Genomic DNA, 144,179 nt, shown 5'->3' with positions numbered 1-144,179 from the left:
TAATTAAAATGATTTCTCTGTTATATAATAAATTCTTACTTATTTGTGTTTTCATGCTTTTTATTACACTCCACTGAAGTATCTGGCTTTACAAAAATACTGCATTGTTTTAATATACAACAAAGAACATAAGAATATATGATGCTATTTCTTGCATCTCTGTAAAACATTTAAATCAGCACAATTTTATTTCAGTTAAATTGGTTTTTCTGCTTATTTTATTTTATTGATGTAAATAGTTTAAATTCAAGAACTACTTACCAATAATTAAATAAAGAACCTGGCAAAAAAATCACCTTGAAGGGCTAATTTTGCTTAGGATACGTTTTACTTCTTTTCTAATGTGTCAAAATATCTAGAATTTTTGAAGTTCTGGCAATTTATTTCATAAATACATATGAGAACCCTGTCCTCTTGGTTCAGTGTAATTTACATTCTATCAATCATTCCAGTTTTAAGTAGTCCTTAATCAGGGTGTAAAGGATAAAATAAAATCAAAGTTTTTGAACATTTATATGAATGTGTCATTAGAAATAAATAGTAAGGGAAAGTGAACACTCTACTATTGCTCTCTTTTTTCTTTTGACTCTTGTCTTATTTGTTCAATTGGTAGCTCTTGTAACATGAAAGTTATTTTCCTTCAAATTATTTTCTAGTTATAAAAATGTGTTGACTTTTTTTCCAGTGATCTTTGCACATAACACCTTAAAAGGACTAAACATCCCCTATTGCCTGTGTTTTAGACAAGTGTTTCCTTACGGAAGTTCACGGTTCATGTATTGCTGAAGCCTGGACTGGAAGAAGCACAAGCTGGAATCTAGATTGCCGGGAGAAATATCAATCACCTCAGATATGCAGATGACACCACCCTTATTGCAGAAAGTGAAGAGGAACTAAAAAGCCTCTTGATGAAAGTGAAAGTGGAGAGTGAAAAAGTTGGCTTAAAGCTCAACATTCAGAAAACGAAGATCATGGCATCCTGTTCCATCACTTCATGGAAAACAGATGAAGAAACAGTGGAAACAGTGTCAGATTTTATTTGGGGGGGCTCCAAAATCACTATAGGTGTTGACTGCAGCCATGACATTAAAAGACGCTTACTCCTTGGAACGAAAGTTATGACCAACCTAGATAGCATATTGAAAAGCAGAGACATTACTTTGCCAACAAAGGTCCGTCTAGTCAAGGATATGGTTTTTCCTGTGGTCATGTATGGATGTGAGAGTTGGACTGTGAAGAAAGCTGAGCACCGAAGAATTGATGCTTTTGAACTGTGGTGTTGGAGAAGACTCTTGAGAGTCCCTTGGACTGCAAGGAGATGCAACCAGTCCATTCTGAAGGAGATCAGCCCTGGGATTTCTTTGGAAGGAATGATGCTAAAGCGGAAACTCCAGTACTTTGGCCACCTCATGCGAAGAGTTGACTCATTGGAAAAGACTCTGATGCTGGGAGGGATTAGGGGCAGGAGGAGAAGGGGACGACAGAGGATGAGATGGCTGGATGGCATCACTGACTCGATGGACTTGAGTCTGAGTGAACTCTGGGAGTTGGTGATGGACAGGGAGGCCTGGTGTGCTGCGATTCATGGGGTCTCAAAGAGTCGGACATGACTGAGTGACTGAACTGAACTGAACTTCTTTATGGAGAGACTTTCAGTGGTATGGCCCTTTAGCATCCAGAAACCAGGAAGAGTCTAATCTGGAATTCATGTAACCTGACCTCCAGTTTAAGAGCAGGAAGCACTGGTGTTATTGGAAATAATCAGGATGGTTAGAGCTATTATAGGTGGGCATGCAAACATTAACTGTCTTAAATGAACATGTACATGAATGTTATGGAATTCAGAAGTGGAGGAGATGCTGACAGAGTTATCTATTCTTTCTGGGCGGTTAGTTACATGGACACCAGAAACATCAACAGCAGCTTCAGCTGGGAAACCTACGGAGGACGTTTTCTCCAGCTGAAACAAATGTGAAAGCAGGAAGATTTTGTGGGTCTAAGCAGGTCTACAGCTGAAAGGTGAAAACAACAGGGCTAAAAATACCTTCCCACAGGTGGAGCCCACGTTAACTGACAAAGCTCTGCTTTAACCAGCAGTGAAGAGTCAGGAAGTGAAAATGAAGAAGATTTTCCAGATTTCAAAGAAAAGCTTCCAAATTTGTGAACATCCACACTTTTCTAAGACATTAACAATGTTTTGATTGCCACTTCAGAAGAAAAAAAAAGTATATCTTTGCGGATTTTCCCCAGAAATATGGTAAATACTTGTATCAAAATAATCCTCCTACAGGAATGAGTTGAACTTTACAATTTATGTATCTATACCATGAGCATTGACTATCTGGTATTAAATGGATAGCACTAGTATTCGGTCAGAGCTGAAACCAGAATATCTTATCCATCATTGCATCCACCGATCACTGTACTCATTTAAAACTAAGTCTCTTGCAACAGACTTTGGCAATGCTAAATACCGAGTTCCAGAATAATAGCCCTGATGGCTAGGAAATGGCTTTTTGTTCTAAATTTGCTGAGGGTTGGGATATTTATAACTTTCCTATTAACTCTTGAACTCTTTAAAAGTTGAGGTACCTCAGACTCTTGAGAAAATGGACTCACCTCAAAGGACTTATTTCCATTTTCAGTGAATTTGCAGAGTAGCAATTTAGCTGAACTGGAACTACATTTCCCAGAATTCTTATCTCTGTAATTTCAGGTCAGAGTAGGCATAGTGAAAATCATATTTGGAAGGAAACATGGAAGCAGCAACAGCTAGGCTTTGCAGGTGCATGAAGGACGTCAGAAGCTGTTGCAGTTCACTGCCACATGGTGACTGATCTGCAGGCTCCTGTACAGGGCAACGTTCAAGCCCACCGCCCTTCCTTATCCCTGGGATCTCCTTGTTCAGTTTTTGTGAGTCCTGGGGCAGGCATGTGCATAGTTCTGTGTGAAGGAATCAGCTGCTTCTGCAGTCACCCACATCATCCTCATTGGAGATTCTGAGAAACAGACATGGTTCCAGTTTGTCCTTGATCACCCACTTTCACACCCACTTTTCTTTTCTCTGCTTCTCACCATAATGGCCTGTAGCAACTTCAGGCTGGCTACTGGATGCAGAGATAACACTCTTCCAAGAGTTGTGCACCAGGTTCCACGACTGTGCAAGGTTTAATCCTTAACATAAAGCCCCATCCCTTATCACTCATAGTACTTCTTCCTGGGCTGCATCCTACAAAATTTGGTGCCTGGAATCAAGGTGCTGTCATAACAAAAACCTAAATCAGTTGACATTGGTTTGAGTACAGCATGGCAGGAAGAAGATAGAAGGCAGAGACTGGAAGGGTCTGATTAAAGTTGATGAAATCACAGAAGACAGTGAAAATTTGAAAAACAGTGAGAAAATTGTTATTGGAAAGTTTGGTAACATAGCTCTTAGTCATAACGTAGAAAATAAATAAGGTATTTAATGAACTTGTTGAAGAAATTTATGGACAGAATGTGGAAAATTCCTACAGGCTTCTTCCTATGATTAAATGCAAAATGTAAAAAAAAAAAAAAAAAAGGTAGGAAATGAAAGAGAAACAAAAGAAAGAATTGTACCATTTTCACTTAGCCTTTAAAAATTTAGAGAAAATACAAAGGATCCAGGGATTGTTGGGCTTGAAAACTGTTTTTCTTACCTAATCATTCTCCAAAAATTCTCGAAGAAAGAAATAGCCTTAACAAATATAAAATCCGATGCACCTAAAAGAAACTCACAGTAAAGATTGTAAATGTGTGGCTGGTATATATCCCCTTGTTGAGACCTCAACAAATGTAAGACTTTGACTCCTAAGGCTCTAAAGGATCCTATAGATGCTTCCCCGTAGCATCATTACTCTTAGCCCTAGGTAGAAAGGGCCTATCTGGTTAAAAAAGAAAGAAAGGAAGAAAGACAGAAAAAGATAAAAGGAAAGTTGTGACCTATCCTGCTCAAACTCTTCCAGAAAATTGCAGAGGAAGGTAAACTTCCAAACTCATTCTATGAGGCCACCATCACCCTAATACCAAAACCTGACAAAGATCCCACAAAAAAAGAAAACTACAGGCCAATATCACTGATGAACATAGATGCAAAAATCCTTAACAAAATTCTAGCAATCAGAATCCAACAACACATTAAAAAGATCATACACCATGACCAAGTGGGTTTTATCCCAGGGATGCAAGGATTCTTCAATATCCGCAAATCAATCAATGTAATACACCACATTAACAAATTGAAAAATAAAAACCATATGATTACCTCAATAGATGCAGAGAAAGCCTTTGACAAAATTCAACACCCATTTATGATAAAAACTCTCCAGAAAGCAGGAATAGAAGGAACATACCTCAACATAATACAAGCTATATATGACAAACCCACAGCAAACATTATCCTCAATGGTGAAAAATTGAAAGCATTTCCTCTAAAGTCAGGAACAAGACAAGGGTGCCCACTTTCACCATTACTATTCAACATAGTTTTGGAAGTTTTGGCCACAGCAATCAGAGCAGAAAAAGAAATAAAAGGAATCCAAATTGGAAAAGAAGAAGTAAAACTCTCACTATTTGCAGATGACATGATCCTCTACATAGAAAACCCTAAAGACTCCACTAGAAAATTACTAGAACTAATCAATGACTATAGTAAAGTTGCAGGATATAAAATCAACACACAGAAATCCCTTGCATTCCTATACACTAATAATGAGAAAACAGAAAGAGAAATTAAGGAAACAATTCCATTCACCATTACAACGGAAAGAATAAAATACTTAGGAATATATCTACCTAAAGAGACTAAAGACCTATATATAGAAAACTATAAAACACTGGTGAAAGAAATCAAAGAGGACACTAATAGATGGAGAAATATACCATGTTTATGGATTGGAAGAATCAATATAGTGAAAATGAGTATACTACCCAAAGCAATTTATAGATTCAATGCAATCCCTATCAAGCTACCAACAGTATTCTTCACAGAGCTAGAACAAATAATTTCACAATTTGTATGGAAAGACAAAAAACCTCGAATAGCCAAAGTGATCTTGAGAAAGAAGAATGGAACTGGAGGAATCAACCTACCTGACTTCAGGCTCTACTACAAAGCCACAGTTATCAAGACAGTATGGTACTGGCACAAAGACAGAAATATTGATCAATGGAACAAAATAGAAAGCCCAGAGATAAATCCACGCACATACAGACACCTTATCTTTGACAAAGGAGGCAAGAATATACAATGGAGAAAAGACAATCTCTTTAACAAGTGGTGCTGGGAAAACTGGTCAACCACTTGTAAAAGAATGAAACTAGAACACTTACTAACACCATACACAAAAATAAACTCAAAATGGATTAAAGATCTCAACGTAAGACCAGAAACTATAAAACTCCTAGAGGAGAACATAGGCAAAACACTCTCCAACATACATCACAGCAGGATCCTCTATGACCCACCTCCCAGAATATTGGAAATAAAAGCAAAAATAAACAAATGGGACCTAATTAACCTTAAAAGCTTCTGCACAACAAAGGAAACTATTAGCAAGGTGAAAAGGCAGCCTTCAGAATGGGAGAAAATAATAGCCAATGAAGCAACTGACAAACAACTAATCTCAAAAATATACAAGCAACTCCTATAGCTCAACTCCAGAAAAATAAATAACCCAATCAAAAAATGGGCCAAACAACTAAATAGACATTTCTCCAAAGAAGACATACAGATGGCTAACAAACACATGAAAAGATGCTCAACATCACTCATTATCAGAGAAATGCAAATCAAAACCACTATGAGGTACCATTTCACGCCAGTCAGAATGGCTGCGATCCAAAAGTCTATAAGCAATAAATGCTGGAGAGGGTGTGGAGAAAAGGGAACCCTCTTACACTGTTGGTGCGAATGCAAACTAGTACAGCCACTATGGAGAAGTGTGGAGAATCTTTAAAAAACTGGAAATAGTACTGCCTTATGATCCAGCAATCCCACTGCTGGGCATACACACTGAGGAAACCAGAAGGGAAAGAGACACGTGTACCCCAATGTTCATCGCAGCACTGTTTATAATAGCCAGGACATGGAAGCAACCTAGATGTCCATCAGCAGATGAATGGATAAAGAAAGCAGTGGTACATATACACAATGGAGTATTACTCAGCCATTAAAAAGAAAACATTTGAATCAGTTCTAATGAGGTGGATGAAACTGGAGCCTATTATACAGAGTGAAGTAAGCCAGAAGGAAAACCACCAATACAGTATACTAACACATATATATGGAATTTAGAAAGATGGTAACAATAACCCTGTGTACGAGACAGCAAAAGAGACACTGATGTATAGAACAGTCTTATGGGCTCTATGGGAGAGGGAGAGGGTGGGAAGATTTGGGAGAATGGCATTGAAACATGTATAATATCATGTATGAAACGAGATACCAGTCCAGGTTCGATGCACGATACTGGATGCTTGGGGCTAGTGCACTGGGACGACCCAGAGGGATGGTATGGGGAGGCAGGAGGGAGGAGGGTTCAGGATGGGGACACATGTATACCTGTGGCGGATTCATTTTTATATTTGGCAAAACTAATACAATTATGTAAAGTTTAAAAATAAAATTAAAAAAAAAGAGGAAAAAAAAAGATAAAAGGAAAGTTGTGAATGGTTTATGCTAATGGAATGGATTTTAAAAGTACAAAATACAAAGAAGTCTTTGGACCGCTCTAACCTACTGTGGGCAGGAAGCAGGCTATTGAGGTCACCTTGTTGTAAAAAAAAAAAAAAAAAAATCCATCAGTAAATATAAAGAAGGATCTAAAAAGCAGAACCAAGAGCTAGAAAGCAATGCCAAGAGTAGAGGGGAATCATTCCAAGGGAATAAAATTATCCCCAATCCCTGATTTCAATGGGCTTCCCCAGTATCTCAGACGAAAAAGAATCTGCCTGCAATGCAAAAGACCTGGGTTCGATCCCTGGGTCGGGAAGCTCCCCTGGAGATGGGAATGGCAACCCACTCCAGTATTCTTGCCTGGAGAATCCCAGAGAAACCCATGGACAGAGAAGCCTGGCGGACTACAGTCCATGGGCTCATAAAGAGTCAGACACGACTGAGCAACTAACACTTTCATACTTTCTAGATTTTAAGAAACACTCTGCCTCTAATTCCCTCCTTATTCAAACTGGATTTTATACCACTCTTATTTTGTCTCAGCACTGTGTGGTAGTGGAAAAACTTGTGTCTTTAGTTCATAGCTTATCAGATAGAAATCAAGCCCCAAAAGTGAAGGCGCCTCATTCACACCTGGTACCTGGCCTGAGTGTGGTGCTGTGGTGCGAGGAAAACACAGGAGTCGTGGGAGGGGCTGAATGTATCTTCTGGGAAGTCAGAGGACAGGCAAACTATAACACAGTAAAAATGACATAAATTCCTTGGCAGTCCTGTCATGGACTTATGGAGTGTCTGTGCCCGTTTCCCACCCCCAGCCCTGCTGTTTGAATCTGAGGGCCCTTTGACTGCTTTGAAAATAGGATGTGACGAAAATGATGAGGTGCCAGATTCTGTGGCCAAGTCTTCAGTCAGTCAGTTAGTTCAGTCGCTCAGTTGTGTCCAACTCTCTGCGACCCCATGAATCGCAGCACACCAGGCCTCCCTGTCCATCACCAACTCCCGAGGTCACTCAGACTCACGTCCATCGAGTCAGTGATGCCATCCAGCCATCTCATCCTCTGTCGTCCCCTTCTCCTCCTGCCCCTAATCCCTCCCAGCATCAGAGTCTTTTCCAATGAGTCAACTCTTCGCATGAGGTGGCCAAAGTACTGGAGTTTAAGCTTTAGCATCATTCCTTCCAAAGAAACCCCAGGGCTGATCTCCTTCAGAATGGACTGGTTGCATCTCCTTGCAGTCCAAGGGACTCTCGAGTCTTCTCCAACACCAAAGTTCAAAAGCATCAATTCTTAAGAGACTAATATTTCTATTTCCTGAATCTTAAATACTCACCTTTAGAGTCTTGAGTCTCCATGTAAGAAGTTCAGCTGGTGAAAACATGTGGGGAAGTCCTGAGACTACGTGGAGAGGGAGAAGAAAACAGTTGAACCTAACTTTCCAGCAGTCTCTGCTGAGGCAAATGAATCCCTTTTGTATTTCTCAGTCAGCCCATCAGCCGAATGTCCCCAAATGACCCCAATCAATACCACATGGAACAGAAGAATTTACAGCTGAACCCTGTTTGGATTTCTGACCCACAGAATCATAAAATATAATAAAACATTTTATTTTTAGCCACTTAATTTGGGGGCAATGTATTACACTACCATGGATAACAGGAAAGACATTTCAGTGTGAGACATCTCGTATGCAACTGCTGGGATATAGAAAAAAATTTCCCATCATTTTAAAATGGAAACAAAGAAGTGCTGCTCTTTCACTTTTTCTTAGCTGTGAGTTGGCCTCAAGGTGTATTAACTCTCTGTTTCTCATATCATAGATGATATCATCACAATCCTCAGTAAATTTTGAATGTTGGACTTCAATAATTGGAGACCATTTGAATCTGTTATGCCACTACATATTTCCCCCACAAGCTTTATTAATAAAAATTGCTATGTTTTGACCTCCATCTGCCAGTCCTTTATTTTCACATGTCTTTGGAATTCAGGCAGAGATGTGGGGGGATATCTTCTCATTCCTCTTTGAGGTATTTCTGCCAAACCCAACTTTCAGAATTTTAATGCAATCAGATTGGTTTTATTTGCTTTTAAATACCAGTGAGATGAAAAAGAAAGAACATCATTTTTTGTGATGTTCCATTAACCAATGCAAATAACTTTCCATATGCTCACTGAACAATTTAAATGCATTTCTGCAAGTCAATCTGCCTTTTAATCTTTTTGCAATATATCTCTTAACTGGAAAGTTTAGGTCTACTGGAAAGTTTATATCTACTCTCCCTCCTTATGGTTAGAGATGAGTAAAATTATAGAGATTTAATCCTGAGAGTTACTCTATAAAATTTTTTTACTGCTTATTTAATTTTAACCATAAAAAATCCCATTTAATCATATGCTATATCCATAAACAGATATGTTTAAAACCTGGTCTTAAAAAGTATTGGGAAATAACTTGCATTAAAACTATCCTAAGAATTTGCATATTCTGCTTATTTTTGGCTTTTAGTTTCCTTTCTGAGCTGGCCAACTATGTAGCTATCTCTTGGACTTCCTTTGTCACATCTGAACTCTGGCTACCACAAAGCCACATAACCTAGAAAACTTCAAACCGACTTTAACTTCAGGTCAAGTAGATTACAAAAGTGCTATTTATCTAACTAAATACCTTTCGTTTCTTTACATTTCATTCTAGGAGACAAAATGGTCTCTTCTTATTTTCTTTCCAAATCCACCCTGTTTCGTTACAGTGATTCTCATGCAGATCCAGCCTTGTCATTCTCAGGCTTCCTAACTCCAAACATTAAAGTGTTAATTTAGCCTTCCTCCGCAATATTTTCTAAAACATTGTAGTTCATTCACTAAGTCGTGTCCAACTCTCTGGGACCTCGTGGACTGCAGCACACCAGGCTTCCCTGACCTTCACTACTTCCCGGAGTTTGCTCAGATTCATATCCACTGAGTTGGTGATACCATCCAACCATCTCAACATTAGTTGAGAGTGGCTATCTCTGCTCAGAGGAGTTATGGTGAATATTGAGAGATGCAAGAGACTTATTTTTTCTTTATACCTCTATATTGTTTGAGTTTTAAAATAAGAACCAACATTTAAGGTCAGTTATGAAACTGAAATCTTAGTTTTAAAAATAGTAAATAATATTAACTGTTGTTGTTGCTCAGTCATTAAGTCATGTCTGACTCTCTGTGTCCCCAGGGACTGTAGCCCTCTAGGCTCCCTTGTCCATGGGGTTTTTCAGGCAAGAATACTGGAGTGGGTTGCCATTTCTTTCTTCACAGGATCTTCTTGGGCCAGGAATTGAACCCAGGTCTCCTGCATTGGCAGGCAAATTGTTTCCCACTGAGGGACCAGGGAAGCCCAAATAATGTTAACTATTGGAGAAGGAAATGGCACCCACTCCAGTGTTCTTGCCTGGAGAATCCCAGGGACAGGGGAGCCTGGTCGGCTGCCGTCTGTGGGGTCGCACAGAGTCGGACATGACTGAAGCGACTTAGCAGCAGTTGCAGCAGCAGTGATTCACAAAAGAAGAAAAGCAAATTGCCAATGAGTACATGAAAAAAATATTCCAAAGGTAAATGCTGAGACTAGTATGAATATCATGTCATAGCATCATGAGAATTTCTGGGCTGGATGAAGCACAAGCTGGAATCCAGATTGCCGGAAGAAATATCAATAACCTCAGATATGCAGATGATACCACCCTATGGCAGAAAGCAAAGAAAAACGAGCCTCTTGTTGAAAGTGAAAGAGGAGAGTGAAAAAGTTGCTTTAAAGCTTAACATTCAGAATACTAAGATCGTGGCATCTGGTCCCATTACTTCATAGCAAATAGATGGGAAACAGTGGAAACAGTGAGAGACTTTATTTTGGGGGCCTCCAAAATCACTGCAGATGGTGACTGCAGCCATGAAATTAAAAGGCACTTTCTTCTTGGAAGAAAAGTTGTGACCAAATTAGATGGCATATTAAAAAGCAGAGACATTACTAGCCAAAAAAGGTCCATCTGGTCAAAGCTATGGTTTTTCCAGTAGTCATATATGGATGTGAGAGTTGGACTATAAAAAAAACTGACCACAGAAGAATTGATGCTTTTGGAGAAGACTCTTGAGAGTTCCTTGAACTGCAAGGAGATCCAACCAGTCCATCCTAAAGGCAATCAGTCCTGAATATTCATTGGAAGGACTGATGTTAAAACTGAAATTCCAATACTTTGGCCACCTGATGTGAAGAGCTGACTCATCTGAAAAGACCCTGATGCTGGGAAAGATTGAAGGTGGGAGGAGAAGGAGACAACACAGGATGAGATGGTTGGGTGGCAGCAACAACTCAAAGGACATGCGTTTGAGTAAACTCTAGGAGTTGGTGATGGACAGGGAGGCCTGGCGTGCTGCAGTCCATGGGGTTGCAAAGAGTCAGACATGACTGAGTGACTGAACTGAACTGAACTGAGTATGAATATTCTTTTATTCTTGTAAACAACTTGGTTATTCAGCCTTGATACTTGTAGGATTTTTCTCTTTACCATTCTGTTTTTTTTTTTTTTAATTTGAATGTATATTCAAGGTGTTAATTTCTTTTCATTCACAGGATATTTAAAGGTGTGAATTTATTATCATAGACTTTACCTGGAATGCTGTACTCTCCTTCCAGTTTGGCATTTTTCCTTTAAGGAATACATAAAGTCTTTATTTTCTTCACCCATTTCCTTTTTATCATATCTATTCACCTTCATCAGAGAAGGCAATGGCAACCCACTCCAGTATTCTCGCCTGGAAAATCCCATGGACGGAGGAGCCTGGTAGGCTGCAGTCCATGGGGTCGCTAAGAGTGACTTCACTTTCACTTTTCACTTTCATGCATTGGAGAAGGAAATGGCAACCCGCTCCAGTGTTCTTGTCTGGAGAATCCCAGGGACGGGGGAGCCTGGTGGGCTGCCGTCTGTGGGGTCGCACAGAGTCGGACACGACTGAAGCGACATAGTAGTAGTAGTATTCACCTTCATGCCAACCTGCTCTTTCTTTGTGGTCTTCTGCAATTCGTAATTAACATGGAAACACCTTGTGTCCTGAGGAGAATTAACATACTCATAATTATATTTCTTTAAATAACTTTTGAAGTCTTCTCGTTCCCTGAAATTTCACAGACTTCTTTGCTGTTGCTTTATCATATATTTTAATCTATCATACATTTTAATTTCCCTCTTTAAAAATTGTGTGTGTGTGCGCTCAGTCTTGTCTGACTCTTTGTGACCCCATGGACTGTAGCCCACCAAGCTCCTCTGTCCATGAGATTTCCCAAACAAGAATACTGGAGTGGGTTGCCATTTCCTACTCCAGGGGATCAAACCCAGGTCTCCCACATTGCAGGCAGATTCTTTACCATTTGAACCACCAGGGAAGCTCATTTCTAAATAAGGAGAACTCTCCCCAGACACAGTGATTACTACATTACAAGGACCAAGGAATAGATTTGTGTTGATTGTGAGCCAACCTGGATGCAAGTCCTAATCTTTCATGGGGATTTAAGCCAGAACAATGTTTCAGAAGCATTTACTGAATTCATATACTCTTTCATTAATTAAAATGTTTTTATCTATGTGGGTCCTGTAAGAATTAGATGTGCCCTTTCTATATTCACCACCTGGGTTTTTAATGTTTGAAATGAATGCTGTACGTGGACTTGTAGAATGCTCTCTGTGTACCATGACTGGACGGCTTCCTGACCCCATCTTTGTTTCTAATGATTTATTTGTGCATATTACATCTTGCTTAAGATAGTAAGCTGCCACTATCTGTCTCAATTATATGTGGGCCCTGGTGCTATCCCACTAATATTACAAAAGTTTTGGGGTTTCTAATTAGATGTAGAAAATTTGAGTTGGGTTGTAGATGTTAACATCACAAAGTAGCATCTAAGAAGTAGAAGCATGGCTGTCAATTTTTCTATTTTATTAAAGTGTTCAAGTTCTGAAACTGGAAGAAAATGGCAGAGGATGGAGACAGAATGGCTTATTTCTCATCACTGAATGTATTGACTTCTCCCCTCTATCATCCTGGCGTTTTGTAGAACATGTTTCCAGATGCCCTTAAGTTTACCACCATGGCTGTTGAGAGTTTTTATTTTCTTCTGTGTCTAGAATCGTTTATGTGAGTCAAGTCAGATGCTGAGCAAAGCAAATTCATTACAGCCATTTTCTCAAAAGATAAGAGATCATTAACTAGAAGTTTTCTTTTTTTTTTTTGCTGTCTCGTATACAGGGTTATCATTACCATCTTTCTAAATTCCATATATATGCGTTGGTATACTGTATTTATGTTTTTCCTTCTGGCTTACTTCACTCTGTATAATAGGCTCCAGTTTCATCCACCTCATTAGAACTGATTCAAATGTATTCTTTTTAATGGCTGAGTAATACTCCATTGTGTATATGTACCACAGCTTTCTTATCCATTCATTCATGAGATATAAAAAGGAAACCAAAGCAAAGTCGGGAAAACACTGTATAAAAGATTGATTTTGTTTCCAAATTATCCAGAAAGAAAATTTCTGGATAGTTTCTGTTGTTTATCTTCTACTAAGAAAAGCTTTTAAATCCATGCTAGGGGCACTATTAACTTAAACAGGAAGAGTAAATATCATTTAAAAAATCACATTAGTCCTGATTACTTCTCTAAAAGGCAGTCATATCATGAAACCAAGTTTATCTGTTCTTTCATCATAATTTCTGAAGGAGTAATTAGTACCTTTAAATCAAGTGGACTGTGCATTGATTCTTCTTAGTGCTCATCTGAAGATATCATTGTTTACTAGTCTTAATACTCAAGCCAAAGTGCAATGAAAAATAGTTTCATTGCTGGAAAATACTTATTTAAATGACATACTGTTATTTTAGAACATTTTCCTCGATTACCATATTCTAGTTGTCCTAAGTTCTCTAAAGAGAAGATCATTTTTTTTCCAGAAATTGGATACCTGAAATGCATACCCAATCCAGATCAAATATAGAAACATGCACCAACAAAACTTTGTACAATTTCTATTCTCAGTTTATTCATGCACAAAGTGGTGAATGATGATCTTTTCCACTTGTTAAGGATAAAGCAACCAAGAATGTCCTAGATACCTGATACGTGTTTAATATACATTATTTTTCCTCTGGACCACAAAAATTCTAAAATGCCACACTCAATTTAAGAATTCAGCTTGTAACCATGAGAAGGTGCATGGAAATGGACTAATGTTTTCTCAGTCCTTAAAAGCAAAAGCAAACTTCTATTGTGCAACAATGAGAAAACACTCAACACAGCAGCACAGTTTTGTAACTTTCTTATTTTTAAGTTTGTTTTTTTTAATGGACCATTTTGAAAGTCTTTATTGAATTTGCTACAATATTGCTTCTATTTTATGTTTTGGGTTTTGGACATGAGTTACGTGGGATCTTAGCTCCCCAACCAGAGATCGAATGCACAGCCCCTGCATTGGAGGGGGAAGTCTTAGCAACAAGACCACTAGGGAAGTTCCTAGTAGTTTTGAATATTAATTCAAAGATATACTATAACTGGGACTTCCCCAGTGGTTCATGCCTTTCCCTGGAGGAGGGCATGGCAAACCACTCCAGTATTCTTGCCTGGAGAATCCCATGGATAGAGGAGCCTGGAGGGCTACAGTCCATGTGGTTGCAGAGAGTTGGACAGGATTGTAGTGACTGAGCACTCATGCATACTATAACTGGGCTTCCCTGGTGGCTCAGAAGGTAAAGAATCTGCCTGCAATGCAGGAAACCTGGGTTCGATCCCTGGGTCGAGAAGATCCGCTGGAGAAGGGAGTGGTAACCCACTACAGTATGCTTGCCTGAGAAATCCCATGGACAGTGAAGCCTGGCAGGCTAGAGTCTATGGGATCACAAAGAGTTGGACATGACTGAGGGACTAACACTTAACTATAACTATGTTCAGTTTTCCATATTTCTCTGTCTGTGCTTATCCACTGAGACAGGTCATTGATACAGTTTCCAAATTCAAGTATCTGTGCAAGGATAAATTTCAATATTTTTCATCATAAAAGACATGATCAGGAGAAATGTATCTCATTTCCTTAAATTGTTTGCCCATTATCTAACTAGCATATTCAGATTGTTGCAATGTGACACAGCAAGAATAGTAAAGTAAAACTCTTTTTAGCATAATCTAAAGCAACCATCTGGATATCCCAGAGTGCCACGATGATATAGGAACATGCCTAGATCATTCAAGCATTTAAGAGTCCCACTAACTTTATTCTCTAATTTTCTCTATGAAAGGAAAACATTAATGTTTTGATTCATCAACCTCTTTACTACCATGGATATAACATCATCTAAAATCACTCATAAAATTCATTTTTTTGGAATGAGAAATAGAAAAGAGAAAAATCACAATTTACACAATTTAAGACTTGTAATATAATCATATAGCTTCCTAAAAAGATAGATAACAGCCATGAATATAGAATCATTGTACAGAATCACAGATTTTCACAGCAGATGTCAAAGGAAGGTTAAGAAAATCATATCAGTCCTAAGAATAAGGGCAAACTAAAAACTACTTTCAGAGAATAGGATTCCTCATCTTGTGTTCTCACCATTGCCACATCCTTGGGGTTCTGTAAATAAACCTAAAGACATAGTTTGACTATTAATCCCACTAATCCTGTGTGGAGGATTTTTTTTTAAGCCTGAATTATCAAATCCAGTAAAGCACAGCAAGTAGTCAACTAAACGTTAGGCAAAGTCAAAGTTCACTCCAAGAGCCTCAACCTAAGAAGTTTTTAAACATTAAGCTTTTAGCAAAAGACCCAGAGTCAAGTGCACTCAATATACCTTGTATGCGTGCTCAGTTGCTCAGCCGTGTCTGACTCTTTCGACTTTATGGACTGTAGCCCACCAGGCCCCTCTGTCCATGGGATTCTCCGGGAAAGAATACTGGGGTGGGTTGCCAATGCCCTCTTCCAGGAGATCTTCCCAACCGGGAATCGAACCTGCATCTCTTATGTTTCCTGCATTGGCAGACATGCTCTTTACCATTAGCACCACCTAGAAAGACCCAATAGTGAAAATGTTAGTCACTCAGCTGTGTGACTCTTTGTGACCCCCATGGACTGTAGCCCATCAGGCTCCTCTGTCCATGGAATTCTCCAGGCAAAAATACTGGAGTGGGTAGCCATTCCCTTTTTCAGAGTATCTTCCTGTCCCAAAGATCCAATCCAGGTCTCCTGCATTGCAGGCAGATTCTTTATTGTCTGAGCCATCACGGAGGTCCCAGTAAACCTTAGGACTGATCAGTAACTCTCCTTGACCATTTGCTCTTCTCTCACTATCCCCTTTGTCAAAAATATCTCATCCATGCTCTCTGTGACTCAAACCTGAGTTCATATCCCATCTCTGAGCTCATGTCTGAAAACTGATCTCTTGTTCACAAGTGCCTACAATGTGCCTTAACTGCAGATACATGACATAACTCATTGACAACCAGACTGAGAAAAGTTGATGTTATAGCTCTGCTCCAAGAAATAAGGAGTCCTCTCCACCTTCTCTCTCAGACAGGAAGCCCTCCTGAGTTGTATCGGAAGACAGTGAACAATGTGACAAGGGATGGCTTTCTTTGAAAAGATACTTTTAATCACACAAGTGTCTATATAGATATTTGACTGAAAAAAAAAAGATATTTGACTGAGATCTGATCATTGAGATTAAATCATATTATTTTGGCCCATGGAATTTTATGAATGGGTAGTAAAATCCAGTTGCCACTATCATTAAACAAAACAATAAAAACATCAATATAGTTCATTTAAACCTTCTAATTTTCATTATTTCTTCTGTTACACAAAATAACACGAAGTACTATGAAATGCGGCCAAGTGAATCACCCTATTAGAATGTCTTTGTTATTTTTCATGGCAGATCACTTGTTTTAAGAGATGTCATGTTTTTGCAATACATGTGGAAGTATACTTAATGTTTTCTTAATTATTACTCAATACTCTAAATGAATCACAAAATAAAATTATATAAAGATTGTGCTGAACACCGATTTAGTCTAGTGCAAGTGAAATGTTTTAAAATGAGTTGATCTGAACAGCTGACACCTGAGTTCTTTTTAGGTGGGTCTGTGTTTAGGAACGGAGAAGGCAATGGCACCCTACTCCAGTACTCTTGCCTGGCAAATCCCATGGAGGGAGGAGCCTGGTAGGCTTCAGTCCATGGGGTCGCTAAGAGTCGGACACGACTGAGGGACTTCACTTTCACTTTTCACTTTCATGCATTGGAAAAGAAAATGGCAACCCACTCCAGTGTTCTTGCCTGGAGAATCCCAGGGACGGGGAGCCTGGTGGGCTGCCTTCTATGGGGTCGCACAGAGTCTGACACGACTGAAGCGACTTAGCAGCAGCAGCAGCAGTGTTTAGGAAAATACCTTGAGAAGCCACTAGAGGGCAGTGGGAAATTGGGAAAATGTGTCAGAACTGTGTTAATGTAAAAGAAAATACACAATAAAAAATACAAAATAAAATGTATCAGAATACAATGGTGTGAAAATGAGCTGAATAAAATTCTAAGCCAGGACCCTTTTTTGGTGGAAAACACTATGAAATAGTGTTTAATGTTCAATTTCAAATTATTAATTTGCAGCCTAGGTTAACCTAGGTCATCTGTCCAGAACATCGGTAAAGTCAGTTATGCCAGAAAAGACCTTCAGTAAAGTGTGTGTATATTTGTGCGTGTGTGTCGAAAAGAAGGAAAATTCTTTCTGTTTTTTAAGTTCCTTTGTGTTATTTATAGATTCCCCTTATAAGGAATGTCATGCAATATTTCTCCTTCTCTGTCTGACTTACTTCACTCAATATGACACTCACAAAAGAGAAAGAGACTCACAGACTTAGAGAATGAACTTATGGTTGCTGAGGGAAAGAATGGAGGGAAGGGGTTGTTAGAGAGTTTGGGATAGACAGGTACACACTGCTATATTTAAAATGGATAACCAACAAGGACCTATTGTATAGCAAAGAGAACTCTGCTCGGCGTCATGTGACAGCCTGGATTGGAGGGAAGTTTGGGGGAGAACGGATACAAGTATATGTATGACTGAGTCCCTTTGCCATTCACCTGAAATTATCACAACATTATTTGTTAATCAGCTATACCCCAATACAAAATAAAAATAAAAAAAAAAGAAGAAAAGAAAGAAAACTCTGAGTTCACTAAGTTAACAGGATGTGGAGCAGTGGCCATAGATTATTTGCTGTAATTTAGTGGAAGCAGGAGTTTGAGAGTAAAGATGACTGTGACTAAAGAATAGGCTTGATATTCCCAGAAATCTTGGGGAACCCCTTGAATATTTCATTAATTCATGGATATGGGATTTGAATCGATCTTACGATCTTAAGTAGCAGGATGAGTTTAGTTATCATAGAAGACTTTAAATTAACATTCATACACGGAGAGACATGTACACACACCACCATTATTAAGAAAAATATTAGCACAGGGTTTTTAAGGGTTATTGGTTCATGGTGGGAGATAAAACAGTCACAGCATCAAAATAGACTCTCCTAGTTACTAGAAATGTATTTCTATCTCTATCATGTCTATCTCTATTCCTAACTCTATTTGTATCTATCTATCAAAAATAAGCAGGGATATATATTTATCTCATGTATATATCACATTATGTGATGGTCAGGTCCAACCTCACACAACCCCTTATAGCCCACCAGGGTCCTCTACACATGGAATTCTCCAGGCAAGAATACGGGACTGGGTAACCATTCACTTCTCCAGAGGATCTTCTTGACTTAGGGATTGAACCCAGTCACCTGCTTGGCAGGTGAATTCTTTATACTGAGCCACCTGGGAAGTCATATTTACATCAGGGATTGGTAAACTATGAACCACAGCCACATTCAGCTTTCTGTTTATGTAAGTTTTTATTGTATTAATGGTAATACAGCCATGCCATTGTTTGTGGCTGCTTTCACACTTGAGAGGCAAAGTTGAGTAGTTGTCAGAAACTTTAGGGACCTCAGGATTTGTGGTTCTGCTAGTTTAGTCATCTTCATTCCCCAGGGAGGAATTCTTCCAGCATGAGACCCAGTAATATAGTTCCATTAAACTAAAAGTTGAGCCTATCACCTGGCCACTTGGAGCTCCTCATGCCAGTAAATCAACAGGCAAAGATGGAGGTGAGTGTCCTGCCTGGGTAATTAATTCTGAGTAGGTAGAAGAAATGGATTGCTAGTACACCGAGGCATAAACATAAACACTGTATTGTACATCTGAAATTCAGGTGATTCTCTGGTACGTTGGTGTTCTCAAATTGGTTGTTATTTAAAGTGTCCAGCAGATGGTGCTCAAGCAACATATTAATGCATGGTTGACTTACAAGCTCCCATTGGCTGACGATTTGCTCCTGGCCAGCCATCCTTCGCCTGAGAAAGGTAAAGGATGGATTTGCAATTGCTAATGCTAGAGCTGGACAGCCCCCTGATTCTATATAGGAGCTGAATGTAATTGCTTATTTAACTTTTCCTGTAGAAAGAATAAAGGTCAAACCAGTACCTTACAGCTTTTATAGACCTTTACTGATACAGTTTTGTATGGAATCATAAAATCGTCTTGAAATTAAATCAGAAAGTGTTATGGGCATAAGGGCAATACTTTATAATCATATGTATATACTTTTAATTTAAAATCATATACTTTTAATTGAAAAGTCATATTTGAAAGGTGTGCTCTAATTTTAATTCATGCTTTGCACACTGTTTTGTTCTACAATTAGCCTTTAATCCTGAACAAGAACACTCAGTAAAGCTTGTTTGATTTTTTCTAAGACTCCCTCGTCAGGTGAAATAGTCAAAATATAGTAGAGAATGTCAGCTAAAATGTACAATTCTATAGATAATCAAAAGCAATTGCTAGGCAAAGTTGAAAAAAGTTAGACCATATAAAGGATTTAATTGTTCTGGTCAAAATGCTTGAAAGCACGGGTTCTGGAAAACAGCTTGGGTTCAAATGCTCTGTATAAGTTGGAGAAAACTTCTTAGATTTTCTGTGCCTCATTTTCCTCACCAATAAAATTTCTTTCTAATTTCTTTCTAATTAGAATTTCAGTCTAATTTCTTTCTCACAGGTTTACTTTGAAATCATATGAGTACAAAGAAAGCACTTTTAGGACATGTTTGGCATGTGGGAAGTACTAAATAAATTCAAATATTATTGTCATTATTACTTAATAAACAAATTTAAATTTTCAAAATAGATGTCTGAATTTTTAAAATATTATTGTAGAATTTGGGCCATTCATTTAAGGTAAGTTTGTCCTTTTTTCTTATTTAAATGTTTCATGCAAATCACCTTTCTTTATAAAATGCAATGTTATCTTCCACTTAAATAGCATGACATTTGGGGTATATGTAATTAACTTGAAATGGATTTCAATTTAAATCAGGATTGTATTCATTAGTCAGAATTAAATTCCTTAGACTTTTCTATGAATGACACATTCTGTTTCAATATACCAATATTTATATGCTTGATAATTAAAATATAGTTGTGAATTTTATGCTTAACTGGAATAAATAGTTTAGAATGCACATCCTATGCATTTTAAAAAGGTGCTCAATTTAATATATTTCAGTTAATTCTGTAGATACAACCACCTATGGGTTTTCCTCTAGTGCAAAAGTTTGCTAAAGCTGACTGACTTTAGTAGGAACACTGGAGGGCTCCTCTCTCCCCAGAGGTCTCATTTATGGAGACTGCTGCACATGTTTACATTGAGCAACCATCCATGAAGTCCTAACAGTGTGACTTTGATTATATTGAAAACTTATCAGTACTCCTGAAGTTAATGAATGCATTTAATAAAACCCTATCACATACACTTATTTTGCAACTCAAGAAAATAATTCTAAATTTTTCTGATAAAAATGAATCTGCCAAACTGTTAAATAGTGTTTTGAAACAAATGGAACAATGAGAACCATGAGCTCTCATAGCAAAGCATAGCCTACTAAAGAATAAAACATACTTGGTTGCAATAATCACTAAAGTATTATCATGTTGGCATGAAAATATACCAGTGAAAAAGAACAGAAAGTTCAAAAACATAAATTGTATATGATAACTTAAATATAAGGAAGTATATATCACTAAGTATTGGCAAAAGGGGTCAGTCAGATCAGTTCAGTTCAGTCGCTCAGTCGTGTCTGACTCTTTGCAACCCCATGAATTGCAGCACGCCAGGCCTCCCTGTCCATCACCAACTCCCGGAGTTCACTCAGACTCACGTTCATCGAGTCAGTGATGCCATCCAGCCATCTCATCCTCTGTCGTCCCCTTCTCCTCCTGCCCCCAATCCCTCCCAGCATCAGAGTCTTTTCCAATGAGTCAACTCTTCGCATGAGGTGGCCAAAGTGGATAACATTTAATAAACAATGTTATGGTAAATTAACCATTTAGAAAAATAAATACATATATTATAACATGTTAAGAAATAAATTCTAATCAGTTTAAAGGGTTAAATAAAAAAAAAATCAAGTCCTAAGAAAAGCCAATCCTCTCAAAAATCCTTCAAGATTTTTGATATTATTTGCATAGTGTGACTGGAAAAGTTTATCTCAAAGACGTTAAGTAACCTACCCAAGGTCACTGTGCTAATTAGTGAAAGAGTAAGTAGTCAAATGCAAGTCTATTTTTAATAATTGTATTTATTTCAGTGGCTTCTCTTGTTGCTTGTTGCAGAGCAACAGGCTCTAGGGCTTCAGTAGGTGTGACTGTCAGGCTCTACAGCACAGGCTCAGTGATTGTAGTGCATGGAACTTAGCTGCTCCACAGCCTGTGGGGTCTTCCCAGACCAGGGATTGAACATGTGTCCCTTGCATTGGCAAGTGGATTCTTACCACTGAGCCACCAGGGAAGCACATGCAAGTCTATTTAAATACAAAATCTATACTATTCCGTTACAATTCTATACTAAGTGCTTAGAATAGTGCCTGACATGTTTTGAACTAAACAAGTTTATCATTGTTAGTTGTGTTTACATCATAACAATCACTATTATCCATAGAATTACAGGAGAGTTGAAAAATTGATGAAATAAATAAACCAGTGTAGAAATAAATATGACCTGGAAAAAGGTAAATTAGTAGTATATCTTTACATGATGTTGTCCAAAGTTACCAAGAGCCACTCAAAGTTTTAAACCTCCTGTTTTAGTGATTCTCAGTAATTTGTTTCAAGGAAGTAGCAAAAAAGTGGATAAGAATATTTTCTGCACAAAGGAAAAGCTTCTCTGTGACAGTAAAAATTTGAAAATCATCTAAAACTTGAAGAATTGACATTACTTATTAATTAAATTTGCTGCATTAGCACAATAGAAGGTTAATTATTTTAAGTGATAATTAAGTGATAATGCAGCAAAAGGAAGGACATAAATGTAATCTTGGTAAAATGTAATTAATTGCAATAATGATGCTTACAGAGAAAATCACACAGAGTTACCATCCCAAGGATAAGGAGTTTCAGTGATTCTTTGCTTTTTTAAAAAAAATATTTTTTATGTTTGTTCAATTAATAAAACTGGGAGATAATATATTTAGGTAATTTGCTTAATATATTCATAAATATAATGATCATTTCCAAAGACACATAGTATATTTGACATTTAAATTCAAATTAATGTGCTCTAATTATATTGTTTCAGTTCATTACAAAGGGATTAATTTAACATACTAAGTAATATATTTTCATTTTTTTCCAAATTTGAATAAAAATAATTTTTGTTTAATCCTTGTATTTAATCTCTTTAATCCTTAAATTAATTCCAAACTAATAATTAATCACTGGAGGAGGGTGAGAAACCATGTCTAAATTTTAGTAAGAATTTACTATGATTAAGGATAATCACTTCCATAGTCTTTGAAGAATCTAGAACTTTTCTGATTTCTCTCTGTTCATTAATGTGCCATTTTTAAACCTAATTAATAAAACTCTTCCTCCTATATCTCATCCTTGTCCCATAAATTCATCTTGTTAATGTTAATGGGAAGATAATGACTGCATTCTTGTTTCATAAAAACCACCTTTTCTTTAATAGATAAAGATTAATAGTGATTCTAAGTAGGAGAATATTGGCCCAGGAGGGGATAGGTAAAGAAGCAGAAATTGTACACAACCTGTTGTGACTTCTTTTTCAAGCTTTCAAATACGCACGATTTTATTGTCTCTATTCCAGGTACTTGAACAATATTAACATTATTTTGAAATGATGTGTTTTTTAATAAACAAACCAAAAACTACCAGTGTAACTATGAACCAGTGTTCTCTTATCTATCTTATCTTAACTAATGTGTTATTTTATACTTCTTTAGAGAGTTCCTTAACCCACTCCCGTACTCTTGCCTGGAAAATCCCATGGATGGAGGAACCTTGTAGGCTACAGTCCATGGGGTCGCAAAGAGTCAGACACGACTGAGCGACTTCACTTCACTTCACTAGAGAGTTCCTTTAGATTTAGACAGAGGTGTTATTGTATCACTGTTGTGCCTACTTAAAAAAGATAAATAGAATCAAACCAAATCAATTAATATATTCCTTTAAAATTTTTTAAATCTTTTTTCTACTTTCTTTATTTTTTAATTGGAAGAAAATTGCCTTACAATGTGTTGGTTTCTGCCATACAACAACTCGAATCAGCCGTAATAGTACATATATCACCTCCCTCTTGAGCTCCCCTCCTTTCCCCCCGTGCCATCCCCTGGTTATCACAGAGCGCCAGGCTGGTCCCCCTGGTCTCCCTATCAGCTTCACACTAGCTATCTGTTTTACACATGATAGTTTGTTTATGTCAATGCTACTGTCTCCATCCGTTCCACTCTTTCCTTACCCTACTGTGTCCACGAGTCCTTTCTCTGTATCTGCATCTCCATTCCTTCCCTGCAAATAGATTCATCAATCGTTTTTCTAGATTTGTGTGTTTGTGTGCGTGTGTTAACATATTTGTTTTTCTCTTTCTGACTTGCTTCACTCTGTATAACAGGCTCAAAGTTCATCCATTTATGTTGATGAACCAATTAATAATATATTTCTAAACGTCTTTAGACTCAGATCCAACTTTAAGAAGTCTTTTCTTTGAATTAGAGTAGTTTGGTCTTCTTGTCCACACAGTATCATCCACCGTGCCTCACCAAGAACTGAGGTGAGGTGGATACTCTGAAAATTGCCCCACTGTTATCCCAGCTTTCTTCCAAAATGTTGCTAGTTTTCATGTCAAGATTTCCTTGAATATTACCAAATTCTACCACATTCCTTCCTCTTCTTTTATCTTAGGTATTTCCCTGAAAGACCTTTTTTCATTAGTGTCTTTTGCTGATCACCATAAATAAATTGCAACAAAACCATCCATATTCCTTTCCCTCTTCCCCTCATTATTTTTTCCCATGTCATTTATTCTCCCTGACATCAAAACATTTCCTCAATTTATGTATTTATTTTCTGTTTCCCAAACATGCTAAATTGTAAGTTTATGAAGCAAGATTTTAGTTCCCTTTCCACCTTCCCTTTTTTTTTTAACCCAAAAGCTATCACAGTGCCTATCCCATTATACATATGTGATGAATAACTGATGAATGACTCAGTGACTATCCACCTCAACTATGGAAAATTCATGCAAGTATTCCTAGTTTACCAGAATCAGAATGAAAAGGTTTGCACAGTGAGAAAGTGTACTTCTCCAGGAACACTCCTCTACGGTAACAACCCTATCCCTTTTTGCTCACATCATCCTTCCTAGGTGTGTTAATATGAATGTGCACACAAGCCACCACAGCTCTGGAGTTTAGGGTACACTCTTTCCCTCCATTCTGAATACCTTGATTATAAAACTGTTTCTGGTCAACTCTTGGCTTAGAGACTAAATGTCTCTTTTCAAGTTATATGTTTCCACAAAAATTCACAGGTTTGGTTGTATGAACTTAGTTAGATACTGAATGTGAACTGAACTGAACTGAATGTGAATATTTTACTATGCAACTGACACATAATAAATACACTCTAAATATGAGCTATTATTAAGTTTTAAGGTCCCCTGGGCTCTGTTCTAGCATCTTACATGAGTTTGACAAAAGTATTCAAATCTATTTGAAGTGCTCTATGTATGGAATGTCCAGAAAGAATCCCAGACAGATATGTGGAATAAGATTCAGTCGGTGTGCATGTAAATGTGGTAAATGTGGACTTTATCTAACGTCTGCCTCCTTAGAAACCAAATAATGTTTCAGATGATGGCAGGGAGAGGAAAGCAGAGAAATCAAGAACACAGTACTGCAGGTATAGCAAACTTTAGGAAAAATTTATAAGTAATTTGCATCATAAAAGGGACTTCCCCAGTGGCTCAGTGGTAAAGAATCTGCCTGCAATGTAGGATCCGCAAGAGACATGGATTTGACCCCTGGGTCCAGAAGACACCCTGGAGGATGGCACAGCGACCCACTGCAGTATTCTTGCCTGGAGAATCCCATGGCAGAGGAGCCTGGCAAGCTGTAGTCCAAAGGATTGCAGAGTAAGACAGGATTGAGGCAACTTAGCACACATGCACGCACATCATAAAAAGTATGAAAAACAGAGATGGATTCAGTTTTCTGCACTTATTATTCTGTCCAGTGTGTTCATCACATTAAACCTGTGAGGCTTCACTAGCTAATCTGGAAAGGGGTGCCAACCCTGGTTGATTATTCTCTAGTATTGCATCCTGTTCACTTACTTCATTGCACTATACATTTTGCAGTTATTTATTTATTCTTGGTGTACTTGTTTTTGCTTGTTTTTTCCCACTAGTGTATAATTTGACGAGGACAGGAATGATTCATTATATTTCTGGCACCTGCCAGAATGCCTAGTACATGGAGGTACTAAATTAATGCTTGTTAAAAAAAATTAAGTAAGGAGGAACATTCAGGAAAATATAATGGAGTTCTAAAGAAAAATTTTGTGAAATATTTGGAAATTCCTTTCTTGCTAACTCGTATGGCTACGAGTTGGGATGGCAACAAAAATGATCACAAGCCCAGGATCTTCTATCCATGGGATTCTCCAGGCAAGAATACTGGAGTGGGTTGCCATGCTCTCCTCCAGGGATCTTCCTGATCCAGGGATCAAACACATGTCTCCATCTCCCATGTCTCCAGCATTGCAGATGGATCCTTTACCACTGTGCAAAAGGGGAAGCCCCCCAAATGGGCAGACTTTTCAGCTTTTCTCTCAAGTTTGCAAATTAGTAGCAATGTGAGGCACAGTAGAAGGGTATTAGATTGGTATAGTGGGGACAAAAAAGCACAAAGAATCCTGGATTCAAGGAAATTTGATATTTCCCCCCAGTTTTCCTTATGACTGTAATGTTGGGAAAGTCTTCAGACTTTCTCCAGACCTGGTCACCTCCTCTGTGACATGGGGAGCTTGGGATATATCCTGAGAACCCTGTAATCTTTGTTTTAATTTCCAGCATTTAAAAAACATCTAATGGGTTTATTATTGTTTTTTAAATTAATTTTTTACACTTACAGTTTTAATTTCTAATGTGACAAATATCAATAGAGCTATCACACACACAAAAATGTTACTTGTATACGCAATAATTTTCAAAAATTTAAAGAGCCCTGAGTCCAAAAAAAAAAAAATTGAGAACACTTGATCTAAGAAAAATGCAATATCAGTCCTCAGAAAGTCCTCCAAACAATGACCATGAGGCAGAGTTAGAGTTAGCTCTAACATTGTTCACTAGGTGACTAGCTAGGTAATAATCATCACAATAATTTATGCAGTATTCACCACGTGCGCTTGCTGTTCTAAGTAATTTACTTGTAACATGATTGAATCACACAGTCCTTACAGCAAACCTATGAGAAAGGCACTACTTTTCTAGTTTACAAATGAGCCAGGAGGTGTTAATGATTTGCTGGTAAATAGTGGTGCCAGGCCTGCGTCTGCAGTTTTCCTTTAGAGTCTGTGTACTCAGTCACATTCTGAGTTCCTGTAAGTGTGGTGTGTGCATGGAACAGAATATCATGCAGCAGCCAGGAGCAATGAGTGGAATATTACATAGCCTCACATAGGTAGATGCTGCACTAATCACATTAAATTAAAAAATACAGGGGAATAGAGGGAATAATAAAAAGTTATTATTGTCCAATAACTTTATAGGAAAATACCATTTATCTACATATTTGAAACAGATAAAACAGCACCATAGTGCTTTTAAGTATAAAGAAGTGTCTCAATACATGTATAGAAGTTGAACTGAAAAGATACTTATTTGTAACTCCAAATCAGTGACTTATGATGGGGAAAACAGTATAAATCAAAATAAAATAAAAATGGTACTTTACAAAATGATGATGCTATGCCATGAACTGAATAGTTTCATGAATTCGATTTTTAATACCAAGGTTAATGAGCGCAAAAAAAAACCCATCTCTTCCACCCCCCACCTCCGCTGTGAAGACATAATCTGCAGTCAGGAAAGATGAGTGACTTCTCACCCAGGATGACAAACATATCCCCAGAGAATTATAGGAAACAGGCAGTTGATTCCTTTCAGTTTTACTTTTAATCAGCCTCAGAGATGCTTTTTATTTTTTTTAAAGATTTTGTTCTTGTAGACCACTTCTTTTTTAAAGTCTTTACTGAATTTGTTACAATATTGGCTCTGTTTTTAATGTTTTGTTTTACTGGCCCTGAGGCTTGTGGGGTCTTAGTTCCGTGACCAGAGATCAAACCGGCATCCCTTGCATTGGAAGGTGAAGGCTTAACCACTGGACCGCCAGGGAAGTCCCAACCTCAGAGGTTCTGACCCTGATCTATGATGCTTTCTACAATAAGAATGGGTGAGGTACAGTGCCTGCAGAAGGTAGGAAGTAGAGCAAAATCCCTGGAAGGATAAGAACTCTAATAATGAATCTTTCTGGCAACCTAAAAAAATTGAATTTTGTGATGTTAAAATATGCCGCCCTCATTACTAAATCCCTAAGCCCTTATATTCTCCTTCTCTCTAGTCTTCTTTTTGCTGGAAAAGGAAATGTTTATTTCCCAATTCAGCTAGCATGAGAATGCAGTGAATCAGAATGCTAATTTTGTGGGAAGGTTTTATTTATGCCAGGGCCATTTTATTTAACATTTTCTGTTCCTTAGACAAATTAGAATGTTTCATTGAGTTTTCCTTAATTAAACATTGAAGCAATAAAAACTGTAATTTCTTTCATAAAACAAAACCAAACAAAAAACCCCATGCCTTCCCTTTAATTATCACCGTCTTATCTTGTATCTCCTCCTGCAGAAACTTGACATTAAAATGTAATTTTGTGGGGCACCCAGAGATGTTTCCCTCAATCCCTTTTGGTAGGGGCTCCAGCACTCCAGTTCCCCAACACACCTTAAAGCCCTTTCTAACTTTACCTATTCCACTACCTTAAGGATTCCTCTTTCCCCACTAATCCAGGAGCTGGGTCACTTTAAAGAGCTGAGTATTCATGGAAATCTGTCTGTTTCCCATTGTTAGAATTACCCTTTCCTGAAGGAATTATTTCCAACGGGAGGGAAGAAAATGTTGAGTCTGAAGCCTGATCTAGTTCTAGGCCTTGCTTTTCTTGTCTTCCCCCTCTGTGGTACAGGTTCAAGTTCCTTCTTTCCTTGTAGCTAAAACCCAGGAGCTATCTCTTTAAGAAGAGGGTGATTTTTCTGATTAGAATCCAAAGAATAAAAAGTTTAAAAGTGTAGATGGGGAAAGGGTCCCTCAGGCTGAGGCTGATGAGTAAAAGATGTCCCCTAAGTGATAGGTGAATTTGTTGAAAAGTCCTGGAAGATGTGAAACAAGATTTCTAAATCCTGAACTTTGACTTCAGTTCTTCACAGACACATTTACAGTGAAATCTACAACTTCCTCTTTGCATGGGGTGTGACAAATACAGTCTGAAGACAGGAAGAAAGCCACAAAAATGGTGTTCTAAACATTCCCCAGCACTGTAACTCCATGAGGTATCATTTGGTCTATGTCTTACGTAGACACTGTGGTAGATTCACTCTGTGGGCAGGCTAAAACTCCCCCTACAGAACATCTTTGAACCACTTTTTCCAGGATGCTGTTTTTGTTTTTTTTTTTCTTTCTCTAAATACTCAATTCTTTCTTCTACTTCTAACATTAATTTCAAGAATCAGACAGAATATTTCTTGGTTCTGAAACATAATACCCACTCTTGTAAAATTATCACATTTCCTTATCCTTATCTCCATTATACAGAATTCTTAAAGTTAGTCCCTCTTCTGTTATTTCAAGCTCCAAGTTAATCGAAACAAAATATTTCATTAGACCAATGACACATCTCATGGAAAGGGATTTGTTGCATAAACTAATACTTCTTTACACAAGGTTCATGATCCATGAGTATTTATTAAATGTCAAAATGCTATCCTTAATTTTCATATCCCCCTTTATATGTCATGTATCATATTTCACTTAGTTCTTTGCTAACCTTAGTTACTACGAAGTTACTCCATTTATTACATAGCCTTATGATTAATTTGAAAAGTAAAATTAAGATTCTCTATACTGTCATTGTTTCTTAATACTATGAGAAGTATTTCATTAGTTTTTTTTTTTTTTAATTTTCTAATCTTAAAGCAGTTAAATTCTCTCTGTAAAATTCTACTGACACCTGTTCTCCTTAACAGTTTTCTATACGGGACAGATATTAACATTCTGCTTGCAAACACATAAATGTCACCCCAGGGAGGAAAGAGCATTGAGTTTCTATTATAAAGGGACACATTTTCTAACAGTGCAACCCTGGAAACTGAGGAGTGAGAATTACTGAGTGCAGTACAAGTCCCCCAAAAGGCAGAGTTATTTGGATTCTAAGGAAGGTCCCACTTCCCACCGGGCCCCTCCCTCTTTCCAGCCGCCTCCCAGGCGCGGGGGCGGGAAGGGCTGGGGAAGGGCTGGGCGACTGCCGACACGCCCGGGCAGGGCGCTCGCGTCCTTCCACCTCACAGACGCCGATTGACAGTCCCCCCAGAAACAGAGCTGACAGCCCGGACCTCTCTCCGCTTCCCGTCGTCGGGAGTCCGCGTGGACCATGTTTTCCGTCCTGGGGAGATGGGGCGCGAGCGGCTTCTACCAGCGGGTCACCGAGGCGCAGGTAAAGCTCTTTGGTGGAGGTGGGAGAGGCGGGGCGGTTTTCCGGCCAATCTGGGGACGAAGGGAAGTGGGGAGAGCTGACTGTGCAGACCCTGAAACATGAACTGATGTCTTAGATCCCTGTATGCGTAGTAGTCAAACACACACACACACACACACACACACACACACACAGTCTTAAGAGCTAAGATCTGTCCATGGGATGGTTTGAAACTTCACCGAGCAAGATCTCAGTCAAGGTGGCTGCTGGAGGAGAGAAAGAGGCATCTTTGAAGGGATAAGTGGCCCCCCCTGTAAACAGAAACAAGCATTTGAGAAAAGAATGAATGGACCTGGCTTCCGCTGCAGGAGTAGTGGGTGGGATGGAATTCTACAACCAGTGGTAGAGCCCAATAAAACCCCAGGAAGAGACCCGGGATAAATAAACTCCGTCAACTGACATGATATTGAGAACCCGAGGCCTGGAGCAAACCCAGAAACTGCGGACATTTGACTGTGCCTTGCTCCCCCGGGCACCCTATCCCTACCCCCACGCTGTGGTAACGCGTGCTTCTTCTACAGTGGAAGTCATGTGCCGTGAACTCTGCTGTTGTATGCCGGCATGTGTACTAAGCCGCTTCAGCCATGTCCTCTGACTCTTTGAGACCCCATAGACTGTAACCTGCAAGGCTCCTCTGTCCATGGAATTCTCCAGGCAAGAATACTGGAGTAGGTTGCCATTTCCTTCTCCAAGGGAGCTTCCCGACCCAGGGATGGAACCCACCTCTCTCGCATCTCCTACATTGGCAGGCTGGTTCTTTACCACTAGCCCCACCTGGGAAGTCCAATTTCCTAAAAATATCTTACTTGTTTTACTTCTCATCACTACACAAGATAGGTCTTAGAAATAGGCCTAACACACTTAGATCTGTAGTACTTAAAAAGGAAGAAAAAAAATTTCAGATTCAGAGGATCTTGTTCTCATCCTGGCTTTTGTTAGTAACTTAAAGTGTCAAATAAATAAGAGTCTATTAATTACATATGAAACTATAAGTTTCTTTAAAAGTAGGACAAATTATATGTACTCTTTTTAAATCTATAAAGTATAGGAATTGAATAAGTCCCTTAAAATGTGCAAGAGCTCCACTAGGACAATATACCTTTCGGTTTGTTTGTTTAACTTGAGACATGTCAGGCTTAGTCAGGCAAACTGGTTTAACATCATCAGTCTAACCTCAAAGGTGGCCAAAGGCAGTGAACTACAAACAGGTGTGGTGGGAAATTATAAACTCAAACAATTTCTTCACTCCAAATTCAAGTGGACTCTTCCTTTAAGATTCCAACTATGTTTATTTCCTTGGCTATTCAATTCACTTCAGTCGCTCAGTCCTGTCCAACTCTTTGCGACCCCATGAACCGCAGCACGCCAGGCCCCCCTGTCTATCACCAACTCCCAGAGTTTACCCAAACTCATGTCTATTGAGTCAGTGATGCCATCCAGCCATCTCATCCTCTGTCATCCCCTTCTCCTCCTGCCTTCAATCTTTGCCAACATCAGGGTCTTTTCAAATGAGTCAGGTCTTCGCATCAGGTGTTACTCAACGTCAATAGCTTTTTGGACCAAGAATCCATTTAGAAAAGATTGAAAATACTAATTTAAATAGCATTTTCTGTTTGTTACTTCTATGACACCAAGTTTTTTTGTTTTTTTAAGTTGATGGCTTTCAGGCATGTTGAAAACCTTGTATGGTTATATTTTACTACTTAGACTATATTTTTGGCATAGTAGAGCTCAGATAAAAATCCCAGCCTAATCTATAAGCCAAGAACATGACTTTCTGATTGAGTTTCTAGGGCTGGCATAGTGACGTATAAATAGAAAACCTCTTAAAAATTTTATTGGTGGTGATTAGCATTAATTCATTCACATATTTATTCATGTAAAACATTTTATGAGCTGGACCCTGGAAATATTAAATATTAAAGAGCAGAGACATTAATTTGCTAATAAAGGTCCATCTAGTCACAGCTGTGGTTTTTCAAGTAGTCATGTATGGATGTGAGAGTTGGACTATAAAGAAAGCTGAGCACTGAAGAATTGATACTTTTGAATTGTGGTGTTGGAGAAGACTCTTGAGAGTCCCTTGGACTGCAAGGAGATCCAACCAGTCCATCCTAAAGGAAATCAGTCCTGAATATTCATTGGAAGGACTGATGTTGAAGCTGAAACTCCAATACTTTGGCCACCTGATGTGAAGAACTGACTGATTGGAAAAGACCCTGATGCTGGGAAAGATTGAAGGCAAGAAGAGAAGGGGATGACAGAGGATGAGATGGTTGGATGGCATCACCAACTCAATGAACATGAGTTTGAGTAAACTCCGGGAACTGATGATGGACAAGGAGGCCTGGCGTGCTACAGTCCATGGGGTTGCAAAGAGTTGGACATGACTGAGCGATTGAACTGAACTGAACTGAAGCATAGTATTTTCTACCCTCCAGAGAAGATAAGTTTGGAAGGAAAAAGTACCTGTAGGCAAATTATTGGATAGTGAGGTAAGAGTGAGGGTAAGTTCAGGGAGGACAAGTCTGAAGAGCCTTTACATCTCACGTAAGGAATTTGTTGAGTTTGCCTTGGTAACCCAGAACAAGAAATTGAGACTTGGAGGTAGGGATGGGAGGAGAGGAATCACTAATGGTAATACATCCTCCAGATGATCCAAGCACAAATAAGATTTAGCCAGCAGAAGTGAAGTACAAGGAAGTGGACAAGAAGAAAGGGGTTTCTAAGTAGCAGCAGACAGTAACAGCACATAACGGGTAGAGCTGAGGGTGTAGAATTATGACTTAAAAATAGAATGAAGTTACTGGGTTCAGTTCAATGTCTTATGCTTCTCGGTTGGAGGACCTTGGCCAAGTTTATTTTTTAAACTCTGGGCCTTTGTTTTCTCTTCTGTAAAATTGGGTTGACAAAGATATTCTCACCACTAAGACACATTATATCTAATAATACATGTATTTACAACAGAATCTGACACATAATAAGCGATTGGAAAGCCTAAGTTCTAAAAAGCATAAATCCCTTTTGCTTTCTAGATGGTTTTCCTTCTCTGTAAGACTTCCTGTATAGGCATTTTTCCATATCTTCCTTCACTCTTCCCAGGATCATTCTCTAATACCCACAAAGGAAGTTCCTGAAGTTAGGGGTTATTAGATATTATTAACAGTAGCAGTCACACAAACCACATCCTCAGGAGGCTACATCTAAAGGTTGAACCCAAAGAAGATCGCCAGCAACATGTTTCATTAAATCCTGGACCCAGGTTATGCTGTGGGCTAACCTTCCTGCTCCTCCATCACAATACAAAAATAACAGGATCACCATTCAAATGAAAATTGCCCATAAGACCTCCTGGAGGAGGGAATGGCAACCCACTCCAGTATTCTTGCCTGGAGAATCCCATGGACAGAAGAGCCTGGTGGGCTACAGTCCATGGGGTGGCACAGAGTCAGACATGACTTAAGTGACTTAGCACAGCCAGCAGCACGACATTAATATTACAGGATGCCTAGTATATACCCAGTGCTAGATAAGTACAAAGATAATAAAAAGAAAACAGGCTTTTTAGAAAACAAAAGCCTTTAATAGGCTTGGGAAGATGAAAGAAATGAGAAATCATTTGATATCAGGTCTGCAGAGGAAGTGGTGTCAGCGAGAACAGGTGAGTTGCAAGGACTACAGAATGTCCAGTGGAGAGGATGGGAGTGAATTCAAACACTGAAGGAAACTCACAGAATTGTCATATCCTTGTTTTCAACACAGATGTTGCTTTGCAGCAATATGTTGATAATATACTCAGTGAGACCCATGCTATGAATTCAGTAATTATTTACTGAGAAGCTATGTGTACATTCTTGGTACTTCAGTTCAGTTCAGTTCAGTTCAGTCACTCAGTCGTGTCCGACTCTTTGCAACCCCGTGAATCACAGCACGCCAGGCCTCCTTGTCCATCACTAACTCCCGGAGTTCATTCAGACTCACATCCATCGAGTCAGTGATGCCATCCAGCCGTCTCATCCTCTGTCGTCCCCTTCTCCTCCTGCCCCCAATCCCTCCCAGCCTGGTACTTGGTAAGATTTAATTACCTCTACTAGATATTTTGCCTGCCTGATACTTCTTCTGGAAGGTAAATATGCTTGGAATTCACTGTAATAACTTCAGTATAAGATGCCTGGCCTTCATCTAATGAGGCTGTTTATTTACCAGAGTACTCAAACAACCTTGTATAAGATGCTTTCACATGAAAAGTGGACCTAGAGCAGATGTCAAATACCCAGTCCTTGGCCTGCTAAAGTAACCTTGTCTACTAACTCTGCAAGACTTTGGCCCTGAAATTCTTTTATTTAGCTGATGATTCCCTGGCCCAGCTGGATCATGGCCTCAATTGGTTAGCTTGGCCAATCTCTGCTGAGCTCTTTCAGACATGTACTGTCAGCTGGAGAGTTGGCTGGTGGCTGGATAATGTAAGACCAATGTCCTCATATGTTGGGCAGTCTTCAAGCTGTTGGTCAGGATGATGGGCTGTCAGATGAGAAGTCATTTCTACTCCATGTAGCCTCCCTTCAGGAGGCTAGCTTGGGCTCAGTCACATGGTGCACTCAGGGTTCCAAGCATAGCAAGCCTTTTGAAGTTTAGAGTTGGAGTTCTCTTAACATCACTCCTGTTGCATTCTCATAATCAAAAGAAGAAACAATGCTAGCCCAGATTCAAGGAGTGGGAAATAGAATCAGTCTCTGGATGGGAAAAGCTGCAAAGTATTTGCAGCCATTTGCATTTGGGCACAGAAATATGTGTATTTTTGATGTGAATATGATCTTCACATTGGTGGCCAATTATCAAATTGGCAACTCCCTATAAAATAAAATGTGACCACTGAGTTAATCAGAGAGTTTTCACACATTCTCCTCACTGATATATGTACTAATTTTCCAAATAATGTGTTTGATAGCAAGATTTATGACAACATCATCGTTCACTTCTTGGCATGGTTGTTTTGGGCCACCGTGTGATAAATGTTTTACATTTGTCATAGCATTTATTTCTTGAAACAACAGTGTAAGGATATATAGCAATTTGTTAAAATACAGTTGACCCTTGAATAACACAGAGGTTAAAGGTGCCAAATCTCCTCAAACTAAAAAATCTGCATGTAATTTATAGTCAGCCTTTCACGTATGTGGGATTCCCAGGTGTCTCAGTGGTAAAGAATTCGTCTGTCAGTGCAAGAGACACAGGAGATGCAGGTTTGGTCCCTGGGTCAGGAAGTTCCCCTGGATAAAGAAATGTCAACCCACTTCAGTATTCTTTCCAGGGAAGTCTCATGGACAGAGGAGCCTAGAGGGCTACAGTCCATGGGGTTGCAAAGAACCAGACACGACTGAGCACACACACGTGCTCATTCCACATATGTGGTTCCTCCGTTTCTAAAGTTCCTCATCCATGGGTTCAACCAATCCATGATTGTGTGGTAAGAAAAAAAAGTCCAAATATAAGTGGACCCATGCAGTTCAAACCATGTTCTTCAAGGGTCAACTCTATATATATATATATAGTTGTTGTTTAGTTGATAAGTTGTATCTGACTCTTTGCGATCCCATGGATTATAACCTGCCAGGCTCCTCTGTCCATGGGATTTTCCAAGCAAGAATGCTGGAGTGGGTTGCCATTTCCTTCTTCATATATATATGTATATATATATACACACACACACATATATATGCAATGATTTATAGTGTATCATTTGCTATAACTCAGAGAACAGATTTGGAGTGAGTGCTTTCTTATCTTGAATCAGGATATTTTGCTGTGAAAAATGAAAATCTCTCAGTTGTCTCCCACATTTTGCAACCCCATTGACTGTGGCCTGCCAGGTTCCTCTGTCCATGGAATTCTCCAGGCAAGAATACTGGAGTGGGTAGCTGTTCCCTTCTCCAGGGGATCTTTCAAACCCAAGGATCGGATCCAGGTCTCCAACATTGCAGATGGATTCTTTACTGTCTGAGCCAACAGGGAAGTCCAAGAATACTGGAGTGAGTAGCCTATCTCTTCTCCAGTGGCTCTTCCCAACCCAGGAATCAATCTGGGGTCTCCTGCATTGCAGGTGGATTCTTTAGTCGCTAAGTCTTCTCTGACTTTTTGTGACCCCATGGACTGTAACCCACCAAGCTCCTCTGTCCATGGGATTTCCCAGGCAAGGATACTGGAGTAGGTTGCCATTTCCTACTCCAAGAATATTTTGCTGTTCAGGATGAAATATTGTTTCATTCTTCTAGAATAAGAATTTTTTTTAATGTGGTAAACAGTTTGTAAATATGAAATCAGAACTGGATTAGAGAGGATTAATGCAAAATTGTTAAATATGGGACAGTTTCTAACAATGAAATTTAATTTTGTGGTTAGTGTAACTTTGTAAAAATAGAGATTGATGCTGACCTTAAAAAAATGTAAGAATATTGCCTCTGAGACCTTCTCTTTTAAACCCCTCTTCTTTTGGTCAAATTTATCAGGTCAATGGAAAGAGAATTATGGAAATACTATAAATCTTCCCAAATAATATATAATTGTGATAATATATAATTATGTATGTATATATGCATTTATACAAATTATGTAATTAAACATTTACACAGAAGTGAGTAAACCAAATGCCTATTATAGTCTATTGTTTTCCTACTTATCAGAAGAAAGATAAAACTGTTTTTCACTTAGCAAATAATATTTTAAATTTAGCTTTTATTGTGCATATATGTAAGCTAAATTATGTATTTATATATGCATGTATATACATACATATATACACAGTCATTTTAGTTTGAGAGGCTATATATATATACATGTGTGGTTATTCATATATAGAGAGGCACAGAGAGAAAAAGAAGAAATAATAGGAAATTTAGGAATAGTTTTCCTTTTCTACATGGTTTCTTGCTATGTAAAAGCCATAATATTAGAAGAAATCTTAATTTTCCTCTAATGCATTGTCCAAGGATATCTTAATTGTATTAATTAAAGATTATGTTATCAACATAGCTGAAATATAAATTACTTCATGTTTACTTTCCACTTGCTGACAAAGATATTTCAAATGTAAAATAAAGGCATTTTCTTCATACACTAGCTGTTATTTATTTATTTATTTTAGAGATGCAGTCCAGAGAAAAGTGCTTCATTCTTCAGTAAGATGACCTATTCCTGGTTTAGTAGGTAAGAATTTTACTAATTTATCTGTAGTGTAACACATTGAGAAAATTCTGAGTGAAATGACACTTACATGTTATTCCTTTAATCTAAGCATGTATATTTTTACAAAATAACTTTGCAAAGGTTTTCTTCTCATGTGATTTATTCCAAAAATATCACAAATAGTAACATACAAATTAGGTCCACAGATACGACTGTTAATACTCCTGCAATATGGCTGCCCATTTATACTATTTCTATCTCTGTTAGCACTAGGAAGTGAAAATGAACATATACATATACATCTGCTAAGTCGCTTTAGTCGTGTCCAACTCTGTGCGACCCCATAGACGGCAGCCCACCAGGCTCCCCCGTCCCTGGGAGTCTCCAGGCAAGAACACTGGAGTGGGTTGCCATTTCCTTCTCCAATGCATGAAAGTGAAAAGTGAAAGTGAAGTTGCTCAGTCGTGTCGGACTCTTAGTGACTCCATGGACTGCAGCCTACCAGTCTCCTCCATCCATGGGATTTTCCAGGCAAGAGTATTGGAGTGGGGTGCCATTGCCTTCTCCAACATATACATATACATATTTTATACATATGCATATATATGTACATATACATGGGGCTTCCCTGGTGGCTCAGTGGTATAGAATCTGCCTGCAGTGCAAGAGACCTGGGTTCAATCCCTGGGTTGGGAAGATCTCCTGGAGGAGGGCATAGCAACCCACTCTAGTACTCTTGACTGGAGAATTGCATGGACAGAGGAGCCTGGTGGGCTACAGTCCATGGGGTCACACACAACTGGACACGTCTGAAGCGACTAAGCAGCAGCAGACGTGTATATACACATATATGTTTAATCATCATGTATCTGCTATTTACTTTTACCCATTTTATATGTTTTATTTCATGTAATTTTCCCCTATGAGATAGGCATTTACAGAGAGGACATTTGAGGCTCAAGGAGAGGGAAGCCAGGTAGGCTTGATATCCAAGTAGGAGGTACCTAGGTAGGAGGAGCAGACTGACCTGATGTTAGAGGTGAGTTTGAGTTCACGTTTCAAGCTTTCTTTGTTCTGTTTTGTTAGTTTACTTTTTACTGGAAATGCTCTCATTTATACTTATCTATGTAGTGCAGCATTAGTCACTCAGTCGTGTGTGACTCTTGCGACCCCATGGACTGTATCTCACCAGGTTCCTCTATCCATAGAATTCTCCAGGCAAGAATACCAGTGGTGGTGGTTTAGTCTCTAAGTCATGTCCAACTCTTGTGATCCCCATGGACTGAGAACCTACCAGGCTCCTCTGTCCATGGGATTCTCCAGGCAAGAATACTGGAATGGGTTGCCATTTCCTTCTCCAGGGAATCTTCCCGACCCAGGACTCAAACCCAGGTCTCCTGCATTGCAGCCAGATTCTTTATTGACTGAGCTACAAGGGAAACTCAAGAATACTGCAGTGGGTTGCTCAGATGGTAAGGAATCTGCCTGCAACGCAGGAGACCTGGATTTGATCCCTGAATCAGGAAATCCTCTGGAGAAGGAAATAGCAAGAATATTGGAGTGGGTTGCCATTTCCTTCTTCAGAGGATTTCCTGACCCAGGGATCAAACCCAGGTCTCTGGCCTTGCAGGCAGATTCCTTACCATCTGAGCCACCTATTGTGCTTTTTGCTGAAAAGTTTCTCATTTATAATTATTTATACTCCTATTAAAACACACAGACATCATTTTGTAAGGCATATAATGTGGTTTATCTTACAGAATAATTTATAATATGTGATGAGGGCTTTAACACAAGAATTAAATCATATTGAATGAGAAGAGTTCATTTTTTATAATTTTATACATTCAACAACTTTATGTTTTCTCCTATAACAGAAAGTTTATGATAATGTGAAACTAAATGTATCATTCTAACTTAATGCCCCTTGCTCTATAGTTGGTAGAAACAAAATTGCCCAATTTGATCTACAAATATTAGGTTAGGCAAAAAGTTCATTTGGATTTTTCTGTAAGATAGTATGGAAAAATCCGAATGAACTTTTTGGCTAACCCAATGTGTTTTTAAGAGTAGATGAATGCTTTAAAAAAAACGTTTTTTGCATGCTAGATGTCCTACATTATGCTAACCTTTAAAAATGCAGAGATAAATGATCTAGATCTTGTCTTCCAGGAATTCATAATAGAATTAAAAAGATTAAAAAGTACACTATCAATTACACAAAAAGGCAGTCTAAGCATGATGGAGAAACACAATTTTCAGAAATGTCATTTAACCAAGTCTGCACAATTGGGAATGTTTCACAAGTGATTAATGCCTTAACCCAACATTTAAAAAGTATAGGGGTGAGCCAAAGTGGCATTCCCAGTTGAGCAAACACCATATACAAATCATGGAGGTAGGGGAGAACTGACCCTTCCTCATTGGTATGTCAAGAGATCAGGTTGAAAGGACGGATCAGTAAGAGTTCTCTAGGATATCCTGAAGATAGTGAGAAGCCCCTGAAGGATTTTAAACAGAGAGTGACATATGATTTGCACTTCAGAAAATCACCTGTTCAATTCTGTGGATACATGTAAGAGATGAAAATGGAGAGAGACTGGTTAGGAGGCTCTTTGGATATCTTGGTAGATTTATGATTACCACCTGAACCATAATAATGATAAAGATGATGAACAGGAAGGAATACATTTAAGAGAAAGAGTTGATTGGAAGAGGAGATTGAAGAACTGGGGAAAGCGTTGAATAACGTTGGGTTTCTGGGTCAGATAACTGAGAGTTTCAGATATTGTGAAAATTTGTGAATTCAGTTTAGCAAAGTTTCAATTTCTGGTGCCTGACTCATCCCCATTAAAAAAAAACTTACACGTGTTGGAGATGTAGATCTTAGGCTTACAGTTGTGGATTTGAGGCTCAATGACTGTAGATCTGTAGTCATGAACGTCATTGAAATCAAGTAGGAGAATCTATTTAACAAGCAGTGTATTGGGAATCCTCAGTATTTAAACAGTAAGAGGAGGGAGAGTCTACAAAGGAAGCTAAGTATTCAGAATGTAACAGACAAACCAAAGAAACAGTGTGATTGGAAACTAGGGAAACTGTCAAAAAAGGAAAAAAAGTTAAGTGACCAATAGGACCAAATACTGAAAATTAAAGTAAGAAATGAACACTCTCCATTGAATTTGGCAACGTAAAAATTATTGGTGATCTTTATAAAAGTTGTTGAAGTAGAAAACTGATATACTTGATAAGCAAATAATTGGGCAGATGTTGAATTATGACAAAAATTCTAAGTTATACAAATCTATGAATCACTTAAAGAGGATTGCAGAAATTTTATGACAATATGCTATATTAAATTATGCACTAGAAAAAATAAAGTTTAAATGGAAACTATGTAAATGTGGACTATTTACAGTTAATGATTTTGGTTTTTCAAATTTGTGTATGTTTAGATATGTTTTTCAAACCTGAGTTCTGTCTCATCCATGAATTGAGAATAAGAGTGATGTCTACACTGGCTTTAAAATTTTCAGACTGTCGTTTTTAAGTCACAAGCTAACAGAATTTAAATGATGCAAATAATTTTAAGTAAATGTACTTTAAAAACTTTTATTATCAAACTATATGCATTTTGACAAATGAAAACAATATGCATTTATGTTAAATATTACAAACACAATTTTAGGAGGCATGGAGTATGAAGCTGAAATTAAATTTAATATCAAATAAAACAGCAGAATTTAAAATATAGCAACTCAATATCTTGAAGTCTATATTTTAGATCAAGCAACCAATAAGCTATACTTTTTGAATATCTCATTTATTTTCTGTTTAACTCTCACATGTCAGAACTAGATAGGAAATATTTTCATGGCATGCATTATCTGAAGCTATCACTGGCATTAAACTAATGTGGTTGCTTATCTGGTGCTGAAACAATTGCAGCTGAATCATAGCTATTGTTAAGAGAATGTCTCTTTCAAGACACTGGTTAATTGTGTTCTCAGATCTGTTCTTTGAGTTACAGAATGAAGTCAGAAATTATTTCCTAGGCCAAATTCAAGCTCCCCTAATTATATGAATAATTTGATTAAAATGTGCTCAGATGATGCAAATGATTAGGAAATTATATGCTTATGAGCCTTAATTCCTAAGGCAGTAGCTGTCTAAATCATGTTGATGATTAATAATTATGAAGGTTTTATTAGCAAATATGATCTGTCATCAGTGTATAATAATCATGGTCATAGAATGATCCCCTTGACATACATGGAAAAATCTAGTTAAAATTTTTATAGTTCACAATTGAATTATTTTAACTGGGGATACACTATTCAATCTGTCCTACCTTTTCCTCATGTATTAGTAAAATTTGTACATTACCTGACTTTGTCTCATCCTAAGATTTTTGTACCAACTGACACCTTGCCTTTTCCCATTACATAATCACCCCTTTCCAGAAATGTTTAAACAGATGATTAGCAATAATAAGGGCTTCCCTGGTGGCTCAGATGGTAAAGAATCTGCCTGCAATATGGGAGACCCAGGTTCAATCCCTGGGTCAGAAAGTTATCCCCTGGAGAAGGGAATGGCTACCCATTCCAGTATTCTTGCCTGCAGACTCTCCTGGACAGAGCAGCCTGATGGGCTGCAGTCCATAGGGTCGCAAAAAAGACACGACTGAAGTGACTTAGCACACACAGCACAGCAATAATGAAATTGACGGTGCTGCCATATATCTATACTTTCCAAGTATTTCGATTATTACTCATCTGCAAAATGTATATTTCATCTCACCCTGTTAGCCAACTGCCACTGGTCTACTACCATTACTATCAGTTGGATAAGATATTATGCACACTTGTTAATGTTAAATACACTCAAGATTCTCTCTAACATAACAAAAATGAATATACAGTGGAAATATTACATTTAATGACATTGTATGCCTTTGGGTAAGTAAGTACTGGTGTATATCACATTTAAAAACCTGTGACCAGTCCCTAGAGTTCCTGCTGTTTAACAGCCAATAAAAATGATTGCTCTATATGCTTTAGAGAGTTGTCCTTTGAAAAAAGTATATCAGTCTATAAAAAACCAAGATGCTTGTATGTACCTTTATTATTGCTTAAGGACTAAAGTCCACAAGTTTGTAGGATCTGGTGCATTTCATTGTTGGGAGGGTCAACTATTGGTCCAAGAAGCTTCCCCAAAGCTGCTTTATGAATTGATTTAAAGAAGCACCACTTCCTCTTCTCCTGGATTCATATGTGTAAAAGTTAGACACAGAAGAGAGCAAAAGAGGTGGAAGAAGCACACACCTGGTAAAAGGAAGTCACAGCTGAGCCCAAGTACACCACAGTCAATTCGGCTTAAGTGTCACTTTTAGATGGTTCTTTATTTGGAGACTCAGCATGAAAGCCAGGGGTCACTTATCCCCATGAACCAAAACTGCTGAGTTTTGCATAGTTCTACCTCAAAATGCTGAGGCAGTAAATGTTATTAAAAATGCTTTTGTGAAAATCAATGCAATCTTATTTTGAAAATGAATATTTATTTTGTGGAATGGGATAGAATAAGTTAATATGACATTGAAGTAGTTTATTGCTTAATATGTTTTTAAAAGTGCACTGCAGAAAAATGTCCAGCATATTGAGCCAACAGAAACATGATTACAAAAGGTCCTTTCTTGGTACATTTAAGCTTTTTTGTTAAATATGAATTGTAATATGATATTAGGTAGTGTGTAATAAAAGTGAAATTGAATCCCGTGGAGACTGGTTACCATGGGATTTAAATCCATTCTGGGGTCAATCAATTCAGATTGTTCAGTAACAATGACAATGAAAGCAGTTCCAGTTTGGGGCAGTGTAATACTTTGTTATGGTCACTTGGACTAATATACTTTATAATGAAAAGAACTGAATCTATAGAGTCAGAAGGCCCGGGTTTAAATGGAAGTTTAATTTCTCACTGAACAAGTCATGTCATCAGGCTCAAAACGGAGTGTATCTCAACTATATGACTCAGGAGTGCTTCACATAACGGAATACTCAAATAATAATAGCTTAAACAGATAGATTAAAAAAATTTTTTTTATGTTATTGGGTAATACACCAGCCTTGACCCTGCTTCTTCTATCCAGGCTTCTTCTACCTTTCCACTCCATCCTTAGTATTTGGCTATTCACCCTTGGTGGCAAAGATGGCTTCTCCATTTCAGACCACCATGTCTTCAGTACAGGGAGGAAGGAGAAAAGCTCAGGAAAAGGGAGGCAAACATTTTTCTCCTTTTGAAGTTTTGTGTCTCCTTTTCTTTTTACTTTTAAAATTTTTTGTGAGGCTGGTGGGAATCTCAGTTCCCCCATCAGGGGTTGAACCTGGTCACAGTAGTGAAAGCCTGGAATCCTAACCACTAGGACATCAGGGGACTCCCTGTTTTGTGTCGTCTTTTGAAATAGAGAGGTCTCTTCAGTAGATTTTTTTAATAGATATTTTAGCTTTGAAGTGAAAATATTAGTTACGCAGTCATGTCCGACTCTTTACGACCCCATGGATTATAGGCTCTGTTCATGGAATTCTCCAGGCAAGAATACTGGAGTGGTAGCCATTCCCTTTTCTAGGGGATCTTCCCAACCCAGGGATTGAACCCAGGTCTCCCACATTGCAGGCAGATTCTTCAGTCTGAGCCACAGCCTTAACTGACTTATTAATGTCAAGCAAATAGTAATGAGATTACAGGGACACATTACTTTGCTAACAAAGGTCCGTCCAGTCAAGGCTATGGTTTTTCCAGTGGTCATGTATGGATGTGAGAGTTGGAGTGTAAAGAAAGCTGAGCGCCGAAGAATTGATGGTTTTGAACATCAATTGGAGAAGAACTTCAATTGGTATTGGAGAAGACTCTTGAGAGTCCCTTGGACTGTAAGGAGATCCAGCCAGTCCATCCTAAAGGAAATCAGTCCTGAATATTCATTGAAAGGACTGATGTTGAAGCTGAAACTCTAATACTTTGGCCACCTAATGCCAAGAACTGACTCATTGGAAAAGACCCTGATGCTGGGAAAGATTGAAGGTGGGAAGATAAGGGGATGACAGAGGATGAGATGGTTGGATGGCATCACCAACTCAATGAACATGAGCTTGGGTAAATGCTGGGAGTTGGTGATGGACAGGGAGGCCTGGCGTGCTGTAGTCCAGGGGTCGAAAAGAGTCGGACATGACTGAGCAACTGAACTGAACTACAGGGACTGATTTAGACCAATCATAGTTCATAACTCTATGGTTGGAATATGGACTTACTCTGAGTTCAAGAGATTTTCAACTGAATAAATATCAAATTCTAGTCAGTAGGAAGATGATGAGGCAGAAGGAAGGGATGTAAGGTAAATATAAATCATTGTCTGCAACAATAACGTCTGTGGTATAACTAGACCATGCACTTTAGTTCTCCTGGGACAAGCCCAGTTTAGACCTATTGTTCTTGCATAATTACTCACAATGTACTCTGGAGCAAGCTCTTTGAGTGAAGAAATGTGGAAGTACTAAGAGGCTGACAGTATCTTAAGGCTTCAGCTCCAAAGCGGCTCTGTGATAATGACTCATGTTCTATTGGTCAAGTAGGTCATATGTGACCAAGACCCAAGTTTATGCAGCAGATACAGGTCCTCCACTTGGACACTCTGTGAAGTCAAGTGTCAAAGGGTCTATATAGTCCCAGCAGAGGACAGATTCATTTCTATTTTCACACAAGCTTAAAAATCAAATGTGGGTTTTGGCGTGAATATCTTACTGTGAATATTAGCTATTTAAGTTCCAGTAAGGGAGGTAAGTGGAGAAGAAAATGGCAACCCATTCCAGTGTTCTTGCCTGGAGAATCCCAGGGACAGGAGAGCCTGGTGGGCTGCCATCTATGGGGTCACACAGAGTCGGACACGACTGAAGCGACGCAGCAGCAGGAGCAGCAGCAAGGGAGGTAAGAGTGGGTTTTGCTGGTGGCTCAGTGGTACAGACAATGGCACCCCACTCCAGTACTCTTGCCTGGAAAATCCCACGGATGGAGGAGCCTGGTGGGCTGCAGTTCATGGGGTCACTAAGAGTCGGACACGACTGAGCGACTTCACTTTCACTTTTCACTTTCATGCATTGGAGAAGGAAATGGCAACCCACTCCAGTGTTCTTGCCTGGAGAATCCCAGGGATGGGGGAGCCTGGTGGGCTGCCGTCTATGGGGTCGCAGAGAGTTGGACATGACTGAAGCAACTTAGCAGCAGCAGCAGCAGCAGCAGTGGTAAAGAATCAGCCTGCCAATGCAGGAGATGCCGTTCAGTCCCTGGGTCTGAAGAATTCCCTGGAGAAGGAAATGGAAACACACTTCAGGATTCTGGCCTGGGAAATTCCATGGACAGAGGAGCCTGGTGAGCTACAGTCCATGGGGTTGCAAACGAGTTGGACATGACTGAAGCAACTAAACAACAGTAAAGGGAAATAGAGTAGGTGGGTGTCTCCAATATGAGGTGAGTAAATGCAATTAGTGTTTTCACTGAATAATTGGATATCTAAACAGCTCTTTTAAAAGCTACAAAGGATTATTATATATTGTTGAACTTCAGGATAGAGTTGTGTGATTTTTCAAACACACATTCTAGTGAGTCCAACCTGATCAATAAAATGAATCAAGAAGTGAAACGAATGTATGCAGTTTAGTTTTAACGATTGTTGGTTTTGATGAATTGTTTTCCTTGCTCTTTCATTTTTAGAATAATTATTTTAGGCTATAAGAAACCTTTGGAAAGAGAGGATCTTTTTGAACTTAATGAAGGCGATTCCTCCTATATTGTGTGTCCCATCTTTGAGAAACAGTGGAGGAAGGAAGTTTTAAGGACTCAAGAGAGGCAAAAAGTAAAGGTAACTATTAAATCCTTAGTACTTAACTGCATAACTTGTTCCAAATATGAGATACTATTATTAATATGGAAAATCCCTTAAATATGTTATAAAACATGTCATTTCCCTAACAATTCTAGCTGTTATTAAAGCTAATTTCTGTCATCAAATTATTCAGCATCTGTTTAAAGCTCAGGAGCAAGTGTGTTATATGTATATAATTTGGGGCTTCTCACCAGTATCCTTCCTCATCCATTGTAGCAAAGATAGTTTCCATATCTCAGAGCATCATATCTATTGGTCAAAGTAAGTCATATAGTGGCCACGGCTAAGACTTATAGGGGGCAAGAGTAGGCTCTTCAGATGTAGCCTCATGCACACACACATACATACACACATGAATATATATACAATGTATGTATATAGTCTTTAGACTTCTCAAAAAGAAAATATAATTTGAAGATAAAAACTGTATTAGTGAAACAGTTTCAAAACCCACAACAGTGATTTAAAAAATGGTTTCCTTTCCTGTTTATGCCATATGGTATGAATAACACCATGTGGTTTGGTACCATTCTATACCAATAACAGGGACCTTGTTTTCAAGTTTAATTGAACTTATTCCTTTCATGTTGCTTTTTCATCTTTGGAGTACATTACTAATTTTATGATTATGTATAGTTTATGGATTAGTTCTGTTCTCTTTTCTCATTGTTTTTGTTTTCTTTAATTATGCAGTCATCTTTTCATAAAGAGGCACACACCAGGAAGCCATCTCTACTCCGGGCATTGTGGAACACTTTTAAGTTTGCCCTGATTCAGGTTGCATTATTCAAAGTATTGGCTGATGTTTTGTCCTTCACTAGCCCACTCATAATGAAGTAAGTTGAAGTTGTTTTTTTTTTTTCCCTTTCCCACAAGTACTTGATAAGGAAGTTTACTGTTTCACTTTAAAAATGTACTAAAAAAGAGTGGGGTGGGTTCATATTACAGATTTTATTTAGATACAAGCATTCCATTAAGTTTGCTTGTGATATGAATGTAATTATGATAATATAGTAATTATTGAAACAACCATGTATTAAGCACTATTCTAAAATCTTTATATTAATTATCTAATCTAATCTTTACAACAATCCTACAATGTAGGAAGTAATATTGTACTCACTAGCACAATGTAGAAACAAAGAAATCTCTGTAATTTGCCTAAGACCATACAACTAGAAAATACAAGAGTCACAACACAAATCTGGGAAATCTGGCTTGAGTTTATATGTTTAGGAAATGAAATGACACATACCTTTACTATTTTTCTTTGCTGTGACCTTTTTGGAATTGAACTTTATCAGCCAAGGTAATACTATATAAATATATTTATGCATGTATTTATGTGTGGGCTTCCTTGGTGGCTCAGCTGGTAAAGAATCCACCCGCAGAACAGGAGACCTGTATTGAGTTCAATTCCTGGGTTGGGAAGATCTCTTGGAGAAGGGAACGGCTATCCACTCCAGTATTCTGGCCTGGAGAATTCCATAGACTTTATAGTCCATGGGGTTGCAAAGAGTTGGACACAACTGAGTGACTTTTTGGAATTGAACTTTATCAGCCAAGCAAATAATAATACATAATAATGCACAATGGCACCCCACTTCAGTACTCTTGCCTGGAAAATCCCATGGACGGAGGAGCCTGGTAGGGTGCAGTCCATGGGGTCGCTAAGAGTCGGACACGACTGAGCGACTTCACTTTCAATTTTCACTTTCATGCTTTGGAGAAGGAAATGGCAACCCACTCCAGTGTTCTTGCCTGGAGAATCCCAGGGACTGGGGAACCTGGTGGGCTCCCATCTCTGGGGTTGCACAGAGTCCAACACGACTGAAGCAACTTAGCAGCAGCAGCATAGAGAAACTATCTAAGTAATTTCTATTTCTAATAGTGGCCATATGCAAGGATTCATGAGCAGACAGTAAAACTGAGTCTTTGATTGTATGCCTCCAAGGGTACAAGGAAAGTTTTTTTTATTAACCAATTATTATATATTTTTTGTTTTGAATATGTTTTCAAGTTGGAGTTTTTAAGAACAATTTAATTCATGAAAATAAAATTAATTCTGAGTTGCCAGATCCCAAATCACATCCAGGCACATATTTCGCCCATATTTATTAAGCACTTACTATATGCCAAACTGTTCTAAGTAGACCATGGGGATTGACCAAAAATCAAAAAGTCCCTGCTCTGATGACACCTAGAAGGGAGAGATAAACAATAAATGAATAAGTATAAATTTTATTAAGAGGTAATTACTGCTAAGGAAAACAGTATGGTGAGGTAGTGGGGCACAGCATACTGGTCTGAGGGACTGGAAGTTGCTGTTTTCTGTGAGGTGATTAGGGAAGACATTGGTTATAATGGTGAAACTTGAAACAGTTCTGAATGAAGTTAGGGAGGAAGCCGAGATATATCTGTTGCAAATAGGAAGAACAAAGAGGGCTAAAGCCATGAGGCAGCAGCATATTTGGTATTTTTGAAGACTCATAGGAGGCAAGTGAGTGGAGCAGGGAAGCTGAGAGGAAAAGTGGTAAGACTGAGGTCAGATATACACACTACCCTGTGTAACATGTGTGGCTTCCCTGGTGGCTCAGAGGTTAAAGTGTCTGCCTGCAATGCCGGAGACCTGGGTTCGATCCCTGGGTTCGGAAGATCCCCTGGAGAAGGAAATGGCAACCCACTCCAGTATTCTTGCCTGGAGAATCCCGTGGATGGAGGAGCCTGGTGGGCTATAGTCCATGGGGTCGCAGAGAGTCGGACTCGGTTGAGTGACTTCACTTTCACTTTCACCTTCATATGTAACATAGACAGCTAGTGCAAAGCCGCTGTTTAGCACAGGGAGCTCAGCTCTGTGATGAGCTAGAGGGATGGGATTGGGCGCTGGGAGGGAAGCTCAAGAGGGAGGTTAATAAATGTGTACTTATAGCTGATTTGTGTTGCTGCAAAGCATAAACCAACACAACCTTGTAAAGCAAGTATATTCCAATTAAAAAAAAATAGAGACATTGTGGGGATGGGGAGACAAAAAGGTTGAGGTCAGAAAGTTTGGGCAGCTAAAAAGATTTTTAGCTGGGCCTTACAGAATGTGAGGGGAGCTTCCCCAGTGGTTCAGCAATAAAGAATCTGTCTGTAATACAGAAGATGCAGGAAACTCGGGTTCAATTCCTGGGTCAAGAAGATCCCCTGGAATAGGAATTGGCAATCCACTCCAGTATTCTTTCCTGGAGAATTCCATAGACAGAGGAGCCTGGCAGGCTGCAGTCCATGGGACTGCAAAGAGCTGGATACAGCTGAGACATTCAGCACACACGCAGAGAATGTGATGATACAGGCTTTCATTTCATGTTAGAAAGGAAACCTTTGGAAGATTGTGAGCATAGAATGATATGATTAGACTGCAGTTTCATAGGAATCACTCTAGTAGCTATGTAGAAAATGAAGTAAAGAGGAGCAAGAGTGGAAGAAGCAGCAGCTACTAGCCAACTATGATAATCCAGGCAAAAGTCAATAGCAGCTTCAAGATTGTGGCAATGAAGGTGATAAGCGGTCAGATTTTGGCTTTATTTTAAAAGTAGAGTCAACATTATACCTTGATAGTTGAATGTAGGTTGAGAGAAGAAAAAAGGAGTCATGGTGCCTTCAGAGTTTTTGTTTGTCACAAGATGAATGAGTTACCATTTACTGACATACAGAAGGCTCAGAAAAGAGTAAGGCGTACAATTTGCTAAATTTGAAATATGCATTAGATTTTCTGCAGAGTTAAATTAACAGACCTGACTGCCATCCTTTGGAAAGACTGTTTATATGGCTGGCCTCAGGCTGGCAATTAGAACTTGAATTTCAGGAGGGTTCTCACTTACCCTAGCTGATAAGAGTGGTTCGATATGGCCAGACTGTTTTATACATGTTTTATACATGATCCATGCTGAATTCCTCCTTTTTTCCCCGAGAGTTTGGAATTTCAGCCTGTGTTAGAAAGAGGGTACCCTGGATGCTGAGTCTTTAAGGGGCTTCCTTGTTTTTGTTCAGTCACTAAGTCATGTCTGAATCTTTGCAAACCCATGAACCACAGCATGCAAGTCTTCCTTGTCTTTCACTATCTCCTGGAATTTGCTCAGACTTGGTGATGCCATCCAACCATCTCATCTTCTGTCGCCCACTTCTCGCCCTGCCCTCAATCCTTCCGAGCATCCGGGTCTTTTCCAGTGAGGTGGCTTTAGGGAAGTGACCACACTATCATGGATATCTGGGTCATTAAGACTTTTTTTGTAGAGTTCTTCTGTGTATTCTTGCCACCTCTTCTTAATATCTTCTGCTTCTGTTATGTCCATACCATTTCTGTCCTTTATTGTGCCCATCTTTGCATGAAATATTCCCTTGGTATCTCAAGTTTTCTTGAAGAGATCTTTAACCTTTCTCATTCTATTGTTTTCCTCTATTTCTTTGCACTATTCACTTAAGAAGGCTTTCTTATCTCTCCATGCTATTCTCTGGGACTCTGTGTTCAGGTGGATATATCTTTCCTTTTTTCCTTTGCCTTTTGCTTCTCTTCTTTTCTCAGCTATTTGTAAGGCCTCTTCATACAACCACTTCGTTTTCTGGAATTTCTTTGTCTTTGGGATGGTTTTGGTCATTGCCTCCTGTACAATATTGATGAGATTACTGTAGGAAAACTAGAAAATACCTTTCTACCCAGAAGCCTGAGAAACTAAGTGTTGACTGTGTGTGAGTGTGTGCTCAGTCATTCAGTCATGTCCGATTCTTTTGTGACCCCATGGATTGTAGCCTGCCAGGCTCGTCTGTGAATAGGATTTGCTAGGCAAGAATACTGGAGTGGGTTGCCATTTCCTCCTAGAACAGAACTCAGGTCTCCTGCATCTGGCCTTATTTATATAAAGCTTGAGTAAAAATAGAGAGAGAATGCAAAATTGGGCAAGTGGATAAAAAGAGCAGGCAAGAATGTGTGTGTGTATGTGTGTGTGTGTAACATTTTGACAGTACTTAGTTCACACATGTATTTTATTACTTTGGATGTTTAACACTTCTTCCCTTTTCTCGATTTGTATATGACCTTCAGGCAAATGATCCTTTTCTGTGAACAACGCCCGGATTTTGGCTGGAGTGGTTATGGCTATGCTTTGGCGCTTTTTGTTGTAGTCTTTTTGCAAACCCTGATCCTTCAGCAATACCAGCGTTTTAAAATGCTCACTTCAGCAAAAATTAAGACAGCTGTAATTGGACTGATCTACAAAAAGGTAAAAGATTTTAAAAATTCCAAGTTTCTAAATGGACTCTGTCCAGTGAGTGCTTTAAAATAAGGGATCTGGAAAAATAGAAGTAGTATTTAAAAAATTTCTATTATGCACTTTGAATATACATGTATTTTGCTGAAAAATAACTTTGACTCATCAATATTAGTTACATCAATTTCTTTACAGGGTCCTCTCTCTATATTTCTTGAAACTTCTAGTCAACCCTAATGCCTGAAACTAAATGATGTTCTTTGTCCACTCTTAATGTCACTTAACTCCTCCTCAGAAAATGAATGGAATTGACTATTTCATGGTTGTCCCTATTTACGTATCAATAAATTAATTTCCATGGTCATTTTCCTTCTACATAATACCTTTTATTTCTTCCTCTGCTCACTCTACTTTTTCATAAAACAAAGCCATACTTCTTTATAGAGTTGTTATCTATTTCTGTTTGAGTCTAAGCCCCTTCCTATCCACCCGAAGAGCTGGTTGACCCTTATACCTAGCATAACTCTAAAGTTTAATTTGTCCTTTCTTGAAAATGCAGTTTTAAACATCACCTCTTTACCATTCAGAGCCTATTTACATCATAATTATAAACAATTAAAAACCTTCCTCCCTTCTGTTGTTATTACTGAGTTATTCAGTCAAAAGTATATTTTGCCTTCTTATTCTGTAGTCCTCTGTCAATCTGTGTTCTTCAGATTTGGAATAGGAACTTAACTTACCTATTATACCTTTATCATCTAAGACAGTGGCTTTCACATACTTTTATAAAAGTTGGAAGACTGAGTAAATGAATAAATGAGCCATTACCTTCAAAACTAGGAAACTATTAAGCATACATAATAAATGTGTGAAACTATCAATAAATGCAGATGTTTTAAGATTCAGATGAGCAGGAAATGTACAATATTTGAAGGCAGTTGAGGAAGGTTTCTGGAGAAGGCAATGGCACCCCACTCCAGTACTCTTGCCTGGAAAATCCTGTGGACGGAGGAGCCTGGTGGGCTGCAGTCCATGGGGTCGCTGAGGGTCGGACACGACTGAGCGACTTCACTTTCACTTTTCACTTTCCTGCATTGGAGAAGGAAATGGCAACCCACTCCAGTGTTCTTGCCTGGAGAATCCCAGGACGGTGAGCTGCTGTCTATGGGGTTGCACAGAGTCGGACACGACTGAAGCGACTTAGCAGCAGCAGCAGCAGAGGAAGGTTTCACATAGAAAGGAGCCTTGAAATAATCTTTGGGAGAAGTGTAGGATTTGTTGACCTGGATATGAAATGTCACAGACCATTTGGCCATATTAGGCCAAAATGGAGGCAGCAAGTGATTTTAGAGATTCTAGAATGCTCCAAGCCCAACTGAGCCAGAATATAACTAAACTTGCAGTAAACCTAGCTCTGTGTGAAACTGAAAGTGTTAGTTGCTCAGTTGTGTTCACCTCTTTGCGACCCTTTGGACTGTAGCCTGCCAGGCTCCTCCATCCATGGAATTTTCCAGGCAAAAATACTGGAGTGTGTTGCCATTTCCTTCTCCAGTAGATCTTCCCAACCTAGGCATTGAACCTGGGTCTCCCGCATTGCAGGCAGATTCTTTACCACCTGATCCACCAGGGAAGTCCTGTATAACTAGCTCTGTGTAACACACCCCAGATACAGGGTCAGATAGGCTGTTTGTAATTTTACAGGTTGTAACTTCTGAGAAATACAAATATGGAGAAAAGATATGAAATACAAATATTAAAGAGTCTAGGAATCACTTTAAATGCTAACATTTTTTTCCCATATATGGCCCATATGGAACAGGTCTTCATTCATTGATTAAAGCACTGGAGTTTAGGTATAGGATTTGGGTAGATTTATAAAAGCTGGTTTTAGAAAAGGCAGAGGAACCAGAGATCAAATTGCCAACATCTGCTGGAAAAAGCAAGAGAGTTCCAGAAAAACATCTATTTCTGCTTTATTCACTATTCCAAAGCCTTTGACTGTGTGGATCACAATAAACTGTGGGAAATTCTGAAAGAGATGGGAACACCAGACCACCTGACCTGCCTCTTGAGAAACCTGTATGCAGATCAGGAAGCAACAGTTAGAACTGGACATGGAACAACAGACTGGTTCCAAATAGGAAAAGGAGTATGTCAAGGCTGTATATTGTCACCCTGCTTATTTAACTTATATGCAGAGTACATCATGAGAAATGCTGGGCTGGAAGAAGCATAAGCTGGAATCAAGATTGCTGGGATAAATATCAATAACCTCAGATATGCAGATGACACCACCCTTATGGCAGAAAGTGAAGAGGAACTAAAAAGCTTCTTGATGAAAGTGAAAGAGGAGAGTGAAAAAGTTGGCTTAAAGCTCAACATTCAGAAAATGAAGATCATGGCATCCGGTCCCATCACTTCATGGGAAATAGATGGGGAAACAGTGGAAACAGTGTCAGACTTTATTTTGGGGGGCTCCCAAATCACTACAGATGGTGATTGCAGCCATGAAATTAAAAGATGCTTACTCCTTGGAAGGAAAGTTATGACCAACCTAGATAGCATATTGAAAAGCAGAGACATTACTTTGCCAACGAAGGTCTGTCTAGTCCAGGCTATGGTTTTTCCAGTGGTCGTGTATGGATGTGAGAGTTGGACTGTGAAGAAAGCTGAGCACTGAAGAATTGATGCTTTTGAACTGTGGTGTTGGAGAAGACTCTTGAAAGTCCCTTGGACTGCAAGGAGATCTAACCAGTTCATTCTAAAGGAGATCAGTCCTGGGTGTTCTTTGGAAGGACTGATGCTAAAGCTGAAACTGCAGTACTTTGGCCACCTCATGTGAAGAGTTGACTCATTGGAAAAGACTCTGATGCTGGGAGGGATTGGGGGCAGGAGGAGAAGGGGATGACAGACGATGAGATGGCTGGATGGCATCACCGACTCAATGGATGTGGGTCTGAGTGAACTTCGGGAGTTGGTGATGGACAGGGAGGCCTGGAGTGCTGCGATTCATGGGGTTGCAAAGAGTCAGACACCACTGAGAGACTGAACTGAACTGAACTGATAAGCATCAAAGAATAGATAGCAGTAGAAATTGAAGCAAACCATCAGAAATAAAAAGGAAAGTCAAGTCTCGTGGGTGAGTACATTACAACAAGGGCAAAGAGACCCTGGAGATAATTAATGTAACAGGGAATAGCATCTACAGGAGTGAGACTATGTGGGTCCTTAGAGATTATTTAACAACAGAGAGCATTCTAAGATCAGAGGGGTTCAGTGGGTCCTGCAGTATGGATTAAGATTTAATTCTTAGTCCATCAGACAAGCAGCAGAAGACATTACTTAGTAACCTGTAGTGTTCAGATGCCCTCGGTAGCCTATGCAGGTGACACTAATATAAGGCAGTCTTTCTCCTGAATCTCTTATCCTATATCTGCTTTCCAAAGGGACTAATTGTGGTTATTAGATCTCTTGTCTCCTTTACAGATTTTAGGATTCTGATGTTTATCATGTTTCGATAACTTCAGCTCTCATAGATGACCAGATAACTCATATTCATCTGACACTGGCACTCCTTCATCAGGAATTCATTACTAGACTTGGGTAAAGCTAGTCTCACATCCTTTTCCTGGTGAGGAGGGGATGTGTTAGAAAGCTCTTTATCTCTACCCAATCGCATGACTGTTGCTACTCTAGTAAAGTTCAAGAGACTTCATTTTTAAGGTTTGTGGGGAAGAACACGGACCTCTTTCTACTTGACCACTTCATGAGTCTTTGGGTCTTAAAACTCAGTTTTGTTATCCCTTCGCTCCCAATTACAGGCTCCATGAGAGTTTTTGAGGACTAATAATAAGATATGTTTCAAAAGCAGCATCAGTTAGTCCTGTGCTTAATGTGGGCAGCCTGTGGGCATTCTGTCAAATGCCATCCAGTAGAAGTTTTTGTGATTTTTAAATTGTTCTGTATCCACATTATGCAGTATGGTAGCTACTAATCACATATGACTGTTGAAACTGAAAACTTGGCAAGTAAGAGCAAGGAAGTAAATTTTTAGTTTTAATTAAATTTAATATCCATATCTAGACTGTCTACATTTGCGCCTGAAGGATATTCTTTCCTTAATTGTGGGAAGAATGCAGTATAAAGAAAATTGATAAAATTTTTTTTCCTTTCTTTAAAATAGAGATACTTAAATGTAATTAGAAGGAGAAGAGAGAAAGAGAATCCTGGCATACTTTTCTGCATCCAAAGAGCTAAAGAAAATGATTTCTCATAGATTTATGAGGATTCACCTTTACATACAACCATGACTCATTAGAAATATGGTAACCGCTGAGAATCACTGGGATAAAAATGTTTGGGGTTCTTCCAGCTCTAAATTATATAATGTCTATGACTCAAAGCTAGGGTGGTCAGGAAAAATAGTTCAAGAAATAAATATATGGACCAGGGCTGTGGCAAAAAAAAATCAGCAAAGAACAAATATTTGAAGGAGAATGTGAAATCGCAAAGCAAATTTCATAATCATATGACAAAATGAACCATTACTGAATTGAGGTCAGTAATAAACAAGATATTTCCAGTCTGTAAAAAGGATTCTTGAGGCTGGGAGCCATATATGATTTATCTGGGTCGTTTTATGGCTTCCCTGGTGGCTCAGATGGTAAAGAATCTTCCTGCAATACAGGAGACACAAGAGACTCAGGTTCAGTCCCTGGGTCAGGAAGATCTCCTGGAGAAGGAAATGGTTACCCATTCCAGCATTCTTGCCCAAATAATTCCATGGACAGAGGAGCCTGGCGGGCCATGGTCCGTGTTTTCACAAAGTCGAACATGATTGAGCAACTAACACTTTTTTTAGAGCAAATGTAATCAATGAAATGAACGAAGTTTCAAAACTTAAGGAGTCACAAGGTTGTGTTACCTGTTTTCCTGAGTGGGGCTCCAACAAGGGTCCTTCAGCCCAGTGCCCTTTGAGCATCTGAGTTCTGGTCAGAAGCAAAGGACGGTTTTATTCTTTGATCAGATAACGAAGAGGTGTGGGCCTGTTTTCTTGAGCACCCACTCTCCCAATGGGCAGTAGGTAGGGCTGCTTTAGAAGGATCTCTCAAAGTGAGGTTCTTGTGGAGTTGGAGCAGGGGCAGCTGGGCTGCTTAGGCTCCAGACGGCAGTTCCTGGAGCAGCGTGTCTGCACGTGGCCTGCAGCTGCCATCTTGGATTTTGTGTCACGCACGGCTTCTGCACGTGGACGCCCAGCTGAGGTGTAGGCTCAGCCGTTTTCTTTCACAGGAGGAACCCTGGTGTGAAGGGCCAGATGCAAGGCTCTGCACATGGCCTCCCTGTGAGCAAAGGGGAATAGACTAAGTGCTAGGGAAAATGCGGGGGCGGGGGGGGGGGTGGTGGAAACAAGGCAAGACTTAATTTTATTATGGAATTCCCTGAGAATTGTTAATGGCCTTTGCTAGTGACAGTTGTGCTTTGTGTGTTTTCCTAAAGGAGGGGCATTTATTTGATTCCTTGGGTAATTTGATTATTTTGAACTACCCAGTCTTTTAGTTTTTACATAAGTCAGTTTATATTTTCCTTCTAGAAAAGTAGGATAACATGTTTGTATTTGTTTATAATAGTATGTTGGAGGTGGATGCTATTAGAGATCAATGGATCTCACTTAAAAAATGGTGTAGTCTTAATGAAATGAGAACAACTGTTCTTGGATTTCCATTGTTTTTCTTGAGCACATTAAATGGTCAGTAACTTATTAGGGGAGATTAAAAAGCTGCCTTTGGAGGAGACATGGCTAGAAGCTTAACTATCGTAGTGTATTTTTTTCCTTTTTTATTTACTCTTATGGGAGCAGTATTTATTCTGTCGTATCTTCAGCACCGTACCTTGGAAGGAAGGAGCAGAAAATTAAAGGATTTAGCATTACAGCAGCCATCAAGCTTAGGAGGATCCTGATCCCTTGTGAACCTCTGAGGGTTGTGCCTTTCCTCTGCTGGCCCCATAGACTGCCATATGCACTGAGCCTGTGGGTTTTAAGCTAGGGAATGTTAGAAGTGTCCCACTGAAGGCCCTGCCTACTCATTTTCCAGAGGGGCTTTTTCTCTGGGCTTTCTATTAGTCATTTATTGAGTGAAGAGAACTTGAGTGTCCCCTGTATCCTATTTATCATTGTTAGATCTAGTTCTCAATCCTGTCTCTCTTTAAATCAGTGTGGTAGGAGTTCCTTAAAACTTTTGGCATATGGTGGGACTTTCACCTAATTTCTGGTATAAATATCAATTTCCTGCTTATTTTACAGTTATTTATGCATTTTTCTGGGCTTTCTGGGCTTCCCTTGTGGTTCAGCTGGTAAAGAATCTGCCGGCAATGTGGGAGACCTGGGTTCAATCCCCACTGGAAAGATCCCCTGGGAAAGGACATGGCAACCCACTCCAGTACTCTTGCCTGGGGAATTCCACAGAGAGAAGAGCAGGACAGGCTGCAGCCATGGAATCACAAAGAGTTGGAGACGACTCTGCAGCTAACTTTCGCTTTCACTTTCATGCACTTTTATGGGAATTTTAAATGAGTGGGAAATTAAATAAATGAATTTCTAATATTAGCCTTAGTAAGAAATTACCAATACTTAACCTTCAGTTCAGTTCAGTTCAGTTTAGTCGCTCAGTCGTGTCCGACTCTTTGCGACCCCATGAATCGCAGCACTCCAGGCCTCCCTGTCCATCACCAACTCCCGGGGTTCACTCAGACGCACGTCCATTGAGTCGGTGATGCCATCCAGCCATCTCATCGTCTGTCATCACCTTCTCCTCCTGCCCCCAATCCCTCCCAGCATCAGAGTCTTTTCCAATGAGTCAACTCTTCACATGAGGTGGCCAAAGTACTGCAGTTTCAGCTTTAGCATCAGTCCTTCCAAAGAACACCCAGGACTGATCTCCTTTAGAATGGACTGGTTGGATCTCCTTGCAGTCCAAGGGACTCTCAAGAGTCTTCTCCAACACCACAGTTCAAAAGCATCAATTCTTTGGTATATTGAATTCAATATACAAATATTAAATGACATATACAGAAGGAAAGGGAGAATTAGGCCTTGGAAGAACAGAGAAGATGGAACAATACTCTTACCTCTGTAAATACCCATGGCCCTTCTTAGCTACTGTTAGACTTGTGTGTGTGTGTGTGTGTTAGTCCCTCAGTTGTGTCTAACTCTTTGCGACCCCATGGGCTGTTGCTGGCCAGGCTCCTCTGTCCATGAATTCCCCAGGCAAGAATACTGGAGTGGGTAGCCATTTCCTTTTCCAGGGGATCTTCCCAACCCAGGGATTAAACCCTGGTCTCCTGCATTGCAGGCAGATTCTTTACTATTTGAGTCCTTGGAAGCCCTTATAATTAGCCTGTGTGTAGGATGTGTGTGTAGTAGGGGAGTGTACTCCACTACTAGACTGAAATCTCTTTAAGATTGAAACTATATCATTAATAAAATACTTTCATTAGATTTTCATTGATTCGCCTGTGTACTCTGTATTGATGAACTTTAGATGATTTAGTAGGGGTGCAAAAGAACAGAAAGGAAGCTCAGTGCTAGAAAACTTTTTATTTATAGTTAAAAGTTGTCATTGTTTGACTGTAAAGATCCTGCATGATCTACAGAACTGTAAATATTCTGCTTCTCTTTTCCCAGGCCCTGCTTCTATCTAATGTTTCTAGAAAACAGTTTTCTACCGGGGAAATTATTAACTTGATGGCAACAGATACCCAGCAGCTCATGGACTTGATGACAAACATCAATCTTCTTTGGTCAGCTCCTTTTCAAATCCTGATGGCCGTATCACTCCTTTGGCAAGAGCTGGGTCCAGCCGTGTTAGCAGGGGTGGCAGTCCTTGTGTTTGTTATACCAATGAATGCTTTAGTTGCAAATAGAATGAAAAAGCTGAAGGTAAGAAAATAATTGCCTCATGTTACCTGTGTCAAACAGAAGCTGAGTTTCCAGACTTGATACTAAACACCTAGCTAATTCTCTGAGTATAGAAAATGGAGGTTTAAAATGGATACAATATGAATTAATCATTTATTGAACCAGTATTGATTGAGCATCTATTCTGTCAGTCACTGTGCCAGGCACATAAAGTATAGCAGTGAAGAGAATTGACAAGTTCCAGCTCTCCTTGGGTTATTGGGGGAGAAAGGCAACAAACAAATAAATAAAATAGGTAGATAGCATAATGCCTGGTGTTAATTTGTGTATGAAGAGAGATAATTAGGATAAAGTGATAGAGTAACAAAGCATTTCATTTCACAAAGTCTGGAACATCCTGAGGAAAGATATGATGTATCAGCTGAGTAAGGCACCAATCCATGTGGATGTCTAAGAAAAAGATATCAAGCAAACGGAATGGTGTGTGCACAGCCGAGAGGTGGGGATATGCTAGGTCTGCCTTAAGTAGCAAGAAGGCTAGTGAGCTAAAATGTGCAAGGAGTGGCTGCGTGCAGCCAGTGGACAGTAAATGCCTAACTGAATTAATTTTAATATTCTTCTTCTACATTCCGTCAGTCATCTTACTGTCAATATATTTTTGACATCTGCTATTTCCAAAACAGTGTGTACTATGCTGTACTGTAGGAATGGGGGAACAGGACCAAGATAGAGTTCACTTCTCTGAAGGAGATCACACTGTAATGGGAGAAATAGATGGTTTCCCATGTTAAAGTAACAAAGATAGATGCAGATGTGTTGCTTAGGACAATTATTTTATTTTTTTAAATGAATAAAGGGTAAACAACATCTTATGTATGGACATGGAAGTGAATCAATCACTATTAGGAAAACGTAAACTAGAGAAACACACACACACACATATATATGTATAAAGAATCTGCCTGCCGATGCATGAGATGCAGGAGACGCAGGTTCGATCCCTGGATTGGAAAGATGCCCTGGAGAAGGAAATGGCAACCCTCTCTAGTATTCTTGCCTGGGAAATCTCATGGACAGAAGAGCCTGGTGGGCTACAGTCAGTGGGGTTGAAAAAGTGTTGGAAACGACTTAGTGACTAAACAACAAAAATGTGTAATATGTATGCCATGAATTTATATGGTGTGTATATATATGTATATATGTGTGTGTATATATACATATATATATATATGTATAATGATCCAGTTTTTAAAATGTGAATATACCTTGCACATGGATATGATAAAAATATATATAAAGTGATATATTTATATCACTATATAGTGATAAAGATATCTAAATATAGGTTTTAATGTATTTGTATGAACATAGAAATAACCTAGAGATAAAACACTAGTCTTTTAAGAGTAGTTACCTGTAAAGTGAAATTAAATGGAAGGAGGGAAGATTTTTTTACTTATTACTTTAATATATTTAGAAGCTAAGAATTTATACCTTCTTTTACTTTTTTCTGAATTTTTCAAATAATTACCCAAAAGCCTAGTTTTTGAAGATAAGAACTAGGAAATAACATATAATTATAAAATAATTATGAATTATTAAACATATGGGTATTTAGAATAACAGATTTTTAAATGAATAATTTTAAAATATGTTTTTTAATATTCTGGATATTAAATAATTGTAAGTTAAATTTTTAGGAATGGAATTACCTTATCAGGAATTTATCTAGAGCCCTAAAACATCCAAGAGACTCCAATATTAGGTACAAGTATTCTAAATAAAAAATATGCTTTAATCACACAAACGATACAAAGGATGTTAGCTTGTAAATGTGTACTTTGTTAGATATACAAGTACCTATTATTGCATATAACATAATTGTGGCAATATTATTGGAGAAAATCCTTAAGACCAAATGACCAAATGATAATAAGTATTATAAATAAAGTTTTACATTATAAATAGTAAGTTATATAATACATAATATTTGCAAAAAAAGCTGGTATGTGTATATATATATTATATATGTGTGTGTGTGTGTGTGTGTATATATATATTTGTGATAATAGAAGTACCATAGGAATAAAGATTTACATACATATAATTGATAGAGTTTGGGGAATTTTTCCCATTTTGATTGAATATAGATACTTTTATTCCATTTATAACAAAATTTTTCTGAATAAATATTATATTTTCTACTCTTTTGGAAAGTGTACAACTTGTTTTTATTTTACTGCTAGCTACTTTTAAGTTTTAAAGTATTTATAACTGTTATCCAACATTAACAGAATAATGTATAGATGTTATAATATAGTTTTTATCAACTAAATATTATATAAAATAGAGGAAGTAGATTGCATTTTTAAAAATAGTTATGTAAATTAAAGTATTAGCAACTTTTATCAAATATACTGTCATTTTCTTTCCATTATATAGAAAAATCAAAGGAAGAACAAAGACAAACAGATAAAACTTCTCAATGAAATCTTACATGGAATTAAGGTAATAAAAAAAGGACATGCATTTAATTTATCTATTTAGAATACAGCAATAAGTTAACCAATAAATGAATCTTTTAGCATTCTCAATATCAAAATAATGAAATATGTATAATTTTGAGAGAGTAATTTAGATTTCAGATGTATAAGATTTCTTACATTGAAATAGCATTTAAATAAAGCCAAATAAAATGTAAGGTGTTTTTTTGTTGTTCTCAACCAACAACTAAACACAAATATCTCAAAAGACACAAAATATTACTCGTTTTTAAAACAGAAAGTTTGGAATGAAGCAGGGAAGAGTGGCAGGAACACTGTCATCAGTGTGGAGGTAGACGCATGGGGAAAGTGATGAGAGGCCATTCGGTTTCTTTTATACAGAAGAGAAGCCGTCATACAAGTGTATTTTATGAAAAAGAGTGAAAGCGTTCATCGCTCAGTCATGTCCAACGCTTTGTCACCCCATGGACTAGAGCCCGCAAGGTGCCTCTGTTCATGGAATTTTCTGGGCAAGAATACTGGAGTGGGTTACCATTCCCTTCACCAGGGGATCTTCCCGACCAAGGGATGGAACCCAGGTCTCCTGCATTGCAGGCGGATTCTTTACTGTCTGAGCCACTTATCTCGCTATTCTATAAAAAGTACGTTACCGATTATTTGTTTCCTATAAAAACTACCTCCACTCCACACCACTCACATTTTCTCTGTGATAAAACGAGTGAAGCTTTATAAATTTTGCATAGAGATACTCCTCAATTTTGGAGAAGGAAATGACAATCCATCCAGTGTTCATGCCTGGGAAATCCCATGGACAGAGGAGCCTGACAGGCTACAGTCCATGAGGTTGCAAGAGGAGGACTCAACTTAAGACTAAACCACCACCACATTCCTCAATTTACAATGGCTTTGTATCCTGATATACCCATCATAAGCTGAAAATATCGTTGTCGAAAATGCATTGAATATACCTAACATACTTATTAACATAGTTTAACATATATTTACATCACTTACATTAGACTACAGTTGGGCAAAATTATCTGACACAGAGCCTATTTTATAATAAAAATGAAAGTGAAGTTGCTCAGTTGTGTCTGACTCTTTGCAACCCCATGAACTGTAGACTACCAGGGTCCTCTGTCTGTGGGATTTTCCAGGCCAGAATACTGGAGTGGGTTGTCATTTCCTTCTCGAAGGGATCTTCCCAACCCAGGGATTGAACCCGGGTCTCCTGCATTGCGGGCAGACACTTTACCATCTGAGCCACCAGGGAAAGCATTGAAAAGTTCACTAATTTATTGAATACTGTACTGAAAGTGAAAAACAGACTGGTAATATGGTTGCAGAATGGTTGGTAGTATATTGGTCATTTATCCTCTAGATTGTCTGGTTGCCCAGCACCATGGCAGAGTATTATATCACATAGAAGTAACCTGGGAAAAACATCAAAATTTGAAATTGGAAGTGCAATTTCTACTGAATGAATATTGCTTTCACACCGTCCTAAAGCTGAAAAATCCTAAATTGAATCACTGTATATCAGAGATCATCTGTGTATAATTTCAAATCCTATTGCACTTGGATTATAGCTCATCAGATTTTTCTAAAGCACAAAATTTGCAAAGTTCACATCGAATTTCCTTCTGACATTTAAAACTCCATCGGACATTTCCATCCACCTGCAATGCAGGAGACCTGGGTTTGATCCCTGGGTTGGGAAGATCCCCTGGAGGAGGGCATGGCAACTGACTCCAGTATTCTTCCCTGGAGAATCCCCATGGACAGAGGAGCCTAGCAGGCTGTAGTTCATGGGGTCACAAAGAGATGGACACAACTGAGCAACTAACTACAGTGCAGTTCAGTCTCTCAGTCATGTCCTACTCTCTGCAATCCCATGGACTGCCTCACTCCAAGCTTCCCTGTCCGTCACCAACTCCTGGAGCTTGCTTAAATTCATGTCCATTGAGTTGCTGATGGCATCTAACCATTTTATCCTCTATCATCCCCTTCTCCTCCGCCCTCTATCTTTCCCAGCATCACGGTCTTTTCACATGAGTCAGTTCTTTGCATCCGGTGGCCTAAGTATTGGATTTCAGCTTCAGTGTCAGTCCTTCCAATGAATATTCAGGAGTGATTTCCTTTACCATTGACTGGTTTGACCTCCTTGCAGTCCAGTCTCAAGAGTCTTTTCCAACACCACAGTTCAAAAGCATCAATTCTTCAGCACTCAGCTTTCTTTATACACAAATAAATTATTTGTGTATTTGTGTATAAATAAATTGTGTATAAATAAATCCACAGAATAAACCCATTGTATGTACATACTGATTCACCTTAGAATCAGTAAATGATATGCTGCATTGTGCTGTATAACATTTTTATAAAAATATAAATTACTGAAGTGAAAGACTGTTAAATTGAAGATACCTTGAAAGGAGACTGATATCCATGAATAGCAATAAGATTGCCGGGAGAAATATCAATAACCTTAGATATGCAGATGACACCACCCTTATGGCAGAAAGTGAAGAGGAACTAAAAAGCCTTTTGATGAAAGTGAAAGAGGAGAGAGAAAAAGTTGGCTTAAAGCTCAGCATTCAGAAAACGAAGATCATGGCATCTGGTCCCATCACTTCATGGGAAATAGATGGGGAAACAGTGGAAACAGTGTCAGACTTTATTTTGGGGGGCTCCAAAATCACTGTAGATGGTGACTGCAGCCATGAAATTAAAAGACGCTTACTCCTTGGAAGGAAAGTTATGACCAACCTAGATAGCATATTGAAAAGCAGAGACATTACTTTGCCAACAAAGGTCCGTCTAGTCAAGGCTATGGTTTTTCTAGTGGTCATGTGTGGATGTGAGAGTTGGACTGTGAAGAAAGCTGAGGGCCGAAGAATTGATGTTTTGAACTGTGGTGCTGGAGAAGACTCTTTTTTTTTTTTTCCATCATTTCCCCTTTATTTTTTTTAATTTAAATTTATTTTAATTGGAGGCTTTGTATAGAACAGTCTTTTGGAGAAGACTCTTGAGAGTCCCTTGGACTGCAAGGAGATCTAAGCAGTCCATCCTAAAGGAGACCAGTGCTGGGTGTTCATTGGAGGGACTGATGCTGAGGCTGAAACTCCCATACTTTGGCCACCTCATGCGAAGAGTTGACTCATTGGAAAAGACCCTGATGCTGGGAGGGATTGGGGGCAGGAGGAGAAGGGGATGACAGAGGATGAGATGGCTGGATGGCATCACCGACTCAATGGACTTGAGTTTGGGTGAACTCCGGGAGTTGGTGATGGACAGGGAGGCCTGGCGTGCTGGGATTCATGGGGTCTCAAAGAGTCAGACACGACTGAGTAACTGAACTGAACTGAAATTTAACTCAGATTATTCTATAAAGTCACACATCCTCAAAGTATATGATCCAGATGCACCTTGCACCTCTTTGTGGGTTAACTGAGACCCCCAGCATCCATTAGAAAACAGTGATGTATGTTTATGTGCTGTTAAGTATTGATATTGATAAAATGAAATTTGTTTTATCAGTAGGACTAAGACAATGTAGATAAAAGAAATTTTCTCAAGATCTAAGCAAAGTTCAAGATTTAAAATAGCAGTCCCAGCAGTAAATACACTAGAATATTGGAAGAGGTCCAAATGGAAATCAGTTAGGATAGTTTAAAAGTCGGGGCAGTTTGCATCCATGGTGTTTGAAAACAGATGTCATAAAGCCTCTCTCTAACAATGGTAATGGCTTAGCATTTATCAAACATTTTCTGTATGTCACACACTGTACTTATCACTATATCTGTTTCCTCATATAATTCTTATAAACCTAAAGAAAAAGATTTCTCATCTTCGTTTTACAAATAAGGAAACAAAGTGAGCAGTTGAGGGTCATGCCTGAGTTCACAGAGCTGGTAAGAGATTATTAGAGATTTCCAGAGGATTCATAGACATATAGATAGACAGATTAATAGATAAACAAAGATTTATTTTAAGCAACTGGCTTATGAGTATAGGCAGTGACATGTCTAAAATCTGTTGAGCAGGCTGGAAATTCCTGCAGGACTTGATGCAACAGCCTTGAGTCTGGAGGCAAAACCCCTTCCATCTCAGAGAACCTTAGTTTTTTCTCTTGAGGGCTTCAACTGATTAGATTGGGCTCACCCATCTAAGGGGCTTCCCAGGTGGCTTTAGTGGTAAGGAACTTGTCTGTCAATGCCAATGCAAGACACGTAAGAGATGCAGGTTGATTCCTAGGTCAGGAAGATCCCCTGGAAAAGCAAATGGCAACCCACTGCAGTATTCTTGCCTGGAAAATCCCTTAGACAGAGGAGCCTGACAGGCTGCAGTCCATAGGGTCACAAACAGTTGAATACAACTTAAGCAACATAGCTTGTTACCACCCATTTAATGGAGAGAAATCTTCTTTATTTAAAGTTTAATGGTTAAAAGGTGAATCAGATCTAAAAATTACCTTCACAGTAACATCTACTGGTATTTGATAAAATAACTGGGCAACATAACCTAGCCAAATTTACACATAAAACTAACTATCACAAAAAACTAAGATCATGGCATCCAGTCCAATCAGTTTATGGCAAATAGATGGGAAAACAATGGAAACAGTGACAGATTTTATTTTCTTGGGCTCCAGAATCACTGTGGTCAGTGACTGCAGCCAGGAAATTAAAAGATGCTTGTTCCTTGGAAAGAAAACTATGATAAATCTAGACAGCATATTAAAAGGTAGAGACATCATTTTACTGGCAAAGGTCCACATAGTCAAAGGTATGGTTTTTATAGTAGTCATGTGTGGATGTGAGAGTTGGACCATAAAGAAAGCTGAGTACTGAAGAATTAATGCTTTTGAACTGTGATATTGGAGAAGACTCTTGAGAGTTCCTTGGAAAGCAAGGAGATCAAACCAGTCAATCCTAAAGGAAATCAACCCTGAATATTCATTGGAAGGACTGATGCTGAAGCTGAAGCTCCAATACTTTGGCCACCTGATGGGAAGAACTGACTCATCTGAAAAGATCCTGATGCTAGGAAAGATTGAAGACTGGAGGAGAAGGGGATGACAGGATGAAATGGTTGGATTGCTTTATCAAGTCAATGGATAAAAGCTTGAGCAAACTCCAGGAGACAGTGAAGGCCTGGTGTGCTACTATCCATGGGGTCACAAAGAGTTGGACGTGACTGAGCGAATGAACAACAACTGAGACCTGGAGATTGAACAACAAAAGAGACCTGGAATTTGAATGTTGGTCTGTCTCTCTCTAAAAAGTATGTGGTAAGCCATTGCATGATTCTCCATCTCAGAAAATAGTTTGCAATCTCAAAACACCTGTAACCTTTCAGAAAATGGCTTGACATCCCAAGACATAAGTTTTCAAGAAATTGGGAGGCCGGGGGAGAAGCTTAACTATTAAAAGATGTGAAAAGAATAGAATTGAGAGTTGGACCAGTGGAAAAATTGTCAGGATTAAACTAGACAGAGGGCTTCCCTGGTGGCTCAGACATGTCCATAATGCATCCATGGACAAAGAGTCAAACATACCTGAGCGACTCTCACTTTCACTTTCAAGCTAGACAGAAACTGCTATGGAGCTCATGCCAGGAGCTGGGATGTTGTCAAAGTCTGGCTCAGGAATAAGCTAGTAGTGGGTAAGAGAGACATGAGTAGGGAAATGGTGATTTCCTCCTCCCACTCACCCTAGAAAAACACCACAGGAAATATTTTGACTCAGTTGAAAACAGGAGTAATTTACTTCATGGGTACCGTTTTCACCTTCACAGTTACGAGTGTGTGTGTTACAGTGTGTGTATTTGTACGTGTGCCTATTTTTTTATTCATTCTATGATATTGATTGTCATCATCTGACTTCTTTACAGATTCTCAAACTTTATGCATGGGAACCCTCCTATAAAAAGAAGATTATTGAAATTCGAGAACAGGAATTGGAAGTTCAAAAATCAGCTGGGTATCTTGCTGTATTTTCCATGCTAACTTTAACTTGTATTCCATTCTTGGTGAGTGTGTATATTATTTCCTGTTTTGATTTTCAAATTTGATTTGCATATTTGCCTTCAAATTCCCTGGAATTAAGGTTTCCAAAGTGAAGTCTTCTATATCTAAATTTAAATTTTCAAAAAATGCAGTCATTAATCTGTAGAGATGAGAGAATGAAAGTTTTAAAGATGGGGAAAAATTTTTGGTGCATTTTCATTGGTCTGTATTTTTTGTATTTAATCAGATTTTACATCTTTGTAAATTTTTCATAGATTGAACACATGCCATCCTCAATCTTAAAAAATATAACCTATATTTCAGAGTTCCTTTTCAGCTCGATTATTTTTCTTGATTAACCCCTTTTATGCAAGACTGAAAGGCACACTACGTAGAGTTGGAAAGGGACGTTACATTTATTAAGCGTTTCTACTGTGTATCAGACAAGTTATATGCATTTTATTTCTTTCTTGCAATAATAAGATATTACTTTTCTCATTTCACAAGAGGAAATGGAAATAGTTTGGAAATATCCTCAAAGTTATAGAACTAGTATTTGTAGGTGAATTGATACAAATTGAAGTCTCTTTCTTTCTGTCACTTCATGCAAATATTGGGAATCTCATGCCATTTAAAGAGTATAAATTGCCTTGAGATATTGAAGCAGTGGCTGGAAGCCAAAGAATAAGAAAACTATGTATAACTGAAGGATCAATTTTAGCCACTCTCAGTAGTGATGGGATCAGGAAACATTCTATATGTCTCCCCTGTTGTTAATTTAAAATATTATTATTTTTTATTTAAACAAACATGTGGATATTATGAAAGTAAAAGCAATATTTACATTTGGAATACTTTAGTAAAAATAGCCAGGAAGCATTTGCTTAAGACAGTCTTATGTACATGATAAATAGTCAATACAGTCTCATGCATAAATGAATTTTTCTGCCTTTTCTAAATGAAACTTATGCAAGTAAATATAAATCTTACTAAGCATGATTTATTTATACCTTCTTCAGTTAATATTAAGACACAGAGAAAGTAAAATTTCTGCATATGAGACAATAGGTATGCATGCATCACTGGAAAAAATTTACATAAAACTCCATTTTGAAGGAAAAAATGAACTGCTGTATGTTTTAAATGGTGATAATTACTTCAGTGAAAATGTGCCATGTCAAAGAAGGGCACTGGACCACATGTTCGTAGGATGTCATTATCTAAGATACTTAATTGTATGATCTGTACTAAACATTTATTTCATATTCTTCAGCAATAGTACTAAATAGTACCAAATTTTGGTAAACAACAACAATAAAGGTTATTGAAGATTTCTTTCCTAATTTTGAGTCTGTATTAATAATTGCACATTGGAGAAAATTACATGTCTGCTTTTAAGGTGTCCCTGGCAACATTTGGTGTCTATTTCTTACTGGATGAAGAAAACATTTTAACAGCCACTAAAGTGTTCACATCTATGTCTTTGTTTAATATCTTGAGGCTTCCTCTGTTTGATTTACCGATGGTGATCTCAGCTGTGGTCCAGGTACATCCAAATTATCCTTAAACTGAGAATCATTCCTCTACTGAAATCTTTAGTTTTGCATATTTCATTTCTTAATCTTTTTTTTAATTTTGTTTTTTGTAGTTGTTTTATGCTGCTTTCAAAATTTCCCTAAATTAATGAGCAATAGAGAATATAATCGGAGAAGGCAATGGCACCCCACTCCAGTACTCTTGCCTGGAAAATCCCAGGGATGGAGGATCCTGGTAGGCTGCAGTCCATGGGGTCGCTAAGAGTCAGACATGACTGAGAGACTTCACTTTCACTTTTCACTTTCGTGCATTGGAGAAGGAAATGGCAACCCACTCCAGTGTTCTCGCCTGGAGAATCCCAGGGACGGGGGAGCCTGGTGGGCTGCCGTCTATGGGGTCACACAGAGTCGGACATGACTGAAGTGACTTAGCAGCAGCAGCAGCAGAGAATATGATAGAATGAAAAGAATCATGTCTTCTCTGCCTGTGCTTTTCATCTATAAAAATGACTTTTAAGCATTTCAACATGTGACATTGTTTTCTTTGCTAAGTGTTAGTTCTCTTGTTTAGCTTTTTAAAATTTGGTGTTTGACACTATGCCACCAAAGGGTTTATTTTCTGTTTTCAATTGAAAAATTTTAAGTAAGTGATTTGTACAGTACTAGGTCTGAATTTTCCCAGGGTTCAGCAAAACTTCATCTGTACTGAAAGAATAAACTAGGGGAAAAAGTGCACTGATAATGTCAGTCTGCCAACCAGCCTTGTATGAGGTATCTGGTTTAGCCTGCTTTTATTGTAATCTCCAATGACTGAAGCCTCTTTAGATGCTATGATGAGTAGAAGGCAGCTAAAACCATAGGAAATCCAAAGAAGTGAGTTCTTTTATCCCTTTACCCCTGCTGCTGCTGCTAAGTCACTTCAGTTGTGTCCGACTCTGTGCGACCCCATAGACGGCAGCCCACCAGGCCCTACTGTCCCTGGGATTCTCCAGGCAAGAACACTGGAGTGGGTTTCCATTTCCTTCTCCAATGCACGAAAGTGAAAAGTGAAAGTGAAGTTGCTCAGTCGTGTCTGACTCTTAGCGACCCCATGGACTGCAGCCTATCAGGCTCCTCTGTCCATGGGATTTTCCAGGCAAAGTACTGGAGTGGGGTGCCACTGCCTTTACCCCTAGATTTTCTCAATTAAAAATTTTCAATATCAAGTTTGGATATTCACCCATCAAAACTTTTTCAAGTCTGGTTTCATAAACAAAGTGAATTTTTGCTTACTGGAACTAGCTCTTTGATCTAAGAACTTTTCCTTTTAATTTATATAAATTGAGATATAGAAATTATATCTGAAGAGTAACATAATTCTATAATAAATAGCACTTAAGCTATTTTTGTTCCATAATACTGTTTTTATATTCTTTTGCTAATAATCACCAGCAGAGGGCATAGAAGTACTATTGATGCTTTTAGCACATTTCACAGCACACTTCTCTTAAAAAAAAATTCTTAGAATAATAGTTCTGTTTTGCTTTTGAAATTATATTCTAGCTAAAGGTCTGGTATCCCAGAGTGTTTTCCAGTTCCTAGTGGTATGCTACTACTGTCACTAAACAGATGAGAACAATTGTCAAAAAAGAAAAGAAAACAACCTTGCATACTGATATGACACACTTGGTAAACAAAATCACAGCTTTTAATTATATCTTATCCATTAACAGTAGACACATCCTAACAGAAAGTGAATAAAAACGTACTAGAGGTTTCATGCAAGTGAGTGTCAGGAGAAAAATGATTCTATTTATCCTATCTGTAGCAAAACATTTATAGCTATTCTATTAGTTAAATGTTACCATTGCCAAAACTGCTATTTTGTTTATGCTCACAAGCAGATTTCATTCAACCAACCTGAAGTTGCTCTTAAAAACTAATTATTCTATGATTATTAATTAATCAGTTATCATGTTTTTGCTAGAATGTTAAGGAGAATTTTTGGTTTCTAACTTCTCGTGTTTTCCTGCATACATATATTTGTTGTGATTTTTGATTCTTGAAACTTCTTTTTCTTTATCGATGGACTTATTTATAAACATTAAAACAATGCAAATCATGCTTGCTGAATATTTATATCAATATCTCCAGTTTACATCAAAAACTTTAAAATGTTTTTTAGTTTAACTTCTTGAAACCCAAAAATTCCATCTGTGTGTATTTTGATAGACAAGAATATCACTGGTTCATTTGGAAGACTTTCTCAACACTGAGGAACTTCTTCCACATAGTATTGAAGCAAACTACATAGGAGGTTAGCAGTTCTTTTTTGTGTTTAATATTTATTTGACTTCTGGGCTGAAGACAATTGATTCTAAAATACATTTCTGTATTTATTTTTCTTCCTAGATCATGCCATTGGTTTTATAAATGCTTCCTTTTCCTGGGATAAAACAGGGATTCCAGTATTAAAAGAGTAAGTCGTGATTTGGGGAAAATTAAAAACAAAACAAAAAAATTAGCATAGATTCTATCATACTTCATGTGTTTATTTTTTAGAGGTTTTAAGCAGAAGATGAATCTATTGGAATTTGTAAGATTTTTTTAAAAACCTCTCACTGCATCTTTCATCTTTATGATTGTTTTACAATCTTTTTACCCCCTGTTCATTTCCTCTATTTTCTTTGCAGCATTTACTGCTTGCATTTTGAAAGGTTGGGTGTTTGTAGAATAATGTAGGACAATGTGAATAGCAGCAATTTCAAGGATGATGCCCTGTATATAGTGACTTGTGATACAGTGACTTTTCTGGGAATATACATTAAAAACAATTATAACAGAACTTCCTATATCATCTCTTTCTTTATTTGTTGTGCAGCTTGAACATAAAGATTCCAGAAGGAGCTTTAGTGGCTGTTGTAGGGCAAGTTGGGTCTGGAAAATCATCTGTGCTTTCTGCAATTCTGGGGGAAATGGAGAAACTAAAAGGAATAGTCCAAAGAAAGGTAAAGTCAACAATGCATTCTTTGCACATCTCCTAGTGTAATGGACTGCAGCCAGCACATCGTTAGTGTCAATAAGAATTTATCAAGTTGAATTGAAGAACGAAGTATTTAATGAGCATTTCTAGTTTGTAACAAACATTTAAATTTCCACAGAAATTGATTAGCTATGGATGGATTAGTCAGAGCATTCTGTCGTCCATATACTTCAGCAAATCATTTAGGAATGCTTATGGTAATTGTTTGATGATATTAACTAAATTGCAACCAATTATGGAGAAACGAATGTAGTTTATAATATAATTTGATTAGGTTTCTAATTATCATTCATTGCAATGTTTCCTAAGTAATTACGGCCATTCCATTTCTAAGAAATGGTGTAGTTGCTCACAAGAAGGATCTCTGACCTAGGAAAACCTCAGGAAAATAATAATTATGAATAGCTTACATTTAAATTTCAGCTTTTGGACTATGGAGAGGTCTACTTCCAGCCATTTGTTCTATTCTTAAAGGTCAATAGGAATAAGAATTCAACAAGTTCTTCATCAGCTATTTCTTTTTTGAAGTACTAGGCTACCAATGAATTTTTCCTTAGACCTAACTACCTAAGAAGGTAAAATATTACCTAATCACTCCTTCTCACTTCTGACAAGATGGAGAGGCTCTATGGATATGAAACTAGTGTCTTCACAGTTTTTTATTTTTTTTCTCTAGGAAAAATCAACTCCAGATCTTTTTATTTTTGTTCATGATATATCATTTCCTTGTGTCTATATTTATTCTCCTCTGGAGAAGGAAACCTCAGCCCCCTCCAGTATTCTCGCCTTGAAAATCCCATGGACAGAGGAACCTGGTGGGCTACATTCCATGGGGTCGCAAAGAGTCATTCTAGGTCTTTAGTGATTAATTGGTAAAGAATCCACTTAAATTGCGGGAGTTGTATTTGGGTTCCATCCCTGAGTTGGGAAGATCCGCTAGAGAAGGGAATGGCAACCTGCTCCAGTATTCTGGCCTGGAGAATTCCATGGGCTTTGTAGTCAGACACAACTGAGCGACTTCCAAGTTCAAGTTCAATTTCATGTCTTTATATCTTTCCTGATTCCAGGTTTTTAGTGATTAATTTTTTATTTATTTTTCTCTCATCGATAGTTTCTTAGTTTGGAATCAAGCATACTTTCAAGGACTTTTTCTTTGACAAGATTACACTTAATAAATACCACTACTTTTAACTTAAAATATACTATCTTTTCTCCTTATGTTCTCTTTAATGACAACAATCAGCCATTTCTCTGGTGATCAAGATGGCTATACATTTTCCTAGCCCAGATCAGTTCAGTTCAGTCACTCAGTCGTGTCCAACTCTTTGCGACCCCATGAACCACAGCATGCCAGGCCTCCCTGTCCATCACCAACTCCCAGAGTCCACCCAAATCCATGTCCATCGAGTCGGTGATGCCATCCAACCATCTCATCCTCTGTCATCCCCTTCTTCTCCGGCCCTCAAACTTTCCCAGCATCAGGATCTTTTCCAATGAGTCAGCTCTTTGCACCAGGTGGCCAAAGTATTGGAATTTCAGCTTCAACAAAGTCCTTCCAATGAACACCCAGGACTGATCTCCTTTAGGATAGACTGGGCGGATCTCCTTGCAGTCCAAGGGACTCTCAAGAGTCTTCTCCAACACCACAGTTCAAAAGCATCAATTCTTCAGTGCTCAGCTTTCTTTGTAGTCCAACACTCAACATGACAACTGGAAAAACCATAGCCTTGACTAGACGGACCTTTGTCGGCAAAGTAATGTCTCTGCTCTTTAATATGCTGTCTAGGTTGGGCATAACTTTCCTTCGAAGGAGTAAGTGTCTTTTAATTTCATGGCTGCAGTCACCATCTACAGTGATTTTGGAGCCCCCAAAAATAAAGTCTGACACTCTTTCCCCATCTATTTGCCATGAAGTGATGGGACCAGATGCCATGATCTTTGTTTTCTGAATGTTGAGCTTTAAGCCAACTTTTTCACTCTCCTCTTTCCCTTTCATCAAGAGGGTCTTTAGTTCTTTTTCACTTTCTGCCATAAGGGTGGTGTCATCTGTGTGTCTGAGGTTATTGATATTTTCCCCAGCAACCTTGATTCCAGCTTGTGCTTCCTCCAGCCCAGCATTTTCCATGATGAACTCTGCGTATACGTTAAATAAGCAGTGTGACAATATACAGCCTTGATGTACTCCTTTTCCTATTTGGAACCAGTCTGTTGTTCCATGTCCAGTTCTAACTGTTGCTTTCTGACCTGCATATAGGTTTCTCAAGAGGCAGGTCAGGTGGTCTGGTATTCCCATCTCTTTCAGAATTTTCCACAGTTTATTGTGATCCACACAGTCAAAGGCTTTGGCATAGTCAATAAAGCAAAAATAGATGTTTTTCTGGAACTCTCTTTCTTTTTCCATGATCCAGCAGATGTTGGCAATTTGATCTCTGGTTCCTCTGCCTTTTCTAAAACCAGCTTGAACATCTGGAAGTTCACGGTTCACGTATTGCTGAAGCCTGGCTTGGAGAATTTTAAGCATTACTTTACTAGCATGTGAGATGAGTGCAATTGTGCAGTAGTTTGAGCATTCTTTGGCATTGCCTTTCTTAGGGACTGGAATGAAAACTGACCTTTTCCAGTCCTGTGGCCACTGCTGAATTTTCCAAATGTTCTGGTATATTGAGTGCAGCACTTTCACAGAATCATTTTTCAGGATTTGAAATAGCTCAACTTGAATTCCATCACCTCCACTAGCTTTGTTCATAGTGATGCTTCCTAAGGCCCACTTGACTTCACATCCCGGGATGTCTGGCTCTAGGTGAGTGATCACACCATCGTGATTATATGGGTTGTGAAGATCTTTTTTGTATAGTTCTTCTGTGTATTCTTGCCACCTCTTCTTAATAGCCTCTGCTTCTGTTAGGTCCCTACTATTTCTGTCCTTTACTGAGCCCATCTTTGCATGAAATATTCCCTTGGTATCTCTAATTTTCTTGAAGAGACCTCTTGTCTTTCCCATTTTGTTGTTTCTCTCTATTTCTTTGCATTGATTGCTGAGGAAGGATTTCTTATCTCTCCTTGCTATTCTTTGGAACTCTGTGTTCAAATGGGTATATCTTTCCTTTTCTCCTTTGCTTTTTGCTTCCCTTCTTTCCACAGCTATTTGTAAGGCCTCCTCAGATAGCCATGTTTTTTTTTTTTGCATTTCTTTTTCTTGGGGATGGTCTTGATTCGTGTCTCCTGTACAATGTCCACAAACCTCCATCCATAGTTCATCAGGCACTCTGTCTATCAGATCTAGTCCCTTAAATCTATTTCTAACTTCCACTGTATTGTCATAGGGGATTTGATTTATGTCATACCTGAATGGTGTAGTGGTTTTCTCCACTTTCTTCAATTTCAGAATGAATTTGGCAATAAGGAGTTCATGATCTGAATCACAGTCACCTACCAGTCTTGTTTTTGCTGACTGTATAAAGCATCTCCATCTTTGGCTGCAAAGAATATAATCAATCTGGTATCAGTGTTGACCATCTGGTGATGTCCATGTGTAGAGTCTTCTCTTGTGTTATTGGAAGAGGGTGTTTGCTATGACCAGTGTGTTCTCTTGGCAGAACTCTATTAGCCTTTGCCCTGCTTCATCCCGTACTCCAAGGCCAAATTTGCCTGTTACTCCAGGTGTTTCTTGACTTCCTACTTTTGCATTCTAATCCCCTATAATGAAAAGGACGTCTTTTTTGGGTGTTAATTCTAGAAGGTCTTTAGGTCTTCATAGAACCACTCAACTTCAGCTTCTTCAGTGTTACTGTTCGGGGTATAGACTTGGATTACTGTGATATTGAATGGTTTGCCTTGGAAACGAATAGAGATCATTCTGTCATTTTTGAGATTGCATCCAAGGACTGCATTTCGGACTCTTTTGTTGACCATGATGGCTACTCCATTTCTTCTGAGGGATTCCTGTCCACAGTAGTAGATATAATGGTCATCTAAGTTAAATTCACCCATTTCAATCCATCTTAGTTCACTGATTCCTAGAATATCGATGTTTACTCTTGCCATCTCCTGTTTGACCACTTCCAATTTGCCTTGATTCATGGACCTAACATTCCAGGTTCCTATGCAATATTGCTCTTTACAGCATCAAACCCTGCTTCCATCACCAGTCCCATTCACAACTGGGTGTTGTTTTTGCTTTGACTCCATCCCTTCATTCTTTCTGGAGTTATTTCTCCACTGATCTCCAGTAGCATATTGGGCACCTACTGACCTGGGGAGTTCCTCTTTCAGTGTCCTATCTTTTTGCCTTTTCATACCGTTCATGGGGTTCTCAAGGCAAGAATACTGAAGTGGTTTGCCATTCCCTTCTTCAGTAGACCACATTCTGTCAAATCTCTCCACCATGACCCACCCGTCTTGGGTGGCCCCACATGGCCAGTAAGTATCCTTTAAAAATATAATAGTGGGATATATGATTTTATTGACATATTGATTTTATTTTCATTCAGTTTCTTTAATTTTCACAAAGCAACAATTGAGCATATACTATGTGCCTGGCATAGTACCAAGGAAATAAACATGAATAGGATATGCTACTTTTATTAAAGAGTTCATAGTCAATTGAGGGAGATACTAAGATCATTTACAATAAATATTTTGATTTTTGAAATGAAACTATAAAAAGCAACAAATTCTGCTTTTAAGAGTTAAAAAAATAATCAAAATAGGTAGCCTTTTATTTAATCTTGAAAAATGATTAGGAGTTGATCAAGATAAAACCAATATCAATTTTAAGTTTCACATGATACATACATGATAATAATAAACTTAAATTTTAAGGATCAGATTGAATAAGATAATGTGCGAAGACCTAGACTAGTTCTTGGCACAGAGTCAGCTGGCTCCCTGAGAGTTTTTATGGTTATTGTTATCTTCATTATGATTGTTGAGGGGCTCGTGGTAAGACTTAAAGATTATTTCTGATACTTTTGAGGATTCATAGTTAGGAAAGTGTTCATGGTGATAATAGAAACAATAACACTGCTATTACTAATCATAAAGTAGAGAGGACTCACTTTGTTTATATTAAGCTAGGGATGTGAAAGAGAGACAATATTATCTGTCTATATAACTGGCCACTTTGTTCTTTAGGAAGCTTATTGGTCTGGATCAGTGGCAAGATTTTAATTATTTAACATTCTGAATTATTCCACATTCCATACTCTCAGTTATTTCCTAAAACATGTCTAATCCTAAATTTATATTATCTGATTATCTCTAATTTAATAGTAATGGGCTTCCCTGGTGGCTCTGATGGTAAAAAAAAAAGTCTGCCAGCAATGTGGGAAACCCAGATTCAATCCATGTGTTAGGAAGATCTCCTGGAGAAGGGAATGGCAACCTACTGCAGAATTCTTCCATGGAGAATTCCATGAACAGAGGAGGCTGGAGGGGTACAGTCCATGGATGGGGTCACAAAAAGACAGACACCACTGAGTGACTGATGCTTTCACTTTCAATCATAATAATGGCATGGCCAACCTAACATTTAGTATTTATAAGGTGCTTTTGTTTACATCTTTCTGTTTCTCAAGGTTTCACATTCTCAATTGTTTGATGCATATCATTACAGTGTTCAAATTCTAAGATCCCCCATTCCCAGTATCAAAGGTTTATATCAGACATCATTCATGCAGCATATCCAATATTCAGTGTTCTTTGATGGAACATCAGAGATTTAGAGTCCATTTTTGAATTAACCAAACTTCTATTGTAGTTATATTATTAAGAATGAAATGAAACAAATACACATTTTCATTTGTATGTGAGATGTAATGATAATACACGGAAAGTTTTACATCTCTGTGAAAATTTATCAACTCTTTTTCAGCTCCTGTTACACCAATACCTCAAGTCCATATTTCTCAATGTAGTATTTAGTTCCTATTTTATATTATACACCGTTTCCCCCTGTTCTGCATTCTTCTTTCCTGTGTTCTTCACCCTCTGTTCTCCTTATCTTGCCTGATGTATATCAAGTATTCAGAATCTCCATCACCTGAGGACTGATTTATTATGCTATCCTAATCAAAGGTTATTCACTAAGCGAGGTAGTTCAAGAGCAATTACTTTTGTGTTCAAGATCAAGTCAGATCGAATTATATTATTTTGGCTCAAAATCCATTCTGTGTCTTACTTGCTCAACAAAGAAGAATTAAAAGTTAATCTTTGTTCTTGAAAGCAGTTGGTAGAAATCAAAAGACTGGTAGTTATTTACAGGTCTATGTCAGAAAGTACTTTAAATGTGCAGTATTGTTAGAGTGAGGAATAATCAGAATACTCAAGTTGGTGTTTGGTTAGAGTCCATGGGGTAGATTGAAACGTGAGTCTCTAGTTCAAATACTGGGAGTCCTTTAGAAGACAAAGGTTAGTTAAAAGAATATTTCATGCATCAGAGATATTCAGGAATAATGTCAAGACATCAGATTATCAGAAAATGAATTTAAGAGCAGTGAGTTCATGGAAGACAAAGGAATGTGGTGTCCAGAGCCCCCTTCTAGGGGGCTTGCCACCAGCTTTGGGAGTACATCAAACACATTAGCACCTTCGTGATGGCCTGCTGGGCTCCAACCTTAAAGGCCAGGCCAGTTCAGCCTAACAACAGAATCCCTCTGCTGGGTAATACATTTCCACAGCTCTCTGGAAGATTGACCAAATCTTTCTTGGATCTGGGTCACCATGTGACCTACCCCTCTATCCAATCCTGCTTCTCCATTTCCTTTCCATAAGAAGTCCACAGGAATTCATCCCTCCAAAACAACTTGCACCCCAACTTCAGTGTTATGGGCCGAATTGTCTTCTCCCCATATTCATATGTCAAAGTTCTAACCCCCAATACCTAAGAATGTGATTGTATTTGGAGACAGGGTCTTCAAGGGGGCCATAAGTTAAAATAAGGTTAATAGGGTGGGCCCTTTGGCTGATATCTTAGGAGAAGAAATTAAGACACATACACAAAGGAAAGACCATGTGAAGACTGGGGAGAAGACAGCCATCTTCAAGCTAAGGAGACAGGTCTTAGGAGAAACCAACCATGCTGTCCTGGTCATGATGCCAGTTGTCTTACCATTCACATTGTGCACACTGTTCGTTGAACCCAGGGTAGGCAAGGTGCAAGCTAAGAGGCTGGAAGAAGATGCAAAGAGCTGTAGGAACTGCAGACATGTTTATTCTCTCCTGGCTGGCACAGCAGCCATGGCAGTAGACACGCTATTTTCTCTCCTCTCATGGCTGACCCAACAGACACAGCCGTGACACAGCAGTAATGCCGCCACTTTCTAGGTGGAGCTCACATATCCCTACAGCACAAACAGCTTGTGACCAATCAAGTACCTCATGATGCGCATGTGCAGTGCTATAAATGATCTCAGCTGTTACATAGTCATTATTTACAAAATGTGGGGTGAGAGAGTCTGAACACACCATCTTGGCTAATTTACTCTCTCCTCACATGTGCCAACACCTTGATCTCAGAATTGTGAGAAAAAAAAAAAAAATTCTATTGTTTAAGCCACTCAGTTCATGGTACCTTGTGAGGTAGGAAGAGCTGACTAGTAAACTCGGTGTCTGCCAAAAATCTCACAGGGACCTTTGATAGAAAGGAAATGGGGTGCCTTTTCTTTCTCCAGGGGATCTTCCCGATCCAGGGATCGAACCTGGGTCTCCTGCATCGTAGGCAGATGCTTTTACTGTCTGAGCCACCAGGGAAGTCTTGGTAGAAGCTACTTGAAAGGAAATAAAAAACACTAAGTAATTCATTTGAAGGGGCCTCTAATAAAAATACATAAGATTAAAATAGGACATAAGATTAAAATATATATGGAATATATTTACATTTAAGAAATAATCTATTTTTTTTTTAAATTCAATTTAAGGGGAGCAAAACCACAGACAAATATGTTCCCTTTATCTGGCACATGCAAGTTCTCCTTTTCCCCTGTTAAGAGTATTTCTTTTATTTATTTCTTTTTTAGGGCTCCGTGGCTTATGTTTCCCAGCAGGCCTGGATTCAGAATTGCATTTTGCAAGAAAACATTCTCTTCGGCTCTGTCATGCAGAAGCAGCTTTATGAGAGAGTTTTGGAAGCCTGTGCTCTCCTTCCTGATTTGGAGCAGTTACCAAATGGAGATCAAACTGAGATTGGAGAAAAAGTAAGGAAAATATATTTTATCCTATGTAGGAATAACATTCCAGTCAGCTGCACTAATAAAACATCTATAGCCCTTTTCCTGAGGTCTTGAAGAGCTACACAACCATAATTTTTAAAAGTTATTGTAGAAGTCCTATGAAAGAGATGGCAGTATTAAAGATGAATAATTATTTTTTATTGACTACTTGGAAAGCAGATTAAAAATCAGCAGGAAATTCTGTTGTTAGTGTCTATACAGGGGAGTGAAAGCCCACCAAGTGGATCATCAACGCTTTGCTTGGTTTCTGGTGTAATGCTGTTCACTGTCTAATGAGGGAGTAGTAGTTTTGTTTCTTGTGAATCTCTTGTGCATGAAGTCAAGCCTAGGAGAGTAGCAGCAGAGCCCCCGTCTCCAGTGGCGGCACCAAGACCAGGTTCCAACAACACTCTGAGACGATGCTGTCATCATGTACCTGTTCCATGCTCACACATGCTTCCTTAGGAGGAGCTTGTTTCCCAGAGGTCATATTCTTTGTTCTATTTATTTTCATCGAGTTAATGAATAGGTATCATGCTACCCAGTGTATTGTAGTTAAAAACAAAACAAAATAATATATCACAAGTCAAATAATGAACCCCGAGAGATTATCCCCAACCCTTGACTAAAATCTCCATTAATTAAACATGAATGCAAAAGCAGCCTCTGCCTACGATTCATATGTACTATGAAGATAAGTAAATAATCCTTAGTGTTTTGAATTTCTGAGAAGAGAGTTAGCATAACGTTGTTAAGCGTTTTTACCCTGGCCTCCTATTATTTGTCTTGTTATATAAATTGAAAACTATAAACGAAATTGTAGAAAGTGACAGTATTTAAAATCTAGGATGTACACTTTGCTGTACATCTGAAACTAACACAACGTTGTGAATCATCTATATTTCAATAAAATATAAAATCTAGGACAAGGTAGATCTTACCTTTTAACTAGACTTACATTGTTTTTATTCATAACCTGTTATTCTGCGGGGGTATGTTTTCAAAGTGTTAAGTAGATTTAATTTTTTGCAACCTCTGTGTTTTTTCTGGCATCTTCACTATCCCTCTAGGCAATAGCACCATAGCTAAAATTATACAGAAATGCGACTTCTTCAAACTTGTTAATGCATGTTGAGCGTTTTGCTGATAAAGCCAATCTTTAATAATATGAAATAGCTAACGCATGCATGCGTGCTCAGTTGCTTCAGTCATGTCTGACTCTTTGCGACCCTACTGTAGCCCACCAGGCTCCTCTGTCCATGGGATTCTCCAGGCAACAATACTGGAGTATGTTGCCATGCCCTTCTCTGGGGGATCTTCCCTATCCAGGGATCAAACCAGCATCATCTATGTCTCTTACATTGGCAGGCAGGTTCTTTACCACTAATGCCACCTGTGAAGATGGAAATAGCTAATCGTATGTAACTAAAAAATTAAAGTGGAAAATTCAAAATGTGAAATATAGATTTAATATAGTCCTTAAGTGTTATTACCACTTATAAATTCTGATTTTTATATTTTATAATTAAATTTCTCCCAATCTAATGATGTACCTTACAAATGTAATTGAGTATTTCAGAAGGAAATCTGTTTACAGCTGTTTATGGTCCATGAGTTCGCAAAGAGTCAGACTCGACTACCAACTAAAACAATGAGATGACAAAGATAATGAATGTAGGATTTTCTTCACCTTTATTATCTTTTTCTTTGACATAATTCAGTTGAACACAAATATTTATTAATCTGTTATTTGCCTGTTTTCTACAATGGAGTACATAAGGATGAGCAAGAAAGCTATCACTTTGTCTTCAAGGGATTGGAATCAACTGGATCTCTGCCAGTGATGTTATCAATTGCCTTTACCAGTATTTATTTGGACACTATGTGCTGGGAGTGCAAGAATAAACTAGGTAGGAGTGGGTAGGAGAATGAGATGCTGACATGAGTATTGCTATTTCTAGCAATGGATGAGTAAACAGAAAACTATAAGACAAGAAGGGAGGGAAGGAATTGCTTTACCTGAAACTCTGGGTAGAAGATTGATTTCAAAGAGTACTTGCAGTGTGTAGCTTTTGAATTGCAAAGGGAGGGCGTGGGTACCCAAGCAGAGTGAACACTCTCTGTGCAGATAGGAAAAGGCAGACTAGTCTGATTGTCAGTCAGTCACTTGAGGGCAGCATTGGGAGAGTGGTTGAAAGATGAGTTAATGCCAAAATCTAAGTGTCTTGGATTTCTACTAAAGAATTTGCTGTTGCTCATGAATAATGAGAAGAGAAAGATGTGGCTATCCAAGATTTCTAAGCAAGATGACATAATTGCTGGATACACGATGACAAGTCAGAGGATGGATTAGAGAGAGAAGTGACTGAGTGACGATAGCCAATGTGTGTTATATCTGTACTCAGTATTGGATTCATCCTAGATATTTTAAGCTCATTAAATGCTCATGACAAACCCATGAGTTGGAGACTGTTACAATCACACATACTCACAGATATATGTATATTACTTTGTTGTATTTATGTATTATATTACTTTGTATATATTTTTTTTGCTCTTGGCTCCTTTGCTAAAATATGACCTCCCCATGACAGAGGCTCAGTTTCATTTATCATTAAATCCCAAGTGCTAGCATAGCTCTCCACCCGGAGAAGGAATGGCAACACACTTCAGTATTCTTTCTGGGGAATTCCACAGAGGGAAGCAGGCTACAGTCCGTGGGGTCGCAAAGAGTCGGACATGACTGAGAGACTAGCACTTTCATATTCTTTAACAGCTCTCAGAATATATGGAGAAGGCGATGGCACCCCACTCCAGTACTCTTGCCTGGAAAATCCCATGGATGGAGGAGCCTGGAAAGCTGCAGTCCATGGGGTCACTGAGGGTCAGACACGATTGAGCAACTTCATTTTCACTTTTCACTTTCATGCATTGGAGAAGGAAATGGCAACCCACTCCAGTGTTCTTGCCTGGAGAATCCCAGGGACGGGGAGCCTGGTGGGCTGCCATCTATGGGGTCGCACAAGGTCGGACACGACTGAAGCGACTTAGCAGCAGCAGCAGCAGCAGAATATAGGAGATATTTGTTGAGTAGAGGGAAATTGAGAAAGGCAAAGAAGCAAAGGCATTTTACAATTATAGGGCACTGGTTAAGTTCTGTGCTGCATGGAGAGCTTTTAAACCAGATCTGTAAACACTAAATATAAAATAAATCAAGTAAATTGGGCCTGGCCACATAATTCTCCATACATGGCTGTACATGTCGATTCTAATTCTCACATAGAGTGATGTATATTCCTTATTCTTGCTTCTTAGAGTTGTACTTTTGCCAACAAGACTTGTAGTAATCTTTCTACAGAAGAAAATAAGACATGTTGATTACTGCTTTGGTAATTTAGCTATTATTCTCAATTTCCTATATGTCAATTTAAAAATGATCGCAGTGTCAGTATACAAATGACAGCCAAAAGTTTCCTTTAATATTCCACAGGCACAACCTTTCAGAGGTAAGGAATTGGACATTTTTTTTCTCCATAACTGTTAGTATCTACTTTTTAAAAGCAAGCAATTAAGAGAAAGCAGATATATCTGTTAATTTACACAAATTAATGGCACTAGGAAATAGAGGCTTTTGGAATTTCAGGATAAAGAAAGGTTGAAATGTCAATCCTGAGTTATTACCTTTCCCTGCTACAGAAGAGAATTTGGACATAACTAATGTGTTCTTTGGGGCCTCCCAGTTGGCTCCATGGTAAAGAACCTACTTGCCAATGGAGGAGACCTGGGTTAGATCCCTGGGTCAGAACGGTCCCCTATAGAAGGGAATGGCTACCCACTCCAGTATCCTTGCCTGGAGAATCCCATGGACAGAGGAGCCTGGTAGGCTACAGTCCTTAGTGTCTAGAGTCAGACATGACTGGAGCGACTGAACACACACCCATGCATGCGTATGTTCTTTGACATTTACACATTTTCCCTATTTTTTTTTTCCTCCTGCTTCATTTTCAGGGTGTGAATATAAGTGGTGGACAGAAGCATCGAGTGTGTCTGGCCAGAGCTGTCTACAGTGGGGCTGACATCTACCTCCTCGATGATCCCTTGTCTGCAGTTGATGTTCATGTTGCAAAGCAACTTTTTGAAAAAGTGATTGGGTCCTCTGGCATGTTAAGGAACAAGGTGGCCACAGCATCACATACGCTTTTGTGAGGGACGGGGAGAATAATCTACGTAGCATTGGGCCCCAGATTCTAATACTTTATTTGTTGATGCAGAGTAGTCAAATTTCACATAAAGAATGGGATGGTGTATTGCTCTTTCACAGACTTTAATGAACATTTTAAAATGTACAAGTTTACTCTACTTCTGTGATTATTACCTCATTGACTCATACTGTGTTCAAAGGTGATTTACACATCAAAATGAGTGTTTTAAGTTTAGCTGACCATTTTTTTGGAAAAATGGAATTTTGTTGTATAGCACTTTTATGGAAAATAGTATTTATTATTTTTTACTTAAAATTAGATATTTTAAATATAACCTTAATAACAATCCAATTGTTCTGTGAAGGAACAAAGAAAAAAGGAATTAATATTTACCAAGTGCATATCATATTTGACATAGTTAAATATGACTAATTTGACACTAAATTAGTTCATTTAGTTCTTATAGCAAGTCTGAGATAAGCGTTATCAATACTCCTGTTTTATATATGAAGAAACTTGGAACTCATAATGACTTGATATAGCTTGCCCAATTTAAGAACCACAGAAATTTTTTTTTTTGGCTGTGCTGGGTCTTCACTGCTGTGCAGGCTTTCTCTAGTGGTGGAGAGCAGGGTCTACTCTCTAGCTGCAGTGCACGGACCTCTCATTACGGTGGTTTCTCTTATTGCAGAGGAAAGGCTCTGTGGGCAGGGTTTCCGTAGTTACAGCACATGAGCTAATAGTTGTGGTTCTCAGCTCTAGGGCACAGGCTCAGTAGCTGTGGTACTCACAGGCTTAGCTGCTCCACAGTATGTGGGGTCTTCCCGAATTAGGGATGCAACCCATGTCTCCTGCATTGGCAGGTGGATTGTTTACCACCAAGCCACCAGGGAAACCCCAAGAACCGCAGAGATTTTTAAAAGTCTCTCTGACTGCAGAGCCATATGCATGTATTCACAGTGTGTGCTTATAGATTTATTTTTACAGAGAATTCTGGAAAAAGTAAATGTATAAGATGGCAAAATAAATGTTTAAGTAAATCACAGACAAATATCTTTACTTATTGAAATGAACCCAAGATAAATCTTCTCATTCAATTTAGTGTATATTATATAATAATATGGAAAGATTTAAAAATAAAGACTACGTGTTATAACTTAAACATGTTTTTGTAACACAACGCGCATGCTAAGTTGCTTCAGTTGTGTCCAACTCTTTGCCACGCCATGGACTGTAGCCTGCCAGGCTTCTCTGTTCATGGGATTCTTGAGGCAAGAAAACCCACTACAGTGGGTTGCCATGCCCTTCTCCAAGGGATCTTCCCAGGGTTTGAACCCAGGTCTCTTGCATCTCCTGCATTGGTAGGCTAGTTCTTTACCAGTAGCAACACCTGTTAAGCCCCTTGTAACAGTACAGGACCTTCAAAAAAGAATGACAGTTATAAGACTGTTGTTAATTTGTCGTAAATTTGATTCATTCTTAATGAATGAAGACTACCTGAACTAATGGGGTAAAACATTTGCTGACTTTTTTTGTTTCTGTCAGGTAGTGTATCATCATTCACTGTGAGATATTTATGTGCTATTTTAAACGGGTGCCTCCCAAGAATTATACTCTAAAATAGTAAAGACAAAAAATAATGATTGCAGCTCTCTTTTTTTAAATTGTATTTGTTTTTAGTTGTGCTAGGCCTTCATCGCTGTGCGGTCTTTTCTCTAGCTGCAGTGCACGGGCCTTCTTACTGTGGTGGCCTCTCTTGTGGAGCACAGACTCTAGGGTGATCAGGCTTTAGTAGTCGCGGCGTGTGAGCGCAATAGTTGTGGTCCCCAGCTCTAGATCACAGGCTCAGTAGTTACGGCACATGGGCTTAGTTGCTCTTCCCCGACCAGGGATCGAACCCGTGCCCTACACGGTCAGGTGGATTCTTTACCACTGAGCCACCAGAGACGCCCTGAAGCTCTCTTTGAAATAGTCATTTTGACCATCCTTTGTAACCCAAGGAATAAAATACTCTTTTTCAGACTCGAATTTTAGTGACACACAACCTCACACTTCTACCACAGATGGATCTCATTGTTGTAATGGAAAGTGGCAGAGTAGCACAAATGGGAACATACCAGGAAATTCTGGCTAAAACCAAAAATCTCACGAATTTGCTTCAGGCCTTCAGTGAACAAGAAACAGGTGAGGACACAATTAAAAATAAGCCTAAGATACAGTGTGCTAACCCATTCTGAAAGCCCATTGATTGTCTGATTTCTTACTCTGCATTTTTATTCATTCATGATTATTAAGTCAGGAGCTGAACATCTTCCTTTCTCTAGAAAAGAAACAAATACTTTGGGACACATCAGCTAAAAATCAACCTCACATACGATTTTTAAGCAAAATGTTATTCCCCAGGATCAGTTTGTTCATCTATGAAATAAGAGATTAGATAATTTATAAACTCTACTGCAAGTTTAGAATATAATGAATCTAAACATTCTGCTTTCTTTTAAATTAGATTCATATCAAATAAATAATAAATCTTTAAAATGTATTATTGCATGTTGTGGGAGAGAGACAAACGAAAAGAAAATCTGAAGAATGACAAAGGGGAATAATTGTTGTCTAACTTTTACAAAACAACAACTGAGTTTATTTACTACTAATTTTTATTTCTATAGTGTTAGTATTTTAAATTAAGATCCAAAGATGTTTGTATAAATGAAGCTGTTTGATCTTTATGTAATTAGGACACAAGGATGTTTGAAATCTAGCATTAGTTTAATTCTAGAGATCGATCATTCTCTCACTCTGAAAACTGGATGTGCCATCATCTCTCTTCCCAGCTATGGATGGTTTCTCATATAGACCACCATCGGGATCCTTGTGCTATCCCTTTCTGGAACACCACTGAGAAATGACTATAAAATCAGTGGACTATTTCAAAATTCCAGGCTAAAAAGAAACATAGAGTTATGTCTTAGTATTTTCTGCATGAACTGTTATCTATTAATTCACTTTACATTTTACCTGGATGTAAACGTCAGAAAGATATGAAACCAGTTCATAATAGGATCAGTGCAATTTAGTATTTGATTGTCATGAAATAAAAAAAAAAAGCCATTTTGCTGATGTTTTTTTCTATGCTAATACATTAGGTATGCACTACTTTTTTTTATTCCTTGTTTACACTCCTTTCTCAAATTGAAATGTTCTACATGTAGATGCATTCAGAAATATCTGATGCATCATCAGATGGCTGTGGTCATTCTTAGTAAGAGAGGCACCTTATCTTTTCTTAAGGGCTAGCAATTTTGGAAATGAGCCCTTGCCTACTTGGTCAGGGGCTAGAATGAGGATGCAGTCTGTCACTGTCTCTGTCCCTAGCACTTAGGTAGCCTCATGCTAGGCACGCCATAACTGTTAAACAGATGAATCTGCCTCCATTGCTTCTACCAAAAGTATGTCTCTTCAGAGTTAATGGAATGATTTGTAATGAGCCAGTATTGCTATTTATTGCTATGAGCCAGTATTGCTATTTATTTTAAAGATCACATGAAATATAAGTTACATTACCTTGGGAAATATAGCTTTAAAAGCAGGTAATATGTAAGTTTTAAGTTCAATATTTAATTTACCATAAAATATGGAACACACTTTTGAAAGCTGTGGCTCTTGTTTAAGTCTCCAGTTTTGGAAAAAAACATCATTCCTTCCCAGCACTGATAAAACTTAAGTACACCAGTCCTCTGCGGTAACAAGTGGAAAATTTTCTTGAAGCTGGGCTGACATTAATAGATGTTACAATTTCACCATCAGAAATATGCCATAATTAGAAAAATGTAAATGAAACTGTTTTCTAATTACTTCAGTATCGTGTCTTCTCTGTTACAATTCAGAAAGGTGGTGAGGAGAGATCATTTTTATACTGGAAATAGAATATGTTTTCTAAAGTGAATATTTCTGGGATTTTGATTTTTTGGATGCTGAGTAAAAAATATATGAAAGCTTTTAAAAAGCAGGCAAAATATTACTCATGATAATGCTGGATAGATATATGTAAAAGGTCAGCCATATATATTGTCATTTTATTACTGATTACACAGAACAGGGCAAAAAATAGATTAACTGATATAAAATTGATAATAAAACATCCCACCAAACAACTTCAAATCTAGTTACAGTTAGTGTCACATTCCTGCAGTTATTTCCCTTGGACTGGGGCCAGCTGTGTCCAGTCCTGTACTATGTCCCTGCTCTGCCTTTCCTCACTGCTGATGACTCACACACTTGTTCTTCTTTTCCTATCATTCACCCTCTCACTACCAGAGCTGATGACAGATAAGTAGAATCTATGGGCTTCCCTCATAGCTCAGCTGGTGAAAGAATCTGCCTGCAATGCAGGAGACCCCAGTTCAATCCTGAGTCAAGAAGATCCACTGGAGAAGGGATAGGCTACCCACTCCAATATTCTTGGACTTCCCTTGTGAATCAGCTGGTAAAGAAACTGCCTGCAATGTGGGAGACCTGGGTTCAATCCCTGGGTTGGGAAGATCCCCTAGAGAAGGGAAAGGCTACCCACTCCAGTATTCTGGCCTGGAGAATTCCATAGACTGTATAGTCCATGGGGTCACAAAGAGTTGGATACAACTGAGCGACTTTCACTTTCTTTCAAGTAGAATTTATATTATTATTTGGCTTGGATACATCAGATCTCTAAAAATCCATCCAGCTCTGAAAAATCTACAAGCGTCACCTCATGGGAATATTATAAAACAGAATCAATCAAGAGTTAGAGAAGACTTTATCAAAAAAGATGTGAAATACAAAGGTGAATTTACATATTTATATTTAGAAGTTTAGGCTCTTATCCATACTAATAATACTTATGATAGCTAGGATATCTTGGGTATTAATTTTGTCAGTATATTCACAAATGTTTTGCTTAAATCTCTCCCAAAACCTCCTGAGGTTGCATGGTCCTGATTTTACAAAAAGAATATGTATCTTGCACAAGTTAAGACAGGTGATAAATTGCAGAATTTAAATCCTTCGCTGCCTCTGTTTCATGCCAGAGGCCAATCAAGCTCTTATACATTATATCAAATTTGTAGGAACAAGCCCACTGACTTAGAATGAAAGACAGGAAGGAGTGTGTCAATCTTTCTCTCTCTCTCTCTCTCTCTCTCTCTCTCTGTCTCTCCCCCTCCCTCTTTGTCTCTTTGACAACTTTGGGCTTTAGGCAAGTCACTTGTCCTGAATTTTACTTTTCCCTGAAAAATATGGATAAGCTTACCTATTTTATTCTCTTTATCTTATCCGGTCATTCTGATGCTCAAATTGTACAATGTATGTGAACATATTCTGTAAATTGTAAATACATAAATGTAAATGTTTATCATTATCAGCTATGAAGATGAAAATGTGCCCTAGGCAGAAGAGGCTACAACATCCCCAAATTTTCATTCTGTGAGACATGGAATCCTGTGTTTCACAGAGACACTTGATGCAAATCAGATGCTTCCTTTAAGGGCCAAATGTTTACTTCTAGAAACAAAAAGCATAGAACGCATGTAGAGAGCTCAGAAATCTCCAATTCCTTCCTTTTAAAAATAAGAAGTCTGAAATTCAAGTATTATACTGTGAAAAAAAAGACAAAAATCTGCCGAACTCTGAGATGTTTCCCATGGAATTCACTAACAGAAGTTTGAACCTCAGGGCTTCTTCAGTGGCTCAGCTCATAAAAAACCTGCCTGGAGTTTAGGAGATGCAAGAGACAAGGGACAGATACCTGGGTTAGGATTATCCTCTAGAGAAGGAAGGGGCAACTCCCTCCAGTATTACTGCCTGGGAAATCCCATGGACAGAGGAGCCTGGCAAGCTACAGCCCATTGAGTGTCAAAGAGTTGGACACGATTGAGTGCACGTTCATACACACACAACTTGAACCTTATTCTTGTAGTTCTAGATGTGTGGCTTTGATTTGTGTAACCTGCTTTCTCTGTACTTTTTATCTGTAAAATAAGGATAGTGTAGGATCTTCCTCATGGTTATTTTGAAACATTGGAGTTAAAATATGTAAAACATTTAGAATATTGCTGACAGATAGGAAGCTGTTGTTAATATTGAAATTAGTAAGAACAAGACAGAGATTTGGGGAATTTACATTGTATTTTCTTAACAATTTTCACCATAATAGCATTTTACAATAATAAGACTTGATGATATTCCATGTTTCTTTTAAATAAAGAAAATCATTCCACTTTGGCAAATATTAAACCCTTCTGTGGAAGATCCAAAACAACTTAGCACTCTCTCTAATGTCTAAAAAAGAATTTTCTGTAGGCTTTTTCATTATAGAATCTTAGTTTTATCAAGACATTACAGGACATTTTAGATGAGGGGGAAATACTGGGGAAAATGGAAGGGCTCCCAGTATACCTGCGAATCCAAAACACAAAGAATGATTTGTATAATCTTTCATGATATTTCTATTTTGTGCATTGGTTGCCTTTATGGATATAAAAGCACTCACCATCTTCTTCCCAGCTCATGCTTTAAAGCAAGTCAGTGTAATCAACTCCAGAACTGTACTGAAAGACCAAATCCTGGTGCAAAATGATAGGTGAGTATTAGGACGATACTCGACTCTTGGGGATTACAGACTAATTAATTACATTTTTAGCATTTAAAATGTATCCCATAAAAAAGGATCTATATGTTATGATGGATATAAAATGTACTTAGTGGTTTCCAAATTTTAAACTATAAGTTATATGGTTGTGTCGAAGTTTTTAAGTGAGATGTATGTGACTTAGTTTGGGAAACATAGTAAGTCTTAGTAATTTCTAGTCAAATTCTACCAGAAGAAATCTACTCTGATTTGTGTGTGTAAGTGCTAAAAATATCCCCCAAATGAATCTATTTAGAAAAACGAGAGGAAGGAAGGGAGAGACGGAAGGAGAGAGGAAAGAATATGAGAAAGTGAAAGAGACAAAAAAATAATAAAACTCTGACTCTGAATTGTTATATTATACTTATTTTTCCTTTTTATAAGTAACTAAAATGAGCAGTGATTAAAGAAAATTAACCTAATCTACCCCCAACAGTTGCAAAGAGGAGATTGAAAGAAAGAAAGAAATAATAGTAATGAGTCATTTAAAAATAAGCAGCTAGAATTACTGAAAGCTGCCTTGTGTCCAAGTTGCTAATGTTGAGAGCTGGAATGAACTACAGAGACATGAATACTTTAGAATCTAATAGCTCAGGATTTTGTAGTTTCAACCTTGAATTATTTTAAAGGATTGATAGTCCTATGAATGTGTGTATGATACAGATGCTGCAGATTGGAGCTTTGTGTGTATACCAGGTTTAGATGAGTAGGTAAACTAAATTATTCCTCTTTGATCCTAAAGATCTTGGACTGCTTCTTTTTTTTTTTGGCTAGGTATTGTCATCCAGTCTCTTGACTTTAGTTACCTTTACTCCAGGTTTATATCTCCAGCCTAACTTGTTCTCTGAACCCCAGAGGTGGACCCTCCTCTTTGACATCTAATCTCAGCTCATGGCAACACTGTTCTTCCAGTTACTTAGATAAAAATATCTTGCAATCACCCTCGACCTCTCTCTTTTTCCACATCCAATTCATCATCAAATCCCCATTGGCTCTATCTTCAAAATATATCAAATAACCCAGAATTCAAACACTACTCATCAATTTCACAGCTGCCCTTTGTCCAAATCACAAAATTGTCTTCTTATGAGTCTTCCTGCCAACAGCCTGTCCCTGTACTGTCTGTTCACAACATACATCAAGTTGTTTGTTTCACAGATATAAGTCAGATCATATCAGTCTTCTGTCCCAAATCTCCAAAGGTTCACATCTCAGAGTGAAATCCCAAGTCTTTACAAGGGCCTGTTAAGGGCTTCCCAGGTGGTGCTAGTGGTAAATAAACCACCTGCCAACGCAGGTAGATTAAGAGATGTGGGTTCCCTCCTGGGTCAGGAAGATCCCCTGGAGGAGAGCATGGCAACCCACTCCAGTATTCTTGCCTGGAGAATCCCACAGACAGAGGAGCTTGGCAAGCTACAGTCCACGGGGTCACGAAGAGTCAGACACAACTGAAGCAGTTTAGCACGCACATATGCTTAAAGCCTTGGAGGACCTGAACCTGTTTATCTTTTTAATCTCAGAACCTCCTAAAGCTCATTTCACTATTCTATTCCAGCAGCCCTGACTCTGCTATTCCTGGGCAGTCAGACATGCTCCTTCCCTGGGATCCCGCTAGTTAGGGCATTTTTCTCCCAGATATCCATATGGCTTATGTTCTCCCAACTTCTGCAAGTCTTTCCTCAAGTGTCACCTCATCAATGAAGACTTGTTCAACCACCCTATTTTATATCACAATATCCCTTCTGTGCTTTCCTCCCCATAATTTTTATTAATTACCTGCATAGTAGAAAATGTATTTGCTTGTATTTTGTCTTTCTCTCACCTCTAGGTTTTAAGCTTTATAAGAGCAGGAATTTTTGTCTTTTTGTTCTCTGTTACTGCCATCTAAATAACACATTTCAACTAAACACTCAATAGCTTGTAACCTAGTGTTCAATAAGCATTGTGAATGGATGAATAAATAACTAGAGACTGAAAGAACACCCAGGGAACTTTAAACTATCATTTTATTTTTCCTTACCATTATAACAGTGTTTCATTTATATGAGTGCAATTTTTAAGGGTATCCAAGAAAAGCAAATCCACTGAAGCAGAAACACTGAAGCAGACTTTGAAATTTGTGTGCTGTGGCATTTGTACACATCTCTGAATCATAGTTTTCATTTGTATATAGTCTCACCATACACTCAATGAGTAGCTTGCTTTAAAGTTTAAAAGTGAAAAAGTCATAATTATTGTTGTAAACATAACCATACCCTCTCCTCTATAATAAATAATTTTCCTTGTTTAAAAGTCATCTTTAGTTATATCTAAATGGAACCTCTCAAAGTTTCGGTGGACCACTTTTGCAAAATTTTCCTTAAAAAAAGAACCCTAGTCCTTATGGAGGTTTGTTTACAGATCTGGTTTCTAAACATTTATCAAGTTATGGAGGCTCAAACAGAAACCAGCTTGCCGAAAGTTACTTCTTCAGTAAAGATCACATCAAAAAGATTACCTCATTCTACTATGGTACATTCATGTCAACACAGTCTGGCCTCAAACTTACTTTTTAATTACTAAAAGTAATTAAAAGTGATAAAAGTGTTATTGGAGGTCCCTGAATCCTCCATACCATTTTTATGTTGTCTATGAAAAATCAGAGACTTATTTTCATTTCTCCAAAATATGTGCATTTCTTTACATACGTCCATGTATTTCCTACTTTATGACTTTCTATATGATCACTAGTCTAGCTTTTGTTTTTTTAATCTGCTTTACTTTTTGGTAAGACAACATGATATGGAGAAAATTTTCCTAACTTTCAACCTAACTTGTATTTCTTAAACATACTCAATTTTTTCCAATTTGTGCAGAATCAAGATAGACTAGAGATTGGAAGATACAAGGAAGTAATCGCGACAACAAATACTCTCTACAGGGGGATATACTGAGATAGAACAATGAATCTTCCTTGTGGAAGGATTCTCAGGAAAACTGACTACCCATCAAGAGAAAAGGTGGAAATGAATATGGACCAAATAATGTTTGAGAGTCTCTCCCTTTGAAATTTAAGAATTAGAATTACTTTATGACGTTCAGATCAGATCAGATCAGTTGCTCAGTCATGTCCAACTCTTTGCAACCCCATGAATCGCAGCACTCCAGGCCTCCCTGTCCATCACCAACTCCTGGAGTTCACCCAGACTCACGTCCATCGAGTCAGTGATGCCATCCAGCCATCTCATCTTCTGTTGTCCCCTTCTCCTTCTGCCCCCAATCCCTCCCAGCATCAGAGTCTTTTCTATTGAGTCAACTCTTCGCATGAGGTGGCCAAAGTACTGGAGTTTAAGCTTTAGCATCATTCCTTCCAAAGAAATCCCAGGCTGATCTCCTTCAGAATGGACTCGTTGTATCTCCTTGCAGTCCAAGGGACTCTCAAGAGTTTTCTCCAACACCACAGTTCAAAAGCATCAATTCTTCAGCGCTCAGCCTTCTTCACAGTCCAACTCTCACATCCATACATGACCACAGGAAAAACCATAGCCTTGACTAGACAGACCTTTGTTGGCAAAGTAATGTCTCTGCTTTTGAATATGCTATCTAGGTAGATCATAACTTCTCTTTCAAGGAGTAAGCGTCTTTTAATTTCATGGCTGCACTCACCATCTGCAGTGATTTTGGAGCCCAGAAAAATAAAGTCTGACACTGTTTCCACTGTTTCCCCATCTATTTCCCATGAAGTGATGGGACTGGATGCCGTGATCTTCGTTTTCTGAATGTTGAGCTTTAAGCCAACTTTTTCACTCTCCACTTTCACTTTCATCAAGAGGCTTTTTAGTTCCTCTTCACTTTCTGCCATGAAGGTGGTGTCATCTGCATATCTGAGGTGATTGATATTTCTCCTGGCAATCTTGATTCCAGCTTGTGTTTCTTCCAGTCCAACGTTTCTCATGATGTACTCTGCATATAAGTTTAATAAACAGGGTGACAATATACAGCCTTGCTGCTGCTGCTGCTAAGTCACGTCAGTCATGTCCGATTCTGTGCGACCCCATAGAAGGCAGCCCGCCAGGCTCCGCCATCCCTGGGATTCTCCAGGCAAGAATACTGGAGTGGGGTGCCATTTCTTTCTCCAATGCATGAAAGTGAAAAGTCAAAGTGAAGTCGCTCAGTCGTGTCCGACTCTTAGCAACCTCATGGACTGCAGCCCACCAGGCTCCTCCGTCCATGGGATTTTCCAGGCAAGAGTCCTGGAGTGGGGAGCCATTGCCTTCTCCGATACAGCCTTGACGTACTCATTTTCCTATCTGGAACCAGTCTGTTGTTCCATGTCCAGTTCTAACTGTTGCTTCCTGACCTGCATACAAATTTCTCAAGAGGCAAGTCAGGTGGTCTTGTATTCCCATCTCTTGAAGAATTTTCCACAGTTTATTGTGATCCACACAGTCAAAGGCTTTGGCATAGTCATTAAAGCAGAAATAGATGTTTTTCTGGAACTCTCTTGCTTTTTCCATGATCCAGCGGATGTTGGCAATTTGATCTCTGGTTCCTCTGCCTTTTCTAAAACCAGCTTGAACATCAGGAAGTTCACGGTTCACATTGCTGAAGCCTGGCTTGGAGAATTTTGAGCATTACTTTACTAGTGTTAGTTTTGTTTTCAAATAGGGACTAAAATAATTGGAACTGTTTCAACATTTTATTCTTCATTTTGTGGTTTAATTTTGTATGGTATATATTAATTATTTTATTTCCTTAAAATCCTTATTTCTATCTTCCTTGAATAAAATAAACTGAAAATGCCATTTTAGCATCTAGACTGCCCCCTTCTGGCTTTCATGTCAGGCTCTATTAATCACTTTAATCCTCCCATACATACTCCATACTTTACAACTGTATGCTCAGATCAGGGATAATGGTTTCAGTATGTTAATTTTATATATTTTATACAAAAATATGCAGACAGGTATTGTGCCAACTTTCCCAAGGGTTTCTGAAGGACAGAACAAGACTCATTTTTAAAACTTCTCTACTAGCACAAAATAATTTGCTCTTTTAAAATTCAAATAAAACCTGTTATTCACAACAAAATGCCCAGGATCACATGCAGTATTTTTGTGGAAAAAGAATAATTAACATTGTAGTTTGGAAAAACTGAAACTTTTTGTGTAGTGTTCATTAAATTATTGGTCTTTGTTAGTTATGTCTAATTAGGATGCTTTAATTCCCTTTTAACAGTTGGGTTTCATAGCATTTTATATCCCACTACATTAAGAATTAATTTTTTGGCTTGACACCAATGCTAAATTTGCTTATCCAAACAGAAGCCATGCCAAGGGCTTGAAGGATGATGACAGTAATTAACCCAAATCATATACCAGGAGCTATTCCAATGAAAGTGTCTGTTAAATAGTGTATCTTTTTTTTTGATGGTGAAACTGATCCGGCAAAGGGCATGTACCAAGACCTCCACAGAATGTTTCCTGACAGAAATGCCAAAGATGGGCAGGGAACAACTACTGAACTGATCAAATAGCCATTTCTTATTCTGATAAACAGAATGGGAAGCATGGAGAAATGGGGGCATGCATGTACCTCAGCTAAGAATTTCTAGAGGTCAGTTTGATATTTCATATATCAAATGACTTAAAATTTAGCGTGTCTCAAGTTCCTATGTCCCTACAAGGGACCATGAGAGATGTATAAACAGAATGAGCATTGTGACAATAATAAAGTAGGAAAAATCTGCAACAGGCATAACTTTTGATTTTGTTGAACAAGTCTTAATTTAGTAAAAAGATAAAATCTTATGTTGCCATATGACAGAATAAAATGTTATTATAGAATGATATTTGAGGTTGATTATATTTGTTGTTGTTCAGTCACTCACTCGTGTCCAACTTTTTGCAACGCCATGGACTACAGCATGCCAGGCTTCCCTGTCCTTCACCATCTCCCAGAACTTGATTAAACTCATTTCCACTGAGTCGGTGATGCCATCCAATCATCTCATCCTCTGTCATCCCCTTCTACTCCTGCCTTCAATCTTTCCCAGCATCAGGGTCTTTTCTAATGAGTCAGCTCTTCACATCAGGTGGCCACAGTATGGGAGCTTCAGCTTCAGCATCAGTGCTTCCAATGAATATTCAGGGTTGATTTCCTTCAGGATTGACTGGTTTGATCTTCTTGCTGTCCAAGGGACTCTCAAGAGTCTTCTCCAATACCACAGTTCAAAAACATCAATATTTTGGCCCTCAGCCTTCTTTATGGTCCAACTTTCACATTCATACATGACTACTGGAAATACCATAGCTTTGACTGTACAGACCTTTGTTGGCAAATGTCTCTGCATTTTATATTGAGTTGCAAAGACCATGTGTACATTAAAAAAAAAAGTAAGACTGGTTATGGAGCAACATTTGAATTATGACACCACACATATTGGAGAAGGAAATAGAAACCCACTCCAGTGTTCTTTTCTGGAGAAGCTCTTGGACAGAGGAGACTAGCAGGCTACAGTCCATGGGGTCACAAAGAGTTGGACATGACTGAGAGACTCACATACACACACCACACATATAAAGACTCTAGCAGTACTCACAAGCACCTTAGCACCAGATATCTCTGGAATATTAGCATTATGAGTATTTTTCTTCAGCTTCTATTCCTCCTCTGTTTTCTTTCTTCTCTCTCCTCCTTTGTCCTTGTTCTTCTTTGTGCTATTCGGTATTTTCCAAATATTTCTTCAGCAATACAATTCCAGAAGAGTTGACAGCTCCATGGTGATGGTTGGAAATGTGTCAAGATTGAGACAGAGGAAGTGTTTTGGCCAGAGTAAGCTTTAGAAGAGGTAAGAAATAACTGGTTCAGTGCAGGGTGATTGAGATAAACAAGTAGAGATGAAGCAGATGGCAAGTAGGCTTTTTACTGTATGTATCTGGAGCTCAGAAAAGAGGTTTGGACTTGAGAAATCCATTTGAGAGTCACCAACAGAGAAGAAGTTTGTTGAAACTGAGGGTGGAGGAGATTGCTCAGAAAAGGAGCATACGAAAGGAATAATGACTAGAGCTGAGTGTCATGAAATATACATGTTAAAAGAAGACAAAGAAACTAATGGAAACCCAGACAGGTGGAAGAAAACACAAAGGTATGATGGTAAGGAAGTAAAAGGAAACATGTCTTAAACAAGGGGATGATCAATGATGTTAATTTCTATGAAGAGTTTAGGTGAGATAATCTTCAAAGTATCCCAAGAATACAGCAGTAAGTATTGTACTTTCTTTATCAAGGCCCCACTGTTGGAAACCCTTTCAGCCAGGTGTTGGAAAGTTCAAGGAGAAAAAAAGGTGGTTTGGCAGAAAAATATTTGGCTACAGAAGGAAGGCAGGAAGTAAGAGGATAACTGAACACCGGAATGAGGGTGAAATCATTTTTGTGGTGATGGTATTAATTATAAGATGAGAAAAATGTGTAGTTCTCTGTGGGCTGATGGGAAAGAGATGCTTGAAAGGAAGATGAAGATTAAAAAAGAGAGAACAATTGAGGATCTTAAAATTTGCCTTACGATAAAATGATCACTTGCATCATTTCTTTAAAGATAGGTTTCCAGACGGGAATCTTACAATCTGCATTTTTATCAAGCACTGTTAAATGACTCATCAGCAGGAAAGTATGGAAACAATTATAGTTAATAAATGTATTTTGAGGCAATGGGCAGAATGTGATTCGGATCATAAGGTTATCCTTGGATCTGAGGAGAGAACTATCTTTGCTTTTTATAGGAGAGAGTCAGAAAAGGCAGAGTGGAGATGCAGGAATGTGGAAGTGTGGCAACTGACTTCCCTGTCTGTGTTGACTTTCTCCATCAGATAGGATGTCAAGGCCCCTTCTGAGAGATGCAAGAATTTCTAGGCACTATGAAAACCCACATGGAAGGAAGATACTAATTTATGGTGGAGCCAGTTTGCAGGGCTTTATGATCTTTTGAAGTAGCACTCCACAGATAGGGAGCAAGTATGATCAGGACTGACTTGTGAGTTCTAATGTTGAAGCTTAATAGAAGGAAAAGGAAAACTATTAAAGTTTAGAATATCACCACCATTTGGGCGAAATGTAATCATGGAGTACAGGCTGAATAATGAAAAGATTCAAGACAGGACATAGATGTGCTTAGTCCTGAGAGTTTTCCTGAACGTGGGACCATTGATTCTAAAACCAGGAAGATCCCAGGTAAACCAGGATCATTGATCATCCTAGGGAGCATGGATGATAGAAAGTTGCATTTTTAAACTGAGAGTCTCGATAGAATAAGAACCAAATATAGTGAGACTAACTGAATGTACGATTTAGAAATAGAAGAGGTTACATTATGGCCAGAGGCTGGAATAATTAGAGTTGGGTTTTCAAAGGTGGATTAGTTCCAGGTAATAAGATTCATGGTTTATGGTCATGAAAGCTGATGGCCAATGTAGCATGCAGCTGACAGACTCTAAAAGTATGAAGGTCATGAAGTTGAGAAGAGATTGAGTTTAATACAGTTGTCCTTGTCAGCTATGCCATCCCCCAGAATGGTGGCAGACTGAGGTGGCATGAATTAGCTTGATGCTAGTCTTCTGGTAGGACAGGAGGCAAAGACCTGAGGAGGCACAGATTATGGTCCAGCCAGATGGAATAGCTTAAACAATCTAGGAGTTCAGCTCAAGTTTGAAGGGTAATTTTCTAAAAGAAATGGTGAAAAAATCAGGCAGTATGCCCTGGCTCTAAAATATGTGGGATATGGAAGAATAAACAATTTCCCTGCCAGAAGATTAAAGAAACAAAGTTATTGTCAAGGCAAGTCAGGTTGCTGTTAATGAAGCAGATGAATATGCAAAAAAAGGGATTGAAAATATATAACTTTTAAAAAATGTTTGGTTGATCTAAAACTCTAAAGGAAAAAAAGGACGTTGTCTTGTTTTATCAGGCCCTTATTGGATCAAAGGAAACAGTTCTCAGTGAGAAAAGAAAAGATTCCTGTTGGTGGGGTGAGTACTAAAATAACTAGTGTAATTTGTTACTAATCATTCCCATGTAAGTATTATTAACAAATACCATCTATTTTTTACTGAATTTGAAGGGAGTTGCTATATAATATTTTGAAGAAATTAAAGCAAATGAGCTATCAGACATTAGAGTGATGTTTAATTATTTAGCTATGTATATTTAGCTGCATATACTCTTATTTACTAAAGATAGTTAGCTGTGTATATTTCACTATGTATATTCTTGTTAATGATAGTAACTAACATTATTTGAGCACTTATTTTAAAGTCCTCAGAACTGTGCAGGTACTTTGCTTGTACTTATAAGGTGGCTACTATTATTATTCCAATTTATAAATGAGTAATCTGAGGATTAGAGGAGTTGGTAACTTGAATCAAGGTCATAAAGCTTAGAATATATCACAGTAGGTTTAAATCCAGCTTTTAGTGTGACTTTTAATTACAGTAATTTATCATTTTTTAAAAACAATTTTGCTTTTAGGTGAAGTTTTCAGTCATTCTGAAGTATCTTCACGCCTTCGGCTGGCTCTGGGTGTGGCTGAATGTGGCCACTTGCCTGGGGCAGAATTTGGTGGGAACTGGACAGAATCTCTGGCTTAGTACCTGGGCAAAAGAAGCAAAACACATGAATGATTTCACAGAATGGAAGCAAATAAGAAGCAAAAAATTAAGCATCTATGGATTACTGGGATTAATGCAAGGTTAAAAAAAAAGTCTAGCTTTTTTTTTTTCAGTTGCTTTTCTTTTCTTTTTCTAACCTAACTGATCTGGATGCAAGCATAAGGCATTTTTTTTTTAATCTACGTCATAATATTCATATACTTTGGGATAATTCAAATACATATATTTTTAATTCACCATATTTGAGAGAGTAAACAGAAACTTGTATGTGTCAACTACACGACCCATACTAAAAAATTTGTCTCATTTAATCTTAGCAATAAGTATTTAGAAAGGTATCATTATCCCCATTTTACAGCTGAGAAAATGGAGGTTTATCTGTTAAGTCATTCAGGACTCAAAGTCTTGACGACATGGCTAGTCACCCTATGTGGGAGGCTTGTGACTGATGTGAAGATCAGTGAGTGAGTCTGTTAAAAACTGCATTGTAAGTAAAGTTTGATACTACATGGCAAGCAATATTTGTATAATAGTAAAAGATGACACTGGAAGGATTTAGAGTAGGGGAAAGCTATATTTGGTTGAGAGATTAAGATAATTCCCAAGGCATAGTTGGCATTTGAGGTGACACTGAAAAGACGGATTGAGTTTTGTCAGAGATCACAGAGAAGGGAAGGTGAGACATGCAGAGAAAGATGTTCATAAAGATGGATAGGAAAGTTGAGGGGGCTCTAGGCATAGCTGAGGATGCCAATCTGAGTCATCTTCAGGTAACTGATGGGGCAGGAGGGGAACTGGAGGTAGAAAAGTAGTTTGGAAATGTGTTAAAGATGATGGTTGGAAAGGCAAGTGGAAAACTTTGAGAATTGGGGGGAAAAGAAATGACAGAATTTATAGTTATTTTTCAGAATATGAATAAACTTGGTGTGATGAAAAAACAGATGGATTTTTATTGGAGGGACTAAAGTCAGAGACCAGGGAGAAGTTGGGATTGGTAGGGATAAAAATAACCAAGTAAAAAAGATATCTGATCCATCTCCTTGTCACCCAAAGCATCTAGTCCAGTGCTAACCAATGGGCAGTGAATGGAATAAGGCTGAATAAAGTACGAATGGAGGCAGGGTCAGAGAACTGCAGTGGGGTTGCAGAAAAGGGATGGATAGGAAAGACATTGCAGTGAAAAGATACATAAAATTTGTTGTGGGTGAGAAGAGAGCATCACTTGAGATTTTGAAGTTCGAGTAATTGGGAAAACAATGAAGACAAAAATAAAGAAACCAGTGGGGAAGAGTCTTAAGTGATAGAACAGAGAAATTATGAATTCAGTTTGGAACACATTTAGTGGGAAGTGTGGATATATTTTGCTGTTGTTTTTCCCCCCAGTAAGCAAAGTAGATTCACACTGTCCTTCAAAGAAGTTAAGTGATTTGAAAGAGTAAGAAGAAAGATTCTCAAAAGTACAGTACTCAAAAGTACAGAACCATTAAAGGAAAGGTCTTTTAAATTAGAGACAATCTTTGTGTATTTATAAGGAGAAAAGATAACGTGAAGGAGAGTGATAAAGTTAAATAAGAAAACAAATCAGCTACATGGAAGTCTTGCTTCCCTTGCACATCTAAGGATGTGCATAAGGGGAAACAGAAAGAATACATACTTATGGTAACAGAAAATGAGGATAACATTTAAAAGTATGTGACTCAAGGCCTTGCTTTGTTTTCTCCTCTCCCATCTTATCTTTGATTATGTCACCATCAGTTTAGTTCAGTCGTTCAGTTGTGTCCGACTCTTTGCGACTTCATGAATCTCAGCACATGAATCTCAGCACGCCAGGCCTCCTTGTCCGTCACCAACTCCCGGAGTCCACCCAAAACCATGTCCATCGAGTCAGTGATGCCATCCAGCCATCTCATCTTCTGTCGTCCCCTTCTCCTCCTGCCCCCAAATCCCCCCCAGCATCAGGGTCTTTTTCAATGAGTCAACTCTTCGCATGAGGTGGCCAAAGTATTGGGAGTTTCAGCTTTAGCATCAGTCCTTGCAATGAACACCCAGGACTGATCTCCTTTAGGATGGACTGGTTGGACCACCTTAGTACTACCTATAAGTATGTCCATCAGAAAGTAAACAAATATTTTGAGGCAAATTTATGCTTGTTTTGTCATTCTGTTACACTCATTGGGGAAAGAGTTTTTATGTTAATAACTAAAATGAGATTCAGGAACTTAGAATGTGCTTGGTTCTAAACCAGTGAGTCAAGTTTATTGGCTTGTGGTTTGAAACTCAATGAGGTGAAGGTAGATTTAGAGATATATCGATAGAATGCTGAGCAGCAAAAGAAATATCCCATATACATCTCTATACCAGTGTCTATCATCATATATAGGAGAGTTAAACTCTTACCAACCTAGTGAACTCATGTTGCAGTTTTAAGGGAGATTCAGTATCCTTTGGAGAATATTTTAAGTGACCAAATACTGTTATTTTCCTATACTAGGCAAGGTATGCAAGTTTAGTATTCAAAATTTTACTCGTTTACTTTAACTAACTGTCAGGAAGTATAAAAAGTATTTTGTAATGAAAGTAACAGATTATATACAATTTAATCAAAAAGATTTTTTCATGACTGGATTTTTTTTTTTTACATTTAAAAATTTAAAGTTTTGACTTATTATTAAATGTAATTATGTTATAAATTTTAAATTATTTCATAAGAAATGAAACTCTATAATTTCTGGTTTTATTAGTGGTCCACAGCTGCATCCTCTGGAACCTGATCCAATCAAAAGCAGGCTGTATTCACTGATATCATAAAAGCTTACATTAATTTTTGAGCTTTAAAGCATAAATAGCACTTTCACATTAATACCAGAGGCCTGCTATGAATAATATAGAAGGCTGACATTCAAACAAAACTGGAGAACTGAAGCAGAAAATACTGCATCTATATTTTATAACAATAATAACGATCCTACCTTATCTTCTGAAAAAGAAATAGCCCTAAACATTTTATTTCTGGTTCTCAGCTATGTGCTGAATCTCTGGAACACTCTGGACATCCCTAATCTGTTGTGTTTTATGCCTCCTTGTTAGAAACTTCCTTTTCCAACCCAGTGTGTAAAATATAGACACCTTATTTTCAACGTGTGGTGTTTAAGGAGTACACTGCTACTCCCTGTTTGAGATGAATGAGTGGATCATTTACTTTACTTACCTCACAAAATTCCACTGAAATGACAGTGAACAAATCCAAAAGTAAAGGGTTCAGGGAATTTCACAGTGATGAATTTCTGCATAAGTGATTATAGTGATAATCAAGGGTAGAAGAACCTGTAACAAATACTAGATGAAGCTGTAAAAGCATAGTAAGTGGTCCAGTCTATCCACTGGAGAAACTCAAGTACAGGGAGTAAGATTAAGTAGCACAGAATTAATCAAAGTGGCTCACTAGAGCTTTGTCCTGGCCTGTCAGCCTCTCCTACAAGCTCAGCCCCATCCCCAGCACTAGCTATGTATTATTATATACCAACTGGCACAGTAATAATACAATGAAAACTAGGAACTGATGCTTAAAAAGAGAATGAAGGTTACTAGTGTGTGTGACATATATTAAAGATGGCCTCCTTGTGTGGCTTTTGAAGAAGTTCCAGCCTGCATATAAATCACCATATAAGACTTGCAGGGTCACACCCACTTACGTGGAACTTCCATTCAGAGGAGAGAAATGTTGGGGGAAATTAATGTATACACTGGCAGAAGAAGGGCACACCAACTACCCTTGATTAACCATATCTTTATCTCGCATGTTTAAATTGGTCATGATGGATGGTCATGCGTTTTAATTAAGTGAACAGTATAAATAAGAGCTAACAAACAGAACAGTGGAACCAAGAAGTAAAATACTCATACTTGGTATATAAGAGAAGCTTAAAATATCTAATTAGTATCTTTAGATATTCAAATGGCAGAAGCAAAGCAAGTGCAGAATGTGCTGAAATAAGGTCAGTCTAAGAGCAAGAAAGTTCTTAAAAAAATTTAAAGAGATTGTACAAGTTGGAAGAGATAAATTGGAGGAGAGAGTCCCAGATGTACAACACCAGAAACAGATGGCAAATGATAAATAAGGAAAAATTACAGTAACAATCCAGGATGCTCACCATCCCTATAGTAAGACTTGCAGTAAATGCAGATAGAAATTATCAACTATATAATATTTAACAACATTTTCTGTAATTGAAGAAAACTGAAGTCTGTCCCCACAAATGTTCCAGTTTAGAGCAGAAATACACGGGGTTCCAAGATAGTAGTTTGTGTTGCAAGAGGAGGGGGCAAAAGAGCATAAAAGAAATAATAGAATGTCTGAAGAGTTCAAATATATTCAAAAGAATTTTTCTGACTACTGAATTGTTTGGGAATAGATGAGTTCTTATTGCATAGAAAAATAGTGGTACAAGCATTGTAAATGTAGTGAACTTCATGAATATTATGTTTAGTAGTAATGTAAACACTGAATATTTGAGGGAAAAATGGGCAACAACCTATTTTTAGAAGGGCTAGAAGAAAGTAAGGGGGACTGAGGTAGGAAAATAATAATAAATATTTAAGAGTAAGACATTATTAAACAGTCGTGTGTGATATTATTTAAAATAGAACTAGCTAAAATAATTTGAAGTGGTCAGGGTCAACTATTTTTGTTTTGCTTTGTTTTACACATTATACCTACAAGAATCATGTTGCCAACACACTTTTATTAACAATTTTATGTAGTAGAGATCAACAAAGTAATTGTGTATCCCAGAAGACTCAAAAGCAAATGTCTCAGATAACATGAAAGTTGGTGGGCTGCCGTCTATGGGGTCGCACAGAGTCGGACACGACTGACGCAATTTAGCAGCAGCAGCAAATGGAGAAGTCCAGGCACAAGTCTTTAAACTCAGTTGATCGAGGGGGCTCAAACCAAGTATCCACTACTCTTTATTTATCAGTTCTACTCGTTTTCCTCATTGGCTTAATCCTTAAGCTTCACACGGTGATGGAAATGTTATCTTTCAAAGAATTTCCCTCCATAGAAACCCAGGAAATTACTCTCCTTGAAACAACTTACTTATCCATCTTTGAATCAATCATTATAACCAAACATTCTCTTTTTCCAACCTTACAAGTTCCCCAAGTTGGCGATTCTTTGTGCTTTCATTTCTTCTTGCACACCTGGATAGCTCTTTTCTGAGCTTGCCTCTTTCTTGTTATATTCAGTATTTTGTCAAACACAGCCCACAGTTGTCAATAGATGCTGTTAACAGTTTTTTAACCTTTTCCACTAAAGCGACATGTTGATTATGTTTTTTGACTTTTTAGTTCGTCAAGAACAACCCTTCCACCAACCACATCTCTGCAGCTTGACAGACCAAAAAAGTTTTTTCCTCACTCACACCACTTGTGCATTGTTGATTGGGAAGGGGATTTTTCTGATTCTAGAGCCCAAGTTGAAAAAGCAACTCAACTTTTTTTTTTTTTTTTTAAACTTTGGCAGGCACCGTGCAAAGGGAGTAGGAGCTTTAGCAGATCTGACACCAACAATTAAATGCTCTAATCTGGAAGTGTCCTGTGTTGTTTCTCCCTCAATAGTTCAGAACTATTTCTTTGTTCTCTCCAATCACAAAGAGGCTAAAAAGTACAATTCTGCCATGGACCTAGAAGCTAGGAGAACTGAAACTGTTTGCCTAGTACCACCAGTGACTACCATTGTCCCTCAGGATGTTATAAAGTTAATAGGTTGCTAACATTCTATCCACCTGGTTGATCTGTTATCTTCAGAGCGTTTCTCTAGAAGCTATGCTCAAAAATAAGAGAGCCTTGCTCTGATACCCCATCAGAGCATCTGTATTTATTTTCAGTGTGCCATGTATGTTTATACTTAGTTTGGTCCAGAGTTACACATTCTGAAATTTGATACTTGAGTTTTCCATTAAAAATAAGTTCTATTATATGCAATTTCTTGAGTGTTAAAATTTGAAGTTTAAGCTGTTAACATGTCCCTGATAGCAGTTTGTGTTTAGGTCTCTTTGTGTGCTCTGGAGCTTATGTAGTCACCAGGGGATCCTTGGCTGCCTCTCGAGTTTTGCATGCTCAGCTGTTGGACAATGTGCTGCATCTCCCGCTCCAGTTTTTTGAAACCAATCCCATAGGCCAGGTCATCAATAGGTTCACCAAGGTAAGGAAACCCTATCTTATTAGAGGGCATACGTAAATAAATGATGATCCACATTTAGTACTTTATAATCTCATTTATGAAAAGTATCATTCTCAAAAAACGAGATTATGTTCAGTGTAGATTTCATTGTTTAATTTCTAATTCTTGAGACATTCATAATTGATGTATAACAGAGTCACATCTAACACACATAATTAAAACTCTTAAAAAATTGTTGAAAGAATCCAAGAAGTGCATGTGCTCTGGTGTCTATAGCTCCAATTCTTACACACATAGAGTTTGAGAATCAGACAGAGAAGGGGAAAAATATGTAAGTCTATATTGAGATATCTGGATTTTAAGCATTGTACCTTTTAAAAAATATCTTTCTTTGTTTCTTTTCTTTGTTTCTTTTGCATTGGGTCTAAGTTGCATTGTGCAAGATTTTTCACTGCAGCCCACAGACTCTCTAGTTGTGGCAAGTGGGCTCCCTAGTTATGGCACACAGGCTTATTTGCTCCATGGCATGTGGGATCTTAGTTCCCTGACCAGGGATTGAACCCACATCCCCTGCATTGCAAAGTGAATTCTTAACCACTGGACCACCAGGAAAGTCCCTAAGCCTGCTTAAAGACTTAAAAAAAAAACTTTTAAAAAAACTATCAACTCACTAGTAACAAATGAGGAATGGCTAGAGGTTCCCAGAATGTCTCTGCTTACCTATAGGGTTTTACCCATCGTATTTACAGCTAAGTACTTTTAATTGTATTGTCCAGTAAAATATTATGCAAACCACATAGGTAATTTAAAATTTTCTAGTAGCAACAACAGAAAATTAAAAAGAAACAGTTGAAATTGTTATTTATAATAATATATCTTAATGTGTAGAGTATCTGACACAGAATATCTGAATATCTGAAACATTAAAGTGTAATAAATGTAAAAATATTAATTGCATATTTTGATTTTTTATTCTTACAAAATCTCCAGAATCTGATTTGTGTTATAGACTTGGGTTATATCTCAATTTGCAGTAGCCACATTTCAAGTACTCAACAGTCATATATTTGCTAGTGGCTCCTGTATTAGACTGTGCATAGCCATAACCTTAAAATACGGCAGCCGTATAAACCAAGTGTCATGTAGTTGTGATTGGGAAATGCAGATTGCTTGATCATTGACATCTTGGGACTATAAAACCCTCTTAATTGTTATAACTGAAAAGTATGTGGGGGTGAGTTGAGGAGGGCAAAAATCATTTAAGATTCATATTGTCACTTCTGGGTAAGTGTTTTTATTTTTACACTGACTGATATATGTCTTCCTCCCCTCATTTTAAACCATAAAAAGTTAAAAATAAAGTGATCTGATGTAAAATTTTTCAGGACATGTTTATAATTGATATGCGTTTCCATTACTACATACGGACCTGGGTGAATTGTACACTGGATGTTATTGGAACAGTTTTGGTCATTGTGGGAGCTTTACCACTCTTCATTCTTGGGGTTATTCCCTTGGTTTTCCTCTATTTCACTATACAGGTAAGTTTATGGATTTTTATGTTTTAATAACTTCCAAGTTCACAGTCAAATACTAGCTGGGCTTCCCTAATGGCTCAGATGGTTAGGAGTCTGAGGAAGAAGGGAAACGAAGAGGATTGGGTAGGAAGTCCCGGACTGCAGAACAGTTTCATAAGAGGTTTGGTTGAATGAATGGAAAATCCACAACCAATACTGCCCATTGATACTCCCACGTGACCTCTGAATGAGTCTGTTTTAACACCCCTTCCCTGCTGAGTCATTTCCTGGGAGCCACCTGAGGGAAAAGTGGCCTCCATTCTAAAATAGGAGTAGATTTGGAAAGGCAGCAGCCTCGCTGTCAGTCAGCGATGTGCCCGGCAACAAGAGAACTGAGTTGTGCATTTTCATGGCCACCACAAAACCCGGGTGTTATTTACATTTTAGCAGAAAGTCAATTTTCCTGAAGATTCAAGAGAGAAATGAATATTCCCTTTTGCCCTGTTACCCTGCTATCAAGAAACTATTGCTAGAAGTATTAAACAGATCTCTCATGATAGGTGTACACGTTTATATTCTAATTAAATGTAGTCAGCCAATTTGAATTCCAAGATAATGTCACTGGGAGACTCTAATGTAAAAACAAAATTTCTTAACTCTTGTTTAAATTAAATATAACAGTGTTTTTGAGGTTCTTTATATGAAAGGATGCAGTTCTTGTAATTTAATGTTTTCTCGTAATTTAATGTTTTCTCGAAATCCTAATTTTAAAATTCTTATTGGAGTTAGATTTTTCCAAGTTCAGTTCAGTTCAGTCACTCAGTTGTGTCCGACTCTTTGCGACCCCATGAACCACAGCATGCCAGGCCTCCCTGTCCATCACCAACTCCCGGAATTCACTCAGACTCACATCCATCGAGTCAGTGATGCCATCCAGCCATCTCATCTTCTGTCATCCCCTTCTCCTCCTGCCCCGAATCCCTCCCAGCATCAGAGTCTTTTGCAATGAGTCAACTCTTCGCATGAGGTGACCAAAGTACTGGAGTTTCAGCTTGAGCATCATTCCTTCCAAAGAAATCCCAGGGCTGATCTCCTTCAGAATGGACTGGTTGGATCTCCTTGCAGTCCAAAGGACTCTCAAGAGTCTTCTCCAACACTACAGTTCAAAAGCATCAATTCTTCGGCGCTCAGCCTTCTTCACAGTCCAACTCTCACATCCATACATAACTACTGGAAAAACCAAAGCCTTGACTAGATGGACCTTTGTTGGCAAAGTAACGTCTCTGCTTTTGAATATGCTATCTAGGTTGGACATAACTTTCCTTCCAAGGAGTAAGCATCTTTTAATTTCATGGCTGCAATCACCATCTGCAGTGACTTTGGAGCCCCCCAAAATAAAGTCTGACACTGTTTCCACTATTTCCCATCTATTTCCCATGAAGTGATGGGACCAGATGCCATGATCTTCGTTTTCTAAATGTTGAGCTTTAAGCCAACTTTTTCACTCTCCTCTTTCCCTTTCATCAAGAGTCTCTTTAGTTCCTCTTCACTTTCTGCCATAAGGGTGGTGTCATCTGCATGTCTGAGATGATTGATATCTCTCCCAGCAATCTTGATTCCAGCTTGATTCCTCCAGCCCAGTGTTTCTCATGAGGTACTTTGCATATAAGTTAAATAAGCAGGTGACAATATACAGCCTTGATGTACTCCTTTTCCTATTTGGAACCAGTCTGTTGTTCCATGTCCAGTTCTAACCGTTGCTTCCTGACCTGCATACAGGTTTCTCAAGAGGCAAGTCAAGTGGTCTGGTATTTCCATCTCTTTGAGAATTTTCCACAGTTTATTGTGATCCACACAGTCAAAGGCTTTGGCATAGTCAATAAAGCAGAAATAGATATTTTTCTGGAACTCTCTTGCTTTTTCAATGATCCAGTGGATACTGGCAATTTGATCTCTGGTGCCTCTGCCTTTTTTAAAACCAGCTTGAGCATATGGAAGTTCACAGTTCATGTATTGCTGAAGCCTGGCTTGGAGAATTTTGAGCATTACTTTACTAGCGTGTGAGATGAGTGCAATTGTGCGGTAGTTTGAGCATTCTTTGGCATTGCCTTTCTTTGGGATTGGAATGAAAACTGACCTTTTCTAGTCCTGTGGCCACTGCTGAGTTTTCCAAATTTGCTGGCATATTGAGTGCAGCACTTTCACAGCATCATCTTTCAGGATTTGAAATAGCTCAACTGGAATTCCATCAGCTCCACCAGCTTTGTTTGTAGTGATGCTTTCTAAGGCCCACTTGACTTCACATTCCAGGATGTCTGGCTTTAGGTGAGTGATCACACCATCGTGATTATCTGGGTCATGAAGATCTTTTTTGTACAGTTCTTCCGTGTATTCTTGCCACCAATTTGTCCAAACCAAGCTATTAATCATTTGCTCATTTCTACATGTCTACTATCATTATTGTTCTTATTTCTTATGATGCCCCTCTTCTCTCAGCCACCTGGAAATTACCCTTTATGCATAGGTTATATTCTACTTTCTGTGTGAAGGATTCTCTACCAAAATAGTGCAAAGATATGACTTATGAAGGTATTATGGACTTATTATACTATATTATTACAGTATATTATTATATTATGCTATATTATTTTGTAGGCTGTTTTGTTGTTGTTTTATTTTTTGGTGGACCTAAAATTGTCTCCTCAATAAGATTGTAAGTTCTCTGGGACAGATGCTATGTCTTGTAGTTTAAAAGAATAACCAAAAAAATTGATGAATGATGTTGAGAATCAATTTTATCTGCTAAAAAAAAACAAAAACAACAAAATGTATCACAAGTGAAAATTTTGTGGTTGGTGCACTATAATAGGGTGACTAGGAATGGAAAAGAGTCTAGAAACCATGTTTTGTGAAGGGGAACTTAATAGGCTGAACCCAGGACATAGATTCAGGAGCCTCAAATTCTAGTCACTTTCTTGACTCCTGTGCTTGGTACATCACTTCCCTTTCCAACCTTCATTTCTTTTACCTGTAAGATAAGAAGTTTGCTTTAGATCAGTGCTACTCAAAGTGTGGTCCCTGGACCCATGGACCTATTGAATCAGAATTTCCAATTGTACCTCTCCTTTTAAAAATATCATATTTTGCAAGTAAATATGTATAATTTTTGTTTATCATACCCTAATAGAATCTCTAAGGTTGGGGCCCAGAAATCTGTGTTTTTATAATCCTTTGGTAATATTTGCTGAAGAATGAGAAGCATTAATCTAGATCAAAGGTTCTTAAGCTCAGAGCTCTGTATAATTTTAGGGAGAGACTCCAGGGCTTCAACAATTCATTGAACATTTATGCAACTTTCTTTGGGACAATCTCTTAAGTCCCCTGGCAGGCTCAGAATGTCATCATCCTTTGTATTCTCCAGAGCATTTAGCATAGACCAGAGCTTGTAAACTCCAAGACCACATGTGGCTTCAGATATGTTTTCACTTAGCTAGCTCAATGTTTTTTACCAAAATGAAGACTTTTTTAAAATCAGGAATTTTACATAAAAGATTTTCCTGAAAAAAAAAATTGCAAGATGTGGCAACTCTTTATTTTCATTTCCAGTTTATAGCAACTATTTGGGGCTGATGAATGATGGTCCAGTTAACTCAGGCTTACTCCTTCTAGCTCTCCACAGTCCACTTATCCCAATTGTCCAGAGGGGAAGCACCAATTATAATTGTGGCCATATTGAGATTTTTTAGTGGAAAAAAATTTCCATAATTATAGTTAGGTATAGGTGGCTCAGATGGTAAAGAATTTGCCTACAACGCAAGAGACCTGGGTTTGATCCCTGGCTCAGGAAGATCTCCTGGAGAAGCGAATGGCAACCTTCCTCAGTGTTGTTGCCTGGAAAACTCCATGGACAGAGGAGCCTGGTGGGCTACAGTCCATGGGATTGCGAACAGTTGGAAATGACTGAGCGACTGAACACATTTGTTATCATAATAATATTATTGTTTGTGCACTTGGTAGGCTTCCTTCATTTAATGGGTTAACCACCTGGCCACACTTTCAACTATTTAACTTAGAGCTTTTTCCACTAATGGTTGTTTGAGAGTATCCCCAAGGTGAAATTTTGCCCAATATGTTTGAGTTGTGCTATCCAGAATTTGGGCTTTTTACTGTTACTAACACTTTCACTTTCACTGTTACAAAGGTACATTCCTTTCCTGGGGCTCCTATAACAAACTTGGTGGCTTAAAACAACAGAAATTGTATTCTTTCACAGTTCTAGAGGCCACAAGTGTAAAATCCAGGAGTAGGCCTCTGTCGCATGCTTCTGTCCTAGCTTCTGGTGACTGTCAGTGACCCCTGGCATTTTCCTTGGCTCCCAGGTACATCACTCCAATCTTGTCCTCCATGAGTGTCTCCCTATGTCTGTGTCTTATCCTTTTCTATTTTTTATAACAACACTCAGACTGGATTTCAGGCCAACCCTAAGGATCTCATCTCAAGACATTAATGACATCTGCTAATATCCTCTTTCCAAATAAGGTCATATTCACAGGCGATGGAGATTAGAACTTGAACTTAAATTTTGGGAGCTGCTCATTAGCCCACTACACACGAATCTTGCCAGTTTCAAACTGCTGAAGAAATTTTGGCTACATCTGCAAGACCACCTCTTTCTGTTTTCCTGTTAGAGATACTACATGGCGAGCTCTCGGCAGATTCGACGATTGGCAGGAGCATCTCACTCTCCAGTCATTTCCCATTTTTGCGAGACTCTGCTGGGAGTGTCCACTATCAGGGCATTTGGACATGAACAGAGGTTCATCCAGCAAAACAAAGAGGTGGTGAATGAGAACTTGGTCTGTTTCTACAACAACGTGATTTCAAACAGGTAAGTCATATCCACATACCTAATTCAGGACTAGTCCCTTCCTGGATGTTTTGTTTATTGACCTCTAAATAGAGTATTTTTAGTAACATTTCATCAAAAATATTAAAACCTTAAATATTTCTAGTATTTAATACACATTTAAGTTAAAGTACATCTATTTATATCCATATGAACAGTCCATGCTATTCATGTAAATATAAGATCCTACGTTTTTTTTAAGTTACATAGGATACTATTAGAATTACTAAAGATATGACTCTATTTTGTATTTATGTATGTGAACATAAATTTTATTTGCATACAACAATTTATAATATTTTGAATTTGAAGCTATACATTTCACCCAGTAGCGGGGGGGATGTTAAATAGTACTTGGGCACATTTTAACTTTTAGAGATTAATTTTATTGTATAAAATGTGCATGTAATCAGGAAGGTAAGTGATTTTCCAATGAGATTTTAAAATAAATGCATCATTTCAGCTGGTGTTCTTTCCTTTTTCTTTTTAATTCTGATTAAGTTTACTCCTTGGAAGGAAAGTTATGACTAACCTGGACAGCACATTAAAAAGCAAAGACATTACTTTGCCAACAAAGGTCCATCTAGTCAAGGCTATGGTTTTTCCAGTGGTCATGTATCGATGTGAGAGTTGGACTGTGAAGAAAGCTCAGCACAGAAGAATTGATGCTTTTGAACTGTGGTGTGGAGAAGACTCTTTCGAGTCCCTTGGACTGCAAGGAGATCCAACCAGTCCATCCTAAGGGAGATCAGTCCTGGGTGTTTATTGGAGGGACTGATGTTGAAGCTGAAACTCCAATACTTTGGCCACCTGATGCAAAGAGCTGACTCATTTGGAAAGACCCTGATGCTGGGAAAGATGGAGGGAAGGAGGAGAAGGGGACGACAGAGGATGAGATGGCTGGATGGCATCACCAACTCAATGGACATGGGTTTGGGTGGACTCCAGGAGTTGTTGATGGACAAGGAGGCCTGGCATGCTGCGGTTCATGGGGTTGCAAAGAGTCGGACATGACTGAGAGACTGAACTGAACTGAAGTTTAAAAGCAAAGTTCTTCAAAAGTAAAGCATGTTTTTATGCAGATAAATTCTTTATTGTCATTGCAACCATCCTATGTTTGATTGAGTTCTAACTAAGTGAGAAAAAAGTAGAAAGCAGCTATTGATGTTTATGTCTTCATTTCCCAGAGGAGAGTTCATATTGAGTGCACCAAAGCTTTTGCATCTCATTTCAGGAATATTTTCCATTATTTCAGGTGGCTGTCTGTTAGACTTGAATTTCTTGGCAACTTAATGGTGTTCTTCACTGCAGTGCTTACTGTGCTGGCTGGCAATTCTATAGATTCAGCAATAGTTGGTTTGTCTATATCCTATGCCCTAAATGTAAGTAATAATGATTGTGTGGTATATGACATGTTTATAATCCAATTAATTAAGCTCTCTTCTTTTCCTGTCTGAATAAGAAATGGTAGTAACTAAGTAATGAGAGACAAATCTGGATTACCCTGGAGGCGCATTTCTTTTTCTCTTTTGCTACTAGCAAAATAGCTGGCTCAGCCGTTCTAAGGTAGTTCACAGAAAGAAAGCCGATCCCCAAGGCTCAGTGCTAGAGGACCAGGATCCTAGTGTTGCATCATCACCCAGACATTTCATCCTCTCCTATCCTTACAGATTATAAAGTGTAATAAGGGTAGAGGCTTCCCAGGTGGTGCTGGTGTAAAGAAACCGCCTGCCAACACAGGGTAGACATTAGAGATACAGGTTCAATCCATGGGTCAGGAAGATCCCCTGGTGGTATGGCAACCCACTCCAGTGTTCCTGCCTGGAGAATCTCATGGAGAGAGGAGCCTGGAGGGCTACAGTTCATAGGGTCACAAAGAGTCGGACAAGACTGAAGCAGCTTAGCATGCATGCACACAACAAGGGTAGGGCCTTTCTCTACCATGTCCTGTCCATCTGTTATGTTGGGGCAAACGTAACTGTGGTCTCAGACCATGAATTTTAAATCTTTGTAACTAGGCTCTAACACATCTTTATTAATCAAAATAGGAACCTTTACAATCCATGCATTTTTGCCAATGGGAAATAAGTTTGTGTATTCCTGTTGGATAAAACTCCATGCTTCAGGACTGATGAACTCTTGGAGTGCATTTGCTGCCTCCCGCTGGTTGTGGAAGCATTTTCCCAGCAAAAAGTTTTGGAGATGCTTGAAGAAGTGGTAGTCGACAGGTGAGAGAGCAGGTGAATAAAGCAGATGAGGCATACATATATGCTTCCCAGGTGTGGCACTAGTAGCGAAGCACCTGCTGGCCAGTGCAGGAGACATGAGACATGGGTTCGATCCATGGATCGGGAAGATCCCCTGCTGAGGGCATGACAATCCACTCCAGTATTCTTGCCTGGAGAATCCCATGGATAAAGGAACCTGGCGGGCTACATTCCATACAGTTGCAAAGAGCTGGACATGACTGAAGAAACTTGGCATGCACACATGCATATATATAGTATATGGGGTGCCTGGGCAGAACTCTGTAATCTGCAGTGAAACATGTGAATGTGTAGCATGAGTCAATTAAATCAACACTTTAAATAGGCCCATTTTAGTTCAAGTCAGGTTGGCCATCAAATCTTTCAACAACAAACTCAAGAAAAATTTGAATTGTGAGGGCTTTTTGACTTTCAGAACTACATTTGAGGTTATAACCATGGAGAACGTGTATTTTGAGGAAAGGTGAGTGTGAAGAACGTAAAATTTGGGGGAAAAAAAGGAGACACTTGTAGTCAGAAAATTAGAAGAATCCTTCTTCTAGTGGAAAATGGTAAAGTGTGGCAAAGGTAATATGCACAAATTTTTCCCCACTTAGGATGTACATTTCTTAGGGCCTATCCCATCAGTCTTGGTTTTCATCTTTCCTTACACCAAGTATGGGCACCTTTAATATATAGTGAACAGTCTATCTTCTGCCAAATAACCATTATTTATGGCATTAATGAATTTAACAAACCTAAAACAGCACATATGTGTGTCTATAGATAAAAATGCTTACTTTGAATTAAGTTGTTAAATAATTCAAAGGGATAAAATATACTAAAACTCTGGGAAAAAAGCTTTGTAAAGTATTATTAACGTTGTGTAAAAGACTGATACTTATTCATTAAGCTCTTGGTTTTTCACTCCCAGATTACTCAAACCCTGAATTTTTGGGTAAGGAAAGCATGTGAAATTGAAGCCAATGCAGTTTCCATTGAAAGAGTTTGTGAATATGAAACTATGGATAAAGAGGTAAGTACTCATGAATAACCAATAAGCAGATACAGAATTTAAGATATTGCAGTACACCTTGAATGGACATTCTGAAAATCAATTCTGAACAAAACCTGTATTTGTTATAAAAATGAAACATGATCACCTGTTTTTAAGAGGCACAGTGATTTGTCCCCTACCAATGTAGAGTAAAATATGCAACCTCTGATTACAACTTTGTAAAGATTTTACATTGAGAAGTATCTTAATATAGTCAGCTCTTAATTATTTACAGTCTGATTATATAATTTAAAAATTAAATACGCCTTTATTGTTTATACCTTCTGTTCCATTTACTCATCATTAGCATCTCTGTGGATGGGAAGGAGGAGGAGAATAAATCAGTCTGCTTTTTTCCCTTTAATTAAATATAATTTGAGGGACAGAAGAATTAGACTATTGACCGAGTATAATGGTTGCATTATCTGCATATTTTGTTAATTTCAGTTACTTCTGTCTCCCAGTTCCATGAATTAATAGGGCAGATGATAAAGGTTATATGTTGAATTTCTATATCTTCTTCAATCTGACTATAAAGATATCTAAATCTTCATGAAAAATTCCTCCTTTGCTTATAACTCAGGAAGGTGTATTCCTCCTCCAAATAAAAACCTACAGATTTCCAGTTGTATTTTTGGTAGCATCTCTTCATGTCTTTTCTCAGACCTTGTTCCATTAACCATCTTCTCGAAGTCCTAACTTCAGCACCCTAACCCCTTGGCTCCTTTCAGCCTACAAATATGCTAAAATATTTTCTGCATACTCCAACTTCTACCTAAATGTTGATTCTTCCTCCAGATTCTTCCCTGAGTCTTACCTTCATTTTTCCCAAAACTTTCTTGAAAGATTAGTCTACCTTCACAAAAACAATCATAATTATCAACATTTAGTTTGTTCAGCCTACTGCTATGTAAGGACTATATAAAAATTTTATCATTCTCAGGACTTCCCTAGTAGTCCAGTGGTTAAGATTCCACACTTCCAATTCAGGGAATGCGGTTTTGATCCTTGGTCTAGAAACCAAGATCCCACACGCCACGTGCCATGGACAAAATAAAGGAAAAATAAGTTGTTTTCTGTATTTTCTAAACCTTTTGCTATTAATATATATTTTTTATTTTGCAAAAAAAAGAATAAAATGTGTGTGTGCACACACATTTTTAAAAATTACCCTTATATAATTTGATGCCTTATAAGGTGAGAGATACCATTACAAAAACTCTTGATGTGGAAAAAAGTAAATACGTCCAAATAACCATGTTTACTCTAAAATAGCCCCATTTCTCTGCTCCTCTTTACAGCAAAATTCTTGGGAATAGTTCCTGTACTTGCTCTAACTCCTTTTCTCATTCTTTTTTGGAACCTCCTCACACAGGCTCTAACTCCCCTCTGCACCGCGCCTGCCCTGGTCAGCATCACCAGTGGCAGCCTCCCAGTCTTCACTCTACCTAGCCTATCATCCGGTGCTTGTGATCACTTCCCTTCATGAAAACACTTCCCCTCACTGGCCGGGCACCACACTCTTCTTTGTATTCCAGCTCCTGTTCTTCCTCCAGTGTCTCAGGTCCTCAGATTATGCACCTAGCTTCTTTTACCTGGAAAGCCCTTCCTCTGATATCCAAATGGCTTGTTTCCCAATCAGGTCCATCAAGACTTTCTTAACCACCCTACTTAAAATTACACCAACACTGCCTATTTCCTGACCTTCAAAACTTTATCATCAACTGACATTCTGCACGGGCCTCCCTGGCGGCCAGTGGTAAAGAATCCACCCGCCACTGCAGGAAACACGGGTTTGATCCCGGGGTCAGAAAGATCCCCTGAAGGAGGAAACAGCAACCCACTCCAGTATTCTTGCCAGGATAATCCCATGGACAGAGGAGCCTGGTGACCTACGGTCCATGAGGTCACAAAAGAGTCGAATACAACTTAGCAACTGAGCAACAACAGCAACGATATTCTGCATAGACTGTATGATTCTTTCTGTCTCTCCTTACCAGCAAGTACTCTCCCGAAGGGAGAGTTTATGTTTATTATTTATTATGTTTTTCTCACTGCTAAATCTCCAACAACTAAAGCATTGACTGGTGCGGTAAACACTCAGTATGTAGGAAATAAATGACAAACTGTCCCCTGTCAATTAAAATTCTAGGTTACTTTCATATCCTTTATAAAGTTATAGAAGACTTTTATTGATAACTTAATAGAAGATGGGAAGCCTTTTTATGAGTGAAAATTGATTTATAAAATCTTCTTATAACTAGATGAGAAGTTTTATGTTGGTATTATTTAAAACTATTTTCAGAAAAATCATAATATTTACAAATGTTGTCTTTCCTCATTTTTGTTTCATCACTTCTGTTTTTATGCCTGAGAATTATTTTCTTTTGGAGGGGAGGTATTTTTATTGTAATTGCAGTTTAAAAAGTATTTATTTGTTTTAAGGCACCCTGGATAACGTCTAAGAGGCCTCCATCACAGTGGCCCAGTAAAGGGATAGTGGAGTTTGTTGATTATCGAGCTCGATACCGAGATGATCTTGGTTTAGCATTACAAGATATCACTTTCCAGACTCATGGGGAAGAGAAGGTACCATAAATATTTCATAAGTTTCACTTTACCTTTTATCTGAATATATTTATTCTCAAGGCCAAAATATACTGTGGTATGGAGTATAAAATGGTCATTTGTTCAAATTTCATTTAAAAATAGTAAAGACGTTGTTGGTATGTAAAGAATAAATTTTTCCTCTACAAATAAAAATATATATTTTAAATTGTTCATAATCTATTATGAAACATGATTGTACTATTTTTACCTACATTGAGGTATAATTAACAAATGAAAATTGTATATATTTAGAGTGTACAGTATACATAGAGTATATAGCTTGATATGAATAAATTGTGAAATTATTATCATAATTTTAAGCACTTAAGATCTCTTAGCAAATTTCTGTGTTATTAACTATAGTCACCATGCTATGTCTTAGATATCTAGAATTTATGTGTCTTATAACTGAAAGTTTATATCCCATTTTCCCACTCAACCCCTGGTAAGCACTATCTCCTTTCTGGTACTGTGAGTTTGACACGTTGCGATTACACATGTAAGTGAAATCATAAAATGTTTTCCTCTGTCTGGCTTCTTTTGCTCAGCATAATGTCCTACAGGTTCACCCATGTTACCACAAATGGTAGGATTTTCTACATTTTTTATGGCAGAATTATATATGTGTATGTATGTATATGTGTATATATATATACTTTCTTTATCCATTCATCCATAGCACATATTTAGGTTGTTTTGATATCTTCTTGGCTACTGTAATATTGCAATGAACTTGGGAGTGAATATTTCTCTTCATCATACAAATTTCATTTCCTTTGGCTACACATACAGTATTATTAGTATATTTTATTTTTACTTCCTCTAGTAAGTGAAGTGCAACAATAAGGCAGTAAGATAATAGTTACTGTCCAGTAATACACAGGTGAGAATATTTGTATAGTCAGTGACATTATGTTTTCCAAGACTATCAGTGAAATGGGAAAATGCTTGAGATGTAATTTAGTTAATAAGAACAATATACAAATCTTTTGACAGTGTATCATTTTTGTGTTTTAAAAAAGCAAACAGATAGGCATATTACTAATAGCAAAAAGAATGGTTACAAAATATAAACAGTGATTCTCTCCAGGTGTTGGGATTTTAGATGATTTTCACCTCTATATTTTTTCAAAATGTTTTATGAAAATATATTATTTCCCTGATCAGATTGATATTTTACAAATAAATAAAGATAAAAAAAATTTAATGAACAGCAGTATTCCACTTTCCCCTTTCCTGAGACTTGTTTCAGATAACCCCAAATTCTCCTTTTCTAACCCTCTAAACCAGGTCCACTGAGGTGGCCTCAAGGACAAATTAATTTTTGGAAATAATTGTGGAATTTTAATCATTCTATTTCATTCAGTGTATTCCTGGTTTTTCGGATGTAGTATGTCAGATTTAAGATTTAAGATCTTTAATTAGGGCAAACCAGGCACCAAATGTTCTCTCCATGCAGTGTTTCCATTAACACCAAGACACGAACCAACACCCAGAAGAGGTTGCTTCAGATCTCGTGGCCAAAGGAACACTGCAATCACTGGATGCTTATGACAAGCCGATTACTTTTGTCCAAAAGTCCAAAATCCCCAGACTTGATCTGTGACCACCCTTAGTAGTTTTGATGCAATAGTTGTTTTGCAGGCGTTCCTTTAGATTTTCTAGCCTATCTCAGCAAAGGGTTCCCATCTCCTTTGTTTGCTTGTTTGTTTTGGAGGAAGAATGGTAGAGAAGCCTCATTCAGAAAGTCTCATGGAATCAACCCCTTTATCAGTCTCTCTTTCAACCCCGCATTTAATGGCTGTTTCAGGGATGATTCAGGGATGATCTGCTCTGCCTGGGGCAGTTTTTGCTGGGTGATAACTAAACTATTCAAAAACCAGAGGAAACACACAAATTAGCCCAAGCCTTTCTAGTGAGTAAAGTGAAAGCGTTAGTTGCTCAGTTGGGTCCAACTCTTGGCAACTCAGGACCGTAGTCCACCAGGCTCCTCTGTCCATGGAATCCTCCAGCCAATAATACTTAAAAGAGTTGCCATTTCCTTCTCCAGGGATCTTCCCTATCCAGGGGTCAAACCCAGGTCTTCCGCACTGCAGGCAGGTTCTGTACCTCTGAGCCACCAGAGTAAGTGGTATCTAGATAAAGATGGATCCTTGAAAGTCATGTTAAGTCTTCCACGATAGTCAAGTTTACTCTAGTTGGCAGTTAGATCCCACTTACCAGACACATAATGTATTTTTTGTCAGTACAAAGGTCTCCTTCCCTTACACAAAGTACGGTGTAAATTGTTTATGATACATTCATTATAGATTGGAATCGTGGGACGAACTGGAGCAGGCAAATCAACACTATCAAACTGCCTCTTTCGAATTGTAGAAAGATCAGGAGGTAAAATTATAATTGATGGAATTGACATATCTACTATTGGGCTTCATGACCTTCGTGGCAAACTCAATATTATTCCACAGGTAAAGACTGTTTTACTGCTAGTCTTTCTTAACTCCCTCTGGTAAACTTCTTCTTTTTTGTTGTTTTTTTAAGAATATATTCCTTTCAAGCCTATACATTTGGATTTGAGAGCCAAATTATTTTAAATATATTGTGAAAAATAACTATGCAATTAAATCCTATTAAATACTCTACCCTGATGCATTCTTTCTAAGTGCATTTATCTGTTTGAAAAACTAGTATGTTGCTTTGCAAGTTTCCTTCATAATAGTAAATACAAATAAAATTAAAATGAAGAAATCATACTGAAACTACCCTGATGCATTCTTTCTAAGTGCATTTATCTGTTTGAAAAAGTCACGTTAAGTCTTCCACGATAGTCAAGTTTACTCTAGTTGGCAGTTAGATCCCACTTACCAGAAATTTTAGAAGAAAAAAGCAATTAGTGAGGCTTTTGCTTAGTTGGTACTTTGTTGAATTTTGATTTTTTTGACTTTTTGACTTGAGGTTTAGAAGTATTTTTTAAAAAATGAAAGGAACCATAATTCAGTTAGATCTTTTTTTCCAACTCCTTTGATTTTTCCATCTGTGGCATCAGAGGAACTTGATCATTAACAAGTATGCAAATCGGCTCAATAATATGCTTCTACAGCCAAATATGACTCATTCAGTTGTGTTTGAAAGATTTGAGCTGAGAATTTATGAAGTATGTTTATGTTTGCTTCTAAAAATGCTATCATCTCTTTGTCATATTGTTTAAACATATACTGGCATTCACGAATTTACTTTGGAACAAATTTAAGTAAATTTTGGAAGGGAAAAAAATTGGTGGAGAAAAGAAACTGTCATTCCTTTCTTATAAATCAAAACAGGTGTAGTAAAATGCAGTTTCACTGGATGTGTAAATGTATTGGAAAAAGCATGGACTTGTCTTTGAATTCTGCTTAAGCACTTACTTTCTGTGTGTCCTTGGACAGGAGCTTTTGAAACATCTAGTTCGCTATCTAACAAGAGTGTTTGCTTCCTTATTTCTGGTTGGTGGACTAATTGATAATGTTATATACATACTATAGATACATTTATTCTATTCTTCTCTATATTATATATTACATTGTTGTTTAGTTGCTAGCTCATGTCTGACTCTTTTGCAACCCCTTGGGTTGTGGCTAACAAGGCTCCTCTGTCCATGGGATTCTCCAGGTAAGAATACTGGAGTGGATTGCCATTTCCTTCTCCAGTGGATCTTCCCGACCCAGGGATCAAACCCCCATCTCTTGCATTGGCAGCTGGATTCTTTTACCACTGAGCCACCTGGGAAGCCCATATTATATTATATCTCTGACTAAATGGTGACTACTATCATCATTATTATTGTGGTTGGAAAGCTGTCGTCAACATTATGAACTAGAGAAAGAAGAAGTATCAGGAAGTTTATAATGATTTAATCAAACACAGCTTATTCTGACCTTCAGCTTTTGGTTTCAATATAAAATGAATTTGATAACTATTTAGCTTTTCATCATTTTGCTTTTTCCTTATTTAAAGTATGCATGCCTCATGTGACAATAAGATTACCAGTGATTGTTCTATTCTCTAGGATCCTGTTCTATTTTCTGGAACCCTTCAAATGAACCTGGATCCCCTAGACAAGTATCCTGATCATGAGCTATGGGAGGTGCTGGAACTATGTCACTTAAAAGAGTTTGTGCAGTCCCTTCCCAAGAAGCTGCTGCATGAGATTTCAGAGGGTGGTGAAAACCTCAGGTAAGCTGCGAAGAACAGAGCTTGCCTGAGTTACTCATTCCAGGCTTTTTAGAAACCAGTTGGCCCCAGAGGGAAATCACTCCTGAGCCACCATGGATTTCGTTGTTCAAAGGACATCATTGGCTGATTCCTTCTAGAGAAGAGAGACAAGGAATAAATAAAATGGTAGCCACCAGCTGGAAAACTGCTGGTGAAGGAAAATGAAGGGGAAAGAAAGCAACAATGCAGTGTGGAAAGTCATTAGTTAACTGACTCCTCTTTAGTAAAGACTCCTACCCTAATAGCTTTCTTCCGGAAAGAAATGTTTGAGCAAACTCTGGGAGATAGGAAGGGAGGGAAGCTTGGCATGTTCCAGTCCGTGGGGTTGCAAAGAGTCAGACACGACTGAAAGACTGAACAACAACAAAGTTCTGCTTTATCTTCACCACTATTGTCTTAGGACAGTCCCTTTATGTGATCAGAAACCTGCTGCTGCTGCTAAGTCACTTCAGTCGTGTCCGACTCTGCGATCCCATAGACGGCAGCCCACCAGGCTCCTCTGTCCCTGGGATTCTCCAGGCAAGAATACTGGAGTGGGTTGCCATTTCCTTCTCCAGTGCATGAAAATGAAAAGTGAAAGTGAAGTTGCTCAGTCGTGTCCAACTCTTGGCGACCCCATGGACTGTAGGTAGGCTCCTCAGTCCATAGCATTTTCCAGGCAAGCGTACTGGAGTGGGTTACCATTTCCTTCTCCGACCAGAAACCTAAGGAAAAGCAATTACACCCTCTCTGCACCTAAGAGACACAGCCTGCATGACTCAGCTTCTTCTTTGCTTACTCCCCGCTCTCCCTCTCTCTGTTTCTGCCACCTTGGCCTCCTTGGCTTCTTACAGTTCCTTGAATATGCCAGGCCACTTCCTGCCTGCCTCAGGAATTTTACATCTGCCCATTACCTTGCCAGGAGCAAGTTCCCATTGGAAATCTGCAGGATTCACTTTTCATTTTCCTCAGGTCTTGAATTTAAAGGCGTCGTCTCTGAGGATTTCTTTGGCATGCTCCTCAAAAATGTCCACCCCATGCCCACATTTTATATCCTGCCTTTCTGTATATTCGAATTCTTCTTATGTCTTTTGCTCATTTATCTTGTTTATTTTTTGTCTCCCCATGAAAACCCACAGACTTTTGTCTGTTTAATTCAGTGTTCTATTTGCAGAACTTGGACCAGAGTCTGGTATAATCACTCAGGGGATACTTCTTAAAGAATGAATGAATGTGGCTTAGGAAGAGAATAACAATGTCATCAGAATTTTAAAATAGGAAGTGTGTGACCATAAAATCCATTGTTGAGACCATTTTACTATTTTTTATAACAGTGTTGGACAACGACAGCTAGTCTGTCTTGCTCGTGCTTTGCTGAGAAAAACAAAAATTCTCATCTTGGATGAGGCAACAGCCTCTATCGATTTTGAGACTGATAACTTGGTGCAGACCACAGTCAGGAAGGAGTTTTCTGATTGCACCATCCTGACAATTGCTCACAGACTGCATTCTATCATTGATTCAGACAGGTATGCTTTATTTGTTTTCAGAAATAAAACAATTTCTATAGAGATAGCGATTGCATGTCTGAAACACAGTAATTACTTGCCACTAATAATGGATTTTATCTGTGCTGAGAGATACAAAGTGTCCCCTAATAGTATGGAAGATACTTTACAAAATAATTAGAGGAAAGCGTTAATGCTAAGAGAATATTAGAAAACTTGATATATTTCCTGAGTCAAATTGTACTTTTATTTCGTACTGGCAGAACTTACCTAGTAATTTAAACTTTACAGTTGCAAGAACAAGAAAGATGAACTGAAATACTGATTATAGTTTACCTGACTGGATTCTTTTCACATTGCAGGGTACTTGTTCTAGACTCTGGAAGAATTACAGAATTTGAAACACCACAGAATTTGATACACAAGAGAGGACTTTTCTTTGACATGCTAACAGAAGCTGGAATAACACAAGACTTGGGGACGAAAAATAAATAGTTATATATGGATTATACCAAATAAAAAAAATAGTATTTGAAAAAAATAAAGACCGGAGAGAAATGTCGAAAAGTAGGCCTATGTTGGCAAAATAGAGATAAGCACCATAGTTCTAACCATCCTGAGCTGTGCCCAACCTTCTTTCTTCCAGTCATGCCCTCCTGAATATCTGCCTTTTATTGATTCCCCAAAGTGCAAAATGCCACTTATCCTTTAAGTCTCAGACTTTGTTCAGGAGTTATCTTCTGCACAAAGTATCTCTTGGTTTCTCTCCTTGGTCCCCTGTCTTATCTAGATGCCCTTTTGATATGCTTTGACTGGCTTTATTTGCATACCTTTATCATGGCAGGGACCAAAATCTGTTTAAATTATTTTTAGTGTGCCTCCCCTTAAAGCTACTTGAAGGCAAGTGCCTAGTTTTATCATCTTTGTATGTTAGGTTGCTAGCATAGTGCTTTCAGATTGTTGATACTCAACAAACATTTGTAGAATAAATCATTAGGCGTTTTAGAGTAATACTGTATAGGCACCTATATACATATGAACAAAGTTTTGAGTTACTGTACAGTATATACATTTTTGGAGGAATCACAGAAAAAACTTTGAGTTATTCAGCTGCTTTTTTGAAAGAGAAAGTATATGTTAACTGAATTTTATGATGTGCTTTATTTAAAAATAATATTTTATAATATTTTTACTATTGGAGTAAAAAGCCAGTATTTTCTATGGAATGTCATTTTTGACTTGAAAAGCTCAGTGAGTTATGTATCAGATGGTATACATTCACAAGTAATTATGAATTTGTGGTACTAATTATATTTTGAATGGCTTTTTCATTTGATAGTTTTAAGCAACATTATTTCTCTGAATTGCCCTTCAAATTTGAAGTTTCCAAACTTCAATTATATTTTCCTTTCAAGATTATTTTAATAAAATGCTTTAACCTGTTCAGACTCATCAGTCATTTCTTTTATCCTCTTTTTCTCCTTAACAACTTTGCATAACCTTGCTTCATCCCCTAAAGGTATTTATGAAAAGTTAACTTAAATTGTAAAACCCTACATTATCTATAAAGTTTCCTTGCTTAAAACATTAGCTACTGAAAGTGTTGTCTTGTCTTTATAATTCCTGTAGTACTTACCACTGTGCTTTGTGTTCAGTAGGCATTGAATAAATATTTGTTGAAATCTCTTAAGAAAGGAGTTGTATATTTCATTAACATCAGTTAAAGTTTGTGTCTTAGCTTCTTTACATCTGTAATAAGTCAGTCAGAGACACTGCATAATTTAACAGTCTAATGGTATGTCAACAGTCACCTGGATATATTGTGGTATCTTCACACCATGGAATTCTACACAGCTGTGAGAATGAATGGACAACCACTACAGACAATAACACCAGTGAATCTCACATGCATAAGGCGGAGTGACAGAAGTAAAGCACAAAGAATACTCTTATATGATCCACGATTCCATTGATACGAAAGTTTGTTTTTTAAAAAAGGAAAAGCCAATTATACTCCTAGAAGTTGGGATACTGGTTACTCTTGGTTGCCGGTGTTGTAACGTCACTCAGTCGTGTCTGTTCTTTGCGACCCCATGAACTGCAGCACACGAGGCTTCCCTGTCCTTCACTGTCTCCCAGAGTTTGCTCAAATTCATGTCCTTTGAGTCAAGGATGCCATCCAACCATCTCCTCTTCTGTTGCCCCCTTCTCCTCCAGCCCTCAATCGTTCCCAGCATCAGAGTCTTTTCCAATGATGGGTAATGATTGAAAGGGTAAATAAGGTGGGCTTCTAGAAAATGGTTATGTACTGTTTCTTGATCTGTGTCTGAGTATTGGTTCAGGTTGTGAAAATCATCAGGCCATATACTTGGGGTTTGTACAATGTAGATAGATAGATTTATATATTTATCTCATGTATGGGCTTTCCAGGTGGTGCTAGTGGTAAAGAACCTACCTGCCAATCCAGGAGACATCAGAGATGCAGCTTCAATCCCTGTATTGAGAAGATCCTCTGGAAAGCATGGCAACTCACTCCATTATTCTTGCCTGGAGAATCTCATGGACAGAAGAGCCTTTTGGGCTGCAGTCTATAGGATCGCAGAGTTGGAGGTGACTGACGTGACATTAGTATGTATACATGCATATGGCACCCCACTCTAGTACTCTTGCCTGGAAAATCCCATGGATGGAGGAGCCTGGTAGGCTGCAGTCCATGGGGTTGCTTAGAGTCGGACACGACTGAGCAACTTCACTTTCATGTATTAGAGAAGGAAATGGCAACCAACTCCAGTGTTCTTGCCTGGATAATCCCAGGGACGGGGAGCCTGGTGGTCTGCTGTCTATGGGGTTGCACAGAGTCGGACACAACTGAGGTGACTTACCAGCATGCATGTATAATATAGTTTATAACTATATTATAAACTATATTATAAATATAAACTATATATTTATATAATATATATATTATTATATATTGATGTCATATATATTTATATTTATATAATACAGTTAAAGAATAAAAAAGTAAAATTTTAAATGACTAAGCCATTCAGTTCAGTTCAGTTCAGTCACTCAGTCGTGTCCGACTCTTTGCGACCCCATGAATCGCAGCACGCCAGGCCTCCCTGTCCATCACCAACTCCTGGAGTTCACTCAGACTCACGTCCAGCGAGTCAATGATGCCATCCAACCATCTCATCCTCTGTCGTCCCCTTCTCCTCCTGCCCCCAATCCCTCCCAGCATCAGAGTCTTTTCCAATGAGTCAACTCTTCGCATGAGGTGGCCAAAGTACTGGAGTTTCAGCTTTAGCATCATTCCTTCCAAAGAAATCCCAAGGCTGATCTCCTTCAGAATGGACTGGTTGGATCTCCTTGCAGTCCAAGGGACTCTCAGGAGTCTTCTCCAACACCACAGTTCAAAAGCATCAGTTCTTCGGCACTCAGCCTTCTTCACAGTCCAACTCTCACATCCAAACATGACCACAGGAAAAACCATAGACTTGACTAGACGGACCTTTGTTGGCAAAGTAATGTCTCTGCTTTGAATATGCTATCTAGGTTGGTCATAACTTTCCTTCCAAGGAGTAAGCGTCTTTTAATTTCATGGCTGCAGTCACCATCTGCAGTGATTTGGGAGCCCCAAAATACAAAGTCTGACACTGTTTCCACTGTTTCCCCATCTATTTTCCATGAAGTGATGGGACCGGATGCCATGATCTTCATTTTCTGAATGTTGAGCTTTACGCCAACTTTTTCACTGTCCACTTTCACTTTCATCAAGTGGCTTTTTAGTTCCTCTTCACTTTCTGCCATAAAGGTGGTGTCATCTGCATATCTGAGGTTATTGATATTTCTCCTGGCAATCTTGATTCCAGCTTGTGTTTCTTCCAGTCCAACGTTTCTCATGATGTACTCTGCATAGAACTTAAATAAGCAGGGTGACAATATACAGCCTTGACGTACTCCTTTTCCTATTTGGAACCAGTCTGTTGTTCCATGTCCAGTTCTTTTTTTGTGTGTGTGTGTAATAAAGTTTTATTAAAGTATAAAGGAGATAGAGAAAGCTTCTGACGTAGGCATCAGAAGGGGGCAGAAAGAGTACCCTCCATGTCCAGTTCTAACTGTTGCTTCCTGACCTGCATACAGATTTCTCAACAGGCAAGTCAGGTGGTCTGGTATTCCCATCTCTTTCAGAATTTTCCATAGTTTGTTGTGATCCACAAAGTCAAAGGCTTTGGAATAGTCAATAAAACAGAAATAGATGTTTTTCTGGAACTCTCTTGTTTTTTGCATGATCCAGCGGATGTTGGCAATTTGATCTCTGGTTCCTCTGCCTTTTCTAAAACCAGCTTGAACATCAGGAAGTTCACGGTTCACATATTGCTGAAGTCTGGCTTGGAGAATGTTGAGCATTACTTTACTAGCACGTGAGATGAGTGCAATTGTGTGGTAGTATGAGCATTCTTTGGCATTGCCTTTCTTAGGGATTGGAATGAAAACTGACCTATTTCAGTCCTGTGGCCACTGCTGAGTTTTCCAAACGTGCTGGCATACTGAGTGCAGCACTTTCACAGCATCATCTTTCAGGATTTGAAATAGCTCAACTTGAATTCCATCACCTCCACTAGCTTTGTTCATAGTGATGCTTTCTAAGGCCCACTTGACTTCACATTCCAGGATATCTGGCTATAGGTGAGTGATCACACTATTGTGATTATCTTGGTCATGAAGATCTTTTTTGTACAGTTCTTCGTGTATTCTTGCCACCTCTTCTTAATATCTTCTGCTTCTGTTAGGTCCATACCATTTCTGTCCTTTATCAAGCCCATCTTTGCATGAAATATTCCCTTGGTATCTCTAATTTTCTTGAAGAGATCTCTAGTCTTTCCCATTCTGTTGTTTTCCTCTATTTCTTTGCATTGATCACTGAGGAATGCTTATCCCTTCTTGCTATTATTACTCAATATATTGTGTTTTTTAAAAAATTAATATTTCATTCTAATTTCTGCGATGTCCATCAAGTTTGTTCAATTACTTAAGTGGTCTTTGAAGCAAAATGAGAGAAATTTAAAAGACTGGATTATAGAGAAGTAGTAAATTTAAATTTTGCTCAGTCCTGTCTCAATCTATGTGATCCCATGGACTGTAGTGCACCAGGTTCCTCTGTCCACAGAATTCTCCAGGCATGAATCCTGGAGTGGGTAGCCACTGCCTATTCCAGGGGATCTTCTTGACCCAGGGATCAAGTCTGGCTCTCCTGCATTGATTGAATGATTGATTTATTTCAAATTGTAACTTAAAAAATGGATTAAGAGAATAATTATCATTTTTGACATGCAGTTCCTTCTTAGCTAACAGAAGGAAAATTCTAAGCAGCATTAAGTTGAATTATTTTAGGATAAGAATATTTATTACTGAAAGCCCACTATATGCCAAGTGATGTACAAAGCACTGGAATAATTTATTATTTTCAATTCTCACTGAAGAACATAAGGAAGGTATTACTACCCACCCTATTTTACCAAACATGATAAGATACCAAGAGGATCTTAGCCAACAAATTGTAAAATCCAGACCCAGGTGACTATAAAAGTGTTGATGCTCTTTTCAGTTCTCTAATAATATGTCTCATTTCTGGAAGAGCCACTTAAAGAGTCTATAATTAAAGAATAGGAGAGAAGAATTTTAAACCAGTAGCTTTGAAATAGATACATGGTATTTGTCTTGGGGTCAGGGTTCTTCTTCAAATATAATATTAGTTAAACCAAAATGAATTTGTTATCATTGTAGGTAAAAAATGGTTGAATAAAGGCAATTTCATATAGTTTTCAATTTAACTTTAATATCTAAGTTAGTGTTAAGAGATGTAATGAAGTATTTTAATACACATGAAAATAACAAATAGTTCTAATTGATCTAGAGGGCTTTTATTCTGGGAAAAATAATCAACAAAATTAAAATAAGAAAATTTTATTGTAGTTAAAAGAGTTCAGAATCTAGAGACAGAATATGTATGTAAAATCTCAACTCCACAACTTTCTGGATGTGCAAACTTGGGCAAATTAACTTATTTCTTTGAACTTATTTGGGTGTAAGAATTTTATCTACCCCTTAAAAGTTTCTTTTTTGGAAATTAAATGAGATTACATAACATTAGGACAGATAGAACACTTTCTGGAATGTAGAAATATTTAATAACCACTTAAATATTAACATTCATAGTTTCTTGTAGTTATACATAGTCTCATGTTTACAAACAAGATCACATAGGACACAGTTTTAAACAAAAAGGGTGAGACAGCCAATATTTATGATAGTCTATTGTATACACAGCAACTTGGGGATAATTGGATATTTAAATAAGATACGGTCCTCAGTTGTGTACAATATGATCTTGGTGAGATCAAGCAACATTGAGAAGGCAGTAGCAGGGCAGATCTCTTTCTAGTCCTTCCAGTTATCCTAGCTCTTGCTTTTCTAGCTGTCATTTTCCAAGCAAGTAGACCATCTGTGGAATATAGAAATCAGGACTTCCAGCAATATTCTGAGCCATTTTTCTCTAAATCTTTTTCATGAAAATGGAAGACTACCTCGGTAGTTTGCATGGCAACTGCTACGCTATTGGGTTAATGATGCCAAGGTAATGGGTAACAAACCTGGTTTTAAAGGCTGATTAGTTTTGTGACCAAAAGTGGGGTCTGGCTGCAGACCTCTCAAAAAGCCAATAAAGTGTCAAGGTTGGTGTAAAGGAAAGTTTGCTTTATTTTGTATGTGGACAACTGGGGGCAGGGGGAGGACAGACTCCTGTCCAAAGGCCAATTCCCCCCAGCTCCAACAATCAGGGAGCAAGAGCTTTTATAGATGGAGGGGGCTAAAGAACAGAAACAGCATAGCTAGCTCTGACAGTCACCTTGAAACTGGTCAGTGGTCTGACCAGCATCATCTTGATTTAAGTACAGTTAATCTTCAATTCCAGGGCCACTTTGTTTCCATTTCTTGAGGGCTGTTCTCAGAATTGCCAGCTTATGTCATGGCTAAAGCCAGATCATCATGTAGTTAACTTCTCCACCTGGTGGGGTGGTTTAAGTATCTATAAAACAGCTCACAGGATGTGAGAAGAAACTAAAAGTCCTTGACTATGCTTAATGAATACATTTTATTATTTGGTCTCCTTTGACTGTTTTCCTTTGTATCTGTATGTTCTCACATCTCTGATTAGGCTTATTCTTTGGTAAAAGTTTTTCCACAGACAAAATTCAGGCAGAGGACTTGGGGGACAAGGATCCATAGGGTCCTGCTCCATTTCAGCTTCTCTTGTTAATGATTGCTGACTAGGTAACCAAGCTTGCTCACTTGCTATTTACATACTGACCAGATTGAACCCATGCTTAGTTATAGCTGATCAATGATAGTAACATTTTATCTCATGAGGGCAGCACAAGAGAAAAATAAAAATGAATAGGCATATGAGCAAAATGTAAAAATAATATCATTAACTAAAAAATTATCTGTGATATTTGTGAAAAATTTGAAAAATATGTTTCTAAAACATTTAAAAGGAAAATGACACATATGCATTTTTGTGTGTCAAAGGAAGGGATACAGGGTTGATTTTGAGTTCATATTTATAGCACTCAGCTTTTCATTAATATACTTGGGGATGATTATGGGTTTATTGCTATTTTTCAACTCTTGATAGACATAATAGAAAACATCAGAGAATAAGACTAAATGAATGATTGAGAATGTGTTACAGTGGAGTACCACAGGAACTAGGCATAAATATTAATCCAGCTTTAGTCAACAGTAATTCTGTCTGAACATTTGCTTCTGGCTTTCTGTTCTGAGCATTTGTGCAACAATCTCCAGGTATTACACAACAGATTCTACTTTCTCTGTATTGCCAGAGCCATGATTTTACAGAAATAACAGATAAGAATTAATGTGAACCATGATGCATAAGGTCTTGAAAAAACTGTTTCATGTATTTTCTTCTACTTTTTACTTAAACCACTTCCTTTTTATTCCATCTTGGCCAGAAGCAGAAGTCCAACAAATGACAATTGGACAAAATGTTTAACCATAAATTAAGGGTCAAAGGTTCAAAAACAGAAAGAAGGAAAACAACGAAGTGTAAACAACTAAGGGCTTGTTTTTCTTAGGTAGAAATAAGTCCCAAGGTAGAAAGGACAAAGATGGCCAGAGCAGTTACATGACACCACTGGCTGCTGCTTTCTGCCTTTGGCTCAACCACCCATTACATGTCTGTTGATTGTTAGTTGCAAACCCATTGCTTTATCTCCAGCCTCATGTCTGTATTTCAAGAAGGTAGGTCAGAGTTACAGAGAAGGCGATGGCACCCCACTTCAGTACTCTTGCCTGGAAAATCCCATGGATGGAGGAGCCTGGTAGGCTGCCGTCCATGGGGTCGCTAGGAGTCGGACGCGACTTCACTTTCACTTTTCACTTTCATGTATTGGAGAAGGAAATGGCAACCCACTCCAGTGTTCTTGCCTGGAGAATCCCAGGGATGGGGGAGCCTGGTGGGCTGCCATCTATGGGGTTGCACAGAGTTGGACACAACTGAAGTGACTTAGCAGCAGCAGCAGGTCAGAGTTATGTCACATACTCATCCCTAGCTGCAGAGGAAGCTGGAAAATAATTTTTAAAGTAGGGGATGTTGCTGCTGCTGCTGCTGCTGCTAAGTCGCTTCAGTCGTGTCCAACTCTGTGCGGCCCCAGAGACGGCAGCCCACCAGGCTCCCCCATCCCTGGGATTCTCCAGGCAAGAACACTGGAGTGGGTTGCCATTTCCTTCTCCAATGCATGAAAGTGAAAAGTGAAAGTGAAGTCACGCCTCTCCAAAAAAACTCACTTCTGAAGAATGAATAGAAAAGATATTGCAGTAGCATTTAGCAGGATCTGCCATGACCACTTTTTTTGTTGTTGTTGTTAGCCACTAAATTGTATGACTCTTTGCAAACCCACGGACTGCAGCACGCCAGGCTTCCCTGTCCTTCACTATCTCCTGGAGTTTGCTCAAACTCATGTTCATTGAGTTGATGATGACCCCTTCTCCTCCTGCCTTCAATCTTTCCCAACATCAGAATCTTTTCCAAGGAGTCGGCTCTTCACATCAGGTGGCTAAAGTATTGGAGCGTCAGCTTCAGTATCTTTCCTTCCAGTGAATATTCAGGGTTGATTTCCTTTAAGACTGACTCGTTTGATCTCCTTGCAGTCCAAGGGACTCTCAAGAGTCTTCTCCAGCACCACAATTAGAAAGCATCAATTCTTTGGAGTGTTACAAAGTATTAATATTTTTCAACCTTGACAAAATGTTCTTAGTTACTTGGGAGACAAAGGAGGGGTAGTATTTACAACTAAGATCCAATTTCTAGTTTCCAGTACTACATAGGACACATCAAACAATTTAAGGTGAATGGATAAACTCTTAACAGATGTATTTACATTGTTATATATATATATATGTATACATATATATATATATATATAACGTTGTGACTAATAATTTGCCTTCCAATGCAGGAGTGTGGATTCGATCCCTGGTCACGGAGCTAAGATCCCTTGGGTTAAGGATTTTAAGAAGCAATATTGTAACAAATTCAATAACTTAAAAAAAAAAAGAAGTCCACATCAAAGTTGTGTTACATATTTTAGGTAAGCTATTTAAAACATTTTAAATGTCTTTTTAGGTAAGCCAAAGCATAGTTAATTCAATGAGGTATAAAATAAACTGCATTTGTTACTTTTTTAACATCCAAATAACTTGAGGTGAGGCAAGCTATTAATTCTTTCCAAAATTAAATGCTTTACCATGGCAAATTTATCTTCTAGACTCATAGAATTAGGGCTTTGAGTATACTAGGGAAAATAACCTACATTATTGTGACATTTTCTTACAATTCTTATAAAATTAGCAAGTCACTGAAACTTGTTTCAATGTTTCTTATGGTCAATTATGTATCATCTCCGTTCATAGTACTTGGCACTTTCTGTGCCAGGCAGTTACAAAACCCCAATGAATTAGGTACTATTATCTTCATATCTGAAAAATCTGTAAATTCAAATTTCTCAGTAATGTGAAGAATTAAATGTGTGTGTGCTCAGTTACTCAGTCGTGTCCAACTCTTTGTGACCCCATAGACTACAGCCCGCCAGGCTCCTCTGTCCATGGACTGGATTTGAATCATAACTCTGCTACTTAAGTAGCTGTGTAATGTTGTATTAATTACATAACACATCTGTACCTTAATTTACATACCTGAAAATGGGTTAACAGTGTGCGCATGCTAAGTCGCTTCAGTCGTGTCTCTATCTGCCAGAATACTCTGTCCATGGGATTTTCCAGGAAAGAATACTGGATTCAGTTGCCATTTACTTTTCCAGTGGATTTATTCCACCCAGGGATCAAACCCATGTCTCTTACGTCTCTTGCACTGGCAGGCGGGTTCTTTACCACTAATACCACCTGGAAGCCCAGGGTAACAGTAACTACTCATAAGTCTGCTAGAACAAAATTTGTACTATTAAAACACTTAGAAAACTCCAGGTACATAGTAAGCACTGTATCATCTATTGCTAAAAAAGGTCCATATGGTCAAAGCTGTGGCTTTTCCAGTAGTCATGTAGAGATGTTAATTGAACCATAAAGACCCTGATGCTGGTAAAGTTTGAGGGCAGAAGGAGAAGGGGGTGATAGAGAATGAGATAGTTGGATGGCATCATTGACTCAATGGACAAGTTTGAGTAAACTCCAGGAGATAGTGAAGGATGGGGAAGCCTGGCATGCTGCAGTCCACAGGGTAGCAAAGTCAGACACAACTGAGCAACTGAACAAAGCTTAAAACAAATGAAAAAAGGGTACTAGTTTCTGTGAACCGGGAATCTGGAAACTGCTTAGCTCAGTGATTCTGCCTTAAGAGTCTCTCAAAAGATTACATTCAAATGTGAACTGTGGCTACAGCATTTGAAGACTTGAATACCAGGCCAGAGTATTGGAAGTTACATTAGAAGCTGCCTACCTGAATGGGTCACTGTATATGTCTGTTTAGTGAAATAAAATATGGACATATCACTCTATTTTCTCATATATTTGAATCTCCCAGCAATGGTAGTTAAAGTAACAATGAAAGAATCACAGGAACTAGTGAAAGCCACATCTGTTTTTAAGGGCTCATTTGAAAAGACTGCATGAATCGAATGAACTTCTTTAAAAAATATATATTAAATTTTTTTGTCCAAAGAATAATAAAAACTTTATTAGAGAATGATCAAGTATTAATCACCAACCAAAGGATTACAGTTGTTTATTAAGCAGGGTTATTAACTATCTAAATTAGTTTTGTCTCCATTAGTCAAAAGCCATATATTGGTATTCAGAATTCTGGGTGTATGTCATTTCTTTAAATTAGAAGAGACATTTTCTGTATCATGAATAGGATACCCAGAATTCTAAATATCAATTCATGGCTTCTGACTATAATGGAGCCAAAACTAATCTAGAAAAACAAACATTATATTGCTTATAGTGGAATCTATAAAAGTGATACAGATGAGCTTATTTTCAAAGCAAAACCAGAGACACAGGCCTAGAGAACAAATGTATGATAAGCGGGGAGGAGGGAAGAATCGGGAGATTGGGACTGACATATATACACTACTGATACTATACATAAAATGGATAACTAATGACAAACTACTATATAGCACAGGGAAGTCTAGTCAGTGCTCTACAGTGACCTAAATGGGAAGCTAATCCAAAAGAGAGGGGATATATGTACACGTATCACTGATTCACTTAGCTCTGCAGCAGAAACAAAACACTGTAAAGAAACTATACTCCAATAAACATTAATTAAAAAATAAAGAAATAAGTAGAAAAGTAAGCAATTTCAGGGACATTCAGGATGCAGGAAATTAGGCCATACCTGCTGAGGTCATGTGCTATAAGCATCAGATCAGCTCTATTCCCACTTCCTTTCTTATTTACATCAAATAATGTACTCTGGTATAGTCTCAAATAGAAAATAAAGGACACAGTTTAAAAAACAAACTGCAAAGTGGCATTTATTTACATTAAAATGTAAACCACCTGTGTGCACACAAAGTTAAGAGGCACAATGTTACGCACAGCAACTATGATCTTCAGAACACGTCATATACAATAGTATCTGCCGATACATCAGTGGTTCCCGTGAGAACAGTGGTACCGAAACATTCCTGACACCAAACATTCATTCACATATTCTAATCATAGAAGACAGCTAATATTTTAAAAGTTATGTACTTCAAAAAACACTAGCAAGATGTACAACCAACCAAAATATAGTTTTATGGAAAATGTCTTCAGATTATTATATATAAATGATCCCTTTCAGAATGCATTTTTACCTTTTAAATAAACTACACTGACTTCAAGACTATTTATACATAGCCTCCTAAATATGATTGAAGACAGACACAATTTTTTTTAAAGTGTATTATTCTAGAGAATATGCTGAACTATTGGCTCCAAATTCCAACACTGCCATTCTATTTTTCAGACACAATCAAATTTTTTAAATTCCAATTTTAGAGTATGAGATTAGCCATTCTGTCTTGCAAATCGTTTCCTCTAAGAACTCTTAACAGACTGTCCTGAACTATCTCATATATCAGAGAAATTCGAACTTTAAAAAAAAAAAAAACTTAAAATGCTTTAGTTAAAGCTGGTACTATATATAGAGATTTTGATAAATTGAACACTTTTCTCTTAAAAGACCTTTGCACAAAGATCTTTTTCAATTTTTAAGTCTAGTAAAAATTTTTATAAAGTTCAAAAGAACACTTGAATATATTTATAATGCAGTGAAGGCTTCCTCTTTGGCATTTCTCCATTCAGTTCTAAAAATAAAACATGTGAACAGACATTTTATATTTTTCTACTTATCTACTACAGACATTTTCTATTCACAAAAGTATCTGATTGAAATTGTTTTAACAGCAATTTCATTGCTAAGAAATATTTTCTTTATAATCTACAAAAACACTTAGATTTTACTATGAGAAGCAGAAATGTTTTGATGTTGCTGAAATGCGTTTGCTTATTTCTTTTTTTCAGTGATTGGAAATTCAACATCCTTTCAAATTCAGCAATGGGTAAAGAGACATATTTTACATTAGCAAAAATGTTGACCAGAGTATAACTTTTGAATATTGAGAGGAAGTAGCCTCTATTAAGGAAAAAGAAAATCTTCAAATAATAGGGGCATAACAAATAAAACCACTATGTTTCCTTTCTTGGTTCCTGCAGCTTTTCTAAAAGGAAACAAACTAAAACTACTGCACTATACCAATGTTACTATAAATGCTGATTTGTGGACATTTTTTAACATTGCCTTCCATGAGATTTCCATATTACTTCCAGTATTCATGAATTTTTTGTTCTTATCACAAACTAACCTTACGGTTAAAACAGTCCAAGTCTGATTATTTTTAAATGACGGCAGGAAACAAATAACAAGGATTCTGCAAATAAGTACAATTTTCCTCATTCACAACTAAATATGGGGAAAAACGTCAGTAAAACTGAATCAAACGCAAGCTAAATTCTCCAGGGCTTACTGACAATAAACACTGAAAAAAAAAACATAAAATAAATAAATACTGTACCTAATTACTGCTGTTTATCAATGTCTTGTTGTTTGATAGCTAAGTTGTGTGTCTGACTCTTTGCAATCCCACTGACCGTAGCCCCAGGCTCCTCTCCATGGGAGTTCCCAGGCAAGAATGCTGGAGAGGGTTGCCATTTCCTTCTCCAGGGTATCTTTCCAACCCAGGGCTTGAACCTGTGTCTCTTGCATTGACAGGCAGATTCCCTACCACTGAGCCACCAGGAAAGCCCCTTATCAACATCTACAAAGGTCTTAAATAACAAAAAAATTATAGTAATAAATATTGTGACACAAACACATTTTTAAAATGTAATTAATAATTCTCTTTTGTTTTCTAACCATGCAGAATCATGGAAATCGAAGCAGAGAATGATAGCAGATTAAAGAAATAAAATATAAATTGGTAATGAAATATTTGAATAAATTTGTAGCTTTTTAGAAAGAAAACAAACTGATTCAATAAATATATTTTAAAACTCTGGAGAATGCAGGTTACATGAATAGGACACATAACAGGACACTGACTTTGTGAAGGTTAACTTTGTCATATAATATGGCTGTTACTGAACATTGTATATGCAGCTTATATAAATAACACTGCTATCTCCTAGTCAATGTAAGTACATGACATCAACACTGTCCTTCAAGTATAGTTCAAATTAAGAATTACATCTGATAACCAAGTAAATAAATTGCCAGCCCCTGCTAATACAATTTAGTAAGAACTGGGAATCATATAATTGGCACTAGGCAATGTTTACAGAATATAGTTTTAAGTGCACATGGATGTCTACTTCCAGAATCCAGAAAATACAGTCACCTATAATCCAGTAAGAGAGTTGTACCTCAATTCTATCATTTTAGAAGTACTTGTTGGAATGGGATCTCTCCAAAATCAAGAAGGATCGATCTGGTCACATTCAATCTTAAAATGTTATGCAAAATTTCATATATATAAACGTTATTTTTCAGGTAAATGTGTGAGACATTTTCGAGACTTTATTTGGCTGATGGAGGTGGTCTGATAAAGAGGAAGAGATCATTAGACAAGATCTCAAACAGCCATCCTTTCGTACTTCAGTTGAAATTGGTCTTCTGTAAATGCTTATTGGGAATTTCTAAAGCACTGACTTGGAGAGGCCAAGAGCCTCCATCAATCCCTGCCTGGATAGCCACTCCTGTCACCACGGCCAGGTCAGGGTCTACAGACGTGTTGGGGTCCTTTCCAAAGAACTCTTGGATGACTTGGCGGATTCGAGGAATACGAGTTGAGCCCCCAACCAAGACCACCTCATCAATCTCAGTCTTTTCCAGGTGGCCTTCTTTCAACACTTGCTGAATGGGTACAAGTATTTTCTGGAAAAGATCTTCATTAAGGGTGTCAAAGAGCTTTCGTGATATTTCTGTTTCAAATAAAACCTGACCCTCTCCATTTTTCTTTTCAGATAGGTTAGCTCCAAACATGCTGTCCACATGGGGGTCATTTGCTTGGGAAAATTTGTCCTTTGGCAGTTCACTGTCACTAGTCGGAGGTCCCTTTCTGTCATTTTCCTCCACTGTTAGTAGTACTGACATCTGGGCAGTCTCATGAAGTGTCAGGTTTAACTTGACCATTTCTACAGCTTGTCTTAATCGGTGGATTTCCTCTTTCCTAGAGGGCAGGAAGCCATATGTTTGATAGATCTGTTTGTATAAGTACTGAAGCAATCTTTGATTGAAGTCTTGTCCTCCAAGTTTATTGTTTCCTAAGTTAAAAATAAAAAAGTTTATATTATGACTATATGTATGTGTTTACATATGCATGTATCTGTGTAGTATGTATGTATAAATGATATTCTGGGAATGATAAATACTTATTTAATGTATTATTAAGATTTTATTCATATACAGACTGATTAAAAATAACTGGGTTAAAAGCAGTTTAATTCAAAAGTACACTATTAAAATACAGTGCACATCTGGGTTCAAATGATGTAAAAGGAAGTCTCTCAGTGATATCAAATACTTTTTCGGAAAATAAGAAATTGAGAACACAGACTGGGCTTTAAGTAGCAATTTAGAAACAAAAAGTGGCATTAGTCTCAAAAGAAAGACGTGTTTCTTACAATAAAAAGTACCAGTAAGCATTTATCTTTAAAAAAAAAAAATTCATTTTAAATGATTAAGAGCTAAAAAGTAGAAAAAATAATTTAATAAGGAAAAGAGTAATGTGATATAAATTCCCATCACTGAACTTGCTTCAAAATGGAGTCCAGTTAGACTACCTATAACTTAAGTTCCATAGGCTTAATTCCTTAAACTAAAACAAAAACCGTAAAAAAACTTAGAATGCAAAATACTATTACTAGATTTCCTAAACATAGCTATTTAGTGAAATAGATTATTAAATGAAGTAAACTGACCATCCTTCATTTTAAATGATTTCTTTCCTTCTGTTCCCTTCACAATGGAGGTGAAAACTACTGGCTCAGTGAGCTACAATATCTGACTTACAGGATATCCAGTCATTTTTTGAGACTTAACTTTTTGCTATAAATAAAATAGGTGGTGGCATTAAGATCACAAGTACAGAAGATTACCAAAATGAATGCGAAGAATACTGAAACACTGAAAAATGAACACTTTAAACATCAGATATGTCAACATGCCTGAATCTCGTTAACACTCCCTACATTTTTCTTACCAGACATGGCTCGAGTTAAAAACATTCCTCCTTGTTTATTTAGCAATGACACATCGAGAGTTCCTCCACCCAAATCTATCACCAAGACGTGAAAGACTTCAGCTTTGTGGAGACCATAGGCCATAGCTGCTGCGGTGGGTTCATTTATTACTCTTAAGATCTTCAGTCCTGTAAAATTGGTTGAAGAGAAGAACAATCATTAAAGGACATGATTAAGGAATTTTTTTTTCACTTAATCCTACAACATATTAGTATCTTCTCCAACATGAACTCCACTAAGTAATAATAAGAAAGAACAGTCACAAGCCAAATAAAAACAATGAAACGGGAAGGACAAATATTGGTTCTTTTGAATAGATATCATTAAAATTTTTCTAAAAGATGACTACAGTATAAAGAAATAAAGGCTCAGATTCAGTGAAATACATCACTCTATTCTTTTTAATACTTAATTTTAAAAGATCCCTCAGCCTCTTCTAAATTTCATATTTTACTTGGGAAAGGAAACATTAACCATATACTATAACAAATAGCTATAGAAATAAGCTTATGGTGCTCATTTTTTAAAAATGACTTTTTTGTAAAAGAACAGATAAATAGATAGAAAAATGATAAAAAGAAAAATCTTAGAAGATATGCTTTAATAGCTACAATGATATTTTTAAAAAGAACTTAAAATGCAAGATCCTTGAAAGCAACTCTGAAATATACAGCAAAATCTGATTTCAAGGTAATGCTAAACAGTAGATGTGCAGACAAAAGATCAAAATTTCCTTGAACAAAATTCTGCTTTAAACTAACTGCCACATATAATGAGTGGCCTTGAAAGTAGTATGACTTTCTGTATCAAGAGCCATAAAAACTAGTCAAACTCTGAAGAATTTATTCAAAGACCATAATACTATTCCCCTTAGCTTTCTGACTTCATCACTCACTCGCCTTTGGTCACACTGGCCAACCCTCTGTTCTCTAAATTCTCATCTTATGGCCGCTACACTGGCCACTCTCTCCCCTGCAACATATTTCCTCCATGCACCTGCTTGGCTCACTACCTGGCTTCCTTCAACTCTGCTTAAATATCACTTTCTCACTGAGGTCTATCTGATCACTCTCTTCAAAACCTGCAAGTCCCCCTACTCTCTGATCACCTAGCAAGCCCATTCCTTTATCCTGTCTTTTTTTCTATAACATGTTCAGTTCAGTCGCTTATTCGTGTCCGACTCTTTTCCAACCCATGGACTGCAGCACACCAGGCTTCCCTGTCCATTACCAACTCCCAGAGCTTGCTCAAACTCATGTTCATCGAGTTGGTGATGACATCCAACCATCTCGTCCTGTCATCCACTTCTCCTCCCACCTTCAATCTTTCCCAGCATCAGGATCTTTTCCAATCAGTCAGTTCTTCCCATCAGGTGACCAAAGTATTGGAGCTTCAGCTTTAGCATCAGTCCTTCCAATCAATATTCAGGACTGAGCTCCTTTAGGATGGACTGGCTGGATCTCCTTGCAGTCCAAGGGACTCCCAAGAGTCTTCTCCAACACCACAGTTCAAAAGCATCAATTCTTCGGTGCTCAACTTTCTTTATGGTCCAGCTCTCACATCCATACATGACTACTGGAAAAACTATAGCTTTGACTAGACGGACCTTTGTCAGCCAAGTAATGTCTCTGCTTTTTAATATGCTATCTAGGTTGGTCAAAGCCAGAGAATATTACTTTTTTTTTTTTTTTGGCATAGAATTGCTTGACAATGTTGTGTTAATTTCTGCTGAACAACGAAGTGAATCAGCCATATGTATGTATATATCCCCTTCCTCTTAAAACTCTATCCCATCTTCCTCTCCCACAGTATGTTACTTTCTGATACATACTGTATCAAGGCTCTCAACCAGAGATCATTTTCTTCCTCTAAAGACATCTAGCAATGTCCAGAGACATAAAATTATCACTACTTGGTAGAGAGGGTACTATTGGCTAGCTTCTAGTGAGTACAGATTACGGGATGCTGCAAAATGTCCTACGATACATAGGATAGTTCCCCAACAAAGAATTATTCAGGCTAACATGTCAATAATGCTAAGGGGTGTTGTTCAGTTGCCCAGTCATGTCCGACACTTTGCGACCCCATGGACTGCAGCATGCCAGGCCTCCCTGTCCCTCATCATCTGCTGAAGTTTGCCCAAGTTCATATCCATTGTATCAGTGATGTCATCCAGCCATCTCATCCTCTGACGTCAAACCTGGAATATTAGGTCCATGAATCAAGGTAAATTGGATGTGGTCAAGTAGGAGATGGTAAGAATAAATATCAGCATCTTAGCCATCAGAGAACTAAAATGGACAGGAATGGGTGAACTTAATTCAGATGATTATTGTATCTACTACTGTGGGCAAGAATTCCATAGAAGAAATGGAGTAACCCTTGTAATCAACAAGAGTCCAAAATGCAGACTTGGGTACAACCTCAAAAATGACAGAATGCTAAAGGTAAGAACACTATATCTTCGATACTGATTTTCTGTTTGCTCCAGTAGAATA

The 144,179-nt window shown here is 38.1% G+C and overlaps 2 protein-coding genes across 5 annotated transcripts in view; one reads left to right on the top strand and one right to left on the bottom strand.

The window, feature by feature from the left end:
- Positions 1–29,577: 29,577 nt before the first annotated feature.
- On the top strand, positions 29,578–126,968 carry LOC133254961 (multidrug resistance-associated protein 1-like). Of its 4 annotated transcripts, XM_061429482.1 has the most exons (28): positions 29,581–29,932; positions 37,113–37,174; positions 45,914–46,061; positions 46,779–46,921; positions 51,166–51,343; positions 59,013–59,267; positions 61,689–61,754; positions 67,646–67,783; positions 69,160–69,306; positions 71,507–71,591; positions 71,687–71,753; positions 72,156–72,282; positions 80,333–80,509; positions 84,533–84,700; positions 86,748–86,910; positions 91,264–91,339; positions 100,329–100,389; positions 100,889–101,108; positions 107,079–107,233; positions 108,598–108,753; positions 113,418–113,617; positions 114,891–115,017; positions 116,816–116,917; positions 119,384–119,527; positions 121,858–122,016; positions 123,594–123,760; positions 125,113–125,307; positions 125,649–126,968. In XM_061429482.1, the coding sequence occupies exons 1-28, from the start codon at positions 29,870–29,872 to the stop codon at positions 125,779–125,781; spliced, it is 3,882 nt and encodes a 1,293-aa protein (XP_061285466.1). In that variant the 5' UTR covers positions 29,581–29,869; the 3' UTR covers positions 125,782–126,968. The 4 variants fall into 4 exon arrangements, 3 of the variants coding, with proteins under 3 accessions (XP_061285548.1, XP_061285616.1, XP_061285466.1); XM_061429564.1 differs by lacking the exon at positions 69,160–69,306 and having other exon boundaries at positions 29,580–29,932; positions 125,649–126,967; XM_061429632.1 differs by lacking the exon at positions 84,533–84,700 and having other exon boundaries at positions 29,580–29,932; positions 125,649–126,967.
- A 10,377-nt stretch (positions 126,969–137,345) lies between these two features.
- Positions 137,346–144,179, bottom strand: part of HSPA13 (heat shock protein family A (Hsp70) member 13) — a 13,153-nt gene continuing 6,319 nt past the window's right edge. The window contains exons 4-5 of the mRNA XM_061428906.1: positions 141,642–141,809; positions 137,346–140,703 (exon numbers count right to left, since the gene is read on the bottom strand). Coding sequence (XP_061284890.1) covers positions 140,036–140,703; positions 141,642–141,809 — 836 coding nt within the window. The 3' untranslated portion in view covers positions 137,346–140,035. The remainder of the gene's footprint in view (positions 140,704–141,641; positions 141,810–144,179) is intronic.

This window comes from Bos javanicus, chromosome 1, assembly GCF_032452875.1.
Source record: "Bos javanicus breed banteng chromosome 1, ARS-OSU_banteng_1.0, whole genome shotgun sequence".
NCBI lineage: Eukaryota > Metazoa > Chordata > Mammalia > Artiodactyla > Bovidae > Bos > Bos javanicus.
The sequence above is the reverse complement of the archived record's forward strand: the minus strand, read 5'-3'. Positions and strand labels throughout refer to the sequence as shown.

Coding starts and splice junctions, on each gene's coding strand:
- LOC133254961 (XM_061429482.1), top strand. CDS start 29,870: ATGTTTTCCGTCCTGGGGAGATGGGGCGCGAGCGGCTTCTACCAGCGG. Junction 29,933..37,112: donor AGCGGGTCACCGAGGCGCAG/GTAAAGCTCTTT, acceptor TATTTATTTTAG/AGATGCAGTCCAGAGAAAAG. Junction 116,918..119,383: donor ATGAAACTATGGATAAAGAG/GTAAGTACTCAT, acceptor ATTTGTTTTAAG/GCACCCTGGATAACGTCTAA.